The sequence below is a fragment of the Aquarana catesbeiana genome, linkage group LG01, assembly GCF_042186555.1.
Source record: "Aquarana catesbeiana isolate 2022-GZ linkage group LG01, ASM4218655v1, whole genome shotgun sequence".
Classification (NCBI taxonomy): Eukaryota; Metazoa; Chordata; class Amphibia; order Anura; family Ranidae; genus Aquarana; species Aquarana catesbeiana.
The window spans coordinates 491,903,330-492,047,508 of NC_133324.1; the positions used below are offsets into that span (position 1 = coordinate 491,903,330).

The window sequence follows — 144,179 nt, forward strand, 5'->3', positions numbered from 1 at the left end:
CTTGTGGGCAATCTGCTTTTGGTACACCGACGTCAGATTGTACCAGGCAAATTTCCCTGCCCCAGCTGCTGCACCGCCGAAAGAAGTTTGCTCCCAGCCATCCACATGCCCAGCGGTTGAATGCTAGCTTGGCAAAATTGCTAGCACTTCAACTGCTGCCTTTTCAGTTGGTAGACTCTGCCCCCTTCCGTGAGTTTGTGGAATGTGCGGTTCCTCAGTGGCAGGTACCCAAACGCCACTTTTTCTCACGGAAGGCGATTCCGGCTCTCTACCGGCATGTGGAAGGCAATGTCCATGCCTCGCTGGACAGGGCGGTCAGCGGTAAGGTGCATATTACCGCTGACTCATGGTCCAGCAGGCATGGACAGGGACGTTACCTAAGTTTCACGGCGCATTGGGTGACTCTGCTGGCAGCTGGGAAGGATGCAGGACAAGGTGCAGTAGTGTTGGAGGTTGTTCCGCCACCACGCCTCCAAAATGCTGATTGTGACACACCTCTCTCCTCCACCCCCTCCTCTTCTTCTTCCTCTATGGCCTCTTCCTCGGAACCAGCGGTGCTCCGTAGGCGTTCAAGGGGCTACGCAAGTACGCAGGCCAAAAGATGCCATGCGGTGCTTGAGCTGGTGTGCTTGGGGGACAGGAGCCACACTGGGGCAGAGGTTTTGTCAGCTCTGCAGGGGCAGGTTCAGAGGTGGTTGACGCCACGCCAACTTAAGGCAGGAATGGTGGTTTGCGACAATGGCACCAACCTCCTCTCTGCCCTCCGACAGGGACAAATGACCCATGTGCCCTGTTTGGCTCACGTCCTTAACTTGGTGGTGCAGCGGTTCTTGGGCAGGTACCCGGGCTTACAGGATGTCCTGAGGCAGGCCAGGAAAGTCTGTGTGCATTTCCGCCGGTCATATAATGCCAGTGCTCGGCTGACGGACCTCCAAAAGGAGTTTAACCTGCCCAAGAACCGCCTAATCTGTGACATGCCCACCAGGTGGAACTCAACGTTGGCCATGCTGCAGCGGCTGCACACGCAGCAGAGGGCCATCAATGAGTACCTGTGCGACTATGGCACCAGGACAGGGTCAGGGGAGCTTGGTTTTTTTTCCCCACGCCAGTGGGCCATGATCAGGGATGCATGCACTGTCCTGTCACCATTCGAGGAGGCCACGAGGATGGTGAGCAGTGACAGTGCATGCATCAGTGACACTGTCCCCCTTGTCCACCTGTTGGAGCACACGCTGCGTGGAATAATGGACAGGGCACTTGAGGCAGAACAGAGGCAGGAAGAGGAGGACTTCCTTAGCTCTCAAGGCCCCCTTTATCCAGACAGTGTTCCTGCGTGCCCGCCGATCACACAGGAAGAGGACGAGGAGGAAGAGGAGGAGGAGGAAGATTGTGTCAGTATGGAGGTGGAGCCTGGCACTCAGCATCAGCAGCAGTCTTTAAGGGATCAGTCCCAAGAAACACATGGACTTGTACGTGGCTGGGAGGAGGTGGCTGCGGACCATGTCGTTCTTAGTGACCCAGAGGACTCCGGACCGAATGCCTCAGCAAACCTACGCTGCATGGCCTCCCTGATCCTGCAAAGCCTGCGTAAGGATCCTCGTATTCGTGGTATCAAGGAGAAGGACCAATACTGGCTGGCAACCCTCCTTGATCCACGTTACAAGGGTAAGGTTGCGGACCTTATCTTGCCATCGCAGAGGGAGCAGAGGATGAAACATCTTCGGGAGGCCTTGCAGAAAGGTCTGTGCAACGCGTTCCCAGAGACTGGGAGGTTACAAACTCCTGTTTCTGGACAACGTGTTGCTGAGGCTTCGGTCAGTCAAAGAAGGAGCGGTGGAGAAGGTGGCCGTCTGACCGATGCGTTCAGACAATTTTTTGGTCCGCAGCCCCAAGGTATGATCGGTTCCAGCAACCATCGCCAGCGTCTGTTTTATATGGTGCAGGAATACCTAGGGGCAAGATCAGACTTGGACACCTTTCCCACCGAAAATCCTCTGGGTTACTGGGTCTTGAGGATGGATCACTGGCCAGAGCTTGCACAGTATGCAATTGAGCTACTGGCCTGTCCTGCATCCAGCGTTCTTTCGGAACGCACATTCAGTGCTGCTGGAGGCGTGGTAACCGATCACAGGGTGCGTCTGTCCACCGACTCGGTCGATCGGCTGACCTTCATAAAAATGAATGAGTCTTGGATCACCACCAGCTACCAAGCACCTGATGCTGATGTAACCGAATAATTTTTTTTGAAATCTCAGATCCCTTCAAAGACTGCCTATGCTGATGCTGAGTGACTATCCCTGAGTAATTATCCTCTTCCTCCTCAATCATCACGCTGATAGCTTGTAAGAACATTTTTGGTTCTGGGCGCCACCACCAGTGCCTAAGGCCCAATTTTTCAGCCCCTGTTTAACAGGGGCGTGTAATTACAATTTTTGATGTAATACTTTGCAGCAGGGCTCGTTCCTGCATTCCAACTAGAGTGTCTGTGAGGGGTTGCAGTGTTGTGGCACCAGCACCAGTGCCTAAGGCCCAATTTTTCTGCCCCTGTCTAACAGGGGCGTGTAATTACAATTTTTGATGCAATACTTTGCAGCAGGGCTCGTTCCTGCGTTCCAACTAGAGTGTCTGTGAGGGGTTGCAGTGTTGTGGCACCAGCACCAGTGCCTAAGGCCCAATTTTTCTGCCCCTGTCTAACAGGGGCGTGTAATTACAATTTTTGAAGCAATACTTTGCAGCAGGGCTCGTTCCTGCGTTCCAACTAGAGTGTCTGTGAGGGGTTGCAGTGTTGTGGCACCAGCACCAGTGCCTAAGGCCCAATTTTTCTGCCCCTGTCTAACAGGGGCGTGTAATTACAATTTTTGAAGCAATACTTTGCAGCAGGGCTCATTCCTGCGTTCCAACTAGAGTGTCTGTGAGGGGTTGCAGTGTTGTGGCACCAGCACCAGTGCCTAAGGCCTAATTTTTCAGCTCCTGTTCAACAGGGGCATGTAATTACAATTCTTGATCTAATATTTCACAGCAGGGCCCTGTGAGGGCTTACAGTGTTGTGGCCACAGCAATACCTAAGGCCCAAATTTCTGCTGAGTATATAGGGCAGGACCCTACTTTCAAACATCTAACTTACAAATGACTCCTACTTGCAAACGGAAGGAGACAACAGGAAGTGAGATGAAATCTACCCCTAGGAAGGGAAATTCTCTCCTGTAAGAGTTAATATGGGAAAACAATTTCTCCTTTCCACTGATGCTTTCCAATCCTTGTTCCACAAAAAAACCCAAATTTTCAAAAAACATTTTTCATTGGGACAAAAAAGTGAGGTGAAATCTTCTGAAGAGGAGGAAAGACAGCAAAACAAATGTCACAGGGGTGATAACCCTTCCCTATGTTTTCCAAAAAGCTTAGAAAAGATTTTTTGGCTGGAGCTAAACACGTTAAAAATGTTCAAAATTACAAACAGATTCTACTTAACAACAAACCTACAGTCCCTGTCTTGTTTGCACTGCTGTTCAGAGTATATAGGGCCTGGTGGCCCCACACCTTTCCTTATTTTAATTTGGGTGCGGGGTTCCCCTTAATATCCATACAAGACCCAAAGGGCCTGGTAATGGACTGGGGGGTACCCATGCCGTTTGTCTCACTGATTTTCATCCATATTGCCATGACCCGACATGACATTAAACCCGCAAGCAGTTTTAAATGAGATTTTTTCCTTTAAAAATGACATTTGGTGCAGGGACTGTTCTAAACATGGGAAACACGCGTCACTTTACAGGCATACTATAGACACCCCCCAGGTACGATATTTAAAGGAATATTTCACTTTTTTTTTTTACTTTAAGCATCATTAAAATCACTGCTCCCGAAAAAACGGCCGTTTTTAAAAGTTTTTTTTGCATTGATACATGTCCCCTGGGGTAGGACCCGGGTCCCCAAACCCTTTTTAGGACAATACCATGCAAATTAGCCTTTAAAATGAGCACTTTTGATTTCGAACGTTCGAGTCCCATAGACGTCAATGGGGTTCTAACGTTCGTGCGAACTTTCGGTCTGTTCGCGGGTTCTGGTGCGAACCGAACCGGGGGGTGTTCGGCTCATCCCTAATCATAAGCTTATGTAGCACCTCCTAGCATAGCTAGAGTGCTAATGTTAGGATTTTTGTTAGTGTAGGTAAATTTGGTGACAACTCAAAACTTTCTTTCACATCACTCTCAGTGATAATAGTAAACAGGACAAATAGAGAGAGTGAGTCTCCCTAATGCTAGGTTTCACACCTTAGCCCTTTTGCAGCCCACGTTTGCATAAGCACGGCAGCCCATTCAAATGAATGGGCTGCTGTGCCTGCATTTCTGCAAAAAAAATGGTGCATGCACCTTTTCAAAAAAGCGGCTGCAGGGAAATCACATGGTCTTTTTAACCATACAATTTCCCTGTGGTTTCCGCAAACGCGTTGCGGGTTGTGATATGTGGGGGTGTCATTCACAACAAGTATCAGCCCCGCGCGTTTCCTAAGAGCAGCACATTTTCACTGCAAGTGGTTGCGGGTGCGGAAAGTGATTCTTGTACCCACAGCCACTGGCATGGTGTAAACCTAGCACAACAGCAATAAAAGCTTGAAAAAAGCTGCGCAACATGAGAGCACAAAAAGAAAAATGAATATCCACATATATCTAGATCACATGGAGGATATGATTAATCTAGATGGAATATTTGGCACAAATCTATGAGATAACCTTGTGAATTGTGTAGTTGAAACAGATGACACCTCTCTCTCTCTATTAAGATAAGGTGTCATCTGGTTGATGAATACAAAGACCCTGGCAGGGGTATATGTCACAAGTGGATACGATCTCCTTAAAAGAGATCAAAGGAGCTGGTAAGAAGCAGTCATTTCTTCAGGTGGAGGAATCTTTCTATCCTTGGTCACTTCCTCTGTGGTGTTTTTTCGATTGAAGTCACCAATAATCAGCATTCTGAGGATATCATTTATTATTGATAACATTGTTCTTTATGAGGACTCTCTGGCAATCAGAATTGTATACAGGATACTCTTGAAATGTATTGTGCAGCCAGATTTATAACGTATATGTTTCAACTACACAATTCACAAGATTATCTCATAGATTTGTGCCAAATATTCCATCTAGATTAATCATATCCTCCATGTGATCTAGATATATGTGGATATTCATTTTTCTTTTTGTGGTCTCATGTTGCGCAGCTTTTTTCAGTCTTTTCTGTCATTATCGCATTGTGTGTATCTTGTGTTTTAGGCTGCAGCAAGACCTGTTGTGTTAGCTACCATATTTCAGTAGACAGCGCTGTATTTTCACCTTTTACAGCAATAAAAGCCTGACAGGTGTTGTTATCTATCTCCACTCCACTAAAAAAAGTTTTGCCTTTAGTTATACTTAAGAAAAATGCCGAACTCTAGGAAAAATAATGAACAGTATATGGGTTTGTTCACATGTGTGACAGTATTTGCTGCTCCTCTACAAAGTCATTTGAAATTAATCGCTTTTTAGAGGAGTTTGACAGGTGGTGAGGAGGCATTATATTGCCTCTAGAGTTGGGCCAAACACCTCACCGGTTCGGTGTGCGCCAGAACTCTCTAACATCAAAAATTGGTCCTTGAGTGTTAGTTGTGCCCATGAAACCTATACTAAAAAATTTCTTCAATATAAAATCAACACCCACAAAGCTAGGCGGCCTAGACAGTTTTGCAAAGATTCCAAAAACATTTAACCGCTTCCTGACCAGCGCATGCTGACATACGTTGGCAGAATGGCACTGGTGGGCAAAAGGCGTACAGGCCGCGGCTTCCGCGGACCAGAGGTCCGCCGGGTGCCCGCGATCGTGTCACGGAGAGGTAGAACGGGGAGATGCTTTTGTAAACAAGGCATGGCACATGTGTCAATTTTCCCTGTCAAAGGGCAGACAGAAGGTTAGTGCTATTATCGCACACGGCCATTCCTGCCTCAAGCTTCTGTGGCATGAACCACCTCTGGGCCTGTCCCTGCAGAGCTGAAAGAATTTCTGCTCCGGTGACGCTCCTCTCCCCTAGACAGACCAGCTGAAGCACTGTATGGCATCTTTTAGCCTGACTCGTTGAATAGCCCCTTGAACGCTTAGGGGGTACTGGTAGTTCATAGGACAATTCAACAGAGAAGGGCATGGAGGAGGAGGGGGTGGAGCTGACAGATCTCATATCCTCACCAACCCCTGGATGTAGAGGTGGCGGCAAAACAAGCTCCATCACCGAACCCTGTCCTGCATCCTTCCTAGTTGCAAGCAGAGTTACCCAGTGTGCTGTGAACGAAATATATCGTCCCTGACCATGCTTGCTGGACCAGGTGTCAGCAGTAACGTGGACTTTGTGGATGACTGTCTTGTCCAACGATGCCAAAACATTGCCTTCCACATGATGGTACAGAGCTGGAATGGCCTTACGTGCAAAGAAATAGCGACTGGGAACCTGCCATTGTTGCACACCACATTCTGCAAAATCACCAAACAAAAAGGTGGGAGTTGTAAAGCCATCAATTTGGACAAGCTAAAATTTTGACTATTGGCATGTGGGTGGCAGGGAGTGTATATTTTTTTTGATGCAGCAGCTGGGTCAGAGAAATTAGCCTGCTATACTCTACAGCTGGTGGTGTGCTGCTGACAGATATGTTGCAAGGACCTGTGACACCCTTTGCTATACCATCATCCCTGTCAGTGGAGGCTGCTGAGAGGTCATGAGATATAGCGGAGTAGACATAAAAGGTGAGGAGTGAGGAGGAGAAGAATTGTGTCCCTTTTGTGTGGCTTTCAGGTACTCTTTCCAATGGGCTAAGTGGTGGGAGGTTAAATAGCTTTGCAAGCATGTGGTACCCAAATGGCTGGTGTTTTTGCCATGCTTGATCTGCTGCGGCAGAGAATGCAAATTGCAACAGTGTGATCAGCTGCACGTGTGCTAAAAAAGGCCCACACAGCTGAGCTGTGGGTAGTGGGCTGGGAGATAACAGCTCAAAAAATCTGCGGCTGACAATTTAAAAAAAGGGGGGCAAGCATGGGACAAAAAAAACCCCCAAAAAATAAAACTCAGCAACCAAAAAAAAAAAAAAAAAAAAAGGGGGTATACAGCATGCATACAGCACTAAATTGGCCCTCGAATGCACTGTGCAACGGGCAGTGCATTGTAGGGCGCTCGACAGGTGAATAAACCGCTCAACACCCCGCAAATTTGGGTGTTCGCTGAATGGAAGAACAGGCGATTTTCTGCCAGAACATTTACTCGGCTCAAACTGTTCGCCCAACTCTAATCTCATCCTCACTATTTGCTTTAACCCTCAAAGTGCTAACCCAACACACCTCAGCTGCATGCTTTGCATGGATTTGCAGGGCAGTTGCAGCGTGGCCCCAATCATTTGAAAATGTCACATTCAGTGACAGTACCGCTTGCTGAATGTGGCATGCTGTTCATTTTTTTTTTATTCTTTAACTCTTTATTTATAATTAAGAAGTCTTAAATATGTGATTAAAACCCCCTCTAAGAGCACAGAACATCATTAGACTAAACCCCTGTTCTTAACGCATACTTTTAGACAGGTCAGTTCGGTTGGTGGTCGCTGGCTGGTTGGTAAGTTTAAGCTGTTGAAGCTGACAGCCGTGGACGGCGAGGAATAAACTATTTTTTAAATAAAAAATATAATGAAAATGGGAATTCTATCAAAGAATTAATGGGATTTTAGTGGAAGATAATACGTCTATTTCCAGTAGGTATCAAAGATAAGAGTATTTAAAATATTAAATTTTTATTGAGTAATAATAAAAAAGGGGATACACAGAACAAATCAAAATACATATAAATGACCAGTATGACCATCCGATATTGTGTTCAAATTTCATTCATGCCTATTTGCCAACATGTTTCGCAACCGTTTCATTGCTTCATCAGGGCATATGTCGGCATCATTGGTTATTCTGAACTATGTAAATAACATATAAATATGTAATTATATAGTGATCATACATATTCAAATGTGCCAAAGAATAAATGACATTAAGTCAAAGTAATCAATCTAATAGTCTCACCTACTGGTACAAATCTAAAACCAAATAGCACAAGCCACCATTGCCAGATATCGTCCACCGCACCTACTGCCACAGAAAATCCGAGGGTGCCAGATCCCAACCAGATAATGCCAATAGAAGGACTGGACCATGCACTAGCCAGACTGGAATCTAATGTGTAAGGGGTATGATGGAAAGATAGGTAAGCCAATCAGATACCCAGTCCAGATAGATTATATACAATGTCTGCTTAGTATGTTTAATGGGGTAGTTATAGTAGCATATAGTCAATTACACCAAAACAGCGTTAATTAGCAGTTAATACCGCCAAAAAAACTTAGAGGTGAGGGTCTATTTAACTCTATAATTTATGCGTAATTGAGAGTTTCAATCCGACAGGAGGATCTGCGGAGCCCTTATCACTTAGCCCTACAGGTAAACTATTAATTGGAATTTATATTTTAAACTACTTATGGGTATTATAATATATATTTCATTTCTGTTTTCCCTTTTATGTATCCTTGTAAATCATAAAGCTTATTATATTTTGCTATAATTACAAGCAGGGTTAGATTGCATGGCAACCCCTTGCAAGGATATACTAGACCATGGATTGAAACTCTCAATTACGCATAAATTATAGAGTTAAATAGACCCTCACCTCTAAGTTTTTTTGGCGGTATTAACTGCTAATTAACGCTGTTTTGGTGTAATTGACTATATGCTACTATAAATACCCCATTAAACATACTAAGCAGACATTGTATATAATCTATCTGGACTGGGTATCTGATTGGCTTACCTATCTTTCCATCATACCCCTTACACATTAGATTCCAGTCTGGCTAGTGCATGGTCCAGTCCTTCTAATGGCATTATCTGGTTGGGATCTGGCACCCTCGGATTTTCTGTGGCAGTAGGTGCGGTGGACGATATCTGGCAATGGTGGCTTGTGCTATTTGGTTTTAGATTTGTACCAGTAGGTGAGACTATTAGATTGATTACTTTGACTTAATGTCATTTATTCTTTGGCACATTTGAATATGTATGATCACTATATAATTACATATTTATATGTTATTTACATAGTTCAGAATAACCAATGATGCCGACATATGCCCTGATGAAGCAATGAAACGGTTGCGAAACATGTTGGCAAATAGGCATGAATGAAATTTGAACACAATATCGGATGGTCATACTGGTCATTTATATGTATTTTGATTTGTTCTGTGTATCCCCTTTTTTATTATTACTCAATAAAAATTTAATATTTTAAATACTCTTATCTTTGATACCTACTGGAAATAGACGTATTATCTTCCACTAAAATCCCATTAATTCTTTGATAGAATTCCCATTTTCATTATATTTTAAATTTACCCAGGGATTGGGAGATCCGTCTTAGTGCTGGTGTATGTCCATAGCTATTCACCATTTCTTTCTATTTTTTAAATAAATCATTTAGGCTGCCCCTTTCTCCACCACTCCTCCTTCGACAAACAGAAGCCGCAAAAATATCTTTTACATGAGACTGTAACCTTCCAGACTTTGGAAAGGTGTTATATAAACTCATCTTTAAGGTGTCCTCAAGATATTTCATCCTGTGCTCCCTCTGTGAGGGCTGGATTATTGCTGAGACTTTCCCCTTGCAACAGTGGTCAAGGAGGGTTGCCAACCAATAAAGATCCTTCTCCTTGATGCCAAGAATTATCAGGTCCTTTCGCAGGCTTTGAAGAATCAGGGAGCCCAGGCATCGCAAGTTTGCAGAGGCATAAGAAGCAGAGTCCTTGGGGTCACTGAGGATTACACTGCAATCCTCTGGAACTGTCTCCTCCCATCCATGTACTACTACCAAGGTTTCTGGGGACTGAAAATCATCTCTTAACGTTTGAGGTATGTCATCCTCTGCTTCAATGCCTCCAAAACTGCCAGAATCCTCCTCCCTCTCCTCTTGTGTGTTCTGTGGCATCACAAGAGTGGTGTCTGCATAAAGTGGGCCTTGAGGGGAAAGCAGGCCTCCTCTTTCTCCTGCTGCTCTGCCTCAAGTGCCCTGTCCATAATGCCATGCAGAGTATGCTCCAGCGGGAACACAAGAGGGATAGTGTTACTGATGCATGCATTGTAACGGATCACCATCCTTGTCGCTTCCTCAAATGGTGACAGTCATAGGCGTGCGTAGCCTATTGCATTAGGGTGTGCACCCCAAAGCTCAAGCACACATACGTGTATATATATAATATGATACACACACTATATTGTCAAAAGTATTGGGACACCTGCCTTTACACACACATGAACTTTAATGGCATCCCAGTCTTAGTCCGTAGGGTTCAATATTGAGCTGGCTCCGCCCTTTGCAGCTATAACAGCTTCAACTCTTCTAGGAAGGCCGTCCACAAGGTTTAGGAGTGTGTCTATGGGAATGTTTGACCATTCTTCCAGAAGAGCATTTGTGAGGTCAGGCACTGATGTTGGATGAGAAGGCCTGACTCGCAGTCTCCACTTGAATTCATCCCAAAGGTGTTCTATCGGGTTGAGGTCAGGACTCTGTGCAGGCACATCAACTTCCTCCACCCCAAACTCGCTCATCCATGTCTTTATGGATCTTGCTTTGTGCACTGGTCTAAATCATTTGGGGGAGGGGGGATTATAGTGTGGAGGGGAGGGGATTATGGTGTGGGGTTGTTTTTCAGGGGTTGGGCTTGGCCCCTTAGTTTTGGACAATTTCATGCTCCCAACTTTGTGGGAGGAGTTTGGGGATGGCCCCTTCCTGTTCCAACATGACTGCGCACCACTGCACAAAGCAACGTCCATAAAGACATGGACTTAGGAAGGGTGGTGGAAAATTAACTTCAAGTGCAATAATTTACATTATAATAGTAACTAAAACATATAACATTAAGTGTAACAATTTAAAAAACAAAAATTCCAAAGTATAATGGTGTGAACCTCCCAGCTAAAAAGTTGTTGCACTTGAAGTTAATTTGTATTGCAATTATCCATAGAGGGGTTTCCACCATCCCTGCTAAGTTTCTATTATGTCTTGTTTTCAAACTGATGTGTATTATATATAAAGTTGCATATCACAGAGACCAGTATTATGGCAGCACCGATAGGCCACACTGTTGGGCACTGATGGCCACTGATTGGCAGCACTGATGGGCTCTGATTGGCAGCACTGATGGGCACGGATCGGCAGCACTGGGCACAGATTGGCAGCACAGAGTAGCACTGATTGGCAGCACAGAGTGTCACTGATTGCCAGCACAGAGTGGCACTGATTGGCAGCACAGATTGGCAGAACTGATTGTCAGTGTCAGCACAATTTGGCACCGATTGGCAGCACAGAGTGGCACTGATTGGCAGCACAGATTGGCAGAACTGATTGTCAGTGTCAGCACAGATTGGCACCGATTGCCAGCACAGAGTGGCACTGATTGGCAGCACAGATTGGCAGTGATTGTCAGCACAGAGTGGCAGTGATTGTCAGCACAGAGTGGCACTGATTGGCAGCACAGATTGTCAGTGATTGGCAGCACAGAGTGGCAGTGATTGGCAGCACAGATTGGCAGAACTAATTGTACAGAGTGGCACTGATTGGCAGCACAGAGTGGCACTGATTGGGGAGAGGTAGTGAGGCTTGCTAGAGCCCTTGTGTGTGACACTGTCATGTAATGGGAGAAAGACCAGCTGTCACAACACAGCCGCGATGTCGGGGGTGGGCGGGGCCGATGAGCTAACAACCACCAGCCAATGATTGGGCTGCTTAAGAAAGGGGCGGAGCCACATAAAGCAGCCCGCCCAGACCCCTTCCCATTGGCTGGTGTTTGACAGCTCTTCAGCCCGCTCACCCCCGAAATCACAGCTCAGTTTTGACAGATGGACTTTCTCTCTGCAAGCAGTGACATTATCGCACTGTCAGTTCACACACTCAGCGCAGCGGCTCTGGCAAGTTTCACGATCTGCTGCCTGTGCTACCTAGCAGCGCAGGCTACACATTGTTAAATGCAACATTTTGGGGCAGATCTTTGGAGACAGCTTGGAAAGATTAGGGTGTGCCCAGGCACACCCGGCACACCCCGTGGGCACATAAAGCAGCCCGCCCAGACCCCTTCCCATTGGCTGGTGTTTGACAGCTCTTCAGCCCGCTCACCCCCGAAATCACAGCTCAGTTTTGACAGATGGACTTTCTCTCTGCAAGCAGTGACATTATCGCACTGTCAGTTCACACACTCAGCGCAGCGGCTCTGGCAAGTTTCACGATCTGCTGCCTGTGCTACCTAGCAGCGCAGGCTACACATTGTTAAATGCAACATTTTGGGGCAGATCTTTGGAGACAGCTTGGAAAGATTAGGGTGTGCCCAGGCACACCCGGCACACCCCGTGGGCACGCCTATGGTGACAGTAGAGTGCATGCATCCTTTATCAGCAGCCATTGGCATAGGGAAAAAAAGCTGAGGTTTCCCCAAGCCTGTCCTTGTGCCATACTCACATAAGTACTCGTTCATGGCCTTCTGCTGCATGTTCAACTGCTGCAGCATTGCTAAATTTGAGTTCCACCTGGTGGGCATGTCACAAATCAGGTGGTTTACGGGCAGGTGGAATTCCCGCTGAATTTCAGCCAACTAAACACTGTCTGTGTATGACCGCCTGAAATAGCTACAGCCTTTTCTGGCCTACTTTAGAAGATCTTGAAAACCTGGGTACTTGTTTATGAAATGCTACACCACCAAATTGAGAACATGTGCCAGGCATGGCACATGTGTCAATTTTCCCTGTCAAAGGGCAGACAGAAGGTTAGTGCTATTATCGCACACGGCCATTCCTGCCTCAAGCTTCTGTGGCATTAACCACCTCTGGGCCTGTCCCTGCAGAGCTGAAAGAATCTCTGCTCCGGTGAGGCTCCTCCCCCTAGACAGACCAGCTGAAGCACTGTATGGCATCTTTTAGCCTGACTCGTTGAATAGCCCCTTGAACGTTTAGGGGGTACTGGTAATTCATAGGACAATTCAACAGAGAAGGGCATGGAGGAGGAGGAGGAGGAGGGGGTGGAGCTGACAGATCTCACATCCTCACCAACCGCTGGATGTAGATGTGGCGGCAAAACAAGCTCCATCACCGAACCCTGTCCTGCATCCTTCCTAGTTGCAAGCAGAGTTACCCAGTGTGCTGTGAACGAAATATATCGTCCCTGACCATGCTTGATGGACCACGTGTCAGCAGTAACGTGGACTTTGTGGATGACTGCCTTGTCCAACGATGCCAAAACATGATGGTATAGAGCTGGAACGGCCTTACGTGCAAAGAAATAGCGACTGGGAACCTGCCATTGTGGCACACCACATTCTGCAAAATTACCAGACGGAAAGGCAGGAGTTGTAAAACCATCAATTTGGACAAGCTGAAATTTTGACTATGGGCATGTGGGTGGCAGGGAGTGTATATTTTTTTTGATGCAGCAGCTGGGTCAGAGAAATTAGCCTGCTATACTCTACAGCTGGTGGTGTGCTGCTGACAGATGTGTTGCAAGGACCTGTGACACCCTTTGCTATACCATCATCCCTGTCAGTGGAGGCTGCTGAGAGGTCATGAGATATAGCCGGGTAGACATAAAAGGTGAGGAGTGAGGAGGAGAAGAATTGTGTCCCTTTTGTGTGGCTTTCAGGTACTCTTTCCAATGGGCTAAGTGGTGGGAGGTTAAATAGCTTTGCAAGCATGTGGTACCCAAATGGCTGGTGTTTTTGCCATGCTTGATCTGCTTGCGGCAGAGAATGCAAATTGCAACAGTGTGATCAGCTGCACGTGTGCTAAAAAAGGCCCACACAGCTGAGCTGTGGGTAGTGGGCTGGGAGATAACAGCTCAAAAAATCTGCAGCTGAAAATTTAAAAAAAGGGGGGCAAGCATGGGACAAAAAAACCCCAAAAAATAAAACTCAGCAACCAAAAAAAAAAAAAAAAAAAAGGGGGTATACAGCATGCATACAGCACTAAATTGGCCCTCGAATGCACTGTGCAATGGGCAGTGCATTGTAGGGCGCTCGACAGGTGAATAAACCGCTCAACACCCCGCAAATTTGGGTGTTCGCTGAATGGGCTAACAGGCGATTTTCTGCCAGAACATTTACTCGGCTCAAACTGTTCGCCCAACTCTAATCTCATCCTCACTATTTGCTTTAACCCTCAAAGTGCTAACCCAACACACCTCAGCTGCATGCTTTGCATGGATTTGCAGGGCAGTTGCAGCGTGGCCCCAATCATTTGAAAACGTCACATTCAGTGACAGTACCGCTTGCTGAATGTGGCATGCTGTTCATTTTTTTTTTATTCTTTAACTCTTTATTTATAATTAAGAAGTCTTAAATATGTGATTAAAACCCCCTCTAAGAGCACAGAAAATCATCAGACTAAACCCCTGTTCTTAACACATACTTTTAGACAGGTCAATTCGGTTGGTGGTCGCTGGCTGGTTGGTAAGTTTAAGCTTGTATTTGTTTGACCTCATTGACCAGAGTGTTACAGACAGACAAAAAGATAAAGCCCAAAGCAATGACATCACATCAATCAGAATAAGATATACCCAATAAATGCTATCCAAACTTATTAAGGGCTAATGAGTTCAACTATAAAACACATCTAGAGTGTATCTACACAGCATGATCCCCTCTAAAGACCTTGATGATGCATGTAGGAACTATATGATTGCTAGAAGAACAAATGTAAAAAATGAACAAAACAAAACAAACAAAGAAAAAAAGACAGTACAGAGAAAACAAGAGACTAAAAATACATGGGTCAAAACAGGGAGGGAAGAATAAGCTGTTCAATTTTTGCCGTGCATGGGTACATCCCTGAGCAACTGCATTTCTGTGCTTAGGTGGGTGGCCAGGGAGCAGTAAAGCAGTGGCTCAAATGACTGTTTTTACCACTCACACATGCAAAGAGCCCTATATCAGAAGACTGAAAAGACAGAAAAATAAAAATACAGTCTTATGCCACTAGGGGGCAGTGATTATGCATATTTGCCTGTAAAATCCAGTATCTATGGCAACTCCAAACACATAGAATAAACAGAGGAACATCTAAATCTTGTTCAGACACAAATTATAGCAGTGTATAAAAATACTATCATGTTGCTGCAGCTATAATTGGCAGTACTTTCATGTTTATTTCAGGCTATTTTGTTGTAAGAAGAGAAGAGTAATTGAATATTATACAATTAAATCTGAAACATTTGAAATTAATTATAGCTGCTAATTGAATGTTATGAATTATTTGGTACTCAAAAGCACAATTTCAAATCCTGTAAAGAAACGGGTTATTAGAGTATCTGGTTGTGATAACAAATAGCTTTGTGTCTGCGGTTACTGTTACCAGGCAGAAGAAGTATCCATCCACGGTGTATATAGCAAGCTGTGTCTGTGTCAGCACCGACTCGGAAAATGCCTGTTATTTTACCACAGCTATCTGCGTCAATGTTTTCTAGTTATGACCCCAGATATATACCAGGGTAAGTGCTTCTCTACATGTATACAGCGTTTTTATTTCCTTTCTCTTATATATTGAAAAGGGGGTAATTATTGGAACTGCTATTTATTTATTGTTATTATTATTATTATTCGGGATTTATATAGAGCCAACAGTTTGTACAATATGAAAAAATATAGTACAGTTACAATACAGAAGCATTAGGAGGGCCCTGCTCATGGAGCTTACAATGTAAAAAGGAGGGGGGATGGTACAAAAAGTAATAGCTGTGGGAATGAGCTGATGGAGGTGGCCGATGTACAGTTTTTCGGTGGAGGCGGGGTAGGCTTCTCTGAATACACTTATTATAATGGCCCCAAAGTCTTCCCATCACACCCCCCCCATTAGAGTATCCTCACCAGAGTCCCCTATCAGAATCCACCCCATGAGATTCCACCCCATCAGAGCCCCCTATCCAAGCCCCCTATCCAAGCCCCCCATCAGATCCCCCCCCCCCCTATTAGAGTTCCCTCATCAAAGTCTTCCTCATCAGTGTTCCCCTTCATCAGAGTCCCGTCACCAGTGCCCCCTTCATTGATTCCCACTCATCAATGTCCCCCCTCATTAAAGTGCCGTCACCAGTCTCCCCTCATCACAGCCTCCCCCATTCTCTATCAGCGCTCTTCTATCATCTGCCCTTACCAGGCACCAAGAGAATAGTAGCTGGGACTCAGGAGATGGAGCAGCCAGACAGGGTTGCTGTTAAAAAGCATGGGGTCCCATACAGCCTACCTGACAGGGCAAACCCCCCACAAATATCAAAATGATGATGAATGATGAAATCCCTGCTAAATCTAAAAGATAAAAAGGTAATAAATAAAGCTCTCTGTGCAAATGAGGTCTTGGAACTCATTCACATTGGCCATGTGGTCTGTACAATGTAAATCAGTTTTTTTTTTAAATCTGGCTGCAGCTGTGTGCAGGCAGTCCATGTTATGCTATGGGGACATAGCAGCTGTACGAACACAGCCGCAGGTCCTAATTTGATAGGTGTGTGGATGCAAGTGGCCTGAACACAGTGTGCGTTCAGGGCCAAACCACTAAGACCCCTTTCACACTGAGGCAGTTTTAAGGCGTTTTATCGCTAGAAATAGCGCATGTAAAGCGCCTGAAAACTGCCTCCCATTCTCTGCAATGAGTGCTTTCACCTCCTTCTGGGACGTCAGAAAAAGTCCTTCAAGCAGCATCTCTGGGGCAGTTAGCGCTCCCAAAACACCCCTGCCCAGTGCACCGAACCGCCTAAAAAGTGCTTTGGAAGCGCTGCAACACAGGAGTTTTTAACCCCTTCTTAGGGCTTAAAAGTGCCCCACTAGCAGTCAAAAAGTGGTGCAAAAGCATAGCTTAAACAGCGGTAAAGCGCTGCTATAATGAGCGGCGCTTTACCGTTAATGGCCGGCACTTTCAGTGTGAAAGCAGCCTTACATCTTTCAAATCAGGACCTGAGGCTATACTAATACAGCCACTGCATCCTCATAGGGTAATAGACCACCTCAATTGCACAAACACACTGCTCATTCACATTGCGTGAGCCAGAGACCCCATGTGAATGACCCCTTTATTTTTTTTTAATTCTACTTAAGAGCAGATTTAGACATGTATCTAAATCTCCCTTGCCTCTGAAGTCCGCATTTGTATCATGCTCCAGAGGCTACTGACAGGTGGTGAGGAAACTATGTGACACCTCCTCACCTCCTGCTTTAACCCCTTCACGCTGACCATACGCGAATTTGCGGCCCAACTTGACTGGGCTTTTTTCTCTCACCAAGACCCCCAGGCCCCGTTCTAACGATTGAGACCCGGAACGTCCCATTCCGGGTCACCTGATCGCTGCACAAAAGTAATAGCATCTACGAAATAGTGGATAGATTTAGGGACTTTTAATTTTTTTTTATTGTTTTTACTGGTAATGGCGGCGATCTGCGATTTTTAGCGGGACTGCAATACAGTGATGAGGGATAAAAATTGCACTGATTATAAATGACATTGGCAGGGTAGGGGTAAACACTAGCGGCGATCAAAGGGTTAAGTGTATTCCCTCAGTGTGTGTTCTAACTGTGTGGGGGATGGGCTCACTGGGACAACACAGAGATCGCTGTTCCTGATCACTAGGAACAGCTGATCTCAGTGTCTCCTGTCAGAATGGGGATCTGCCTTGTTTACATTAGCAGATCCCCGTTCTGCCTCTCTGTGGAGCGATCGTGGGTCGCCGGCGGATATCAAATCCGCTGGACCCGTGCACGTTCCCCCCGGCGTGCAGCGTGCGTGCACGCACCCACAGTATCTTATGGACGAAGCAACGTACAGGTACGTCATTTCATGCAGCCGGGCCGGAGAGGAGATATCCATTACCATTTACAACCAAATGAAAAAAGCCCAATTCCTGAAAAAAAAACAAGCTATAATCCACCTGGATTCACAAAGTAGTTGTGATGATATATGTGGTTTTACTAACACATGTCAAAGTTGCAAAATTGTACTTAGGCATTTTTGTTTTACCCTTAGAGCTCATTTACACTTGCTTCGGCTTTAACACACATTACCGGCTAATTTACCCTTGCTTCAAAACATGGCTTCTGAAAGGCTTTGTTAAAGCTCTCTGAACACTAGTCAAAGCTCCTGTCATTAAATAAAATGGTTAGCTTACAGTCCTGTTTACACCTTGCTTTTGCTTTGCTTCAGCTTCGCTTCAAAAATTAAACCCCATGTAGCTTTAGTGGTGCTTCAAAGCGTCTTCTAAGCATCCATAGAAGTCTATGGAAAAGCTTGCTTGAAGCCCCACTGAAGCCTCATTGAAGCCCCACAAAGCCCCACCAAAGGCTCATTGAAGCCTGTCAGTTGGAGTGCAGAGTGGCGCTGTCAGTTTCCTACAGTTTAGGTGCAGAGTTTGCAGAAAACTGCAGACATGCTGCATAATTCTGCACAGCTCTGCACCACACATCACACCAGCATTTGGTGGTGTGCTGAAGGGCAGTTGCATTTGTTTATACTGTGTATAGGCTTTAATCCGGAATGAATGGCGATACTCAAAATCATAAGCAAGCCGAAGTCAGGAACAGAACTGGGTCAGGAATTAGCGACAGGTCAGGAGCAAGCCAGGTCAGCAACAAGGGAATCATACAGGATAAACGCAGGGCATAGGAAACAGCTGAAGATCAGTCAGCACAGGGCATGAGCATCCTTTAATCAGCTCAGTACTGAGCACTTTCACCCCCTTCCTTCCTAGACCAATTTTCAGCTTTCAGTACTGTCGCACTTTCAATTTTCTACTTTCTGTTTTAAAAGAAATCCAATAAAATCAAATTTTGTCACACATTTAGGCCAGAATGTATTCTGCTACATGTCTTTGGTAAAAAAAAATCTCTATAAGTGTATGATAATTGGTTTGCGTAAAAGTTATAGAGTCTACAAGCTAGACTACATATCAATGAAAATTGATCAGTCCCGATGCACTGACGGCCTATCTAATTTCTTGAGGCCCTAAAATGTCAGGACAGTACAGATAACCCCCAAATTTGTAAAGATGACAGTCCAAGGTATTTAGTAAGAGGCATAGTGAGTTTTTTGAAGTTACAATTTTTTGCCCACAATAGTTTGGAAAATGAAGAATTTTTTTTATTTTATTTTTTTTTTCCACAAAATTGTCATATTAACAAGTTATTTCTCACACATGGCATAGATAACTTGCAATTACACCCCAGATATATTCTGCTACTATAGTAGTATGGCAATACCACATGTGTGGGACGTTTCCACAGCCTGGCCACATATAGAGGCCCAACATGCTGGGAGCACCGTCATGCGTTCTAGGAGCATAAATTACACATTTAGTTGCCTGACTAATCACATTTTTGAAGGCCTTGGAGCACCAAAACAATGAAATTACCCACAAAATGACCCCATTTTGGAAAGAAAACATGTCAATGTATATTCTATGAGGCATAATGAGTCTCTTGAACATGTCATATTTTTCCACAAGTTTTTGGAAATGTGCAAAGAAAGTGAAAACCTATTTTTTTTACACAAAGATATTTTTAACACATAGCATGTACATAACAAAAATTCCACCCCAAAATACAGTCTGCTACTCCTCCTGAATATGGCGATACCACATGTGTGAGACTTTTACACAGCCTAGCCACATACAGAGGCCCAACATGCAGGGAGCACCGTCAGGCGTTCTAAAGACATAAATTACTCATTTAATTTCCTGAATCCCTATCACATTTTTGAAGGCCCTGGAGCACCAGGACAATGGAATTAGATGTGCACAAATGATCACGGCCAGATGTGCACAGATAATCACAGACAGATGTGTACCAAATGTGTGCAGATGATCACAGACAGATGTGCGCCAGATGATCATGGCCAGATGTGTGTCAGATGATTACAGACAGGTGTGCACAGATGATCATGGACAGATTTGTGCTGGATGTGCGCAGATGATCACGGACAGATGTGAACCAGATGTGCACAGGTGATCACAGATGTGCACAGATGATCAAACAGATGTGCACCAGATGTGCGCAGATGATCACAGACAGATGTGCACCAGATGTGTGCCAGATGATCACAGACAGATGTGCGCCAGATGATCAGACAGATGTTCAGTGGGAAAGATGTTTACTGGGACAGATGTGGGATAGGTGTTTACTGGGACAGATGTGGGACGGTTTACTGTGATAGATGTGGGACAGGTGTTTTCATTGTTTGGGGACACAGTCTGGGGACACTAGCTGGGTGATCAGTGTGTAGAAAGCTATAAAAAACAGCTCATACACACTGATCCCAGCTCGCAGATCCGCTTTCCTTCTCCTCATGGCTCTCTGCTTACATTACATGAAGGCTGTGATTAGACACAGCCATCATGTGGTCAGGAGGTCCAATCAAAGAGCCCTCCTTCTGTGCATGTTGTCTTGTCTCTGGGGGACACAGGCACTGGCACACGGCCACGTGATCCCGCTATTAGGTATACTTATATAACTAAAGACCTAATATTGAAATTTCAAATAACATACCAAGCTAAAACAGACTTTATCAACATAATTTTGTTTTAAATTACTGGTATATTTTCTTAGTTACACAGGTTATACTTCAAAACTGCGAAGTGATAGGGGTAACATATATGGCAATGCAATTCTGCAGTCTCGTGACTATGAACCAGGCCTCCAAAGATCTTCAGAGCTTCCTGTGTCTGCATGGAGAGAAAACTACAGATCATTCTCTGATTTACACCTCGGGGGAGTAATTACTAACATACCAAGAGAAAATGCTGAAAACTGGAATAATAAAAATGGTACAGCTGTATTTAAACTTAAATAATACATTTCCTAATAAATGATCTGATTTTCTTTTACAGTAGACCTACAGATCAATTTAAATGTAAACTGTCCCTTTAAGGCCTCATTCACACGAGGCCGATCCGCTCACCAGAGTTCGCCAGCTCAGCAAGAAATCTCTCCGTTGATCTCCACTGAGCTGGCAGATGACAGGTCCGTCTCTGCTCACGGAGCAGGGAGGGGCCTGTCAGAGCGCCACTGATTCCTATGGAGGGATCGGACGAAAATGGACAGCATGTCCGTTTTTATCAGATCTCATCCGATCTGATCTGCCAGGACGGATGCGAACGTATCGCCATACGTCTGATTTTAGCGGATTGGATCGGATCGGATGTCAGCGGACATGGTCACTGCTGACATCCGTCGCACCATAGACCCGCATGGAGCGTTCCTTCAGGTCCACCTAAAAAAACTGAACGGTCCGTCCATGTGAAAGGGGCCTTATTCTATGAACTTAGAAAGCAGGAACATTTGTTTATTTGTTGATTTTCATGGTAATCTACCCAATAGCATGGTTATGCTGTTATATTTGGGATCCACGTAAATGTGTCTGAAGTCATGGGTGCTTGTATTACTATATGACCCTGCATGCTGTACATTCTGCAGTTTTCATGTAGTCTAGCCTTAGAAAACTTAAAGGAAAGTTAATTTGTTAAAAATGTGTTAATTCAGTAATTAGCGCCCAATCTATGAGCATCAAACTCATTCTGCATTCTTAACAAGTATAAAAAAAGCTTTAAAACAAGCCCTCACTTACCTCTGCAGCTACTTCTATTGTTAATTAATTTGTTTTAAAAAATCTATTTCTCAACAATTACTCTGAAGTAAGGTTTGTTTTAGCAAGTTTCTAATGCCTAGTAAACACAATGAAAAAACTGGATGAAAAATACCGCCTTCAGAGTGATTGTATGATAATCTGATCACAAGTACACAGCTTCCGAGAGCCGATAACAATAGTTCATGTGAAAATATCCAAAGGGACAAACACAAAAAAAAATTTCGGATGATAACAGAATGTACGATTTTCGTATGATCAGTACAGGATTCGTCTGTAAAAAAACCCCAGAAGACCAAGACCACACATGCTCTGAAAGGAAAGAATACATTACAATACAATACAACACATTACACATCACTTCCAAAGTTGTATTCAGTCTTACGAGAATTTTTGTAACTTTAGTAACCTATTGGTTTTCGATATGAGACTGGCATGCAAAAACAAAAACGGGCAAGCGTTCATCCGATATTCTTATTGTGTGTACTAGGCTTAACAGCTTACAAACATTTACTGTTTGTTTATATTGGAGGGCTGCTCTCATAGAAAAAAAACACAGATTTCCGGCGCCACTGTTGTGAAATTTGAAAAAAGACATGCCTCCATAATATCTATTGATACAAAAGTGATTTATGGCTTGTTTTAAAGCAATGGTGCTCAACCTTTTGAAAAGTGAGGGCCACTTAAGCGACGCGGTAACCAGCTGCAAGCCACAATGAGCAGAGCGGGTGGTGACAGCTCCATGTCCACTCTGCATTTGTAGAGCGGACACAGAAACAGCCTGCTCTACTCTTTGGGCCTTCTGATTCGCCCAGATGGAAGGGGACAGATCCCCTTCTGTTTTTTTTGATGGCTCGCAGTGGAGATAGACGGGTATAAAAGTCAGTTTACATCTGCCACTCCACACAGGTGAGGTACCCGATCATACTGATCGCGGGATGCGCTGAGGTTTACCAGCACCGTTTGTGCAGCGCAGTGCACCTGTAGCTTTCCTGCGGGTTAGCTGCACTTTGCCATACCTCTATTATATCCTGCAAGTGTAGTGCACTTTCTGAAAGCGCATCAAAACTCCTGCATTCAAAAAGTACACCAAACTTGCAGGTAATAACAGAAGTCTATGGCTTAGTGCAGGTAATCCGCAGGTGCAGCCCAGTAACCACTGCAGAACAGATCTGCCCATATATACACTTTGATTTTAGCAATAAACTCACCTTTGATAACATTCCATTCATGTATCGCGGGATACTGCTGTCCAAGACGGAGTGCATTTAGTATCACTTCCGCCTGAGACAGGAGCCGGCGCTTTACAGGAAGCATCAGCTTATGCGGCATTGCTCTGCAGCCGCTTGCTTCCTCTACTGCTAGCTCCATTTATGACACTGATGCTCTGGGATGGCCAATCGGCAACCCCCAATCTAGGCTTGCCGACCTGCAATTCCAGAGCAGGAGGTCACGGGCCACAACAGAGGGCTCTGCGGGACACATGTGGCCACCAGTTGGGTACCCCTGTTTTAAAGTATTTTTCACTGTTTGTTCAGTATATGTAAATAGTTGGTGTGCATAGCCTGTACACAGGATCACAGGCTAATTTGCCCATTTAAAGTAGTAACACTGTAAAACTTAAACATTGCATGATTTTTTGGTCTCCAATCTAGGCTATTTCCACCCAGTTAGTGGAAAGTATCATATTATCCGAATGAACCATACTCTTGATGGTGACCCTAAAACTTCATCAGCCATAAATGCAATTGAGGAAATAAAATATGGACTGACCAATCCAGCTAAATCGATGCCTTTGGAAACAAGAAGATGTGCCTCATTACAAAACAGTTTGGAAACTCCAAAACAGGCAGCAAGGTGTATCAAAAGAGCTGGACAGGTCTGTGATCTATTATATTATTTTATGGTATGACTGCAAAAAATTATTTCCTATCAGTGAAAGACAGGTGTTGGCTCTTTTACATTGTAAGGCCTCGTACACATGGTACGAAAATCTGAAGAGAAAAGTCTGAAGACGAGCTGTCTGTGGATTTTCGGATCGTTAGTACGGTGCATTCGACAGATGATTTGACTTTTAATAAAATTTTTGTCTGAACTCAACATCTGATTTTCAGATGATCAGTACAGAAATCCGTCACACAAAAGTCAAAAGTACAAACACGCATGGTCGGAATCAAGAAACGACCAGGAAGAGTTTGTTCTTGTAATCTACCATTCGTAAATTTAGAATTAACGTTCGTGACACGGCAATTGATGAAATGTCAAAATTCTCATCTTCTTTAATGGGATAATAATGAAGCTGCTTTGCATGTAGTTATACCAAACATATTTTTAAAAGGCATTTGTTTTGTACGATCTGAAAATCGCAAATCAACATTCACCAGACTTCTACTAACATAAAATTAGCAGAAGGGGCCCAAAGGGTGGCGCTTGAGAAATGAACTTCCTCTTTATACTTTCATAGCACGTCACTACGACAAAATCCTGCAAAAGCCCGTTTGACAAAAATCTGACGCTCGGTTGTCCTACAATCAAACCGTGTGTACGAGGCTTTAGTTCTAAGTACCAATGTATCTTGCTATAAAATGGTCAAAGTAACAAGTTAAAGGGAAACAATCATAATTAAAATGTAACTCCACTTTTGTTGAGAAAAAAACATTCCCCTCTGGGTGATCTATTTACATTGCAAGAATTATAACAACCTTCATTGCAGATTCCTACCTTTTGTTATTCTGAAGAAATCCCTGTGTGTTTCTCTGTGTCCATGTGGGAAAGTGAATCTAATGGGAGTGGTTTCATAATTATCAATGAGCTGCGCACCTGGCAGGGTACTAATGAGGAAATCTGCAGGGCCTGCATCCCTTTAGACGTGATTTCTTAATGAGAGTATCTCACCAAAAATTACCTTTTTGTTCCAGGGGATGCCAGAAATCTGACTTCTATCTTAGTGTAAACTTCTGGGAAAATTAGTGTTCCAGTCACACAAGCAGGAAATTATGTTTCTAGGGGGCGTACCATACTCATTCTGTTTACAGTACACCTCCATGTAGCCATATTGCATTGCATTTTAAGAAAATTACAGAACTGCAGATTGAAAGGGAAAGGTCATTTTTAATAACATTCAATTACAATATGACTTGTGTTGCAATTATATACGCTATATTTTTTCGTTATTTGCTATTTTTTCCCCCACAAAAGTGGAGTTACCGTTTAAGTTTATTTATGTATCCAAATATTTAGTCTTAAAACCTGTCAGGTTAAATTGCTGTCTGTGTCCCTGTGTGAGAAATCCCCCTCACTTCTTGTCTACTTCTTATGCCGTGTACACACGGGCGGACTTTTCGACGGACTAGGTCCGGCGGACTTTTCGACGGACTTTCCAACGGATTTTACGACGGACTTTCTGAATGAACGAACTTGCCTACACACGATCAACCAAAGTCCGACAGAGTTGTACGTGATGACATACGACCGGACTAAAATAAGGAAGTTCATAGCCAGTAGCCAATAGCTGCCCTAGCATCGGTTTTTGTCTGTCGGACTAGCATACAGACGAGCTGACTTTTCGACCGGACTCGAGTCCGTCAGAAAGATTTGAAACATGTTTTATTTCTAGGTCCGTCGGACTTTGGGGAAAAAAAAGTCCGCTGGAGCCCACACACGGTCGAATTGTCTGACGGAGTCCGGTCCGCCGGACCTAGTCCGTCGAAAAGTCTGCTCGTTTGTACGCGGCATTAGGTGTCATACAGGTAGTGAGAGGGATTCTTCTCAATGGGGACTATAACACAAATTAAACCAAATGTACTAGTAGAATAAGGAATTTCAAAAACCTCTGTCAGGATTTATTTTTGTCTGTGTCCCATAAGGTTTATTTTATGATGTATAAAGGTGCTGGGTGTCAGAGACGTTCTCTCCCAGGTCCATTCAAAAGTAAAAAATTGGAAAAGAAAACTAAGAAAATGTCTTGGCTGGAATTGGGCTTATTTTGAAGCATCACCATAAAGCACCAAAAATTGTTACTAAAATATGAAAATAGCATGGGTTAACCAAGCTTTAAAAAATGTACACCATGCTGATGAGTATGTACATACAGTATATACAATACATATAATGCAGTGTAAGTAACAGCATAAATGACTGTGTCAGTGAGGTAATGCTCTACAACTTGGGGCATGGCTCTATGCCCCTTAAACTTTAAGAACCCTGTCACAGTGTTCCATATTCTTTTTATTGAGCAATCATGATGAGCATTGATGACACTTGCTCTATAGAGCTTTTCCCCATTACTTTCTAATGGGACCAAAACATCACCAAAAAGCATGCAATAAAAAACAGGTGCTGGCATATGGTGCCTTCGAAGTAATTAGGTCAGATATGTTTTTTGTGACATGTCTATCCACACCAAAAGCATGTGGAAATCTGCATGGGACAGTATGAATAAGCCCTTAGAGGTAAAACACAAGGCAACTATTGCTTATATTACAAATCTAAAACACAGGGGGCTTATCGCACTATTAAATTACATGGTTGAAGCTACACAGATTCATTTTTAGGCCCCAGTGAACAACTGAGTATCCAGAACCAGCAGTCCACCTCTAACTATAAAACACCCAAATGCACTTCAAATGCTCTCTGCTGCTGGTTATTAAGGCATTCCTGGTTTATAATCCCTGTTGATCAGCTCTTTGAGAATGTAGTGCAATGTTTTCTGAGCTGGACATTGCTAATTCAAATGGTTGATTGGCTGGTGCTCAGAGCTTGTAGACCTGCACAATCCAGCAGTTGGGGGGATCTGGAGAAGCATAATTTATTTCATGGTGTAATTTATTGACCCATATGAATCCTCACATTTCGGTGTCAGATGCTTCTGGTGGGTTCATGCCACATGACACTGCACAGCTTAAGGACCACTGCCTGTGGTGTGAGAACTGACACTTCCTGTGAAGAAACTACATATCCCCAAATCCTTGGATCTCTCAGCCTAGCACTGGTTCAGTAATTAGATCTGACACAACCACAAACAGGCAGAGCATTCAAAGAGAGATCACAGTGCTGGAAGAAATGTGTTTTCATCACATTAGCACTCCCACATTTGTGATTCACATTTGTGATTCAACACATAGAAAATAGCAAGGCATGGATGGAACGCTGCTTGACCCAGGAATAAGAAGTTGCTTGCTGCTTTAGCTAATATGGACAATTGAGGTGAATGAATACATGGACATAGGGGAGTTGATTAGCCATGACATTACAAGATAAGGCAATAAAAAAAAACACAGGGAATATACAGTAGCTAGCTACACTAATACCTAGTTAAAACAACAAAAACATCTAAAAGTGTAAAATGTCTTCAAAGGATGTACAGTTACTCGTTAGCAAACAGACTAACACCCACATAATGCATTTATTTCTGCCCTGCACAGATAGCAGAGTCTTCAAGTACCCCTACAAACAGAAATGAAAAAAGCAAGACCCACCAAACTGATTTTATAGGAAAAGAACACTCTTCAACCAACCAAAAACAAGGAAAAATTATTTACAGAACTAATAGTGGTCTTCTTCCCAACTACTCTGGATATACTCCTGGTATCGTATTTATATATATCTCTTTGATTCTCATTTTTTTGTATCTCTTTATTTTAAAGTGCTTGGCCGGTGTTTTCCTGAGAAAGTTCCCCTCGGCGGATAAGGACCCCCCTGTACTGCGCAGGCGCAGCGCTTGCGCAGTACGAGCCGGCGGAAATAGCCGAAGCCGAATAGTTGTAAATCAGCTGTACACGGCGCCTGTAAGAGGGCCCCTCGCCACGCTTCGGGCACGGCCTCGCTTCGCTCATCACTTTTTTATTCTACCTCTAGGTCCACTTGGATGGTGGGGCTTGAACCTGGACCCAGGGCGCAGGTTTTCAGCTTCATCTATTTTCGGCGGCTCCTTAGTTTTTCGTACTGCGCAAGCGCTGCGCCTGAGCAGTACAGGGGGTCCTTATCCGCCGGGGGAACTTTCTCGGCAAGACACCGGTCTTCCCCAAAATTGCAGCGGAGACTAAATCACCAGTGCCGACCCCGGACCTCTAGCGGTGGCTCTGACGATACAGCAGCAGCACGGAGGTCTTGTAATGGACCATGCAGGAGACACCCTGCAGTCAGGCCACTCCACACCATCCACTCAGAGCAGCTAAAAATGAAGAGCTATTATATTCAATTGCCATACAGTAAGGGGTGAGCGCTGGGTGAGCGAGTGAAGCTCCGCCCCCTGTCAATAAGTGGTGGCTGCTCTCCTTCTGATGCCCCAGGGCACAACAAACACATGGATGCAGGAGCCTGGTGATCTGAGGTGCTCAGTGAGCTCTGTGCAGTAATCCACTTACTGATAGCGTTTCCATAGAAGTCTCTGTGCAGTCAAACCTCTCTGCTAATGATCTGTAAATACAGATCATTAGCAAAGAGGTTTGACTGTATAGAAATTCCTGTTAAAACCCCATCAGTGAGTGGCAACAGTATCACCCAGCCCCCATCGCTACCAACCACAACAATGCCCCCCCGCGCACGCGGTCCCTGGAAAAATTGGCCGCACGATACCGGTCCCTGGCACTGAAAAGGTTGGGGACCGCTGTTCTAGACTACAAAATCTCCTCTGTCCTCTCTGTTCTGTTCCTTTGCACATGCATGCAGTGATTTCTATTCTAGCAAAACAATGCTGACTCCAAACAGCCTGCCCACACATACTGTTTGTAGAGGAAGGGAGATATAGTTCAGGGGGTATGCCTACATGAATATGAATTAAGCTCCTAGGTACTTCCACTGCAAGAAGTTTACAAACCTAGTGACAAGGGAAGTAATAGATGCTGTTTCTCACTAGAAAAAAAAAACAAGCTTAAAGAAAGAAAATAATCCTGGGACATGTTTTAGAGGTGAAGAGGAAAGTTTGAGGATACATTTGAATACCTTAATTAAAGTGGAGCTCCACCCAAAAGGGGAAGTTTCTCTTGTTCGAGCCCTCCCCCCCTCCACTGCCGCATTTGGCACTTTTTAAGGGGAAGGGGGAGTGGGTACCTGGTTCTGACAGGTACCCACTCCGACTTTTGAGTACGATCACCACGGAGATCTCCGAGGATTTCCTGCTCCTCCTCCTTCCCCCCACTGCCTTATGGAACACACACAGGTCCCAGAAGATGGCAGGACCATTTAGAAAGTGCAGCACAACTCGCACATGTGCAGTAGGAATCCGGCTGTGAAGCCTAAAACACAAAAAAAGAGAGCGCAAAGCCACCCTAGTGAAACGCGGCTTTAATATGGTAAAGTTAAAAACACTACAATGTTCAAACTAACATTGTGTGAAGATAGATACAGCATAAGGATTCCACTGTGGCCGCACTGCTAAAACCACCTCAAGATCCTAGCTGCCCAGATCCTGACAGCACATCCGAGGCTATCCACCACCATGCTCGATGTGCAGATGCTAAAGTGCAAGCGCTCGGTCCAGCCGGCGCAGCTCTCTGAGGCCACACAAACCCACACGAGCAGGATACAGGGGGGGAAGAGAGTGTGGACGTCACACAGTTGCCGTGACAATGCATTTCGGAGGCATGGCTCTGCCACAGTGGAATCCTTATGCTGTATCTATCTTCACACAATGTGACTTTGACCATTGTAGTGTTTTTAACTTTACCATATTAAAGCCGAGTTACACTAAAGCAGCTTTGCACTCTCTTCTTTTGTGTTTTTGTCTAGATGTGTTCCTGCCACCCAGCAGATCCATAGAAAGCAGCAGCACCCTTTGACTTGTCTAATTACCACCAATAGCCAGCTGGAGGGATATACTAAACTGTTGATCAGAGCACCTGCTAGTTTTTTCTTTTGTGTGTATTTTTTGGCTGTGAAGACTGAAGGCTTCACTGCCAGTTTCACTTAGTGATGAGGCTGGCGCCAGCACCTAAAGTCGATTGAGGAATCGGCTTGGGGTGCCGACAACTCTGGCTCCCTGGACGTGTAAGTGTCCATTTATTTAAAGTCAGCAACTACAGTATTTGTAGCTGCAGATTTTTAATTGTATTTTGCACAGACTGGAGCTCCTTTGACTATCCTATGAATGTTCTTATTTTAAAGTGGTTGCAATCCTCAATAATAGAATCTGAACTAAGCACATATATCTGTAATGTTTACTTATCTCTCTCCAAAGCTCTAAGTGCCGATTCTTTCTTGTGCTTCGTTCCTCTGTTATCAGCATGAGTCAGTTCTGAGAAGTTTTCCCGACACATGAGATAAATTAGTGTTGGGAGGGGGGGGAAGCTCAGCGGACAGCTTGTCTATTTACAACACTACTCTGTGGAGGGGTGTGTGTGCCTTTCCTCCAGTCAGCTGTCACACACTGTAAATACAGCCTCTCCACCCCCTCCTCTGTGCTCCTGACAGATGAAGAAAGATTTTAACACTTTTCTGCCCGTTTAAAGGGGTGCACAGAAGAGAATACTGCAGATAAAGCAGTAAAACCTACGTAGGGAGATTTGTTTCATCTCTGTGTATCACCTGCGGCTGTTCACTTCACTGGGTATATGTGAGGGTTTACACCCACTTTAAGCTATGTAGTATTGTATTACTTCTCACTTGTACAGGAAAAGGGCAGATTTCAGCTGTGCTTCTTTTAGGTTGCTATAATGCCAACTTTTTTAAGACTTAAAGTCTTTGTGGTTGCAAAGATAGGTAGAGTTATTGGGATAAATGATATTATACATGCATAGTAGTCGATTTTTTTCTAAGATGACACAGAATCCAACTTTCTCGATATCCTGTAACTTTGCTGCTTTAGCTCTTGGCTTGAAGTGCCTTACTCTAAATCTGTTCTCTGCATTGTAGCTGTATAATACAATGTATCACACACATTAGCTATTAGCTATATCTAATATACTGTATATATATATATATATATATATATATTTTTTTTTTTTTTTTGTTACAACAGGACAAATGTTTCTTATCGGAAACACATGGGGAAGGAGCAGCGTGAATGCCCTAGGAAAGCTACGAGAGCAGAGATTTCAGTGGACATCTCTCTTTTAAAGTTTCCGAAATGGTTTTGTCAAAAAATACTCAGTGTTCTGTATAAAGCCTTCCAGAAATGATTTACTGTTACATCAATGGATTGCTTTTGTTAAGACTTATCATACATTTAAATCATACTTCCATCACCAAGCATTTAAATAAAGAATTGATTGTTTTAAAATTTGTAACAAGCTCTTAAAGCAGTATTATATTATATTTCATTTTACCAATTCTTAGATGTGATAGCTACATTTTTTAGGCATTCTTTCCTTTATTGTCATCTGCTGATCATGCCGGTAAGGCTATTGTTTTTCAACAGAATAAGCTGTCCTGCACATGTAGCAGTTGGAGACAAATCATGGTCTGCTTTTATTTATTTATGTAACACCTTTATCCCAAAAGGGACAAAACTGTTGTGCTGTAACTGCTTAAAAAGTGCTAACTGGAGTTTGGCTTCAATTTGTTAGTGTATCTAAACCTGCTAGTACATCTAACACTCCCCTCCCCCCAGACTGACAATGCAGCTACCACATCTATTGAATGGTGCGCTTTAATACTGCTTCATGAACTGACCCAATGGGGTTAATATAGTAAAAGAAAAGAGACTGTTCACTTACTGTTTACTGAGCTTAGTAAATAAAGTGAAGCTGTGTCCACTTCAATCAATCAATGTGCTGGCAAAAATCCTGTTATATTAATCATACGGTACAGGACACAGGACTGGTATTCTAAGACCCATCCATGGGTTATATGCAGCTACCTTTGGTGATTGTACACTGGCAAAAACCTTGCTAGTGCATAATCAAATCACAGTGCCAACTCTATGAGACTCAAGTTTCTTGCTAGTGTCCTTAGGTAATGGACCAGTTTTTTTCTGGAGAAGTATTTTTTTTTTTAAACATTTCAATTTTTGACATCTATTAAGATCTTACCCCTGTATGCCCTGGGCTATTCTGCAATTTTCAGGTCGGTTATTCTCAGTGTGTACCTTGGGGACTGTACATAGACTCAACTGTGTGTGGGGTCGGGCTCAGTCACTGGATGCTGCATTAGGTGCTCACCTTGGCACAAAGTGCAACATGTGTAGTAAGCCACAGGGTGCAATACAGGTCCAGAACTATGGTCCATTTCTATGGTTCCCAGACCCTGAAGACCCCCTTTCTGGGTATGCCCACAATAATAGGCGAAGCAAGAGCCTATAGTAGGCCAAGCATCATGAGTAAGGTAATACAGGGTTTCCCTGTATGTTAGCTCCGGTTCCTGTCATTTAATATCACAGTTTGCAGTGTGCAGCACACTATGCGGTTTTACAGGCAGAGGATTTGGTAGTTATTTACTTTATCGTAGTTCCCCCTGCAATATTTTTCTTAATGGATGATGGATTTCCTCCCACCTTTTTTGCTAAAAACGTACGCATGTGATAAATCAACGTGAGAGCTGTGCATCAATCTCTAAAGCCAAATTTATCCCCAAAAAATAATTATATGTATTACTTCGTTACACTGAGTAATGAGAAAGTTATTGCTGAATTAACAGGCCCGTAGTGGAAATTGGAAAATCGCTGTGGTCATCAAGGGATATAAGGGTAACAGAGCTACAGTGATGAAAATACGCTGAATAAGTAGTGAATGAACAGAGAGATACTATGCCTGTGTCCCTATATTGTTGTTATTTAGGGACTTGTAGAGTGCAGCCTATCAGGCTGGTAAGGAGTCCTGGACAGCCTGTTGCTCTTGCTAGAGAATTGCCATGCAAATTTGCTACAAATTGGAAAACTGTCAACTGTGCTTCAAGTGATCTGCAAGTGTACAACTTGCCCGTGAAAATGTGCAGCGAGTTAACAGGACTTATCCAGCGTACACACGATCGGAAATTCGGCCAGCAAAAGACCGATGAGAGCTTTTGGTAGGTAAATGCGACCGTGTGTATGCTCCATCGGACTTTCGCTGGCAGGATTCCAGCCAGAAAATGATTGAGAGCATGTTCTCAATTTTTCGGTCGGAAAAAGTTCCGATCAGAAATTCCGATCATCTGTACCAAGTCTGACGCGCAAAATTCCAATGCACGCTCGGAAACAATTCAACGCATGCTCGGAAGCATTGAACTTCATTTTGAACTTCAACTTCATCGTGTTGTACGTCACTGCGTTCTTGACGGTCGAAAGTTAAGCAAACTTTTGTGTGACCGTGTGTATGCAAGCCAAGCTTGAGCGGAATTCCGTCGGAAAAACCATCCAAGATATTTCCAACGGAAATTCCGCTCATGTGTACGCGGCATTACAATTCCACTTCCACAATTTTGTGGCAAGTTATCCTTGCTATCTGGCAATGAATACAAACATTACAATATGATCACAAATGTTTGCGGCATCTGTTGATTGATATCCCCTTTAAATGTACTACTGTAATTCAAGAAAATTTTCCATACTACCATTTACTGTTTAGAGGTTAACAGCATATAGAAATGCATACCATGTGCTTAAGTAAAGTGCAAAGTGCACACCACAGTTATAACAAACAATTCATAATTCATATATGTACAGTGTGAAATAAATCCAGTCCTCCATAAATCAGAAAAATAATGATCAAAATTTCATATTAGGAGCTTATATATAAAGCTGGGTGTTCTCATCCAACTCTTCCACATGCAAAAGAAAAGTGTCCTTGTGCAGATTATTTATGCTTAAAGTGCTTGTGTGTCACCACCGTTTTCCAGAAAGAGAAGAATGGCCCATTACCAGACCCATAGATTCCGCATAAGGCATCATAAGCACATAGAGAAAATCGCAGCTTTAAGAGTGAAGAAAATCCAGATAGCCGCACTCCAATGCAATCACCTTTATTGGTATAAAAGACAGTCCATATAGTACAAGAAGTGTAGGAACAGCTGTAGCTAACGTGTTTCACACCCTCACTGGTGCTTAGTCATAGCTGTCCCTATTGGAGGGCAGAGAGAAGGTTGGTGCCATTGTCGCATACAACCATTCCTGGCTGAAGCTGGCATGGCGTCAACTACCTCTGAGCCTGCTCCTGCAGAGATGACAGAATCTCTGCCCCAGTGTGGCTCCTGTCCCCAAGGCAGACCAACTCAAGCACCGCATGGCATCTTTTAGCCTGACTACTTGCGTAGCCCCTTGAATGCTTACAGAGCACCGCTGGTTCAGAGAACAAATCTGCAGAAGAGGCCATAGAGGAAGAAGAAGAGGAGGGGGTGGAGGAGAGAGCTGTGGCAGAATCACCACTAGCATTTTGGAGGTGTTGTGGCAGAACAAGCTCCAACAATACTGAACCCTGTCCTGCATCCTTCCCAGCTGCCAGCAGAGTTACCCAGTGTGCCGTGAAGGAAAGGTAACATCCCTGCCCATGCCTGCTGGACCATGAGTCAGTGGTAATATGAACCTTACTGCTGACCACCCTATCCAACAAGGCCAAAACATTGCCTTCCACATGCCGCGAGAGAGCCGGAATAGCCTTCCGTGAAAAGAAATGGAGTTTTGAAACCTGCCACTAAGGTACAGCACATTCCACAAATTCACGAAGGGGGGCAGAGTCTACCAGCTGAAAAAGCAGCAGTTGCAGTGCTAGCAATTTGGCCAAGCTAGCATTTAGAGGCTGAGAATGTGGATGGCTGGGACCAAATTTCTTTTTACGGTTCAGCAACTGGGGTAGGGAAATTTGCCTGCTAAAATCAATTGGTGGTGTACTGATAGCAGATTTCCTGCAAGTACTTGGGACACCTATTGCTATACCTTCCTTCCTCTCAGTGCAGGTTTTTGAGAGGACTGGGGGTATAGTAGGGTTGGAGACCCCAGATGAGGAGCAAGGAAAAGTCCGCCTTTTCTTTGATGTGGGTCTTTCAAGTGCTGTTGCCAACGGACTGCATGGCAGATCGTCATATATCTGGTCAAGGATGTGGTGCCCAAGCGGCTGCTGTTCTGGCCACGCTTGATCTGCTTCAGACATAGGTTGCAAACAGTAACGGTGCAATAAGCTGCACACGTGTCGAAAAAGGCCCACACCAAGGAACTTTTAAAAGTCAGCAGGGAGTCAGCAGCGCCCTGCACCTGCGGAGCTCTGCGGTGTGATGCAATAGGGTGGCTGCCCTTAAGCTGCCCCCTGGAGGACATCCTGTCTTGTTGGAGTTGTGCCTCCTCCCCCTCCTCCTCTCAGGCACTCAACTTGGCAGTATGCTGCAACTGGGGGAACATGACTGCCAGTTTCTTGTCCTTCTGTAGCACCCCCTCTCTCTAGACGTTATTCCCTTCCTCAACCTGGGAACCAACATCAGAGCATTCAAATCGCTGCGTATCCTCCAGCAGCATAACTTATGTTTGACCCGAACATCGAGCTCATCCCTACTCAAGCTATGGCCAGAGTCTTGTAAAGTGCTAGAATTATAGTTTCATCTCTTGAGTAAATACCCTTTTTATTGTATGCCAATATTCTGCTAGTTTTGCTTGCTACAGCTTGGCATCACTTGGCATTGCTGAGCCTGTGATCTACTAGGACCCCCAGATCTTTTTACATCATGGAATCCCCAAATAGTTCTCCTTGTGTTCATATTTTTGGCCCCCAAGTGCATTACTTTACATTTTTCAGCATTAAACCTCATTTGCCATGTAGTGAGGTCCTCTTGTATGGTATCTATATCCTGCTGTGAAGTTATTGCCCTGCTTAGCTTTGTACCATCAGTAAACACTGAGACTGAGCTATTTATACCAACCTTTATATAATTTATGAATAAATTGAACAGAATTGGTCCCAGGGCAGAGGGAGGGAACTGCTGCCTCTCCTCTATTCTGGCTGCCATGCAGCCTCAGGTGGTCAACCTGAGGGCCGGAAATGCAGAAGCTGCAACCCAGATGTCCTGTATAGCTAACTAAAAGGGAGACGCATCTACAAGGAACTGTTCCTGGTTCCTTGTCAGTGGATGGGTGTCAGCTAAAGGGGATACTGCTGAGTGTCCTGAAGAAAAGTGGTGCATTGAGTCTGCAGCCAGAGCAAGCAAAAGAATTATCCTCCCACACAGCTATAGTATGGTCCAGCAGTGAATCTGCTATCTGACTCAATTTAAGGGGGTCAAGTGAGAGTTGTCCTCGTTTGTGCATAGTTCAAGTTGGAGTATCCCACTAATCCCTTCTGCTATCCTATCCAAGTTCTACCAATAAATACCAAAAGAACCAAATACCATAGACTGATCATTAGATAATGAGCGGAAGAGTATGCGGGTGATAGTGTGAAAATACCCAAGTGTCTGGCTGCAGGATAATCAGAGGGAAGCCCAGGGAAGACTATACTCAGCTATCCCTATGGGGGCAGTGCTACATAAGTCTGCTTTAATTCAACTCAGAGGTGTAAATTAACATTCAGGGCCCTGATGCAAGAAATCATAAAGGACCCTCCTGACCCCCAGCCTCGACCTCCCCACAGTGGCGGAATGCCAGGGTCTGGTCACGAGTGCGACCTTTGAGACCCTGGTAGTTCTGCCACTGGTGTCTATTTTTTTATTTTTGTTATTTTATTTTTTGGGGTTTTATTTATTTATTTTTACAATTGTATTTTTGTTTTCTTATCTTTTTTTTTTTTTTACAATTTTTTAGGAGCCCCATTGGGGGCTTTGGTGAGATATCAGGGTCTAAACAGACCTGTGATGTTTCACCTTTGAGACAGAGAAAGGAGATTAAGGACACAGCCCTCAATCTTCTCTGCAGCCTCAGCTGTACAGAATGAATGGACCGGAATAGCTCTGTACAGAGCTTCCCGTTCATTCACAAACTAAAGCATGTCTCAGTTACGAATGAACAGAGTCGGTGATCGGTACGGATCACTGACTCTATTCATCAAGACAAGGGAAGGGATTGGTAAATTACACACTTACCCCTTCCCCGCTCTCTATCCTGGCTTGGGGGGGGGGGGGGGTTAGAGTACACAGGAGCTCTGGGCAGCAGGAGGGGAATTGGAGGGGGCAGCAGGGTGGCATGTAGAGGAACCGATCCCCTCCATTTCTCTCCTGCAGACGCTGAAAGTGTAAAATAGAGGGGATCGGTTCCTCGATATGCCGCCTTTCCTACCCAGTTGTACCGGGGCTGCACAAACCCCCTTGAGCATTGGGCCAGGTTGCAATTGCAAACCCTGCAACCCCTATACGTACACCCCTGTTTCAACCTACTTTACCAGACCAAGCTGTGCAAAGTAGCAATTAGAGGGTTGAGACAAACCATTTAACACTGACATTACATACAATGGACAGCTTTTATTCATTTATGCAAAATATTTATCTCAAAAGGTAAAAACTGTTTATCGTAACTGCTTATAAAATGTTATCTAGAGTTCAGCTTCAATTTGTAAGTTGAATCCAACTAATTCTGCTAGTCTAATGCCCTGTACACACGGTCGGATTTTCTTACGGAAAATGTGTGATAGGACCTTGTTGTCCGAAATTCCGACTGTGTGTAGGCTCCATCACACATTTTCCATCTGAATTTCCGACACACAAAGTTTGAGAGCTTGCTATAAAATTTTCCGACAACAAAATCCGTTGTCGGAAATTCTGATCGTGTGTACACAAATCCGACGCACAAAGTGCCACGCATGCTCAGAATAAATTAAGAGACGAAAGCTATTGGCTACTGCCCTGTTTATAGTCCCGACGTACGTGTTTTACGCCACCGCGTTTAGAACGATCGGATTTTCTGACAACTTTGTGTGACCGTGTGTATGCAAGACCAGTTTGAGCCAACATCCGTTGGAAAAAATCCATGGATTTTGTTGTCGGAATGTCCGATCAATGTGCGACCGTGTGTACAAGGCATTACACTACCCGCTTCTCAGACTGACAATGTTGCTGTCCAAAGGTGTCTGCTTTACTACTTCATCCTGAATGCATACAACCTAAGAAAGGAAAGATGTTACTGGCAGGATCACCAGGTGAAATAAAGAAAAAAGGCTAAAAAGGAAAACAAATGTACCCACCGCATCTAAGGATTGGTAAGCTGCAATATATTACATTTTTGTTTTTGAGTTAAATGCTTCTTTAATAGTAAATAAAATTTTTTAAAAAATAGCAGAAAAATAATAAAGTTAATTGTGACTGATTAGATACCAAAGATTGTATAGGAAATATGGACTCTCTATGCCCAATAGGACATTACACAAAAAGTTTTGTTAAAAAAAAAAAAACATACATTATTTTTATTACAAAAGGACATATTAAATAAATCATACAAATAACAATCAAACAATTCATAAAATCATTAATAATGCTCCCAAGATTAGCTACAACATGCTTTCCACGCTGCACAATCATAGTATATGCATTACATGCTTGAGACAGCTTTCACAATCACAGCACAGGGGGATATACTGTACGTGTAGCCAGACTTCTCTACATGTTTCGGTGCTGTATGCTGCTTCTTCAGGAGCCACAGGAGCAAAACAACAGACAAATACAAAAAACTTCATAGAAAAACACTAGCTGACATTTCAAAAAAAGCAACTGTGCAAAAATATGTCCAGGACCCACATTGGGACCCCTGAGACTTACCCAAGGGTGAGGGGAGCCCAACCAGCCAGGCACACAGACCAAAGGGGACCCAAGCCTACCTTGGGCTGATATGGAAGCAGTAATGGCCCGAGAATGATAACAAATAGTGTCTGCATAGTAACACAGAAATAGACCAATTCTAATGCTCTAATTTTAGTAGAGGTCCACATACAACCTCTGGCAACACCTAATAGAACAAAAAGAAACAGAAGATTGTATGTGGATGCACTGCCACTGGCTTTGGACCGAAAGCACTTTCTGCTTGACTAGTGCTGAAAAATGCAGACTGCTTTTCTCTTTTCCTTTTGACACCATTTAGCCGGTGTTCTAATTGTATCCCTGCATTGTCACTCCGTAACATAGACATCTGTTGGATATTATAACACACTATGTAAGCATAATTCACCAGGAAAGCTCCCCCAAGAAATACCATGCAACCATCATTTAAATGCATGAATGTAGACAAGAAGTGGCTGTGAGTGATCAGTAGCATTGAAATGCAACAAAAGATAACAAAATAATGGATAAAAATTACTTTACTTTGAAAAAACTGTTAGCACTTTAGCAAATTAACCACTTCCCGACCGCCTCACGCAGATATACTGCGGCAGAAGGGCACGTACAGGCAGATTAACGTACCTGTACGTTGCCCTTTAAGAGGCGGCTTGCGGGCACGCGCCCGCCGGGAGCTCCGTGAGAATGAGGACTCATTGGCCGCGGGGATACCCGCGATCGTTTCACGGAGAGAAAGAACGGGGAAATGCTAATGTAAACAAGCATTTCCCCGTTCTGCCTAATGACAGGACACTGATCACCGCTCCCTGTAATCGGGAGCGGTGATCAGTGTCGTGTCACATACAGCCCCCCCCCCCCACAGTTAGAATCACTCCCTAGGACACACTTAACCCCTACAGCGCCACCTAGTGGTTAACCCCTTCACTGCCAGTCATATTTACACAGTAATCAGTAGATTTTTAATTGCACTGATCGCTGTATAAATGTGAATGGTCTCAAAATAGCGCCAAAAGTGTCCGACCTGTCCGCCATAATGTCGCAGTCACGATAAAAATCGCTGATCGCTGCCATTACTAGTAAAAAAAAAAAATTATTAATAAAAATGCCATAAAACTATCCCCTATTTTGTAGAAGCTATAACTTTTGCGCAAACCAATCAATAAACGCTTATTGTGATTTTTTTTACCAAAAATATGTAGAAGAATACGTATCGGCCTAAACTGAGGAAAAAAAATTGGTTTTTTATATATTTTTTGGGGATATTTATTATAGCAAAAAGTAAAAAATATAGCTTTTTTTTCAAAATCGTCGCTCTTTTTTTGTTTATAGCGCAAAAAATAAAAAACGCAGAGGTGATCAAATACCACCAAAAGAAAACTATTTGTGGGAAAAAAAGGATGTCAATTTTGTTTGGGAGCCACGTCGCACGGCCCCGCAATTCTCAGTTAAAGCGACGCAGTGTCGAATCGCAAACAATGCTCTGGTCTTTGGCCAGCCAAATGGTCCAGAGCTTAATTGGTTAAAAGTAATTAGGGTTTTTTTTACTTTAACGTAAAATTCAAAACACTAACAATAACATACAAAGCCATTACAACTCTGCCCTGAGCTACACCACCAATCTTGTCTCCAAATATCACCCAAACTTTCCTCTCTGCTCCTCCCAAGACCTCCTGCTCTCTATCTCCCTTGTCTCCTCCTCCCATGCTTTTCTCCAGGACTTCTCCAGAGCCTCTCCTATTCTCTGGAACTCGCTACCCCAATCTGTCCGGTTATCTTCTACTCTGTTCACTTTTAGGTGATCCCTGAAAACTCATCTCTTCAGAGAGGCCTATCCTGCCCTCAGCTAATAACCGAATCTTCAACTTCCCTCATCAGTTTATAACTCACAGTTACTACCTTTTGTTTTACCAGCATCTCCCTATTAGATTGTAAGTTCACAGGAGCAGTGCCCTCCTAACCCTCTTGTATTGAATTGTATTGTTACTGTATTGTCTCCCTTTATATTGTAAAGCGCTGTGCAAACTGTTGGCGCTATATAAATCCTGTATTATAATAATAATAATAATAATAATAAAGTTGTCCCTACACATATTATAAGATGAAACAATCAGTGCCACAAGTAAAAAACATTGTGATGTTTAAATAAGATAACCTAATAATAAACGTGCACAGCTGCTAAACATTCCAAGTGGTACACCACACTAATTTCAAAATGGACAGTAAATAAATAAATGTAGCGCTATGTGTAAAATTATAAATATAAAGTGCAAATCTGTAAAATAAATAAATCCTACATATAAATGAATAGTCCATAAAATGAAAAAATGAAGAAATAAAACATGAAAAACTCTTCTTGTGATCAGTGTATCCACACAATTCCACCACAGTGATTGTTCGTCCTCAAAAGGAGTGCACACCACCACCAGCAAAAATGCGCGCTCACCTCCCAGATGAGTCAAAACTCATATGCGGATCTCCCCACAAGCTCTTTGCTCTCACTTCCTCTTCCCAATCAATGGTGGGTAATCCAGATGGCTCTTTTCTTAATGGTAACTCAGCTCATTAATATCCAAAGAAGCGGATCATCTCCCAGCTTGGCTCAAGATTCCATGAGTTCAGGACATATTAAAAATATTAAGTATAGAGACCATAGTGTTCTCCGTATACAAATGTATTCAAAGCCCCCAAACAGACACGTTGCACTTACAAGATAAAAACTTTTAAAATCACATAAAAACCTCCAGAGTAGCACCTCCGTGTCCACATACACAGTGCCTGGCTGAACGTGACTATCAGCTCCTCCCTTCTTCTACTCTGGAGGTTTTTATGTGATTTTAAAAGGATTTTAAAAAGAGTTTTTCACGTTTTATTTCTTAATTTTTTCATTTTATGGACTATTCATTTATATGTAGGATTTATTTATTTTACAGATTTGCACTTTATATTTATAATTTTACACATAGCGCTACATTTATTTATTTACTGTCCATACACATAGCATTATTTTATTTTCAAAAACAACTTAATGGAAACAAAGTAAGCTGTTGGTGGCAAGTTACCCTCCCTCAGTGAATGAAAGTGGCTGTCACTGCCTATAAATCGCCGTGTGTGCAATAGCCAGCATTTTGAGTTTATTGAGCATTTTTACAGAAATGTCTATAGGCTAAAGTGCACTGACGTATGCTTACATTCTCTTACATTGTGTATGGTCTGTGAGAGTACAGCATTGAAAACTGTCAAATAATGTCCAACTGAGGTATTTTCAAAAATTACTAAGAGCATATTAAATCTATGGGTACTGTTAAGGCTGAACTTCAGGCAGATAAAAATACAAAAATTAGCACAGCTCTGTAATCATTAATACATCATTAAATGTGCTGCTTCTCCTTTCACTGTCCAGTCACAGACAGGAGCAGATTCAGGGAGACCAGTCTCAGAGGAAGTGGTTTAAATGATGCTGAAACAAAGCACTGTGAAAGGAAATCTATGAGAAAATCTACGAACTGAAGTTAATATTGAGCAAAAGCTAGTTTTATTTTATCTTTTAATTGGTCATTTATTTTTATTGTGTTATTTTTTGCTGCCATTCCATTTTATTCTTAGCGTACACATTGTGCTAGATTTTGCAATAACACAGCAGTCTGAAAATATGAATACAATCAGAAATGTTTTTTTTAAACACAAAATGGCATTATTATCAACAGAAGATGGTCAATTGTTCATGAATACAGATCTCATTCATTTCAGTGGGTCATTATTCTATCCCTGGAAGGAGGGGAATCCACATTGTCCCCATAGATGGGGTGCATGTTTGGAAAAAACTGTGAGGAGCCATAGTAAGGAGAAGGAAGAACAACCTCCTCTGGGTGGAAATAAGCCGCGGTCTGTAGAGTGAAACAAAATAGTTGTGTTAGTAGAACTATAATGATTAACATTCTGTCTTTGTCATAGAACTCTTTGAGTTCAAACAAAGGCAGTGAAAAATAAGCAGGAAAGGGGACACGAGTATTATAGTTTAACTACATGCAGTCATGTTGGAAGGCATTGGACAAAAATCGGTAAACAGTATAACATGCATCATGATATTTTAAAATAAGTTCATCAATGGAAAATCATGTTGAAATGTCAACATCATTATTGTAAATATTGTAAACTGATTATTGTTTTAACATCCAAATCTCTCATGCAAGTTTTCCTTCCCACTTTACTAACAACTGTAACAGCTACGTTGTTATACAGTTTTAGGCCAAGCAAATAATTAAACTCTGTTGAATTTTCCATCTGTTCCTTTTGAAAGTCAGTTGTAGGGTGCATCTATAACTCCTTTCTAATGGGAAAACAGAACCTTCAGCATTAGTTTTTTCAGAGAGTTATAAAAGAAGGGTGGGTGGGTCAGGCTGTAAAGTTTCAGATCTCCTGTTGGTATGCAGTACCGCAAACCTGATACTACTGCTCAGAACACTCAATGGACAGAGCTTGTTAGCTGTGCCAAAATCCTGCTGTCGCTGTACAGAGCCAAGACCCACTGTCTGGAATATTTTGTTATGAACCATTGACAATTAAAGCTGGATTCCAGGCGACCAACTAAATACACAGTGGGAATTTACATCTATAAACTGTTCTATGAAAATTGCAATTTTGTACAATTACTTTTTTATTTGTACGCTTCTGACAGACAGCAAAGGATGACAACATATTCCCTGTTACAGTTTAAAAATACATGTAGCACACACCCCTGACAGGGTTGGCTGTTTGGTCCCAGGTTCCATTCCCTGATAGGGACATGGCAGCCAGGCACAGAGCATTTTCAAAGTCACTCAGATCAAAGATCAGGCAGTGAATGTCTTTTTGCAGTTTATTTCCTAAAGAAATAGAATAGGATGAGGGTGAACCTTGGGATACTCCAAAGAACTTCCAACAAATGTAATGGAGGACTCTAACTTTGATCTGCTCCTTCAGGGTAAGAACCACCCTCTTGAATGTAAAGGGTAATTAGATTTCAAACAGGGATTTCTCAACAGTAGTATAGTCCTAGATGTACTGTAGTAAGCTCACCTAAATAGTGCACAGAAAAGTCTCTATAATTCACATGGCCGGTACTCACTGTGCCCTGTGTACTGTAATGTCATCTGCAGTACCATTCAGCTTCTGTACTTGTTGCCTGTGACCTGGATCCTCAGTAGAGATTTTTGCATGCTTTCAGAATGCTAGACCTGAGGTCCCCGAGCCCTAGCAGGAGCTGGGACCCTGAAAAGAATTCTTTAGTGTTGCAGGTAGTCTCCCAGGGATGCCTCAGCCCTTAGGCTGGGTCTTACTCCCCCAGGAACAAGAGGAAGCTGTTCTAGGCTCCAGCCAATTTATACCCCTCTCAGCCCTCTGCTGATCAGTCACTCTCCTGAACAGGGATTGGCTGAAGAGGCATGAATATGTAGGCCAGGGTCAAACTCTCTGCCCACTATATCCCAGAGTTCAGTGGGATGCAGGGGAAAGTAGATGAGCCTGCACCAGCAGAACCTAGGATAGACACTAACAAAAGATTACACGAAAGGCCAAAAACGAAGTACACCTAACACTAGTAGCCTACTGTGGGGTGCTACATACAGTATTGTCACTTTCTAGCCCTTAGACTGATGGTAGGGCAATGAAGAAGAAGCAGTATACTGATAAGTCATGAGCTGGGCTTAGCCTGCGCCGGTGGTGGCCGCTCTATTAGGGACGCAGGGGTGCCACCCCCCTAATCCATGCGCTCAGCCCCTCTTCTACATGCCAGACGCATGGATTTCAATTTTTTTTTTAAAGCACATGATTAGAGCCTGGGGCTCTAATTGGCTTCAAAAAAGCTTCAAAAAAGGGTGCTCTGCGCTCCGAGCCCACCCACTTGCTAATGTCTTCCTGCTTCTCCTCCCGCTCAATCAGGTAGTCTTAGGACTCCCTGCCAATCGGGTCACAGGACTCACTTCCTGTTCGATCGGAAGGAGAAGCAACGCCTGTTCAGCCAGGAGCCTGGAGCGAGGAGCAGCCTCCTAAAGTAAAGCCGGACTGATCGCTACCTTCCCGTCCGTCGCCCGCACATGTGTGTGGGGGTGGTGTTTGTGCAAGTGAGGGGGCAGGTTTGTTTGCCTACCCCCCAAAATATTGAGCACCATCCGCCACTGGCCTGCACCCTCCTCCTGTCAGTGCATTTCATCTCAAAACATGTGCATGCAGCAGAGCCTGCACACCAGCATTAAATGGTCTCTATTTATTATTATTCAAGCTTATGAATTAGAAAAAATCCCCCAGCCCTTGTCCTTAGCCTACTCAATACACTAACGTGTGTAGCCTTCCCCCTTCTAGGTCTTAATTTAGTTCCTTTCGTGGCTGGAACCTCCCATGCTGTCTACAGCACAGACAGTAAAAATCTAAGGCCAATCTGCTTGTGCCGCTGCACTAACATCCCATAGGTTTAAATGTAAGATAGCTCTAGCAGTATGGGCATGGCCTGTTCAGGTCTATGGACATTAGCACACAAGTGCGGGCAGCCTAGCACTAAATTATTTGACAGAATGGGAGAATGCAGCTGTCAGAGTAAAGACTTGCAGGTAAGGGGGGGGGGGGGATTGTTGTCACAGTTTAGGGTTGAGGGGGATTGAAAGGGGTTCTGAGGAGATTTTCTCAATTCATGAACTTGTCCTTTAATGAAAAAGCATTGTCTAGCACATGGATTGTGGTGAACAGTACTTTTACAACTGAAATTGACTTCCACTGAACAGATACCATCACGGCAACAAACTTCATACTGTGACATCAAGGCACTACCAGATAATTATTTTTTACATAAAGAAGCCATATTATCAGGCAAGATGTTCTCTAGCAAAGCAAGGGACTGGTTACTTTAGGGCTACAAGTACCCTTCTGTTCTTAGTTGAACTCCTGGAAGTTGCTGGTATGTAGCCTCGAAACCGTAGTGCTGAATAAAAAAGCTCTTGTAAGTGCTCTGCACGAGTAGTGTTTTTTATTTCACATAATTTGGATAATAGTAAATTATCTCAATTATTTCATCACAGATATATTTCACATTTACTGCACATTTGTGTTAATTAAAAGACAGAAAAGCTATGATGGTTTGTGGGACTTACCATTGGAGGGTACTTATAGAATACTGAGTTGTTGATGTCAATGGGGTAGGTGCTCTGTATGTCTGCGTCCTTTGCATTAACAAGGCGAAAATACAACTCTGCATTTTCCAGCTAAAAAAGTAGATTTATATTTGCTATAATATATTGTAACAAAGTGCAAAAATACAGTAAGTTGGAGTTAGTGTATCTATTCTATGCCAGCATAAAAAAAAAGATTCAGTTGGCTTATCTGAACAAAGGATTAAATGCGTTACCTGAGGCACCCCATTCAAAGCTCCGGAAGTGAGCGATGGTTTCACAGGAAGTGTACGAATTGGAACTTTCCATTGCCCACTGATAACTCTGTTCTGAAAGTCAAAAATGTCCACTTTTACCCACCCCCGAGGTATTAGACGACTGACTTCTTGTCCATAAGGGTCATAACCACCTGATGCCTGTAGTTCAATTATTAGAGAAATATTCGGAGAAGGACGTACCCTGATGGAAAAGGAAACAAGTTGAAATGCATAAATATTGATATTCCATTCACTGCTCGTTTCACATTATGTTTTAAATTCTCAGTAGTAGGAAGAGTTGTGTTTTTTTATACGGCACTTACTTTTGTCGTGGAAGGGTCTATATCACGAGTCCAAACTTTCTACACAAAGGGCCAGTTTACTGTCCTTGAGACTTTAGGGGGCCAGACTGTGGTCAGTGGGAGTAGAAAAGGTCCCAAGGTCAGTGGGGGAAAAAAATGCTCCATCGTTTGTTTTAGTGGGAGCAATTGTGCCCCATCATTGGTGTCAGTGGGCCCCATCTTTGGTACCATTGGGAGAAATTGTGCCTCTTTACTGGTGTCAGTGGGGGAAATTATGCCCCACTGTTGGCATCAGTGGAGGAAATAGTCCCCCGAGGGCCAGATAAAAGCAAGCAAAGGGCCTAATCTGGCTCCCAGGCCACAGTTTGGAGACCAATGGTCTATATGGTTTATAAACATAAAAACACATAAAAATGACTCATACAAAACTGAAACTGCACCTAACCAGTTCTACTTCCTTTCCATTTTTTGGTTGCACATCTGGCTATTATTCATCACAATCTGTACTCTTGTATTTTGGTCAATGGCGTTTTGTTTTAAAGGCTTTAAAGTTTATAAACTGATATATGGAAATTGCTATGCCCTGTACACACGATAGGATTTTCTAAAGGAAAATGTGTGATAGGACCTTGTTGTCAGAAATTCCGACCGTGTGTAGGCTCCATCACACAGTTTCCATAGGAATTTCCGACACACAAAGTTTGAGAGCTTGCTATAAAATTTTCCGACAACAAAATCTGTTGTCGGAAATTCCGATCGTGTGTACGCAAATCTGACGCACAAAGTGCCACGCATGCTCAGAATAAATTAAGAGACGGAAGCTATTGGTTACTGCCCCGTTTATAGTCCCGACGTACGTGTTTTACGTCACCGCGTTCAGAACGATCGGATTTTCCGACAACTTTGTGTGACTGTGTGTATGCAAGACAAGTTTGAGCCAACATCCGTCGGAAAAAATCCATGGATTTTGTTGTCGGAATGTCCGATCAATGTCCGACTGTGTGTACAGGGCATTACTTTTATTTGTAGAAAAAAAAACATATTTTACAATATAGGAAGTTTTCATGCTTTAGTATGTGCAAGGAATATTTGACCATCTAATAATAAGAGATCCCAGCACTATCTCCATACTTGTCGACTGCACCTGCAGACAGAGGATCTAGAGCAGGGATATGCAATTAGTGGACCTCCAGCTGTTGCAAAACTACAAGTCCCATCATGCCTCTGCCTCTGGGTGTCATGCTTGTGGCTGTCAGAGTCTTGCTATGCCTCATGGGACTTGTAATTCTGCAACAGATGGAGGTCCGCTAATTGCATATCCCTGATCTAGAGGGAACCATCTATCCTTAAGGCCCTATGCACACTGGGCATTTAGGCCCAGTGAATGAGATTCCAGTGTGCACCTGGAAGGTACAGGCACACCGTCCATCCCTGCTGGAGACTGACAGCTGCTGCTGCTGTGTATCGAGTGATACTTACATTTAGTGCAGATTGCGTTTTGGCATTTGTTCATGGGTGCATACTGCGCTAAATGTAAGTACTGCTTGTACCTTCCACCCCGATCTAAATGCCAGAGCCTCATGCACCGAGGCTAAATGCCCAGTGTGCATGGGTCCAAAACAGAAGGGGAGAGCAAACCTCTCTGAGTCATTCCTAAAATACCAGTCATATACTTGCCACCCACTAGCTTAAAAAGAAAAAAGTATACACAATAATTCATATTTAGCAGACTAAAAAGTATAAGGAAAATTTTAGGGTTGTCCTGATACCACTTTTTTAAGACAGAGTACAAGTACTGATACTTTTTTTGAAGTACTCACCGATACCAATTACCGTTACTTTTTTTAATGTCATGTGAAAGTGGCACTAATATGCAGCACTGATAGGTGGCACTGATGAGGCTTGGACTGTGTCAGTAGTTATTTATTTTTTATTCTTTTACAATTTTATTTTTTACAATCAATTTTTTTATTATTTTTTACAATATATATATATATATATATATATATATATATATATATATATATATACACACAGTGGGGACGGAAAGTATTCAGACCCCCCTAAATTTTTCACTCTTTGTTATATTGCAGCCATTTGCTAAAATCATTTAAGTTCATTTTTTTCCTCATTAAAGTACATACAACACCCCATATTGACAGAAAAACACAGAATTGTTGAAATTTTTGCAGATTTATTAAAAAAGAAAAACTGAAATATCACATGATCCTAAGTATTCAGACCCTTTGCTGTGACACTCATATATTTAACTCAGGTGCTGTCCATTTCTTCTGATCATCCTTGAGATGGTTCTACACCTTCATTTGAGTCCAGCTGTGTTTGAATATACTGATTGGACTTGATTAGGAAAGCCACACACCTGTCTATATAAGACCTTACAGCTCACAGTGCATATCAGAACAAATGAGAATCATGAGGTCAAAGGAACTGCCTGAAGACCTCAGAGACAGAATTGTGGCAAGGCACAGATCTGGCCAAGGTTACAAAAAAATTTCTGCTGCACTTAAGGTTCCTAAGAGCACAGTGGCCTCCATAATCCTTAAATGGAAGACGTTTGGGACGACCAGAACCCTTCCTAGAGCTGGCCGTCCGACCAAACTGAGCTATCGGGGGAGAAGAGCCTTTTTGAGAGAGGTAAAGAAGAACCCAAAGATCACTGTGGCTGAGCTCCAGAGATGCAGTCGGGAGATGGGAGAAAGTTGTAGCGAGTCAACCATCACTGCAGCCCTCTACCAGTTGGGGCTTTATGGCAGAGTGACCCGACAGAAGCCTCTCCTCAGTGCAAGACACATGAAAGCCCGCATGGAGTTTGCTAAAAAACACCTGAAGGACTCCAAGATGGTGAGAAATAAGATTCTCTGGTCTGATGAGACCAAGATAGAACTTTTTGGTCTTAATTCTAAGTGGTATGTGTGGAGAAAACCAGGCACTGCTCATCACCTGTCCAATACAGTCCCAACAGTGAAGCATGGTGGTGGCAGCATCATGCTGTGGGGGTGTTTTTCAGCTGCAGGGACAGGACGACTCGTTGCAATCGAGGGAAAAGATGAATGAGGCCAAGTACAGGCATATCCTGGACGAAAACCTTCTCCAGAGTGCTCAGGACCTCAGACTGGGCCGAAGGTTTACCTTCCAACAAGACAATGACCCTAAGCACACAGCTAAAATAACGAAGGAGTGGCTTCACAACAACTCCGTGACTGTTCTTGAATGGCCCAGCCAGAGCCCCTGACTTAAACCCAATTGAGCATCTCTGGAGAGACCTAAAAATGGCTGTCCACCAACGTTTAACATCCAACCTGACAGAACTGGAGAGGATCTGCAAGGAGGAATGGCAGAGGTCCCCAAATCCAGGTGTGAAAAACTTGTTGCATCTTTCCCAAAAAGACTCATGGCTGTATTAGATCAAAAGGGTGCTTCTACTAAATACTGAGCAAAGGGTCTGAATACTTAGGACCATGTGATATTTCAGTTTTTCTTTTTAATAAATCTGCAAAAATGTCAACAATTCTGTGTTTTTCTGTCAATATGGGGTGCTGTGTGTACATTAATGAGGAAAAAAATGAACTTAAATGATTTTAGCAAATGGCTGCAATATAACAAAGAGTGAAAAATTTAAGGGGGTCTGAATACTTTCCGTCCCCACTGTATATATATATATATATATATATATATATATATATATATATATATATTTATTAACTGCTTTCTTTTTATGGATTCCCCAGTCCCTTTCTCAGCAGCCTCAGCTGCACTGAAGATGAATGGACAGGATACAGCGGCTCCTCTCCATTCATAAACTGAAGCATCGTAAATACAGATTACAATACTCAGTTATGAATGGACAGAGTCAGTGATCAGACAGATTTACCAGCCCCTTCCACCGCTCTCCATCCTGGAAGATCTGGGAAGGGGGAACCGGAGGAGCACACAAAGACGGAATGGAATAGGATGGGGGGGGACCAGAGGAGCACATAGTGGGGGAGCAGGGGAGGATGGGGGGGGACCAGAGGAGCACAGAGGAGCACAGAGGAGGACACAGAAGGCATCTGGGGGAGGATACGGGGGACAATCAGGAATGATCGGTGCCGCGGCGGGGGGAGTTATAATCACCGATCTTACTGTGTGGCTTTCAATAAATCAGCTAGTATCGGTACAACCCTAGAATTTTTTTTTAAAGTCTGAACATAAGACCTAAAGAAAATATATGGAAATCACTTTTTGTTCTCAATAACAGTAGGAATTAGAAATTTACCTGCACAGCCTACTTTGGTATATAAGGCTTTATATCTACACGTTGCAGTGATTTGAAGCAAAACGCACATTTTACAGCATGTTACTGCAACCCACAATAACACATACACTCAATGCAATGCCATTCATTTACTATGGCACATGCACAAGTACAGTATGTGCTAACAGATCTTTGCTGCAACGCACCTAAAACATATGCTACCCAATGTGTCCCTCTGCATTTAAGAAAAAGGGCACAGCTTTTTAGTCCATTGCCATGTTTCAAAAGCCAATTCTAAATGAGTGGGCTGCCCTAATGCAAAAAATATTAACGCATAATATACCACATTTTAACTTATGTTCTGTAATACACAGTAAAGGACCAATCAGGTGTGAAAGCGTCCTAAGGCAAGCTCAGGTTTCCTTGACTATTGAAATGTGCAAATCACTTATAAAGTGTGTTATCTAGGTATTATAATAGAAAGTGCAACTGATTATTATCAGCAGCTCACAAATTTCTATGATCTAATTACTTTCAGTAGCTGAACTATATGTAAAAATCCATGTTATCACACAACTTTTACCCAAATTTTACTAATTTTCTCTATAAGATTATATTAGAAAAAGGACAAATCTTGGGTGAAAACATTGATAAACAGACTCTATAATAGGTTAAAAAATTAGGACTGCAAAAATATTTTTGAGTGTACTATGAAGCTTTTAAAAAAAAAATAATGGAAATACAAAATCTTTAAAGCCATCTGAAGTAACATAATTTACATTTGAAAAGGTACCTGGGAACAGCCTGCTTTGTAGCCAAAATAGCGATATTCTGCCTCTTGTTGTCATGGAACTTGGATAAAGCAGCCTCACAATAAATAGGAGGGAGGGCTGAAGGATTTCCCATCTCCTGCCCTCCACTGCAGAGACTAACTACCGCTCTGCATACTCGATAAGATGGATCAAGGCCAACGAGATAGTCGTAAAATACCACAAAACCAGCGCTGTAGCAAGAGGAATAGATAAAACTGTTAAGACGCAATATGTTCTCCATGCTGTTTTATGTTCTCCACACTTATTCTTTATGCTATGTTGTATTTGTTATCTTTGCTGAACTTGCACATTTTACTTTGGAGCAACAGAGTTTTTAACCTTGATAATACAAGCACTGCGCACTGGAAGACGCTTACACTTTTTTTTGTAACCATTTTTTAGAAATTTCCTATACACATATTTTAATATGTTGCTTTTTTATCTTTACTTTATTGTAATTTACTTTAATCTTTATTGTATCTGATATGCTTTCTGAATCATTCCTTTTAGTCAGTTAAAAGTATTTATAATAAGCAAAATCTTTAAGACTATATCATATTACTTTTTATATGTACCACAAGTATACCATATACTGACTAATGCACAATTCTTTTGAATGTTTTATATAATATTTTTAGCCCTGATGAAAAGGGATCAGTTAAGCTCCTGAATTGCATTGATTACCATTCTTACATTCATAATACAAAAATGAACTATGGTGTAGGTCTGCCAGTCTGCAGAGTTCCAGCCTGTATAAAAAAAAATTAAAAGTCAGCAGCTACAAATACTGTAACTGCCAACTTTTAATATAAGGACACTTACCTGTCCAGGGCTCCTGCGTGTTGGCATCCCAAGCCGATTTGTTCATCCGCTTCGGGTGCAGGAGTCGGTATTGCAACTAAGGGAAACCGGCAGTGAAGCCTTCAGGCTTCACAGCCAGTTTCCTACTGTGCATGTGCGAGTGTGCTGCGCTTGCTAAATGGTCCGTCATCTTCTGGGACACATACAGGTCCCAGAAGGCGACAGGGGGAAGGAGGAGGGCCCAAAGCAATCGGGAAAATGACCAACCTCGCTGCGGCGGGGTACATAGGAAGTGAACAGAATAACAATGCAAAAGAAGGTAAAATGAACACAGAAAAAAAAAGTTAGCCAATACGCTTTTGAGATGCATGGGTGAACTAGATGGCGCAAAGTCTTATATGTGGGTGGAACTCTGCTTTAACTGAAGAAATACTCTGGGATTTTTCACAGCCTCAGGAAGACTGTATTAAGCTAGGATGTAGAAGCTCTGAGGGCAAACAAAGAGAATCTGTGATTAGAATGATCCTCATGTTTTTTCTTGTGCGAGTGATGTCAGCTCATATAGACTTCGGTCTTCACAGGGGTCAGGGACAACAGCAACCTTTCTAACCCTTAATAGTATAGTACTGGGTCAGTGTTATACTCGCATAGGGGGAGATTTACTAAAACTGGTGCACTCAGAATCTGGTGTAGCTGTGCATGCTAACCAATTAGCTTCTAACTTCAGCTTGTTCAATTAAAAGGGTAATTTCACACTGGGGCGGTGCCAGCATTAGTGATAAAGCGCCGCTAGTTTTAGCGCCACTTTACCGCTGTTATAGTGGTGCTTTTAACCCCGCTAGCAGCCGAAGAAAGGGTTAAAAGTGCTGTGTTGTGGCGATGCTGAAGCGCTTTGGCAGCGCTGCCCATTCATTTCAATGGGCAGGGCGTTTTGGGAGCCGTGTATACACCGCTCCCACACCGCCCCAAAGATGCTGCTTGCAGGACATTTTTTCCTGTCCCGCAAGCGCACCACCCCAGTGTGAAAGCACTCAAGCTTTCACACTGGGGAGGCATGAGAGGCGCTTTTCAGGCACTTTTCAGGCGCTTTACAGGTGCTATTTTTAGCGCTAAAGCACCCCAGTGTGAAAGGGGTCTAAAACTTGCAAGCTGGTTTCTACGCAGAGCGTTAACAGATTTGGCACTCTCCAATTTTGGTGAATAACCCCCATAGTATTGAAGGATACTCAGTAGGGTTACAGTTTTGTGATATTAATCATCCATAGCCATTTTTTGTTACATAAAAACAAGATGTGATTCCAGCAAACATGAAAATATGGTACTTACATTGGGTCATATGGTGCTGGCTCCAGGCTATGACTGAAGTTGAAATACTGTTTAGCAAGATCGGGGGAGTTGGGTTTGTTCAATTCCTGTAACATTATTCAGTTATGTAGTTTTTTTTTGTATACAGTATGTTTACACAGCTATTGTCACAAAAATGATCAATATAAAAACATTTGTTACCAGTGGAATGCCTGTATTCATCTGAGGTTTGGCTCTGTGAGCAGAGGTTTTCAGACGACGTTTTATTTTCTGAATTTCCAGTTCCTGCTTCAAGACTTCCAGTTCTGCATTTAAGGTCTTTATATTTTGGGTAGTAGGCTCTTTCATGAATCTGGGGAACTTCAGACCCTTCTCGAAATTGGATGCAAAATCTAATGTAAATAAACAGAAATAAACTGATATATTTCAAATAATAATATACAATGCAATGCTTGTAAGCAATAATTAGGGAAATGTATATATAAATGTATATCTAAAGCCATTTTTTTTACTTTTACTAGGCCATCAATGGAAAATATCTCCTCTATTTCTGTTGTGGAAACAATTGTAAAATATGGAATTTTCTAAGTGACAGTGGTCATGGGACACATGGTTAAAGTTAAAGTGAAGGTTAGAAATGAAAAAAAAAAAAACAAAAACAAAAAAAAACAAAAGTTCTTTTTACCTGCTCTGTGCAATGGTTTTGCACAGAGCAGCCCTGGTCCTTTTCTCGTTTTGGGTGCCCCACTGGAGGTCCTGGCTCCTACTCTCTGCTGAGTGCCCCCAACAGCAAGCTTCTTGCTATGGGGGCACTCGAGTGGGCTTGCTGCCAAGCCAGGCTCCTGTAAATGGACATTGTCCATTCACACACGGAACATGGTTTGGCCCTGCCCCCTGCTCTCTCCTGATTGGCTCACTGGCTGTGATTGGCAACAGCAGAAACCAATGGCTCCCACTGCTGTGTGAGCCAATGAGGAGAGAAAGACCTGGGTGAGCCACTGCTCTCATGCACATCGTAGGATCAAGATTTGGCTGGGGGGGGTGGCTGCACCCAGAAGGTGCCAGCAATGGAGCCTAAAGGTGGTGGAAAAATGACTGTCCCACTTCAGTGAAGGCTGTGGACAGAGGGGGCTACAGACCAAAACTGGGAAGGCTGAAATCATGTTCCAACAGATGGGAGCGGTGACCATAACCAAAGCCGGGCTACATCAGGGAGGGGAAAGGCTGGGTCCAGATCCAGGAAGCACGATCACTGTATGACCAGAGTGGAAAATGGCACAGCCACTGCAGCGGCAGGTGAGACCAGAGATGGATGGTGGAGGGGCAGCGGGTATGAGGCTGAGCTGCAAGGTGTCCGGACACCACAGGACTCCTCCCCGGCCATGTCACACGCTCCGACTGCAGGCAGACAAAATTTTGCACTTTAGTTCTACTTTAAATGTATGCAAATTTTGCAAGGTGCATTTAAGCATTGTTTTCTGTATACATCTCATTATCAGTTGTAACTACGGGAATGCCTCACCTATGTTTGTATACACTATACCAAGTATTACTCTTATTGTGACACTTTTTTTTTTAAACATTAACAATACCATGTATTAATCTGCAGTAGTCAGTAAGCATAAATAAACAATTTGACCTTTTGATAATTTCTTTATCAAGATATTGCAAATACATGCTGGCCAACAGCCAACAAAGTGCTCCAAGGGAAACCTCAAGGCATCTAAAGAGAATCTGTTACTAAGTAAAATGTACGTTATCATTCTGCACCACCTGGGCTTCATATCGGTGTGAGTATATTATGTGATAATAGTTTGCAGAAGAGTGTCAGAAAATGGTGACTTCCATCATAGGGATATTTCGTAAAGTGACCGCTTCATTTAAAAGGGAATTTATAGGAAGGCCGGCCATAGACAGGGTCTGTGTTGATACCATAATATCAAAATAATAAACAGTAGGCACATATACCGTGCCTTGCAAAAGTATTCACCCCCCCCCTTTGGAATTTTTCGTGTTTTGTTGCCTCACAACCTGGAATTAACATGGATTGTTTGAGGATTTACATCATTTAATTTACAGAACATGCCCACAATTTTGAAGATGTTTTTTTTTTTTTTATTGTGAAGCAAACGACAAATAGGTTAGGGCGGATGCTTTAAAGATGTTGGTTCTTCCAACTATAATATATTATTTCAGGACCCTACACATTTGCATTCCCGATACTTTCTACCAGTCCCTGCAGACAAAGATTTCGAAATTAATTTGGCAAAATAAGAGAGCTAGATGTCCCCTTTGCATTTTAGCAAAGCACAGAAAGGTAGGAGGCATGGAGATTCCTATTCTTCTTCATATGGCCACTATCCTAGACCAACTGAAATCTTGGATACTCCCTACTAATTCTAATCTGTTGAGTCAGCTGAAACCGGTTTCTGTCCCCTTGGGTAGTTTGCATTCACTATTGTTCATCATCCAGCTCTGCCGTATTACCTTGGCGCACACACATCCCCTTACTGCCTTGGCGCTAAGAGCATGGGAGAACTGCCTTTAAAACGATCCATACCAATTCAAAATCTACTACCATACCTATCCCATTGAAAGCCCTCCATTTCTTCCTGCAATGAGGCATTGTAAAGTTAAGAGGATTAAACTATATCTGACCTTATGGATGGTGGTAAGCTAGCTACATTCAGTGATCTAATTTTGAGATTCTCTATTTCACAGAATGATTTCTTACTTTATGCTAGAGTGGTTGCATGCCCTAACAAATATTCCATTTCTGACTTGGTTCCCTCAGACTTAGCCTGGTCCTTCTGGAATGCCAGTCTGCTAGCAACAAAGGAATTTCCCTTTTTTATAACCTTTTACAATCGAAATAAACATTTACCAAAACCTCTCCTATGTTTAAGTGGGAAAAGGATCTAAATATTTCTCTTTAGATGAACAATGGCGGAAAGCCATTGCATTTAACCTTTCTTTCTCAAAAAATCCATCTTCGATGGTACCTGACTCCGTACTCAATTGCTACATTTTGTAAAACAGGCAATCACTTGTGCTGGAGGGGCTGTGGGCAGGTAGGGGCACGAGAACATATGCTTTGGTATTGTTTGACTATTAGAAGCTATTGAAATGCCATTTTAAAAATGATATCAAGAGTGACAGGTGTACTTGAGACGGAGACACAGACACAAGCTAACATGCAGGAAGGAGGGGGTGAGGGGGAAGAGAGGAGAGCAGAGGGGACAGCAGCGTATGACAGGGGCCTGCAATTAAACCACGGTGATCAGGGCGGAGCTGCCCTGATTTTAGTGGTCTAATTAGAGGGGATACAGACAGTGACAGATTTGGGGGGGGGGGGGGGGTTATAGTTTAGAGGGGGGCAGATCACACAGCACAATCTGCCTTAAGGTACCAGAAAATCTATATTTTTGGGGGGGTTAACAAACACTTTAATACACACTATGGGGTCTATTTATAAAACAATTGTTGGATGAATGTCACAAACATTTGTGTGGATTGCACACATTTTACCTGTATTTTCTGGAATAAAATAAGTACTATGATTGTCAGTTCCATCTTGTCGGCTATAACGTGGTATAGTTTTCTGAGATACCTCAGTAAGAAAATATACTTAAATTTTGGCCATTTAATTTTTGATTTAATCTATTACTGAAAATAAGGGGGGAAATTTGTGCAACCTGCATGGATGCTTGTGACATTCAACCAATAAATATTTTACAAAAAAAACCCTATGTTAGACCACAGTTTCAGAGAGAGAAACCAGGCATGTTTTTTATCAGGAAATCCAAATGACAGTGCATTATTTAACAAAAAAAAAAAAAAATAGACTCTATGCACACTATGCAGTTTTAGTACTCCGAAGTTTCAGAGAAAGAGACCAAGCAGGTTTTAATAAAAAAATAAAAAATTTAAGGGGATCTTCAACTCTCTGTTTCCCCTCAAGTGTTTTGATGGACAACTGTATTTTACTAGGGTCACATTAATGCTGTTTCTTTAAATGATCAGGGACACTGTGATCACTCTTGTTTTTCTAAATATTATGGATATGCTCTTCCACTAACTTTGCTAAGGTTGGTAATGAAACGCTCAGAAAAACTGAAGTTTTATAGTGTCTTCAAAGTGTGGAGGACGAGCTCTTAGAGAGATTACAGAGATCAGTAACCAACTGAAGGAGAGGTACAGTGTTCTTGTAACAGTACAACAGAGCATTTCAGAAATGTTTGTAGTGCTCGGCTATTTAAATCTAATTTGTAAAAAAAAAAAAAAAAAAACACAAAGACATTTTTTCTCTTCTCCCTGCTTAAATAGCAGGGTGGAAGAGGCTGGACTAAGCTGTGATTGGCTACTAATGCAGTCAATGGGAAGGACCCCCCTAGCAACCAGCCAGGAGGATTGTGATTGGCTGGATGGCCATGAGATAAACCCCACCGAGCAGGGGGATGGATTCAGAGTTCTTTGGGTTCCACGTTCATTTTTTATCCAAAATAAAAGTTTTCCTTTAGTCCTACTTTAATTATGGCCACTGTATGTAAGCTTGTGATGAAGCCAGACCAGGACTATACTTCTACTGATCTAAGTGTTGGGTGCCAAAATGCAGAGCACCCAGTACCCCACTGTCACCTTTCAATGTGGCCTAAAACACTGTCATTTCACACAAAAAAGGCAATGAGCTGGCCACAAGCGATGTATAGTGTTCTGCAACTAAAAAGTCTTAATAATTTTGTCTGTATGTGTTTACGATTTTAACTGACATTTTGGTACGTTCTGATGTGAATCAAACAGTGAAGTACCGGGGTCTAATTGTAAAAGAGGTGAGAGTTTCCTCTTGAGATTGCAACACCTGTGAGCATTGAGGGTTAACTGGGATTTGGCACACAATTACATGGCAGTTGGAGATTTGGAGTCTAGTTACTGCACATGATTACCATATATATCGGCATATAACATGCATAGGCATATAACACGCACATTCGTTTTAAGAGGTAAGTTTCAGGAACAAAAACTTACATTTTAAATAAGAAACTTTGAAGAAAAATAAGGGGCAGTGCCCATTTGCAGACTCATCAGTCCACATCAATGCAGCCTCACAAGTGCCATCAATGCAGCAGCCTCACCATTGCCTTCAATGCAGCAGACTCACCATTGCCATCAGTGCAGTCTGATCGATGCCCATCTGCAGCCTAGAGGGGGCAGAGAGGGGGGCGGGACAAGCGCCGACAGATTCAATACAGTGAGAATCTCCTATGATAGACAGAACACTGATCCAATGGCTTCCTAGGAGACGGGACTTCCTATTACAGAGGCTACCAAGTAAACAGGAGATTCTCACTGCATGTAATCTGACGGCGCTCGCCCCGCCCCCCACCGAGGTAGCTAAAATTGAAGTATTGGCGTATAACAGCAACACGCTATTTGCACCCGATTTTCAGGGTAAAAAAGTGCATGTTATACGCCAATAAATACAGTAATCAAAGTAGGTGTTTATGGGGGCATGTCCAAGATGGCCACCAGAGCAGACGTGCCTTAGGAGAGCTCTGAGACCTGGCTGCCTATTATCCGCTCTCCCTGCAGACTAACACCTGGAACCGGACCCAAAAGGTACAGGATCCTCTCTGGAACGGCATGCCCAGAGGGAAATACGCTCCACTGTCTCGTAAGCCCCGCAATACTTCTAAAACTCCATCTTCCACTGCACAGCCGTCTCCCGCCAAAGCAGCCAGCATGGCATCTCAGACGGAGGACACTGATCCTGGCCTGAGGGAGCAGACCAACTTTGAGGCCCTCATGCAGGCTATTACCACCTGCCAAACTACACTGACAGGGAAAATTGAATCCATGCAGCTTGATATTAGCTTGATCCGCAGGGATATGGACTCTTTTCGCTCCAGATTGTCTGAAGCTGAAAGGAGAGTGGGGGAAGCGGAGGACACGCTGCAAGCACATAGAGTCTCACTCCGCACGCTGCAGACCAAAATGAAGACCCTGGAAACACGTGCAGAAGATGCCGAAAACAGGAACCGAAGGAACAACCTCCGGATAGTGGGATTGCCTGAGGGAGTAGAAGGTAAAGACCCCACAACGTTTACTGAACAACTGCTGCCGGTCCTCCCTAATGCCCGGTTTTCGGATTTCTTTGTAGTGGAGAGGGCACACAGAATGCCTGCTACCCGGGGGCCCCCGGGAACTCCTCCACGTACTTTTATCCTAAAACTCCTGAATTTCAGAGATCGTGATCTGGTCCCGAGGGAAGCGAGACAGATTGAGGTACTCCGCCATGAGGGAGCGAAGATTATGATCTTCCCTGACTATTCAGTTGATACACAAAAGATGCGAAGATCCTTTGATCAAATTAAGTTGGACCTACGTAATCGCAAGATTAAATACAGCATGCTGTTCCCAGCCCGATTGAGAGTCCAAGATGGGGAATCTGTGCGGTTTTTTACTTCTCCTGAAGAGGCATCCAGATAGCTGGAAACACCACCAAGAGGATGAACCTGCTGATAATGTGATTACTCTTTTCAAGTCACCTGGATCTTATGCTCAGCATAGGCCTCTTTCTACTGCTGACCTTCTGGCTTATATGTCTTTTTTGAGTTTTCTTGTTTTCCATCAGCTCACCCATCCACCTGAGACTGACTTACCGATGTCTCCTCACAAGAATAAGTGCGGTGAGTGTATACTGTGATTGCTCAGGGATTATATGATAACTGTCATGGAATGAGCCCTCTGACCCTGTCAATACTCTTGACAGAGGTGCTTGAAGTTTCAGGTTTGCAACAAGTTCAGATCTGCAGGGATCGTTTATCCTGATTCTTGTCTCATTGACTAGACTCTTTGAGCACAGACTTTTGTCGCTCTGGTGCTCCACTGTTCGCATGCCCCGTGGGCAGTTGCCACAATTGGTTATGGGGATCAGGCACCCCATAGTTTGGGCGGTGGTGCGGGGTGGGGGGGAGGTTTAGGAGTGACTGGTTCTACTCCAAGTTCTATTTTTATTGTTTTTTTTTTGTTTCTTTTCTTATTTTTTAGATCTTTATGATGATTTGCTAGCTAAATGTAAGACATGTAATGTTTCTTTCTTGCCACTAGAGGGAGAAGTCTCTCCAACAAAAGGTACATGGATGGTTACAGCCCATTTTAGAAATGCTGCTATACTGTGCAAACTTTTTACAACTTTAAGGCTGTTCCAATCCTGTCAGATATTCCCCATGATGCCCAAATGACCCCACTTAAAGTCTTGTCCTGGAATGTGTGAGGTCTCAATTCCAAAATAAAACGTTCCTTGGTATTCAATTACATTAAAAAGTACAACCCCCACATCTGCATATTGCAGGAGACACATTTAACTGGGAGCAGGACGCTGTCTCTAAAGAAGCCCTGGGTGGGATCCTATTACCACTCTACCTATTCCACCTACTCCAGGGGAGTTAGCGTCCTGGTCCACAAATCTTTACCCTTCACCCTACTAGATCTCCATTTGGATCCTGAGGGGAAGTATGTTGCTATTCATGCGATGTGTGACAGGATGGAACTAGTTGTAGTTGGACTTTATAACCCACCTCCGGCCTCCCTGGCTGTCCTCCATAAGCTGACTATACCGGAACAGTACCCTACTGCAGCTGTGTTATTGGCTGGTGATTTTAATATACCCCCTAATCCCAGTATGGATAAACTTGGCACTGATGTAACCCCTGATTCCCCGCTGTTAAGATGGGCGGATGAACATGGCCTCAGTGATGTGTGGAGGCGATATCCCAAAAATAGACAATATACTTGTCACTCGACCACTTACGCCTCCTTCTCTAGAATAGACCTGTTCTATATTAGCGGCTCCTTACTCTCAAGCACCCAGGAGGTTGAAATCCTTCCACGTGGTATCTCTGATCACGCTCCCCTTTTCCTACAACTTAATACAGACTCGCCGGTGGGCAGTAGCCTTTGGCGACTCTCGGGTTTCTGGATAACTGTTGAGCGTGTAGCCCCTGAGGTTGCGGGAGAAGTGGACTCTTACTGGATACAGAATAGGGGAACCCCTGCTTTAATGATTTAGGATGCCTATAAGGCATATACACGGGACAATACTCTACAATAATTAGCAAGGTCAGAAAAAGCAATAGGCTCGCCATGGAGGAGGCAGAGGGTAGAGCCCGGAGTTTGGAGTCTAGCTATGTAGTTACCAGAGATGCGGGGACATACGCTGCACTCCAAACGCTTCACCGTGAAATTTTGGTGATGAGACTGCAACTCAGAAACTTCTGCTATCGCAGTCGCAGAGGATATTCGAACAGGGGGGGAGATCGGGCATGCTGCTGGCGTGGCTGGCCAGGGAGCGTTCCACTGTGGCACACATTGCAAATATTAAAGATGACCAGGGACACATACAGTCAGACCCTGTCCAGATAAATGCTAGATTTGCACAATACTATGAAAGTTTATACACATTTAGGGTAAACTACACACTGGACTCGCTACGGGACTTCTTAGCTCAAATAGATTTCCCTACCTTATCAGAGGCTAACAATGCCAAACTAGATGCACCAATCACCCTTAAGGAAGTGCAACTGGCGATTTCATCGCTCCAGCCTGCCAAAACCCCGGGCCCAGATGGTCTACCGGCCGAATTTTATAAAACTAACAGTGAAGCCCTAGCCCCACAGTTCCATGAGCTTTTGCTGACTATGCTGGAGAATCAATCTCTTCCCCCATCTATGTCAGAGGCTGTGATCGTGGTGATCCCTAAGCCACGAAAGGACCCTGAGCTCTGTGAGTCATACAGACCTATCTCACTCCTTAATGTTGATGCTAAAATAATTACGGTCATGGAGACCAAACGGGCTTCATGCCAGGGAAAGGCACTGACATAAACCTGTGTCAGTTGTATACAAATATATCACATGCGGTGGCCACGGACTCCCCTGGGGTGGTGGCCTCCCTAGATGCCGAGAAGGCTTTAGACTCGGTCAAATGGGAATTCCTCTGGTGAGTTTTGGAGAAGTTTAATATCGGGCCCAAATTTATCTCATGGATAAAGCTAATGTATGCCAATCACACTGCGAGAGTCAGAACCAATGGCACACTCTCGCCCCCCTTTAGTTTGTACAGGGGAACCAGACAAGGTTGTCCACTGTCTCCAGGATTATTTGCCCTGGCTGTCGAAACCCTGGCCATCCTCATCAGGTCATCTGGGGCCACAAGGGGGATGGAGTTGGGCCCTCTGAGGGAACAGATCTCACTCTATGCAGATGATGCCCTCCTCTATATCCCTGATGCTTCGAATTCCCTGGAGGAGGCCCTGCGGGTTATTGACCTGTTTGGGTCCTTCTCCGGGATACGTATTAATTGGACCAAATCCATACTCTTCCCATTGTCCCGGCCGCCCCTCCTCCCTGCTCCCCATATACCACTACAGTTGGTCTTTAAATTCAGATATTTGGGCATTGAAATACAGAAGGAGCCTTCCTGTTACCTAGCGGATAATGTTTACCCTATTCTACACAAACTCACACGCAGATGCCTGACCTGGAAGTCCCTCCCATTAACACCGGTAGGGAGGATTAACCTTCTCAAAATGACATTTCTCCCCAAGTTCCTCTATGTCTTTAGAAATACTCCAGTTCCCATCCCTACCTCCTTTTTCCAAAAACTAGACCAGGTGATCAACTCCTTTATTTGGGCAGGGCTGACCCCTAGGGTGGCTAAAACGGTGTTACAGCTTCCCCTAGGGGTCAGCCCTGCCCAAATAAAGGAGTTGATCACCTGGTCTAGTTTTTGGAAAAAGGAGGTAGGGATGGGAACTGGAGTATTTCTAAAGACATAGAGGAACTTGGGGAGAAGTACTGCCGTACTTTAAACAGTATTACTGGGCAGCAGTGCTGGTAACAGTATGCTGGTGGTCCACCCAGTCACAAAATAATCCGGCAGTTAACCTGGAGGCAGCCATCCTGGGGTCGTACTCGGCACTGAGTAACCTAGTGTTCAGGGGCCCAAGAGCACAGGCTGCAATGACAGTCTCCATGCGCACAACGGTCAAGGTTTGGGAACAACTGCCTGCTAAACTCAACCCACCTAACACATTCTCCCCCTATACGCCACTGTGGGGCAACCCTAGGTTACCACATCTATTATCTATCCCGGACCCAGCTATCTGGGCTAGATATGATATTAAAATTTTACAACATATCATGCCAACAGGCACGCTCTTCTCATATGATGAACTAAAACACACTTTCCAACTTCCAGCAAAGATGTTTTTTCGCTATCTACAACTGCGTCATGCCGTACAAGCCCAATTTCCCACTGACATTCATTTGGAATCACATATGGTGGAGCGCTTTCTTATTTCAGCCAATGTGGACCGTATCCTCTCCGCCCTGTACCTTCGGGTATACTGTGGGTCTGATGACCAAGGGACTGGGCTCTTTAATAAATGGAAGGTGGATGTGCCCTCCCTGACGGATGATGATTGGGAAGAGGGTATCCAACAGTATATACCTTTAATGATATCCGCCAGGGATAGGTACATTCAGCTGAAATTCCTCCACAGGGCAAATTACACACCCCAGAGGCTTGCTAGGATATACCCAACCCAATCTGACAAATGTCCAAAATGCAATACCGAAGTGGGAACATGTGGTGTGGTCTTGTCCTCTTATCCAACAATTCTGGAGGGAAGTGGTGCAATCTATCAACTCGATTGGGAATTTGACCATAGGACTTGACCCCGTGTCCTCTTACTCGGTGTCTGTGACAATATCACCACAAACACTTACAAAAGGTTACTGATTTTCTATGCCTCGTTCTATGTCAGGAAGGCCATCCTAACTAAATGGAAGCAGCCGGAGCCCCCTCGACGGTTGGGCAGTGGAAAAAGCTTATTGACTCTACCCTACCGCTTTATAAACTTACGTATATGAGTCGTAAATGCCCTAAAACGTTTGAGAAGATCTGGGGTGTCTGGGCTGACAACTAAAATCCTGATTATACTGAGAAAGGACCCCAGTCTGTCCCAGTCTTTACAGCCTCGTCGGATCAGGTTCGGGACCCTCGTTGCCCCCCCCCCCCACTCCTCTCACCCCCCAAAGAAACCCCTCACAATTCCATTATTGCTACATATGGTTGTTATAGGATAGGACTATTCATACCTATGACATCTTATCCTTTGAATTAAAGATAACCCTACCCCCATTTTTACACAAGAAAGCAATACTGAGGCTATGTACTGAGAAATACATGTAAATAACATGCTGGCTACTATGTCTTACACTTTGTTATGATATCCGCTGTTTTGTCATCTGTTTGATTTTATTTTCCTCTTTTTTTATGTTTATTAATTGTATAATGTACTGAAAACTTTCTCCGATGGAGATTAATAAAAACTTTTCTGTTAAAAAAAAAAAAGTAGGTGTTTATGAACTGAAAATGTTCATTGGCTGAGCACAGACTTTGTTTTTCGGAGTTAAGAATTGTAAGGTGTCCTCAGGAGTCTTTTTGTATTGTATTTCCAAAATATAAATGTACCTCCATTTGTTGTCTTGGGAATCCTGTTATTCTTCTGTCGTTGAAGTTGAAGTTTGAAAAGTTCATCTTCTAATTGCTGATTTTCAATTTCAAGTGTAATTAATTTTTCATTCAAATGCCATTTCATAGTATGATGTCCCTCTAAAAACAGAAAAAATATTAGTAAATAAACACAGCAAAAAAATATATGTGATTGGACCAAAATTCGAATCAAGAAGCAAACTGAAAGTGGCAATTAACATGTAGATTTTAATATTTCTATAATGACAGCATTGATAACTGTCAAATGAATTCTGCAAGGCAAATATTGTTCTCATACTATAGAGTGGTTGATTATCAAACCATAAATAGTCTATCTTCTATATTCTGCAAATGACTAATACAAAAGAGGTGTCACAAAAAAAAAGAATCAGCTGTATATTATATACACATTTATTGAATAAAAACATATGCACTATAAAACAGATGGGGCCCCCACATTCTCTTGTAAACACATGTAAGCAACTGAACAACTGTCATAGACATCAAATAACACAGCTGTGTTCCAGTAACCCAATATCCTGGATATAATGATACCTAATAATGAATTCTAATGCATCCACAGTCCTATTCCACAAAGTAGTGGAGTTCATAGTTGTCCATCTACAAATGATGAATGAACAAATATATTCTATTAACATCAATAAATATATTATATTATGCAAGTCGGCACAGTACTGGTAGGTGGAGCAAGTTTGCAAATCTTAGAAAACTAACATGCAACATTAAACAAAAAAGTGTATGATTAGTTAAATGAATTCAACCCATTGCATGCCAATACGTGTGCATAAAACATTGCACGTGAGTTATTACGATAAAATAAGAATATTCACAGGATGCTCTACAAACTGTTCCTCCTGTAAAGGGCAAGTGTGAGATAAATAATTCATAGATGTTCAGTGTAAGCCATCTGAATCTGTAAAGTATGCAACTGTCCGTCCAACTTGCTACTAGACAGTTCAATAGACCTATGTCTTAATTTTGTATGATAGTCCAGCCAACTCATTTATTACCAAAGGTAAATAGAAATATCCGCCGCCATGAATTGGAACTGGTATAGAAAACAAAATGTAGAATCATGTGGGTGGGGGAGAGTGGGTGTGTGAGAATCACAATAAATGGATGAATACAAACAATCCAAATCATTTTGGACTCTTGCGTAGTAGCATAGTGTCACAGGAAGTTGCATCCAGCTCACGTAATATTCATCAAAACTTTAATGTCCATAAGGTGTATAATGGAGTATGTACACTTTGGGGGAGATTTATTAAAACTGGTGCACACAAAATTAATTGCAGCCGTGCATAGTAACCAATCAGCTTCTAGGTTTTATTGGCAAAGCATAACTGAACAACCTGTAGTTAGAAGTGGATTGTTTACTATACACAGCTACACCAGATTCAGTGTGCATCAGTTTTAGTAAATCTCCCCCCTGTGAGTCCATCTAGCAACACCTGAGATGTGTGAATGCTAGAATAAAATAATAAAATCTCACCCAGTTCATGGAATTCTCAACCCCCTAGTCTGGTGGTGTCAAAGGGCATGGCTCATGCAAAGATCCCAAATCCAAGAGTGGGTACAAGAGTCATGTGTTAGGGGCTCTTATGTGTTTTGCCAGAGCTTCCTCATTAGATTTCATTGTCAGATCCATTTTATTCAGGATATTGTGTAACTGGGGCACAGCTATGTTATTTGATGTATATGGCAATTGTTTAACTACAATTTACAACCGTCAGACTGTCCGTGAAGAGGTTATGTTGCACCCATTGTCATGGTTTGTGGACATGTACAGTAGGTAAGGGACAACAACATTTTTAAGATGAGCAAAAGAAATTCCACATACTGCGATGTAAAATAATATTCTTACTTTATTAAAATAACCAACAGGAATAAATACTATTCTATTTGAGCCCTAACTGAGAGGAAGTGCAAAGCCTGTAGTGTCTATTACAGCTTTGTCAGCAGGTGTGTTCGGAAGTCACCAAATTATCAAAAGAGGGCATTGAATAAACTGTTGCAGTACAGAAATGTCTGGATGATGATTAACACCTTTCATATACCTACTGTTCAGTTAGCATATTATTTCTTATGATTAACTAAACTAAAGGCATGAATAAATAACTGTCAAATTATTGTTAATCCATTGTGTAAGTCTTATATTCATATAAAGTGCATTGTGCAAAAGATAATGTAAATTTTTTTACTATGTACTTTTTGTTTTTACTTTTTGTAATAGAAAAGGAATGTAACCTACGTTTATTTTTCTTCCGCATTGATTGGGCATGTTTTTCTTTTTGTTCTATGAGCTGTGCTTCCGTCAAAAGGTCTTGTAAATGCGCCAAGATCATCTGATCATTTCCTCCATTTTGAAGATAAGTCATGCGCAATGCACTGTGTTTGTGGGAACAAGTGATCATGACATAAGGGTTAAGGCAAATAAAAAAAAATATATTAAAATATTTTAAGCATTACAAGCCAAAGTCTGAAAAGTGCCTACATAGGATTTAGTACGCAAAAACTGAGGGGATGAAAAAAAGCTGTTAAAAAAAAAAAATTAAGTGAACCCTGAACCAAAGTTTTTTTTGCATTTTGGATAGGGGGGTAAAGTTTAAAGCTTAAGTTAACCCACCGATTTAACAGTTCAAAAAATAGTTACATTCTATCACATTAGTTGTGCTCTCAACCAAACTGTCAAACCATCCAATGGTTGGTGAAGAAATAAACAAAGGACAAGATGACAGCTTCCTTGGCTGAAAATGATTGGAGGGTTTACCTCCAGGTTAAGTCTGTAAGATTTTCTTTGCTGACTGAAATCCATTGGACGCCCACTGAAAGTTTGTTTATGCATCTTGATTCAGCTGTGCTTGAGACAGATTACCTTGTATCATTAAAGTGAAAGTGTACTGATTTCAGGCAGGATCAAAAAGTATTTCTACACTTAGGCCTCATGTACACTGCAGCTGGTAAACAGACATTTAGGAGCAATTGGGCATTTTTTCCAGCAGCCCCTGAACTCTCCTCAATGTTATCTTTTGGTACATGGACACTCCGGCGTTTATAGTAGTTTAGAAGCAGTTTAGGTTAGAAGCATTTTCGTGAAAGCAGAAAATCGCGCTCAGATCAGTAGTTTAGTGGCATTTGAAATGCCAAATGCTTGTAACAGCAGAGAGAGAGATCCTGCATTTTGGAAGGTCTACTGAGGTTATCTGTAAAAAATGCAAACGCTCATAAACGCTGCTAAATGAGCAGTTCCAGCGTTCAGAAGAGGTTTTCAAATGTCCTGTGTACTTGAAGACTTATTGAACAGATAACAATACAATTTCCACTGTATCATTTACAGGCCAAAAGGGAGCAAATAAATAAAGTTTGCTGCACTGCTTCTGAGTACCACAAACAAAAAAGCCATTTAATTTTTAATATTCAAAGCAAAACTCATCCATCTATCCATATCATGCTTTAGTTTGTCGAGAGACCACTTTCAAAAACACCCCCTAGCATTTCTTGGCTGTGGCCATTTTATGTAAGGGTAAAGATTCATGTAGCATTTACTCCCTGGAATCTATCTGCCCCTAGCTCAGGCATGCAGGCAGGAAGGTGTGCTTAGCTGAGAAACTGCTACTCCCCTCCTCCTCTCCTGAAGACTCATGGGATGTATGACATAAATTGCTTAGGCCTGGAAACTAGGCTTGCCACCTTTTCTTCAAGCCGAACCCGAACACTTTTGCAGCACAGGGCATTTTTTTCTTTTTTCTTTTGCAGTAAACACTATAGGATTATAAAAGACCTGAGACACATTTGGGTGCCCCAAGGAGAGTAGTAATGTAGCGCACAGAGCGTGCCTTGGCAAACAGTGGGTGTGGCCAAATTGCTCTTGCTGACATTACCCAAACCTGCCCCCAAACAGCTGCCCGCAGCTCCCGGGCGGCAACAGATGTGTATGACTATCTCAGTTACTTGGGGAGCCACAGCCTGGTCTGAATAATGTGTCCGGGTTCCAGGTGGAATGAAACCCGGACACATGATTCAAAACCTGAACTGTCCGGGTGAATCCTGGACAGGTGGCAACCCTACTGGAAACAAGGAAGTGATTGAAAAAATGTTAAAAAAAAGTTTAAAACAAGTAAATGAGATATACTTTCTTATCTATTTACTAATGCTAGCCGCATAAGAATTAAAAACAATGACTACTGATTGAGTTATGCTTTAAAGTTACTATAAACGATCACCTTATAAACAACAGTTTAGAATAGAAATGAAATGCAGAACATTTCAGTTTATATATATAAGAGAGGTGTATAAAAGGCCTACAATACACCTACTCAGCGCCAGATCAATCCCACAGATCTATGAGCAGCAATACCACTGGAATAAATACATATGATCCTTAAAAATATAATTGTCACAATATTTAAAAGGTACTAAGCAGCTGTTAAAAAAACGAAGAAAATATAAACAGTAGTATAAAAATAAACCGTCAGAACTCCGTATCATTAAAATACTAAAACAGCGCTGTAATAAAACATGATAAAATTATCACAACATGTGGTCATCACCACAGTAGAACGTTTCTATGCAGTAGATCAGGGATCCCCAACCCCCGGGCCGCGGCCTGAAGCCGGTCCGTGATCTGTTGAGGGCCGGGCCGTGGGCGGGAGAGTGGCAAGACACACTGCAGATCAAAAACGTTCTAGTTTCTTCCTCTCCACGAGAGCCGGTCTTCCCCAAAATGGCGGCGGAGACCAAATCATCAGTGCTGACCTCTAGCGGCGGCTCTGACGATACAGCAGCAGCACGGAGGTCTAGTAATGGACCATGCAGGAGACACCCTGCAGTCAGGCCACTCCACACCATCCACTCAGAGTGGCTAAAAATGAAGAGCTATTATATTCAATTGCCATACAGTAAGGGGAGAGCGTTGGGTGAGCGAGTGAAGCTCCGCCCCCTGTCAATAAGTGGTGGTTGCTCTCCTTCTGATGCCCCAGGGCACAACAAACACATGGATGCAGGAGCCTGGTGATCTGAGGTGCTTAGTGAGCTCTGTGCAGTAATCCACTAACTGATAGCGTTTCCATAGAAGTCTCTGTGCAGTCAAACCTCTCTGCTAACGATCTGTAAATACAGATCATTAGCAAAGAGGTTTGACTGTATAGAAATTCCTGTTAAAACCCCATCAGTGAGTGGCAACAGTATCATCCAGCCCCCATCGCTACCAACCACAACAATGCCCCCCCCCCCGCGGTCCCTGGGAAAACTTGGCCGCACGATACCAGTCCCTGGCACCGAAAAGGTTGGGGACCGCTGCAGTAAGTGGTAGTAAAGACAGTTCCAGGGGGCGTGGAAGTCCGTAATGATGAAACTGGTCAGGGCGTGACCAGCACGACATCCCGGAAGTGACGCTTGTGCTCCACCATCCATCACTGTCTACTCGGAAGTGATTGCGGTATCTGCAAGGAGACGCTCGCTCCATCCTGGATGGCTGAATATGGTGATAGCGCCCTCTGCGTCACATACTTTGTATGCTTGCTGTTTTTATCTTCATGCACGCAGTTATTATTAAGGGGTCCTTTGTTGTATGGGGGTATTGTCTATAAATAAACAGGATTACGCCATGTACTGTTATTCTTGTGTTTTATGACATATAGTTGGAGCCCCTATACCAGTGGATCTTAAGAGGTCTCTGGTGAGTTTGACCCCCTGGGGGAGTGTGCTTCACAAGGTGGAATACTTTTACTGTCTCTGGTGAAAGGTGCACGCTAGGACCACTGTGATTTAACACCTAAAACTCTTTGAACTGTCTTTACTACCATCTACTGCATAGAGACTTTCTACTGTGGTGATGACCACATGTTGTGATAATTTTATCATATTTTATTATAGCGCTGTTTTAGTATTTTAATGATCCAGAGTTCTGATGGTTTATTTTTATACTACTGTTTATATTTTAGTATACATGTATAAAAAAAATATACATACCCTTTTCCCCCTTTTATTATAAGTGTCAGGACAAGTCTGATCATTGGAGGAGAGTAGGCTGAGTTCCCATCACAGCTAGAGAACTGACCACGGTGTATTACCTTGCTTATTGTGGTCAGTTATTAATAGGATCTTGCGTGCCTCTAGCGCCCATCCTCAGCCCCTTCTCCGTGCCATCCCCTACAGCCAATATCTGAGGTTAAGGCAGAATTGCTCCGATCAGGAATCATACCTACGTGAGGCTTCCGCACTGAGAGACAGACTTCTTCGTAGAGGTTACTCTCTTTCCACTCTGAAAAAGGCATTCAAGCGAGCCAATGGACATACCAGACGCGAGCTACTGTTTAGCCATCGACGGAAGTCCGATGACTACCCTACAGTCAGGCTCATTATGAGGTTTAGCAATCAACACAAATCCATAAAATGAATTCTTAACAAGTTTTGGCATACCTTATATGATGACCCCATGCTACGCCCACATTTAACTGTACGACCGGCCATTACATATCGACGCACCAGCTCACTAAGAGACCAATTGGTCTAGAGTGAATTTGTAGGCAACTTCCGAAACGATCCATGTAAAAGGTTTGGGACCTTCACCTGCGGTGGTTGCTCTATATGCAGATACATGAACACCAGTAAAAATATAATTCTCCCCAATGGCCGACCAGACCAACCCCATCACTTTTTCAACTGCAAGACCGAGGGGGTGATATACCTTCTTACCTGTCAGTGCCAACGCTTCTACGTTGGGAAGACCAAACTGAAGTTCTCCCTGCGAGCCTCCAGGCACATCACTTCCATGAAAAAGGCAAACCCAGATCTCCCTCTGGGAAGGCACGTAATTCATGAACATCATGGGATCTTTCCAGGAATTAAATTTTTGATCCTGGATAGAATCCATCCCAACCCCAGGGGTGGGGACTGGAACAAGGTCCTCTTACAACGGGAAGTCCGTTGGATTGTTGACCTTGCTGCCACCTCGCCCCCGGGCTTAAATGAACAGCTTAGTTATAGGCCATTTTTAGAGGGGTTTACATCAGGAGAATGTGAGAAAGATCTATAGTTTCCTATATCGTGGTTCCCCCCCCCCCCCCCTCCTTTGATCTAACATACAGTCCGATCGTCCAATCTAGGTTGGTCACCTGTGCATGTTATGTTTAAATCATCTACTTAGATTTGTCTACCCCTGACCTGCTCATCATGTTTTAGTTCCTTGATGATATACATTTGACCTGTTTTCATGCCCTGCAGTTGTTGGATTTCTCATTGCCATGTCCGGTTATGGCGCACTATATGTTCGGGTACATCTGTTGGCCCCTCTTTGCCCCGCCCGGCACAGGGGGGCCTCCCAGGGACTCTATGTCCCTCTTGGGGGGCCTGTTTCATGTGGCGTCCTTGCGGGCATCTAGATGCCTGGCTCGGCCGCCCTCTCTGCGTCGGTTGTTCGCCGCTGCATGACCCACCTCTCAGGCCTACGCCTGTGGGGTGCGCCGTGCAGTGATGGCTCGGAGTCCCCCCTGTCCTGTTTGACACCTTTTACACATTGCCCCCTACTTCCAAAAGCTCTGAATATACAGTAGGTCCCCTTTTTTGTTTAATATGTTCACATAATAAACATGGAGAACCATGGATGCATCTGTGCTTGACATGATCCTCCTATCCTGTGGTCTTACTATGTAGCCGCATATTATATTGTTACGACGCTCCTGGCTGCTAAGATACAGTTGGCTGCGCTCTGTCTCCTCTCACAGAAGAGTGGGAGGAGTTCTGGGCTAATCCTGACTGGAGTGAGAATGTGGGGATGCCGCAGAGAGTGCGGTGTCGCTGCAAAATCACTCTCACCTGGAAGTTCCTTTTTCTTTGCCCTCTTCCATGCTAATTGACGTGATCCATGCTAATTGACAGATCAGTATCACGCCCGACCCCTCCCCTCTCAGTCTTTTAAATGCTGCAGTGATCAGTGTCAGTCTGTCATTGCCCTGAATGGAGGCGACCTGTTTGGACACAGATGCTGCAAGATCTGACGCTCACTAACTAAAGAGCCTTATACCGGTATGTAAGCTTTTGCCTTGTCTCTTTATATAAGTCCAGGTACTTTACTTACTTTACATTGATTTACCTTCTCTCACACAGCACTCTCTCTGTTTGTTTGCAGACTCTGCTGGTGTGAAGATCAATATGTTCATGCGAGCTAATCAATGACCATTCAATTGGTACCCCGCACTCCCTTCATATAGCCCTTTTTTCTACTCGCCCTAGATTCACCACTGTATATCCTCTAGCACTCAGGTACGATACTATTTACTGAGCCGACTATGACCCTTGGACTGACATTTTTGACTTAGATAATCTTTAATTGAATACCATATTTTTTATTATCCTTTTCAGACATCCACTTGGGTCTGTGCCTTCCTGACACAGTACCCTCTTGGACGGCTCCATGATTCGGTGTCTCTTTTTTGGGGGTGGATCAGTGTGGGCAGAGTGGGGCCAGCCACACACACCCAGGCTCCAGTTTTTGGATCCGTGGGTGGTTTTGACATATCCGCCACCGTGATTTGGGCAATGGGTGCTCCAACACTGTCATGTTTGGGTAGGCTGTTTCTCTTGTTTTGGTTTCATAGACTTCATGTTCTCTATGCAATGCTATGACAATATTATGCGGTAGAAAATGTTGTATTTATTTATATTTTTTCTAATCTTGTATTTCACCATACAGTAAGAGCTTGTCCCACGAGTCGCCCTTGACGAAGGGACAGTCAGTTGCAGTCCCGAAACGCGTAGGCCTTCGTGGAAGACATTACAAGCATCTTTATCCAATGCACATCAGTACAGCTGTGTTTCAGTTTTTTATTGTGTTCACTGTGTTATGTTTATTAACTATGCTAATGTTTTGTATACATATATACATTTTTCTATGGAATAAAATTGTTTTTACATTACGCTGTTGCCGTTAAAGTCCCACAACCTTATTTGGGGGTATTTTTTTCGGCAGGAACACCAGGGATTTCACACAAAGGAAGCAACGCAAAGAGAACAGGATACTTTCTCATACAAGTACATGGTACAGCAGGCACATATCAGGAATATGAAGTGTTGGGGTAACAAACACTTTAAGCTTTCTTGTTTTTCTTCTTACTTCACGTACCTTCAATTCTATCTTTCCCTCTCATGGTCCCTTTTTAACTTTTTTCCTTACCTCCCTTTTCACAAGTCATGCATATTTACAATCTCTATTGTTAATATTTCTAATTTTTTTCTATTCATTTGTTCTCTTTGACTCTGTTAACTGAAAAGAGTCCCTGATTGCATTTCACCCCCTGCATTGGTTGATCTTATACTGTATTATTTTTTCCCTACCTTTAAAAATCAATAATAAAAATGTAAACTGAGAAAGATAACAAACCCAGGCAGATTCCCTTTCATGGGGTGCAAAGGACGTTTTATAACTATTTTTTTAAACTTTGAATAGCTTTGATCTAAAAAGAAATAATGGTAAAAAGAAGATACACAAATATGCAAATAATGCCTGTTGATAGTGCTGCAAATTCAAGTATGCCTGAAGTCTACAAACTGTATCAAATAATCAATGATCTATATAATAAATTACAAAAACAGTACCAAGACATTTGAAAATGAACTACAAGGAAAAAAATTAACTGAATGTTAAATAATGAGACTGAATTATCTTTAGAAATGAGTTGACCAGAAAATACCAACTAATTTAATCTCTATAAATAACTTTTTAGTAAATGAAAAAGTCTGCAAAAATGTTTTTTGCTATATTTGGAGCTCTATGTGCAAGAATCTCAATTTTTGTGTTTATTGAGATCTTTATTTTGTTTAGTGGATACAGATTGAAGATTGACCACTTCTTTATTACATCTCAAGGTAAAAGGACATAAAATCCTTTTAACTTCCTCATTCTACAGAATGCGTTCTGATTTTTTGTATGCATCCATCAATAAACAGAATAGTAAGATATATTGTATCACTAAATTACTGTAAACTGTCCCACAATAGAAGCATCAAGTAATAGTTGAACTGATGTACTCAATATCATGGGAAGGGGCGGATATCTGGGGGTACCTTTATTATAACCAGGCTTCCAGATTCCTAAACCATCCCCCCCCCCACAAACCTTTCCATAGTTTTTTGGGAGATGTAGGGAAGAGGCTCATGTCCCTCAAAGCTGGGACAAGGTGCCTTGCAAAAAGGGGAAAGTTTGGCTGCTTATGAATAAGAGTTACACCCCTCCCCCCAGTTTGGAAAGGCAAATGGCCTAGTCTTGTACAGAAAGTTGTGTGTGTGTGTGTGTGTGGGGGGGGGGGGGGGTGCATGCTTGCTCTCTTTTGTGGTCATGAATAAGGGTCTGGTTGGGAAATTAGGGGAACTCTAAGCTTTTTATAAAAAAAGGAAAAAGTGCAGAGTCTAAATCTAAACTCAAGAACTAAAATGTAATATATTGCAGCTTTTTCCCCTTTATATGATCCTGCCACTAACACATTTCCTATCCTAGGGTCACAAAGCTCACTCACTGTACTGTATATATGGAGAAGTGTTGTCACCTTAGGATAGAACTTCAGAACACCCCCTTCCTCTTCCTTCTCCTCATCCTCTAGCAGTGTTTCGTAGTCCACAGAAATAGTTGGAAACAATGTAACTGATAAATGTTCAGCACAGGCAGTAACGTATCAAGACACATGATTTCTGGCAGGATTAACAGGTATTTTTTGCATTTATCGAACACATATAACAAATACCTTTCAATGATATACTGTATTTAACAGACCAAAGGGGATTAAGTACGAAATGTCCATTGTTAGGGTGATAAGTATTTTGGTTCATGGAGCCATTCACTCTGAGGGAGTTTATGACTCTGGATCCATTAAAATAGCCCCAGACCATCATGCTTCCTCTTCCATATTTGAAAATTGGTCAACCACAGCAGAGCCAAAGAGAAACCTAAAAAAATCCTTTTGCCTACTTGACGGTATACAAAATCCCTGCTTGATAAACTGGAGATTCCAAAATGATTAATTGGTTCATATGACCTTCTTCTTGTCTTCAGTATTCTACCACAGTAGATTCCTATTATTCTTATTTTTAAGTATTACCAATGACTTTGTAGCAACCATTCAACATATTAACCATGTAGTTTAAATTCTTGTCTTCACAGCTGAAAGACAGACTTGCTTACTTCAAACACTGTTAAAGTGACACTAAACTTTGGTTAAAAAAAAAAAATTATATTTAAAGGGTAAGTTCACCTTTACAGAAAAAATCTGTAAGGTGACCTTACACAGGTCCCCCTCCTCATCCCCCCCCCAGTTCCGCTGACCTGGAGCCCGGCGATCACCCGCTAGAAGACATCGTATAGCTGCCTCACCGGTCTGAGGCTTAGAAATCCCCTCAGTTTAATCTTCTAAACGTACCTCGTCAGGAGGTACGTTTAGGAGCATTCTAATTGGTCCGAGCCATCACATGGGAGGCGCTGACTAATCAGAACCCATGTAGCCAATTCTGTCACCGCGGGCAAAGAGAAGAGGAAGCTGCAGGGATTTCAAATCCCCTGACTGGTAAAGTGGCTAGGCGATGTGTCATATTTTGAAAGCATAATTTTCTTGGAAGCTTATCACACCTTTATACCACGTCAGATTATTCAATGGATTGGAACTGCTTAAATTTCAATAAAAGCTAGAAAAACTGTGGTTTTTCTAAAATTTTTACTAATGTGTATCTTTAAACATGTATTCATTTGTCTACAACCTTTACTAGTGTAATGTGGCAGTATTGTATATTATTAAAAAAGGAAAGGAGACATATACATCAAGATACAGTTTTGTTTTTTTTTACTTACCTAATTTCAGAAGATAAAGTTCCTCGTCCATAAAATGGAACAAAATGCTGCTGAAAGGAAGGTGGGCCTTTTTCTGCTTTTCGAGAGCCTGGGGATTGGCTGTGTCTTCTTATAATTCCTCTTTTCCTGTAACATTAGCAAAACCATATGTTGTCTGGGGCATGCCATCAATGGTAGCTCATAAGTAGTCACAAAAATGTTCTATTAAAAGTTGGATACAAACCTTTCCTTGCTTTTGCATCAATTTGGGAAAGGCACTGGACAGGCTTCTGTGACACAACACTCACAGCACCCTGTTTCCGTAAAATGGTACCTTTTTTGATGGTATATAATTAAAGTTCTGTAAGTGTTTTTTAACAGAGTACAGGTTACTCCCAGATGCTATAGCTGCTAGAAAGTAACATTTGCATTTCTTCATTCTTGAAGAAAATTGTAGCTTGCTGCAGACTGAAATTGAAAAATAAATTGTAGTAACAATACATTTCAACATGGCTAATATAGCAGTTGTATATGTAATATTTTTAACAAAGTGTATTTCTTTGTGGATATTGCTGCAACCAACCATCAAAAAAGGTACCATTATTTAGAGTCAGGGTGCTGTGAGTCTTGTGCGACAGAAGCCAGCACAATCCAAAAAAATAAATGAAAATAAGCAAAGTGCATCCGAAAAAAACTCAATTAGTGCACATCCAATATTTTATCTTTGCACTTGCATTAAACAGTGCTCCCCTTATACAGTTTTAGTACTGGCCAGGTGTGCTTTAATGGCCCATTCACAACATGTGCTGCATTGACACACATACATTATGGCATTCCATTAATTTCTATTTGGGTTGACAGCACACCCTAATGTACAAAAAGTGCTACACAATGCTTGTGTGTTGTGGTGTGTGCATAGCCCACTTCTGTAGTAGTGCACTAAGGTGCTTCTCAAATTAAATCACTGCTGTAGTAATGTGTGGTGAAATTGCCCAATACAATAGCGAATCAGTGTCATTGGGCCTGAAAGAGAAATGGGAGATAATCTTTTCAAATAAAATTTGAAGGCTTGGATCAATACTTTTGGGATTTAGTAAAGACATGCAAAAAAATACATATTTTTTTAATTTCGCAGGACGCCAGGCCCTTTTTTTTAATTAGATGTAAACATGCACCTAGACAAAAAAAATAATCGTGTATCCTCAAGAAAAAAAAAACACAAGATATACCTAGTTAATAAAAACAAAATCTCACAGTGTTAAAAAATAAGCATAGGCACATTAGTAAAAAATATTTAAAAAATGCTTTCCATTTATCTATGTTTATGTATAAATGTACATACAATATATTATGAACCATGGCAGTAAAATAGGCAAAGTGGGTTTCCAGAGCCCAATCAAAGACAGCTGAATAGTAATCAATTACCTACTAAAGTACCTCTCATTTTCTTTCAGAGAAAAGAGACAGCTTCATTACAGCAAGATAATTGCAGTGACTCATAATGCAAAACAAAAAAAAAATTATGAAGTAACTGAAATATGTTACTGTAAATGAATGCATGCAAGCAGTATGAAATTCACCTAAATGTTGTGTAGCGCTGGTAGATTTGCGATCTACCATCTGATAGGAAAATTTAGTATATTGTTCGTTAGGGGAAGTTAGATTTGCCTCTGTTCCAGCTTGGCTGACGTTGCATGTGTATCCATACTGGGTCGGTGGGTGTCGTTGTTACTATCGGCTAGTGTTGGAAAGGCAACATGTCAAAGCGTATGGATGTTCTTCTGTCCCGGAGACAACTCAGTGGAGGTGGTCCTCCGAGTGGGATTCTGGGAGAGGGTATTTATGGGACAGACGCCATGTTTTAGAGTCGTTTTTTACAGCCACCTGCTGGCCCTCCTGGCCGACAGGTATGCGTTAGAGTGCTACCTCGTGGTCCTCCGTTCCGGAGGCCCGCGCCGCTGCGGCGCATGGGTGGGTCCAGAAGTCTGGGGCCTTCCACAGCAGCCGAGGAATGGTCCTGAGCTGTCTATCCAGAGTGAAGAAGCTGGACAACCGAGGAGATCCCAGGGGAGGACCCGTCATGGAAGGATCATGCAGAGTGCTGGTCTGGAGAGGGGCCTGGTGACTCGGTTGGAGGACATATCCTAAAGTAACTTTACAGCATAGTGTTGCCGGGTTTGGCTTACAGGTTCAAGCACTGTGACTGACATTCACAACAAAACCAATACATCCTGTGGCAGAGGATCGTACGGGTTTCCTCTTTCCTGCTACTTCCTTTGTTAATGGTTCAATAAAGCATTGAAAACGTACTCAAGTGTTGGTGCTTGTATCGTCCGGAGGTAAACTCAACGGAACCCTAGACCCAGTGCCGGTGAAACAGAGGGAAGGAGAGTGAAGGTAACAAGCCCGCTTAAACCAGCAGCTCCACCGAAAGTTATTGCTACAGTTGTAATTGTGCATGGTGTCATATCCACATATCTACAAAAATTATCAAAAGAAAGTGGTCCAAAATCAGAGTTCATATTCTACCCTGCAACAGGTATCATATGACTAGCGTTATCCTTTGGTTCACACACTTGGGCAAACACAGACAAATATTTTTTTACAAGAAACAGATTTCCCATCCTTCAAATTAAGACCTGATTTACTACCTGTTTCTCTAAGGCAGTCATTCTCAATCAGGGTTCTGTGGAACCTTGGGGTTCTTCAAGAAGTTGCTTAGGGTTCCTTGAGCCGTGAATGATTGACCTCCCATCTGATGGTGCCTGTGTAATTCTTGGGCCAGTGTCACTTGGCAGAGCCAGTTGCTGGACACCAATGATCTTTTTAGTTGTCTGTAAGGGGGGGTATTCATCCTACTGGCCACCAATGTAAGGGGCATTATTCTCACTGACCCCGGAAGAACTGGTTTTGGTAGGGGTTTCCCGAGACCTAAACATAATTTTAGGGTTTTCTCTGGGGTAGAAAGGTTGAGAAAGGCCACTATCATACCAAAGACAGCCATACCTCACTAATGTTTAACCCCATGTAAAATATATTTGTAAAAAAAATTTTTATACTTGTGTTGGTACTGTATGTCTAGAAAGGTAGATCATGATCATGTAACAAAATGTTATTAGCTTGTTTGAAATAAAAAACTTAATATCCTTACATTGATTCAACTTGCAGGAGGTCTATTTGTTGTTTCATGGTACTTAGGAGTTGTTCATTCTTTTGTTCTTGAGCATTCAAATGTCTTATCATCTTTTCAAGATAACCTGTATTCCGGCTCTGAGCAGATATTTCATTCAACCTCTGCACTATATCTGAAATTAATCAGGTTACATTCATTATTCAGCACCAGCATAACAGTAATATACATGTGTGTAATTTATCCGGTTGTTTTATTTTAAGTAAAGTCACTGAGACAAAATTTGTCTGTGAATGATATATATTAGAATGTATTACATGGCCCATGCTTGGTGTGTGTGCATAAAAATGCATACATTCCAGGGCAAGGCTGGGTATATTACTCATAAGCAATGTGAAAAAGGTATTTTATATCCACAATTGTCAATAAAAAGTAGAAACAATGTTCATAGTTTTGAAGTGAAGAATGAAATTAAATGAAAAGGGCAAAATTGGAAAGGAGTGAGAACTAGGAGTGACCGCTAGCCTTGACACCTTGCAAAGGCCAGAGAAAGCAAAGCAGAAGAACCGGCTGTGAAAAATTACATTTTCCACAATACTTACAAATGCAGAAGGTTTGTTTTAAATTGGTTTTACTACTTGTTCAGAATATGTGAATACGTGCTGACCATCTAATACCTTCCAATAAATTTATATTCACAAACCTAAACCATGTGATTAGTCATGCAATCTAACATGAAATTAAACTACAGTATTGTTGTTATCATCTCTATGCATACCATACCAACTGCAATTCTATGTAAGTGACATTTTACAGCTTGAAGCCTACCGGCTGTGTAATCATATACAGAGCACATCACTACTGAGATCTACACTACTTTGAAAGACGTCTTCGGCAGGTGTGAAAAAAATGCTGTAAATTAACAATGTTTTCAGGAATAGAAGTGTTATTTTTTTTTTTTTTTATCAATTAATAAAATGGAAAGTAAATGAACAGAAGAGAAATCCAACTCAAATCAGTATTTGCAACCAACCTCTGCCTTCAAAACAGCATCAATTCTTCTAGGTATACTTGCACACAGTTTTTAAAGGATCTCGACAGGTAGTTTGTTCCAAACATCTTGGAGAACTAATCACTGATCTTCTGTGAAAATTTGCTGCCTCAGAAACTTCTGTCTTTTCATGTAATCCCAGACTCGATGATGTTGAGATCAGGGTCCTGTGGGGGCCAAACCATCACTTCCAGGACGCCTTGTTCTTTGTGCTGAAGATAGTTCTTAATGACTTTATGTGTATGTTTGGGTCATTTTCCTCCTGCAGGGGCCAATCACATGCCTTCCTGATGGTATGACATGATGGATAAGTATCTGCCTTTTTTTCTCAGCATTAAGGAAACCAATGATCCTGACCAAATCTCCAACTCCATTTGCAGAAATGCAGCCCTAAACTTGCTAGAAACCTCCACCATGCTTCACTGTTGCCTGCAGAAACTCAATATTGTACATTTCTTGGTGCTTCTTCAAAAGAGCTTGAACAACACATCTTGAAACCTCAGTCTGCTTTGAAATTTTTGCCTGGGAGAGACCTTGCTAATGCAGTATAACTACCTTGTATCTTGTTGCTGTGCTCAGTCTTGCCATGGTGTATGACCTGTGACATGAAATTGTCTTCCACAACCTCACCTTAGTACCAGAATTTGGCTGTTCCTCACCCAGTTTTAAGACTCCTACACAGCTGTTTCTGTTTCAGGTAATGACTGCGTTTCACCTTATATATGAAATTGATGATCATTAGCACCTGTTTGGTATAATTGGTTCATCATACACCTGACGCTAAAGCTTAGTACACATGAGTGTAGGGTGGCATTGGCCAGTTCAATAGAAAATGGATGACATTCAGCTCGTATGTACTGCAGCCGGTCTGACAGAATCTGTCGAAGGGGCATGACCGAAATAGGTCTGCCGACTGGCTGCCTTTCACTGTTCTCATCCAGTGTCTCAGAGCTCTGACCGGGGTGTTCCGGGGGGCGTCCCCTATCAGAACGCAAAAGAACAGTGGGGGAGATCGCTGTACTATCATTGCGTAATTAGTACAGCGGCTCCTACCTGAGCTGTCAGGTTTTTTTTTCGTTCAGCCTGCTGGGTTGAAACGGAAAGAAAAAAACTAGTAGTGTGTACTAGGCTTAATTCTACAAAATCCCTGACTTTGTGCAAGTGTAGTCACACCAAAAACTGATTTGATTTAGATTTTTCTTCTGTTTGCTCACTTTAATTTTGTAAATTGATAAAAATAAAGAATTCAAATATATATTCTTACTACACAGCATTTCTTCACACATGCCTAAAAATTTTACACGGTACTGTACATTAGATTAACAAGATGTGAGCCCTTTAAAATCCCCTCTTAGATGACCACAATGCATTTCTAATGCACTAGTCACTAGCTGATGACATGAAACACTGTTTCTTTTTTAGATGCTTGTTAATATTCTTGAAATATTATTAATAATGTTTTTCTTACCATTTAGTTACTGACTAGTATCTATGATACATAATGCTATCATGAGATGCTTGCACAAAAGCACCCACAACACAGATTAATACCATGGTAACTCTTATCTACTCAAGGGTTATTAATATTGAGAAACACTGCAGAGGTTTGGTAAGACAATAGTAAGCTTTAATCTACATGTTCAAATATACTAAAATATACTGATTATCTGAGTAAAACCAGGACAAAGTGAGGAAAACAATAGTAATGGCGACAATAGTTCCAGCTTATAGGGAACCTGTGCTTTCTCATGCACAGGTTCTCTTAACTGCTGAAGCAACATTCCTCCCAGAGTTGAATAAACTTACCTTGCTTTTGCCCCCCTTTCACTTTGCTTCAGCCACTAGGGGTGAAAAGAAATTCCCAGTACTTCAGGGTATGGCAAGCATGTGACTCCCCTTCCTCAAACAATGCAATGCTACGTGTCTGATTGACCAGTTAGGAGGCACATGCACTATCACATGGGGATGAAGAGAGAGTCGTTGCCTAATTGGAAACTCAAAGTAATAGTTCCTTTTATCCTGCAGGTGAGCAGAGTTAAAGAAAAGTGTAGGGGGAGGTATCTGTTTCAAAAGTTTCAAAAAAAACAAAGAGATCATATAATGGAGCAGCGAACAATCCTCCTCTGCTCCAAGCATGAAACGAGGAAACATACCAATACAAGGCCAAAGTAGAAACTGATGAGGACCACAGCACCTTGATAAGAACTGCAGTGGGGACCTCTATCATGGGTAAACTGGAGTTTAAGGAAGACATCAACTTTTTATTTAATACTACTAGAGCGTTCTAGTAATATAAACGCAGCAGGTACACCATCCGGTTAACCCCTTGATGAAGCAGATACATACTAAAGATTATGGAATTGGGAGCCTAGCTATATCGAGCATATAACCAACCTACAAGCACAGATAGCCAATGACTAATATCATGTTGATAATTCTTATTCACATAAGAATAAAAAGATGAATATGTGTTAATAACCAATCTCAGGACTTCTTCATACACATACTGTGTACAGTGTATAAAATTAACAAAAGTAAAAAAAATAAAAAAAGATAAAAATAACAAAACATACCATCTCTTTGTTTCTCCAAAAGTTTATTTTGTGATAAAATATCATTGATTTGCTTGCTATGAGCATCGGCAAGATAACGTAGATGGGTTTCATTGTCAGGTGCAGGTTCTAGTCTGGCATTTCCATTTATCTGTAGACAAGTTTTTTTAACAAAAAAGACACGTTGTAAAGCTCAAACACAGCACAAGCCCATGTCAGTAAATATTATACCCACTGAACTTACTTTTTCAAACTCCGTTTTCTCACTTGAATCCAAAAATCTGTGCTCTACGAGAGGCCTTTTAAAATGATTTGTCTCCTTAATATGTTCATCCTTGCTTTGTCTTGATTTTTTGATTCTGTTAAGCTGAGATAGATATATAGATCATTAATTATGATTAATTTGTGTTTGAAAAATCCATATATAATTATGCTATCCATTATTCTCAATTTGAATTCTAATTTGTAACACTGTTAATTTACTGTATACTTTCCTAGATACAGTGAGGGGAATTTACTTAAACTGTAGCAGACAGAATCTGGAGCAGCTGTGCATGGCAACCAATCCGCTTCTAGTGCAACTAAAGGCTGCGGTACCTAAAGTGATTGTAAAAGAAAAATAACAAACGTGTTATACTTACCTGCTCTATACAGTAGTTTTGCACAGAGCAGCCCCGCCGGCGCTCTGGGCCCCTCCTCTTTGCCATGTGCCCCCCCATAGCAAGCCACTTGCTGTGGGGGCACTCGTGCGTGTTCGCTCCCGAGCCTGCTCTCTATGAACATAAGACTCTGAGAGTGCGGCTCTGCCCCTGCTCTTGCTCCACTGGCTGATTGCCAGCAGCGGGAGCCAATGGCTCCTGCTGCTGCATCTCAGGCAATCAGGAGGGAGAGACTTGGGAGAGCCTCGGGTCTCGTGCACATCACTGGATCAGGATCGGGCTCGGGTAAGTATTAAGGGGGGCGCTGCACACTGAAGGTTTTTACCTTCATGCATACAATGCATGATGGTAAAAGGAAAACCTTCAGCCCTTACAATCACATTGAGTGGTTATAAAGTCATAATTTACCTGTATCCCCAGGGGCGTACCTAGACCATTTGGCACCCAGGGCGGATCCTATATCCAGCACCCCCCCACGTTAAAATGTAAAAACACCCCACCGTGCCCCCTGCATACCTCTGCATCCTTCAATATCTCTTTCTCACTACTGTGTACCCCTGTTCCACAACTGCACCTCTGGACCCCTTTACATTACACAGCCCCCTGCACCTCTGGACCCCTTAACATTACACAGCACCCTGCACCTCTGGACCCCTTTACATTACACAGCACCCTGCACATCTGGACCCCTTTACATTACACAGCACCCTGCATCTCTGGACCCCTTTACATTACACAGCCCCCTGCACCCCTTTACATTACACAGCACCCTGCACCTCTAGACTCCCTTACATTACACAGCACGCTGCACCTCTGGACCCCTTTAAATTACACAGCACCCTGCACCTCTGGACCCCTTTACATTACACAGCCCCCTGCACCTCTGCACCCCTTTACATTACACAGCACCCTGCACCTCTGGACCCCTTTACATTACACAGCACCCTGCACCTCTGAACCCCTTTACTTTACACAGCCCCCCGCACCTCTGCACCCCTTTACATTACACAGCCCCTGCACATCTGGACCCCTTTACATTATACAGCCCCCCACAGCTCTGGACCCCCTGAATGTTACACAGGCCCCCCCATTCAGTTCCGACCCCCTCCCTTCAGTGCAGACCTCCTTCAGTGCAGACCCCCCATTCAGTACAGATCCCCTCATTCAGTGCAGACCCACCCATTCAGTGCAGACCCCCTACCTTCAGTGCAGACCCCCTACCTTCAGTGCAGACCCCCTACCTTCAGTACAGACCCCCCCTTCAGTGCAGATCACCCCATTCAGTGCAGAACACCCCATTCAGTACAGACCCCTTCCCCTTTAATGCAGACCCCTCCTACAGTACAGTACAGACCCATAATGTACCTGAGATCAGCACGGCACATGCACAGCAGGTCCCCTCCCCCTGTGCACACATAAACAGAGAGGAGGGGGAGGTGGCTTCACTCTGCTCTGCTGTGTGAAACATCTAGGACCGCTCAGACAGCCCACGGCCCCGAGAGAAGGGGACCCTTGGTGCAGTGGTGTGGCCCTGGGCCCTGCCGATGGGTGTCACCCTGCAACCCCCGCCCCCCTTGCAACGCCACTGCAGCTTAGAGCGTCCCTGCTCTAACCTGCCCTGTCACCGTGCCACTGCCTAAACCAGCCCCCCTGTCACTGTTTCAGTTGCGGATGGGGGACGCCAGCCTGACACCCCCCCCCAGTGTGTGGCACCCAAGGCATACTCGCCCCCCCCGCCCCCCACTTGCACGCCACTGTGTATTCCCTCTGTTTTAGAAAGCTATAAAGTACAGTGTGCCAGTTTAAAAAAAAATATATAATTCTAAATACCTTATTGAACTGCTGCTGTGCGGTCACGTGTCCTCCCTCCGCTCTCCTTCCCTATCTAAGGGAGTACAGTGGGAGGGCCTGAGATTCCCCTCTGACATATGCAAGCTAGCAGAGGGGGAACACTTGACCACACGCAAGAAGGTATTTAGCATTATAAAAAAAAAAAAAACTGACACACTGAACTTGATATCCTCCTAAACACACACAAAAAAACACAAACACAAACACACACAAAAAAACCAAAGTCAGCGCTGACCCTACAACCAACTCTCAAATGTTCACAGTATATATAGAAAAAGTTCTCTTGCTCTAGGTGCTGTAGCTTTCTCAAAGATCCACTGGGTGGCGGACTTAATCTGAAATATACAAGGAAAAGAGAGCGCACGACTGCCCTAGTGTAATTCCATTTTAATGACACAAATGCAAAATCAAATAATAGAGGATTGCACTCACAAACATAGAACTTAGATCGCATGTACAGCAGGATGTATGTCTCCCTTCCTGGCCTGTATAACTGGGTTGGCTCCCAAGAACGAGTGGTGATGGTATGAGAAATCACTGCGGACTCTGTTTCCTCGTCTCATCAGGCTGTGTCTGCTGTAAGGCACGCGCACGGTCCAGCCGGCGCTGCGCGACATCACTCACAGCCAGAGAGGAAGGGCAAGGTGAGTGAGATGTCTCCTCTTTAGCTAACAAAAAACGGTTTCCAAGACTACATGATTCGGAGGCGTGGCCTTCTTCTTCAGGTCACGCCCTTACCACCTCTAGCCTGTCTTTATATGAACCCTCCAGCCCCTCCCCCGGACAACCAATACCGTTCGACAGACCAGGAGTGCGGAGTTCACAACAGGAAACACATTCAAAGAGGAGAGGGCCTGATATTTAGCAATAACATCCTAAGAAAAGTTTTGAATAGGTGTATATGCATTAATTATGTTTGTTTTAAAAAAATTTAATCAAAAATAGAAATAGTGTTTACCTATACAATTTAAAATATAAAATGTGATATATTAAAATTATATATATATATATATATATATATATATATATATATTATAAATATTATATATTAAAATTAAGGTCAGATTCTCATTATTATCATTAATAGAAAACATGATTTAAGAACATTAACATTTGTTGTATTTTTAATGAAATTCATTGTTTAATCTATTAAAATCATCATTCTAATCTAAAGTAGTTAGTCGCCTTCAATAGTTCACAAAAAGGCAAAAAAAAAAAAAAAAAAAAGGCAAAAAAAAACCAAAATCCCCCCCAAAAAAAGAAAAGTAATTCCTCTCCAGGGCAAATCGAGTACATCGACATGCCCGCAGTTGAATACTTTCTATCAGAATCAGAACATATTAATCCCATCCAATTCAAGTTCATTTGTCAATGTACTCAATTTGCTCTGGAGAGGAATTATTTTTCTTTCCAGGGACAGTTCTATAGACAGATATCTGGCACTGCTATGGGTGCACATTTTGTACCCTGCTATGCCAACTTGTTTATGGGGTAATGGGAGAAATTCCATATTTGGTCCCAGGATCACTTCGCCAAACATCTGGTATACTATGAGAGGTATACTATTGAAGGCGACTAACTACTTTAGGTTAGAATGATGATTTTATTAGATTAAGGATGAATTTCAGTAAAAATATGACAAATGTTAAAGTGGTGTTCCGGCCAAAATTATACTTTGTAAATAAAAATATCCCTATAATACACAAGTTTAATGTATTCTAGTAAAGTTATTCTGTAAACTAAGGTCTGTTTTGTTAGTTTATAGCAGTAGTTTGTTATTTTATAAACTTACAGCAGGCCGTGGCCATCTTAAGTCTGGGCATCTGAAACCAGACTGTATTTCTTCCTGGATCTCATCCTTGCAGATCTCGCACATGCTCAGTGCAGCACAAGCAGTGTAATAGGTTTCAGGTCAGGTTTCCATAGCAACGGCGGTGTCAGAGGAAGTTGCCGCCCCTTCCCAGAAGGCATTGCAAACAGGAAATGATGCGATGGGCAGCGGCCAGGGAGGAGGAAGTGAAAAATGAATACAGCAGATATACAGTAAGTGCTGAGAAAAAAAATATCCAATTCGTTTATAGTGCACAGTTTAGTGAGGGATGCTGAAGAGTTGTAAAAGTGGGTGGAACTCCACTTTAATGTTCTCAAAGCATGTTTTCTATTAATGATAATAATGAGAATCTGACTATATATATATATATATATATATATATATATATATATATATATATAAAATTATTTTGATATATCACATTTTATATTTTAAATAGTACAGTATTGGTAAACTCTATTTCTATTTTTTATTAAATGTTATTAAAGTAAACATAATTAATGCAAATACACCTATTCAAAACTTTTCTTAGGACGTTGTTGATAAATATCAGGCCCTGATATATGCGATCCGGCACTGCGGGTGGAGCGGAGGGATGAAGATTTGTAAGGTAAACAGCCGCTTTCAAATTTAGACTTTAGTTCCTCTTCAAGCTTTGAAAAAGAACATGAAACTTATTGATTTGCTTGCACCACTGTTCTAGATTCTGAGTACTCCGGTCTTAATTAATTCCTATCATTATGACTAACTCTTGCGTGTACTGTGTTTTCATCACAAAGAGAAATTTTTGGAGCTTTATGTTAAATCATAAAAGACCATAGTAATCAATCAGTATATTTGACAATTAAAGAAAAATCTTAACTTCCTATTTTCATCCTTAAGTTTTCCAAATATGTACATGTAAATGAGTAGATTTTCAGATTCCTAGTTAGCACTGAATTCTTGCTGCAAGAATAAGGCCTCCATCAAATGGGTGATTACCTGCAAACATTGAGTTCTTGTGGCTGGAATGACAGGTGTGTGCAAATAGTGGTAACCACTCAACCCACACAAAATAATGAAAGGCTGACAGCAGCCATCATTGTTCGCATGTAGCTGCACACCAGGTGGTTACCTATGGTTAACGATTGATGTTTGAGCCTAGATGCAGTCAGATGCAAGATCCCAGCTATGATCCAGTATCAACCAGCAAGTAAACATTTAATGCATAACAATGGATTCTCAGAGCACTTTACTGTAGCTAGTGAGAGAAGGAACACCCGAAAATCTCTGCTTAAGGGCTTGATTGGCTTGAGTCCAAAAAAGAATGAGTCCCCTCATCAACTTGAACTATTGAGCTCTGTAAACAAAATACTTTTTACAACAAAGAAGCACAGAATACATAGGGAAGCATCTAAAAAGGAGCCTAAAGCTCCACCTGCTAACTGGATTGAAGTTTACATGATATCTTTATTAATGCATTATTACATTTTTTTATTAAATTTTTTTTATGTTGCGATCATAATAAACAATCACAAAACCGCTATATATTTCAAAACTCACTATGTATTCCAAACTAACTTTGGAAGCCAGTTTTCTATCCATTTATCGATTAACATTGTCCCCCTATATGAGGGGTCTTCAAAAAATTTCCTCACTGTGATATTTTAGTTGGAAACGGTGAGGGTGGGAGGAGTAAAATAATCGTGTCTGAAAATATCATGTGACTAGTCTGTCTGGCAAGCCGGCTGACCTTGCAGTTTAGTAAGAGTGATGTAATTGGTTTTTGAAATTATAATTATAATCTTAATAACAAGAGTTAAAAAAAAGCGTGGAAACTTTTTGAAGAACCCTTATAGATTGATAATTTGTAAGTATAGGTCAATATATAGGTTTAGAAAAATTCCAGCAACCGCTCTTACCTCCTTATAAATAGAATAGCTTCTGTTTTTCATCAATACTGGCTACAGGTTATTATGTTATTGTAAATATAGTATATATTATAATTATTATATTAGATGATTGCAAATACTCTTGAATTTGCTTCACTAAACATTCCTTAAATATCTATAAAGTTAAATTGACAGGTCTATAGATACTGGCAAAGACTTTAATCAAGTTTAAAATGTAGGTACCACATTTGCTTTCTGCCAATTCATTAGTGCCAAGATGTCTTTATAGCTCCACTCCAGATGGATTTAGAAAACATGAATATTTGAAATATACTGATAATGAGAAGAATGGGTGACCAAAACAATAAACGCTAACAAAAACAATATAAAAAAGGTTTGCCTTTACACCAATCGAGTGTCCTGAATAGGGATGGGTGAATGGTTCGGCCTGAGCATAAGATCGGGCAGAACTTTCGTGGTTCGGTGAACAGACCACAATGCATTGCAGCGCTGAACAGTGCATTGCAAGCCCTGATTGGCTGAAGCAGTTAAAGCTTCAGCTAATCAGGGCACAGCGCACTGTCAGAGTCATGATTGGACACTGTCATCATGACTTTATCCAATCATGGCTCGTTCCCGCCCCACAGTATAAAAGTATTCTTTCAATGGCAGCCATTTTCAGTGTGATTTCGGCATGGAGAGAGATAGAACAGGGCTCTGTTCAGTGTTATTAGTTAGTTAGTTAGTGTGCTATACTGTGCTATTTTGCTTCAATTGTCAGTGTAGAATATTAGTTTAGTCTCAGTCTAGGGATAGTGTGAGTGTAGGAGGAGGAGGACCATCATTCAGCTTTGCATAATGTGCAGCTAGAGTAGGGTCAGCTCAGATAGTTTCACTGTAGATTAGTGAGACCGTGTCAGTAATCTTTACATAAGTGTATAGCTAGAGTGGGGACAGTTCAGATAGCGTCAGTGTAGTGATGGTTGAACACTGTCTATTTGATTGCGTTACTGCCATTTACTTCTGTGTGCGTTACTGCCAGTTTAACACAATATAGTTTTGTGCGTTACTGCCAGTTTAACGCCATTTACTTCTGTGTGCATTACTGCTAGTTTAACACCATATCGTTTTGTGTGCGTTACTGCCAGTTTAACACCATATAGTTTTGCGTGCGTTACTGCCAGTTTAACGCCATATAGTTCTGTGCATCACTGTATGTTTGGCGTATTATATTGCAGTATATTATAGTGTATCCGTGGAGTGTGTCTGTGTAGTGTGAGTACTCAAGTTACAGTGCACCAAACACCTCTTTACATTGATTAAAGTGCATCTACGTACAGATTTCAACTTCTTCTTTACATTTGCTTATTAGCACTGCCCCTTCCCTCCCAATATTGTCTGGGAGGACAACAAGGAGAGGTAGAAGTTTCCTTGGCACTGTAAGGGAGCCAGCAACAAATGTGTCCACAGGCAAAGGTGGACGTGGTGGTCAGTCCTCAGGCAGGGGCATCAGGCAGTGGTCAGTCCTCAGGCAGGGGCATCATTTCCTCTGTTTAGTGAGTTTGCCTGTGCTATCCAGCCACAGCATGCAGTGGAGGTGGTGGACTGGCTTACTAAACCTTCCTCACCCTCCTCATCCTCTGTCATGCAAGCAGAGACAAGTGTGCAGTCCCCTGCAGTTGCCAGAGTGGATAAACCTGCCTCCTTGTCCACATCTATTCCTGCCATAGCCCCAACATCAGCCATTGAGGAATCAGCTGAGTTATTTGACCACAGCATCAGCCACTTGCTCCCTGATGATGCCCAGCCATTACTGGATTCAGATGTTATTTCTGAGGTTGAGGATGACAGGAACATGAGCCTAGAGAGAGGGAGGAACACTGGTAGACAAATTGGCATTCATGTTCCACAAGCTGCAGCATATTGGCAAGTTGTCTCCAGTGGTAATGATGAAGATGGAGGAGATGGAGATGATGATGATGATGAAGATGAGGTCACTGATGCGACTTGGGTTCCAGATTGAGCAGAGGAGGAAACTGAAGGTGAGGCGTCACAACCCCAAGGAGGCCGACATCAAGAAAGAGTAGAGAGCAACCACCCTATTCCATCACATTCTGCAGCTATTATCTCTTGGCCCACTCTCCAAAGCTCAGCTGTCTGGGCCTTTTTCAGCACATCTGCAGCAGATAACACTGTTGCTATCTGCAAACTGTGTCTCAAGCACATCAAATGTGGCAAAAACACCAACCATTTGGGTATCACATGCTTAACAAGGCATTTAACGTCCAACCACTCAGCCCATTGGCAAGACAAAAGGCATTCAAAAGGAGCACAAATCTGTCCCTCCATCTCCCTCTCTTCCTTGCACATTTCAGTCTGCCCCTGCGATACCGAGTCATTACCTCTCAGCAGCCTCCACCCACATGCTCAGTGTCTGAATGCAAGCTTGTCAAAGCTGTTGGCTATCCAACTTCTGCCTTTCTGCATCCTTCCGTGAATTTGCACAATGTGCTGTACCACAATGGCAGGTTCCCAGTCGCTACTACTTTTCACGTAAGGCCGTTCCATCTCTCTACCATCACGTGGAAGAGAATGTTCTGGCATCGTTGGGCAAGGCAGTCAGCTGTAAAATCCACCTTACTGCTGACATGTGGTCCAGCAAGCATGGGCAGGGACGATATATTTTGTTCTCAGCACACTGGGTAACGTTGCTTGCAACTCGAAAGGATGCAGGACAGGGCTTAGTGCTGCAGCTTGTTGTGCCCCCACATCTCTATACAGCTGGTGGTGATGATGCCAGACCTGTGAGCTCTACCCCCTCCTCCTCTGCCACCTCCATGCCTCCTCTGCAAAATTGTCCTATGAACATCAGGTACCCCCTAAGCGTTCAAAGGGCTATTGCTAGAGTCAGGCTAAAAGGTGCCATGCAGTGCTTCAGCTGGTGTGTTTAGGGGACAGGAACCACACCAGAGCAGAGATTCTCGCAGCTCTGCAGAGACAGGCCCAGAGTTGGTTCACAGCATGCCAGCTGGAGCCAGGAATGGTGGTGTCCGATAATGGCTCAAGCCTCCAGTCCGCCCTTAGACAGGGAAAGTTGACACATGTGCCATGCCTGGCACATGTCCTCAATTTGGTGGTGCAGCGTTTCCTAAGTACATACCCAGGGTTGCAAGATATACTAAAGCAGGCCAGAAGAGTTTGTAACCATTTCAGGCGGTCATACACAGCCAGTGCTCCATTTGCTGAAATTCAGCGGGAATTCCCCTGCCTGTAAACCGCCTGATTTGTGACATGCCCACTAGGTGGAACTCAACTTTGGGAATGCTGCAGCGGCTATACATGCAACAGTGGGCCGTCAAGGAGTACCTGTGCCAGTATGGCATGATGACAGGCTCAGGCCGCCTCGGCTTTTTTTCCCCATGCCAATGGCTGTTTATTAAGGATGCATGTACTGTATTGTCACCATTTGTGGAGGCCACAAGGATAGTGAGCAGTGACAGTGCATGCATCAGTGACACAATCCCTGTTGCGCTCCTGCTGGAGCAGACTCTGCATGGCATGGACAGTGCACTGGAGGCAGAGAAGCAGGAGGAAGAGGAGGACTTCCTTTCCTCTCAAGGCCCACTTTATCCAGACACCATCATTCCTATGTCACAGAACACACAGGAGGAGAGAGGGGAGAAGGATGAGCAGGAGGATTCTGGCACATCATAGGCTTCGAAGAAGAGGAAGACATGCGTCAATCTGTAAGCAATGGTTTCCAATCCCAGGACCCTTGGGAGAAGTACGTGGCTGGGAGGAGGAAGTTCCAGATGCTGTCACCCTGAGTAACCCCGAAGAGTCTGCTTCTCAAGCCTCGAAAAATTTGAGGCGCATGGGCAACCTCATGCTTCAAAGCCTGCAAAAGGACCCAAGAATACGTGGCAATAAGGAGAAGGATGATTACTGCTTGGCAACCCTCCTTGACCACCGTTATAAGGGGAAGGTCTCAGAACTCATCCCGTTCCCACAGAGAGTGCAGAAGATAAAATCTCGAGGACACGTTTTTCCTGACTCCAGTAGGTTACAATCTTGTGGAAAACATAGTTTTGAGTCTTCTGATGGTCAAGAGAGGAGCGTTGGAGAAGGCGTCCGCCTAAGGCATTTCGGAATTATTTTAGTCCTCGCCACCCAGGGCTGTCCACTTCCACATCCCATTGGCAGCGTTTGCATCACATGGTGGACGATTACCTTGGGGCCAAAATAGAGATGGAGAGCTTTCCAGCTGGAGATCCACTGACTTACTGGGTCATGAGAATAGACCACTGGCCAGAACTTGCCCAGTATGCTACTGAGTTGTTGGGCTGCCCTGCTTTCAGCGCGCTTTCAGAACGGGCATTCTGTGCTGCAGGAGGTTTCATTACTGATCATAGAATGCGTCTGTCCACAGACTCCATGGACCGTTTGACTTTTATAAAAATGAATCAGTCCTGGATTACCAGCTATGAAGCCCCTGATGCCGATGTCACTGATTAAGTCTTTTTGGGATATGGAATCTCTGCAGAACTTCGAGGCTGCCTAGCTTTGAGAGTGTTCAGTCATTCAATCATTTTACCATTGTTTTTGGTATAGGTTTCATGGGCACAATTAACACTCAAAGACCAATTTTTCGGCACCTGTTTGACAGGTGCATATCATTGCAATTTTTTACAGCAAGGCCAATTCTTGCTTTCATCAAAAGTGCCTCTATAGCAGGGGTCTCAAACTGGCGGCCCTCCAGCTGTTGCAAAACTACAAGTCCCATGAGGCATTGCAAGGCTGACAGTTACAAGCATGACTCCCACAGGCAGAGGCGTGATGGGACTTGTAGTTTCGCAACAGCTGGAGGGCCGCCAGTTTGAGACCCCTGCTCTATAAGGTTACGGTGGGAAGGTGCCACTGACACCCAAAGACCAATTTTTCAGCACCTGTTTGACAGGTGCATATCACTGCAATTTTTACAGCAAAGCCAATTCTTGCTTTCATCAAGAGTTCCTCCATAGGGTTACGGTGGGGAGGCACCCCCGAAACACAAAGAGTAATTTTTCTGCACTTGTTTGACAGGTGCATATCATTGCCATTTTTTAAAGCAAGGCCAATTCTTGCTTTCATCAAGAATACTTCTATAGGGTTACGGTGGGAAGGCGCCACCAACACCCAAAGACCAATTTTTACGCACTTGTTACTTCTATCCAAAGTCAAAGTGACGCCAGAATGTATCCAAAAAATCTCAAATCTTGTTCCCAGTGCACTACATTGTGGCCTCATCATATACACTGGCCCCCCAGCTGTTGCTGAACAAAATAAAGGCAGCTTGCAGGGAAAATGTCATTTTTTGGCTTTATAAACGCAATTATTGCTGCAGCAGATGGTACAGATCTGACACTTTACAGGTAGACTAAGGGGACCCCCCAGGCATTATATTGGAAGGAATTTTTCATTTTTATGCTTTCACTTTAAAAATCAAAAAATCACTGCTCATTTAAAAATGAAATTTTTCACAAACTATTTTTTATTGATACATGTCCCCCAGGGCAGGACCCGGACCCCTATAACCATTGTATTCCCAATTAATTGCATATAAGCCTTCAAAATGGACACTTTTGATTTTTGACGTTTGGGTCCCATTGACTTTAATGGGGTTCGTTATTCGGGTCCGAACTTTTGCGGTGTTCAAAAGTTCTGGTGCGAACCGAACAGGGGTCCGTTCAGCCCATCCCTAGTACTGAATACATATGTGCAGACAAGGAACATGCTTACAAGGTGGAGAGATTACCTTCTTTGTGTGTTGATGTTCCCTCAATGTCCAGTCACAGGAACACAGGTGACCTAGCTGTGTTACTCAACAGCATTTTCAAAAAGACATTTCACCAACCTGGTTGTGCTGTCTGGCATGGCATTGTAAGTCTCAGGTCTGGCTGGACAAAAATAAGAATCTGAAATCCTTTGACAGGTACAACAACTACATACAGTTGTGTGAAAAAGTATTTGCCCCTTCCTGATTTTACATTTTTTTTGCATATTTCCCACACTTAAATGATTCAGATCATCAAACAAATTTTAATATTACACAAAGATAACCCAAGTAAATCCAAGATGCAGTTTTTAAATTATTATTTTCATTTATTAAGGAAAAAAAGCTGTTAAAACCTGCCTGGCCCTATGTGAAAAAGTATTTGCACCCTCCCATGCTGAATCGTGAATGAACTGTGATTAACCACAATTTTTTGGAAAGCTGAGTTAAATTTCACTTGCCACACCCAGGCCTGATTACTGCGAGACTTGTTAAAAACAAGAAATCACATAAATAGAACTGTCTGACAAAGTGAAGCACACTAACAGATCACACAAAGACACAAATCATGCCACAATCTAAAAAAACTCAAGAACAGATTAGAAACAAAGTAATGTACATGTATCAGTCTAGGAAGGGTTTCAAAGCCATTTCTAAGGCTTTGGAACTCCAGTGAACCACGGAGAGGGCCATTATCCACAATCTGAGATAACTTGGAACAGTGGTGAACCTTCCCAGAAGTGGCTGGCCTACAAAATTACCCCAAGAGCATGACGATGACTCATCCAGGAGGTCATAAAAGAACCCAGAACAACATCTAAAGAACTGCAGGCCTCACTTGCTTCAGGTAAGATCAGTGTTCATGATTCAACAATAAGAAAGAGACTGGGCAAAAATGGCATTCATAGGAGAGTTCCAAGGCCAAAGCCACTGCTGACCAAAAAGATCACAAAAGCTCATCCCGCATTTACCAAAAAAAAATCTTGATTATCCCCAAGACTTTTAGGCAAATATTCTGTGGACTGATGAGACAAAAATTTAACTTTTTGGAAGGTGTGCGTCCCGTTACATCTGGCATAAAACTAATACAGCATTTCATAACAAGAACATCATACCAACAATCAGACATGGTGGTGGTAGCGTGATGGTCTAGGGCTGCTTTGCAGCTTCAGGACCTGGACGACTTACCATAATTGATGGAACCATGAATTCTGAGCTCTACCAGAAAATCCTAAAGGAGAATGTCAAGCCATCAGTTAGTGACCTCAAGCTCAAGTGCACTTGGGTTATGCAGCAGGACAATAATCTGAAACACAACAGCAAGTCCACCTCTAAATGGTTCAAACAAAGCAAAATTTAGGTTTTTGAGTGGCCTAGTCAAAGCCTGGACTAAAATCCAATTGAGATACTGTATCATGACCTTGCACAGGCCGTTCATGCTGGACAACCCTCCAATGTGGCTGAATTAAAACAATTCTGCAAAGAAGAGTGGGACAAAATTGTTCTACAGCAATGTGAAAGACTCATTGCCAGTTATCGCAAAGGCTTGATTGCAGTTGTTGCCGCCAAGGATGGCACAACTAGTTATTAGGTTTAGGGGGCAATTACTTTTTCACATAAAGCCAGACAGGTTTGGACAGCTTTTTTGCCTTAACAAATGAAACCATCATTTAAAAACTGCATTTTGCATTTACGTGGGTTATCTTTGTGTAATGATAAAATTAGTGTGATGATCAGAGTCATTTAAGTGTGACAAATATGCAAAAAAAAATCAGAAAGGGGGCAAATACTTTTTCACACAACTGTATATTTTTGTAGCTGTGTACTAAGGTTAACTGGAGTTCAGCTTCAAAAAGTCTGTAAAAATTAAAAACAATTGCTAGGATATACTGAGCTTATTTCTGTAAGCACTCATGGCACTAAGCCATTTTAAACCAATATAAGCCCGCAGTCCAGGTGCTTTATTCACGTGTACTTTGTGTACTAGTTTCTGCACCACAAAAGCACAGTTTTTTTCCTTTGTATATAGCCAAAGAAGATATTTAATAGGTTTGCTAACTTGTGGTTAGTCTAGTATGTGGTGCTATTATAAGGTATCTTGTGTAAACATTTCTTACATAAAAATATGTATTTGTTTATATTTAGCAGGTACATTTTACATTCTCACAAGAACCAATAAAACCCAAACTTACAGTCTTTAAATTTAGTTCCAAGCATACCAAGCAATACATTTTCTTACCAGTCTGTATATACCCCTATGCTATCAAGCCATTTTTCATTTCCATTGCTGTGATAGTTTGGCTGACATTACTCGGACATCCGAAACTGTACCAAAATAATTTTTTTTCATTTTTTTGAGACAAATAGAGTTTTGTTTTGGTGGTATTTGATAACCAATGTTTGTTTTTTTTTACTTATAGTAAAGAATAAAAAAAAAAACATTTTGAAAAAATAGGATTTTTGGCTTACCTGTAAAATCCTTTTCTTGAAATACAGTACAGGACACAGGATCTTTAGTCTTAACCAGGGGTCAACAAGCTTTATAAACAAAGGGCCAGCTTACTGTCCTTCAAACTTTAGGGGGGCCGGACTGTGGCCAGTGGGAGAAGAAAATGTCCCGATGACAGTGGGAGTAAGCAATGCCCCATCACTGGTATTGAGGGGAGTAATAGTGCCCCAACATTGGTATAAATAGAAGGAATAGTGCCCCATCATTGGTGTAAGTGGAAATAATAGTGCCCCATTGTTGGTGTCACTGGGAGGAACAGTGTCCCATCATCGGTGTCACTGGGAGGAATAGTGCCCCGTCATCGGTATTAGTGGGAGGAATAGTGCCCCATCATTGGTTTTAGTGGGAGGAATAGTGTCCCATCATTAGTATTAGTGGAAGGACTAGTGCCCCATCATTGTTGTCAGTAGGAGGAATAGTGCCACATTGTCAGTGTCGGGAACTATGTCCGACTGTTGCTGATGGTGGGGGAAATAGTACCCAGAGAGCTGGATAAAAGCAAGGAAAGGGCCGTATTCGGGCCCCTGAGCCATGTTTTGGAGACCACTGGTTTTAACCATGGGTTGAATGCAGCTGCCGGGACATTCTCTATGTAACCCATCCCACTCCCAGCAAGTCTCAGTTTAGTAGCAAGCAATAGGAAGATTATACAGGACAGAGCGGAGGGACCTGTGTCTTGTACTGTACTCAAAGAAAAGTATTTTACAGGTAAGTCAAAAAAATCCATTTTCTTAACCCAATTGCTAAAAAGAGGCTATAGCATAGGGATACATTCTCACAGCACGTGCCATGTCAAGACAGCAGAGGAATATTTCCTTGGAATGTTTCAGGACCGGGCATAAAAAGGGAAGAAAAATATCCTGGTTTAGGTGGAAGGAGTAAAACCCCTAAGTGATAAAGGAGACCTTAGGCCTTAGAACAATGTTATCCTTGGGTAACATTAGGAAAGGCTCCAACTCAGAGAAAAAAAAACCTTGTGAGTGGGGATCAGGCAAGGGATTATCCAAAATAAGTTATAAAGAAATGCCTTTTCTAAAGGGGCCAAAAGAACCAGGTTAAGATCCCATGGTAATACAAAGGAAAGTCCATTGTGTGTGGCACCCTACACAAAACCCTTAACTAGGGAATACAAAGCTAACAGCATCTGAAAGAGAGCGGCCAGGGACCAGATTTGATGCTATTCAATTTCATATGTTGGTTCAGATTGGAGAAAAGACAGGATGCATCTCGCGGTACTATCTAGGATAGAATTTGCCCTGACATACTGGATATTATTGAGAAGTTGAGATTCCTCTGACAACCAGTCCCGCTGTATTGAGATGGCATCCGCATGCCCAGTAAGGAGAATGAGGCGGTGCAGGTGCAATGGTGGGCCCATGCAACAGAAGGATGCTGACTTGGGTGACCAATTTACAGCTAGGGCACTCCCACCTAATGGCTATGACACTTCATTTATAAGACACCATGGGATCAGAGTACCAGCACCCTAGGGACCAAGAAAGGGGACTAAACCCAAAACCTACCATGTCAGATGCCTTCATCAACCCAGGCAGGATGTTAGGGACAAGCCCCGTCCTGGTTTTACCCCTCATGGGTAAGGGCTTTACTGCTGTTGGACCATGGTCTTAGACTTGTATAGCATCCTCTAGACATTTAAGGAAGGGGTTAGACAGCCAGTGAGTTTTATCTTAAAGCTGAACTCTTACCAGCTGTAAAAAGATCCAATAAAGGTGCACCCCCCCCCCCCCCTACTTGTGATTTAGTGCTTGTCTAGTCTAGAGGGGTGTAATGTAGAGAATTACTTACCTCACCATGGATTATGGACAGATCCTGAACCTCATCACATACACTGCAGAACCACTGGCAGCCACTGATCCAGTACTGCTGGTTAGTAGCACTCTACATATCACCGGCCAGTACAGGACCAGTGCTGAGAGGTGCCAGTAGTCAGTAAGAAAAGGTCTGGGCATACAGCAGTATTTTTCATTCATTCCAGCACTTGGCACAGCCTGCTCTTGAATGTTTTAGCTAAGTTATGACACCAATGTTGGCCTTCCATTTCTCCGAACATCCAACCATTCCTAAAGACACTCCAAATTAATCAAAAATGGGAAATAAATAGATCAGAAAAAGAGAAATAAACCATAAATTAACTTTCTCCAAAGATGGAGGGATATATTACTTTGTGAGGTCCTACTGCAATTCCCCAAAGTCTGCATGTATCATCTTATCAGATGAACATGGGCTATTGCTCAGAGTCGTACAGAAATAGAAGTGCATGAATACTATATATACTGTATGTTCCTTCATCCAATATGCACAGCTGGCCCTTTCAGGAAATATATGTATGTTGTGTTGGGAAAGACTTTTGCATGTGCCATTACTATTCAGCAAAACATTTTATAGCAAATAATTTAACAAGTTTCATGAAATGTCATTGAACATTTTACATACTGAGATGCGTGACATATTTCTTTTACCTTGAGTGAAATTTTTGTTCAAATTCAGAATCTCTCCTTTCATCACCTTTGTTTTCCACTATAAGACTGCTTTCCTCTTTTTGAAGCAATTTTCCTCATTGAAAAATAACTCAAATATTCAAAAACTGAAGTTCTCTGAAGTTCCAGTTTTTGTTCCAATTATAGTAAACATATTCAGGACAGACGCAAAAGCATATACTCTGGCCATATGTGGAATTATCTGTACAGTTGGAACCAAGCATTAAACTCTCCTTACCCAATATATACATTGATGATGCAATGATCTTTCCTATGATACAGGGGGTTATTTATGAAAGGCAAATCCACTTTTCACTGAAAGTACACTTGGAAGTACAGTCGCTCTAAATCTAAGGGGTAGATCTGTTCCCAGTCAGACTGTCAGACTGTCTCCAAATTTATCCACTTTTAGGCGATCCCTGAAGACTTTCCTCTTCAGAGAAGCCTATCCTGCCTCCATCTAACAACTGCATTATTTTCTCCATTAGCTCATCCCCCACAGCTATTACCCTTTTGTATAACTTGACCCTCCCTCCTAGATTGTAAGCTCTAACGAGCAGGGCCCTCTGATTCCTCCTGTATTGAATTGTATTGTACTTGTACTGTCTGCCCTAATGTTGTTGTAAAGCGCTGCGTAAACTGTCGGCGCTATATAAATCCTGTATAATAATAAATAATAATAATAATAGATCTGAAATGAGTGGAAGCTCTGCTGATTTTATCATCCAATCATGTGCAAGCTAAAATGCTGTTTTTTATTTTCCTTGCATGTCCTCCTCAGATTTACATCGACTGCACTTCCAAGTGCACTTGCAGTGCAAAGTGGATTTGCGTTTCATAAATAACCCCCACAGTGTCGGGCAGCACTGTATCTTGAACCATTTCTGGTTCAAAAGAAGTGATAAATGGAAAAATAGAACAAAAATTTCCAACCATCCTAATGCCCTGTACACACGACCGGTTTTCCCGTCGGCATAAACTCTGAAGGTTTTTCCGCCGGAGTTCCGACAGAATTCTGCTGAAACTGTCTTGTGTACACACGATCACACCAAAGGCCGACCGTCCAGAACGCGGTGACGTACAACGTGTACGACAGGACTAGAAAAAGGAAGTTCAATAGCCAGTAGCCAATAGCTTCCGTCTCATACTTGCTTCAGAGCATGCGTCGTTTTTGGTCCTTCAGAACAGTATACAGACCAGCGGTTTTCTCGATAGGAATTGGTTCCGTCGGAAATATTTAGAACATGTTCTCTTTCTAGGTCCGTCAGAATTTTCGACATAAAAAGTCCGATGAGGCATACACACGATCGGAATATACGATGAAAAGCTCCTGTCTGACTTTTTCTGTCGGACATTCCGCTCGTGTGTACGGGGCATCGGGTCTTAAGATCCTAAAACTATTCTCCAATGTTTACTTGTGGTCTATACAAGCAGAGATTGATGAATGATTGGACCAGAAACTTTCCATGCAACAGCCTAATGTTGTGTATTTGGCTTCAAGGATGCTAAAGGAGCTTAATCTGTGTAGCCTGATGAGCAGTATGATGTAGACCAGCAACTTATTTGACCAGTGAGCAAACAACATGGCTGTTTTGTAGTGTGTACTCTCCTTGGTAATTAATCTCCATTTGTAGACTGAACATAGCACTACGTTGATTCCTACTAAGTGCTGTTTTGATTCAATGTGATTTAGCAACATAGTCAGTTATATATGCAGCTATATATGCAGCTGTCAATCTGTTTAATACAGCTAAAAAAACATTTTGTTCCTCTTTAATGTGCAAATGAACACTTTAAGATGCACATTAAAGAAGAACTGCAGTCTGCTCACATAATTTGTAATAAAAACATCTTTGTCTTTCTGAAGCTACCCTCCAACCACTTTGCATATTATTTTATATATACTGTGATTCTGTACTTGCCAGATATGCTGACAGAAATCTCCCTCCATTAAGTATGGCTGCATCCATTTTAACTGTGGGCAGCTGAAGCTGCTGCCTGTTCACTTGATGTTCACTAGATTTACACAGACACACAGAGGCACACCTCCAGCCCTGCAGCTCTCATTGGCCCTCTTATGACTCATCCCTCCTCCCTTCCTAGCAAACTCTCACGCGAGTGAGAAAGAGAGCTGTGCATGATGTCATAAGCCTAGGCTTTTTACCAGCCAAGAAACAGGAAGTGGGCTGTATAAGGTATTTACTGGCAGAAAAAAATATTTTACTATTCAAAGGTAAAACAACAAGGGCAGAAGATTTAATAGATGGAAAGTTGATAAAATTACTGAAGGTCCGCTTTAAGCTAACTGTTTAAACCCTCACTTTCAAGAGAAGAAACAAAATGAACGAGGAATTGTTTATATAGCAGTATTCAATAAAATATGTATCCAGGTTTTCAGTATAGCACTGCAATAGTGAGCAACACAATAGTGATATCACCCAATCCATACTTCCCAACTTTCTGAAATGGCAAAGAGCAACCTTTACCACAAAGTATATAGGCAAGGGACACACCCCCTGCTATGCCCCTAGAGACACAGAGCATTAAGAATTCATTCAAAAAAAACAAATGGTTATACCCACATATAATTACCAATAATAATTACCAATAATGACAATATCCATTCATTTAGGGGCCGTATAAGAGGTTTAGGCTAGTTTAATACTTTTGATAGTTACATTAGAGCATTTTTATGAAACAATTGTTGATTGCCTTACAAAACTGAATGTACATTCGTTCTGTGCGGCTGAGGCTAAAACTGAATTTTATTTTACCATTTTCTCCCCAGGTTAAGTATTATTCATTCATAAAGAGTACAGTGAATGATGCAAATACCACACTATGGTATACAACTAGATAGAGTTGACAAGCATAGCAAATAAAGACTTATTTACTATGATCGTCAGCTCCATCTACTGGCCATAATGCAGTATTTTCCTGATTCAATCTATTCTTTGTGAACAAATAACATTTGACCTGGAGAGAAAACAGTTTAGTAACATTCAATCTTGTCACCATTTGCACATAATGAATGTACATGCAGTTTCGGAGGATGAATTTTTAAATACAACCCATAGGGTTTTTTTTTTTCTAAAGGAAAATCCACTTTGTACTGCAAGTGCACTGAAAGTCACTGTAGATCCGAAGGGGACATGCAAGGAAAATAAAAAACAGCATTTTAGCTTCCACGTGATTGGATGATAAAATTAGCAGAGCTTCCCCTCATTTCAGATCTACCCATTAGATTTGAAGTGCACTTGCAGTGCAAAGTGGATTTCCCTTTCGTAAATAACCCCCATTGTGTATATTTATTTGTAGAAGTTGCCATTTGAAATGCCTTTAGTTTTTGGCCATATCTGTGATCTGCTTTTTTTCTACAACAATAAACAACTGAAGGAACATCTTCAGGGACTGGTGATTCCATCATTTTTGCCAGGGGTTGTACTACACATAAAAATGCATTGCAACACACTGAAAATGCATCTTTAGTATTTTTAGTCAAGTTACATTTATATGCATTGTCAGGCATTTTAATGTTCCATTGTTGAAGAGCATTTTGCAGTCCTATTTCCTGTTACATTCCTGTTGTAGGTTGTGAGAGGAAAGATTACAAAAAAAACTTTTTTCCCTCATTTCAGTTTGTGCTGCTTTTACATGCATTAATTTACCCTGTGTTGTGTTAAATTGCATACATGTTGCATTTTAATGCAACACACTGCACGACACATGTACATGAAATTGTGGTGTGACCGAGGCACATAGAATATTATTGTTTAGTATGTGCCCTTGCAGTGACCTGTAATAATCCTGTACAGAAAAAAGTCATTGGACATGGTTGGGGTAACTACTTGTTCTAGTCTGGCTAAATTCAGCTTTTGGCTCTGCTGTACTCCGTGGAGCAGAAATTTATTTTCTACGTCTGCCTAAGTTTCCCTAGGCTTGGTGGTTGATGTCTGTCCTCTGGAAGAAGTATCCAGAAATTGAGTAGGAGAGTGAGCCGCTGAGTTATAAATATTTATCTAACCTCAGCCAATCCCTGGGAGGGGGCACCCAGAAGGTAACTGGGGAAAGGATAAATGTTCAGTTTGTTTAGAGTTTGTTCTGAGTGCTATTTTTCTGGGGTTGCTGCCCCTGAAAGGCAGCCTGTGTACTGGAGATCTGTTGTTTGGCCTCAGCGTGTGCTTGGCTGAGGACTTGAAAGAACTAGGACTGAAAGATATTTGCTGGAGGGCAGAACCTGTGGAAGCTGGGCTGAAGAAGGACCTCTGAAGAGTGACACATGGAAGCTAAGTGGATGACAGTGAGTAGGACCTTGGCTTAAAGCAGAACTATACACACCTTCTATCCAGTGCCGCTGTGTCCTGGATCTCCCCGCTGGCTGCTGTCATCTTCAGCCAGGTCAGCTTCCAGGTACCTATCCTCTGCCATTTTCATTAGCCTGGTTAAGATGACGTCACTCCCACACATGTGTAGGAGTTCATTTATCTCGGCATTGCCAAAATTTGTACACTAAGCTGCTCGTACATGCGCATACACTTTAAGACCTCAGGTGTGCATGTTCTTTTGGGAGTTAAAGTGGAGTTCCACCCACTTTTACAACTCTTCAGCATCCCTCACTAAACTGTGCACTGTAAGCGAATTGGATATTTTTAAATTTTTTTTCTCAGCACCTACTGTATATCTGCTGTATTCATTTTTCACTTCCTCCTCCCTAGCCGTGGCTCATCGCATCATTTCCTGTTTGCAATGCCTTCTGGGAAGGGGCGGCAACTTCCTCTGACACTGCGGTTGCTATGGAAACCCTGACCTGAAACCTATTACACTGCTTGTGCTGCACTGAGCATGTGCGAGATCTGCAAGGATGAGATCCAGGAAGAAATACAGTCTGGCTTCAGATGCCCACACTTAAGATGGCCACAGCCTGCTGTAAGTTTATAAAATAACAAACTACTGCTATAAACGAACAAAACAGACCTTAGTTTACAGACTAACTTTACTAGAATACATTAAGCTTGTATATTATATGGGTATTTTTATTTAAAAAGTATAATTTTGGCCCGAACACCACTTTAATGCCAGGGGTTGCTGTAAGGAATGGGTCTGCTTATACAGAGTCTCAGATTAACTGGTATCCCCTTTACTTCCAGCAAAATTCAAAGGCTGCTGCTAAAGGATTTTTGCTAAAGAATTTTTCCTCCTGTATCTGTTTTGCATTTTGGAGTATCCTGCACCCTGATCCCTCTCTGCTGTTTGAAGCACTGTAATAAATCTACAAAAAAACATTCCCTAGACTGAGCCTGTTCTTGTTAGTGTGCTTGGAAGCTGGAACTGGTGTCTGGGCCTGGCAGCCTCTGAACAGGTAAGGGAAACCTGGGTCATTCTCATATGCCCCTTTGGGAGTGAGTGCTACTTCTGAGTTAGCCCTTAATTACTATAGGTTAAAAGAAGAGCATAGTAAGCAAAGAGAGTATAGTGAAATTACTGAGCAGTAGATGGAGTATACAGATCGGAGCTCTGAAGTAGACTCCGAAGGAAATGAAGACCATAATATATATATATATATATATATATATATATATATATATATATAGAGCACATTTAGGGGAAGGGGTGTCATTTTGGAATAAACACATTATTTTGGCTCTTTTGTGCTGGATTTGATAAAATTAAAGTGGAAGTCCAGGCCAGCTCTAACTAAACTTAAAACGGCCCCCACCCCTCTTATAAATCCTGTTCTAAGTACACTGTAGATGCTTATACTTACCAAGTTTCAGGGCACTGAGTCACATGATCAGCTCCCAGTGACCAGCATCAGGGGGGAGGAGGAACAACTGACAACGAATGCCCCATAGTAATCCTATGGGTGACATCACAGCCCAGGCATTCCATCTCCTGTTGGTGCTCTGTTCTCTCCCCTGAAGCCGGCAACTCGGGAGGTCATGTGTCAGAGTGCTCTGAGAATAGGTAAGTATAAGCATCTTCCTCTTACAGGGTAATTAGAATAATGCCACGTACACACGATCGGACTTTCTGCCATCAAAACTGTGGATTTTTGTTTGAAGGTTGTTGGCTCAAACTTGTCTTGCATACACACGGTCACACAAATGTTGGCCAACAATTACGAACGTGGGAATGCGGTGACGTACAAGACGTACAACGAGCCGAGATTGATTCAGAGCATGCGTGAACTTTTGTGCAACGGACTTGTGTACACACGATTGGACTTTCCGACAACAAGTTTTGTTGGTGGAAAATTAGAGAACCTATTAGCAAACATTTGTTGGCAGAAATGGTCGATGGAGCATACACAGGATCGGACTTTCTGCCAACAAGCTCAAATCCAACATTTCCTGTCGGAAAATACGACCGTGTGTACGCGGCATTAGAGTTATGCCCCATACACACGGTCGGATTTTCCAACGGAAAATGTTCGATGGGAGGTTGTTGTCGGAAATTCCGACCGTGTGTAGGCTCCATCGGACATTTTCCATCAGAATTTCCGTCACACAAGATTTGAGATTTGGATCCCAAATTTCCTGACAACAAAATCCATTGTTTTAAATTCCGATCGTGTGTACACAATTCCGACGCACAAAGTTCTACGCATGCTCGGAATCAAGCAGAAGAGCCGAACTGGCTATTTAACTTAATTTTTCTCGGCTCGTTGTACGTGTTGTACCTCACTGCGTTCTTGACGTTCCGAATTTCCGACAAGATTTGTGTGAACGTGTGTATGCAAGACAAGTTTGAGACAACATCTGTCGGAAAAAATCCATGGATTTTGTTGATGGAATGTCCAATCCTGTGTGCAGGGCATTAGAAGGTTGATGGGAGCAATTTAAGCTTAATTAGAGCTAGCCTGGAATTCTACTTTAGGTTTTACACTGAGATTTTCCACAAGATGTTCTGATAATCTTATTAGTAGAAAACGGTTTCTCTTCCTCCATGTAAAAGGCAAAAAATGAAATCTGATAAAGCTAAAATTTTCCAGCAGATTTTCCAACAAGCTGAAAGATCTCTGTGTGGAAAAGAAGGGATTTGTCCCACTCATACAGTATATTTTGCTGCCACTTTTTCTTTGTAGCACATTTATTTACAATTTTCTCTGTTATTTTTTTATGCAATTTTAAACCAAGAATTTATATACATTTTAATGTAATAGTTACAAAGAAAGAAAAGGGCATAACGGAGGAATGCTCTTTATTGTTCAACTGTTGGGTAATCTGAAAGAGAATGGGAGCCTTCTAGAGTACCCATTCATGGTCTAATCTTTTTTAAGCATGGTTGAAATAGTACTTGTAGAGATCTGGTATGGATGGGGGCCAAGTAGAGGATATTGTGGCATGGGAGGGGCAGTAAACTTGTCTTCCAACAGTCAAAAAAAAAATCAGCTTTTTTTTTTCGTGTTATCATGCTCAAACAAATGTCCTGCATTGTAATGGCACAAACTGACTTGAACTCTCCAATTCAAGTCAGTCAAGATCCTTCATAGAGCATGTACAAGTTTCTGGCTATATAAAGGCATGTGCCACGCTGACAGTAAAGCTGCTCAGGGACTGGCTAAATTTTGATCCATCTATGGCTGTTTCGGCCTGACAGAACTTCTCTTGAACAGGACTGTGAGAAAATATTTGTCACGCAGCGGCTTGCAGCCAACTGGCTGTAGTCACTGATCAGTATATTCTGTCATTGGAGAAGTCTAGTTGTCAGAATACAATATGAGACGGAGAGGAGGACTACTCCTTCCACCTAGCATGTTTTTTTTTAGCGTTATGAGCGTTCTTTACTGCTAAGAGAACAGACTTTTTTTAAGTCCATTGTGCAAGGAGCCTTATAGATGTGAGCCATTAACAGATCCTTGAACTTGCTGAGCTGAGACCTGCTACAAGGCGTTTCTGAGGCTGGTTCACACCATCGCTGCATGCGGCTCCCAGTAGGGGTCCGGTGCATTCTGGTTCATCGTTTAAGCCCCGATTTCAGCCTCAATTTTTGGCTGAATTCAGACCTGAAATGGACCAAAAGACGCACAGGTTTCCTGTGCAAACTCGCACCAGAGCCACAACGGAGATATGTGAACCGGCTCCCCCGCATCCAATTCGCAATAGTGTGAACCCAGCCTGAGACATAGTCAGTGGGAATATGCATATGCAGTAAGGGTCTGCCTTCCCTTTTCTATGAGAAAAAAAAGAAACTGTTGTGTCGACTTACTAAAACTGGAGATTTGCGAAATCTGGTGCAGCTTTGCTTTGCATAGAAACCAACCAGCTTCCAGGTTTTATTGCCAAGCTTAATTGAACAAACTGAAGTTAGAAGCTGATTGGCTATCATGACCACAGCTGCACCACATTTTGCGCTTTCCAGTTTTAGTAAATCAACCCCAGTGTGATGACAAAGGCTTCTGATTGTCTACCCTGCTGCAGCACAAAGAAGCTTAAGAAGCCTGACTGTTCCATTAGACCAGGGGTCTCCAAACTTTCTAAACAAAGGGACAGTTTACTGTCTTTCAACTTTAGGGGGGGCAGAATGTGGCCACTGAGAGTAGAAAAGGTGGCAATGTAAGTGGGAAAAAATGCCCCATCTTCAGTGTCAATGGAAGGAATAGTTCCCCATCATTTGTGTCATTGAGAGGAGTTGTGCCCCTTCACTGGTGTCATTTGGCCCTATTGTTGGTGTCATTGATAGATTGTGCTCCTTCATTAGTGTCAGTGGGGGGAATAATAGCCCATTGTTGGTATCATTGATTGAAATAGTGCCCCAGGGGCCAGATAAAAGAAAGCAAAGAGCTGCGGTTTGGAGACCACTGCATTAGACCATCGAATTGGGCTATGTATAGCCACCCAATAAAAGCCAGCAATGAGACAATTTTAGTAGTCCTTGTGAGAATTGGTCTTTGCAGGATGCAGTGATGAACACCTATTGATGCAAGTGATTGTTTTCACAAAACAATCTTTGTGAAGAGAACCCATAGGAAAGGAAATCTCAGCAGAATCTGGCAGTGCAAGACTCATTGAGCACACGTTTACATTGGGCCGATTTGGCACGCGATTTGACATGCTGGCAATAGCACGGTCCAAATCGGTGCGGCACCGCACCGATTCCCAAAAGTAGTTTCTGTTGGTCAAAGCAGATGCAATGCATGTACAAGGCAAAAAGCATTTTTTTCTGTTATGCCAGTTCACAATAAAAATAAGATGGGTAGCATTTTAACACACTGAAGCGAATAGGTAAAGCAAAAAGCACAGTGCCCTCAAAAATGCATTTCAACACACATCATCAACCCATATCCACTATGGTGTGAATGGGCCCTTATAGAAGGGGAATGTTTCTTTACCTGTCACTGCCTTAAGCGGGCCTTCACTTAAAACTGAAGGTACTACTCATCTTCCGCATGTTCGCCTGGTAATGGTTAACATTGTTTGGGTTTGGTAGTAAAAGTTTACATGTATTTAAACCCAAAGAGTCTGCAGCCTAAAGTTTTCCCCCAGCAATATCATGTGTTAATATAGTGTACAACCCAATGTTTTTTAAAATTTTTTATAGTAGTGTAGGGGAGGACTAAAACCTCTCCCCACAATTTTCTTGTACAACTCTCCTTTAGATTTACCAAAACCATATAACACTTTCAATTTGTATGCAATCAGGCTGGCCCTGGCACTACATAGTATGTAAATCTAAAGAAAATTGAACAAAAATTGCATGATGTGTATCCAGCTTTAGGTTGGATTCACATATATGCGAATTGGATGTGGATTTTACCGCACCCAATTCGCATGACAGGAGAGTGTGACTGGCTCTCAATGGAGCAGGTCCACACAGCTCCAGGGTGGCTGTGGTCTGCATTAATGTGCGTCTTTGATTCCATTTCAGGTGTGAATTCAGGCAAAAATTCGGCCCAGATTCGCACCTGAATCGGTGAACAGGGACGAATAGGACCCCCTGCTGTGATCCATGGCCGCACATATGTGAACAGAGCCTCAAGCTCCATTTTTTCCTCCAAAAACAGCATCCGTTCTTTTTCTGCCCTGATTCAGCAGGCAATCTGTTCAATCCCCTTCTGATTGGAGCAGACGCTGCCCATGTGAAAGGAGCCTATGAAGAAAACTCTATAAGGTCTTGTTTACATTGACCTTGTCCTCTGAAGAGCAATCTGCAGTGGATCATATTGCAGAAGATGCTTTACAGGCATTGGAGAGGTGTTATGTTGCCTGCGCACTGACTGTTTTAACTCCTAAAACTTCACATCACCATGCCTAAACTGTATGCATTGCACCCAGGTATGGAACATGTACCGCACAGCCCCATTCAGTTGAATGGTTTACATTGGGCAGCCAGTACTGAACAAGACAGCAGGGATATTTTTTGCCATGTGTACAACACCATCCACTGCAGCTTAAGGGAGAGCAGTTTGGGGTGGGGGGGTTGAATGCCCCTTAATCAAAGTGTAAAAGATGCTTTATGCCCCTTTCACATGGGGTGGACTCCACTGAGATCAACAGGGGATCTGTCCACTGATCCCCTGCTGATCAGTGCAGAGCAGGTGGGTGACACATCCATGTCCACTCATTTTTCTGCAGAGTGAACATGGACAGAGCCCTCTGTGCTCTATGGGTGGCTGGGAGTAAATGGACGCCAACTGCCCTCTTATCTGCCTAGATGGAGGAGGACAGATCCCCTTTTGTTTTTATTTTAGTGGACCGGATCAGACCAGAAGTAGGTGGTAAACCCGCTGGTCCATATGGGTGAATGGACGGTCTGACTAGGTCCACCGGAAAAATTGACAGACAAACCTGTTCAGACCGCTGTGTGAAAGAGGCCTAAAGCCCCGTACAGACGGGCAGAATGTTGGGAGACATTTGCTGGTTCAAAAAAAAATGGCTGACATTGTGCCTGTGTGTATGTCTGTCTGTCTGACAGAAGACGGCCATTTGGAAAACCAGCAGCCGACCGACTCCCAATCAGCGCCCTCTCAGCCAATGGCAGAGAGCACTAGGGTTGCCGCCTCATCCCTTTAAACACGAACACATATGAATTACACAGATTCTGAGGCTAATTTAATGCAGATAAGGCACCAAGTGAGTTTAATTACCACCTTAACCACTGGGCCATAGCCGAATGACGGCTACAGTGCGGCTCGATAACTCTGGGAGGGCGTACATTGATGTCCTCCCAGAATCGCGCACACGGGAGTATCCGTGACCGCATCACGGATCACAGTAAATGGCCGCTGACAGTGGCCGTTTACCACGTGATCGCTCCATCAAATGACGGAACGATCACTTGTAAACAAACCGGCGTCATGTCCGGTTCTTCTCTTCCCTCTCTGCCTCTTACTAAATACCTTGGAATGTCTACTTTCCAAAAAGGGGTCATTTGGGGGGTATTTGTACTTTCCTGGCTTGTTAGGCGCTTCAGACATGAGATAGGCTGTCAGTACTTCAGGTGTGATCAATTTTCAGATATTGGCACCATAGCTTGTGGACTCTATAACTTTCACACAGACCAAATAATATCCACCGATTTGGGTTATTTTTACCAAAGATATGTAGCAGTATACATTTTGGCCAAAATTTATGAAGAAAAATTACTAATTTGCAAAGTTTTGTAACAGAAACGGAGAAAAATGCATTTTTTTAAAGAATTTTCAGTCTTTTTTCTTTTAAGGCACAAAAAATAAAAAACCCAGCGGTGATTAAATACCACCAAAAGAAAGCTCTATTTGTGTGAATAAAAGGACAAAAATTTAATATGGGTACAGTGTTGCATGACTGAATAATTGTGATTCAAATTGTGAGAGCGCTGAAAGCTGAAAATTGGTCTGGTTAGGAAGGGGGTTTAAGTGCCAGTGGGTAAGTGGTTAATCATCCACAGAACCTGTGTAATTCATATGTGTTCGGGTTTAAAGGGATGAGGTGGCAACCCTAGAGATCGGTGGTCGGAGAGTTCGGGCGGGGAGCCCACCCCCCTGTCAGAACACAACAGCTCAGCGGGGGAGATCACTGGACTAACCTTGCATGGTTAGTACAGTGTCTCTGACCAGAGCTGACACAAAAAAAACTGTCAGGGTGTGTACCCAGCTTAAAGCTTAGTGTACAAGTGCAGTTGGGAAGGCTCATAAAAACATGCAACTGAGCAGTGTTTTCACTGCCCCCAACCACTCCCTCCCGCCCGCCAGGAAGCCGACACTGCACACCGCTAATCACAGGCAGTGAGACATTTCCCGGTCCGCAGCTGCACATATCGGGAAATGTCTCACTGCCTATGATTAGCGCTGTGTAGTGTCAGCTTCATGGCAGGATCGGGCAGGTAGGGTCCCGTACACGCCCAAGCCCGTCTCTACCCCTAAGCTGCAAAGGTAGCTGTATGGGGCTATACTCATGCTGGGGTTATGATGCTTTGCATCGTGGTTCAACAAAAATTATCCATGACGCCACATGCAGGTGATTAAGGCCATGCCACTTTTGCGGCATGATGATGTGGGCTTTTCGGGGGTTAAAACAGGCAGTGAGGAGGCAACATATTGCCACCTCATCGCCTATCAAACACTTCTGAAAAGCAATCAGTCTTCAGAGGGCCAGCACTTGTGTAAATGGGCCCTAACAGAGCCCCATATGACAGTAAGAGCCCTTTCACACTGAGGCGGTTTTCATGGGTTTTAGTGCTAGAAATAGCCTCTAAATAACGCCTGAAAATCAACTCCCATTCATCTCGGTGTGACTTTTCACACTGGGGCGGTGCGCTTGCGGGACATTAGGAAAAGCATGCAAGCAGCATCTTTGGGGTGGTTTGGGAGCACTGTATACAGCGCTCCCACAATGCCCTGCCCATTGAAATGAATAGGCAGTGCTTCATAAGCGCCGAAACACGGGCGCTTTTAACCTCTTCTTTGGGGTTAAAAGAGCCCCGCTAGTGGCCGAAAAGCGCCGTTTAAACAGCACTAAAGCACCACTAAAATGAGCGGCGCTTTAGCGATAACGTGGCTGTGGCTCAGTGTGAAAAGGATCTAAGCCCTCGTTCGCACTGATTGAACACGGCTTTGAAATTGTGCAACTTCATCTGAAATCATATGTTTTCTAAGCTCCGACTTCGGATGTGACTTGAAAGACATCTGTACGGCTTCATGCACAGAGTTCTATTGAAGTCGCAGCCGAAATCGGAGAAAGTAGTGCAGGAACTACTTTTGCAAAACGGTGCAGTGCCGCAAAGCCGCGCCTTGTCATGCAATTTGACAGCTCAGGACAAATTGCTTCAATGTGAACGAGGGCTGAAGCATAAAAGCGGTTCTATTTTTTTCCCACTCTATCCAAAACAAAATAAAAAGAAATGTTTGGCTGGATATACACTTTACATATATATATAGAAAGAGATGACTAAACCTTTCAATTGGTGCACAATGAGCATATGTGTACATTTAAACAAATCAGAACAGTAGTACTAAACAAGCCATCACGTCAAGGTTATAATGGTAGTTACCATGTCCTGGGGTGTCTGTGTTTCTCTTACTCTTCCAGTGTATGCACCAATACAGAATTTCTCTCTGTGTTTTTCAAGTAATAGCGAAGATTTGAAAGTCATATTGCAACTCGGGCAACGCAACAGGTCCGTCATTTTGGAAATTCCGTTGGCCTTTCAAAGTCGAGTTTTTCTTTTTTTTAAAAAGTCAGAGATTTCATCCTCCTCCTTCCTTTCTTGCACCTTCCAGCAGTAAACTCACATGTTTTGGGTTTCCAAAATAAAAAAAATCTGATATGATGTTTCTGCCACACAATAGTTATTTCAGGCCCCCAGTTACTTTACACTGATTGTTGGTTAAAATGTCCCAGCTTCTGATTGTAGTCTTGCCCCTCCCCAGGTTCTAACAATGACAAGCGGTTGGCAACCTGTGTTTGTGTATAACTATCCTGAACCCACAGCAAAGCTACAGCTACTGATTAGAAAGGCTTGGGAGTGACATCTACAGTTAAACCTATGCATTGCAAATCATTCAACTCCATGGCTGTGTTTGCATATTTTCTCTGGATACATTTTTGATGATGACTTGCTCCGCTATGCAGTTAGTGGAACAAATGACAGGATTATTAAGCATTAAGCCCAAGATCACACTGATGCAGGTTTGAAATTGTGTGAGTTCAGATGAACTTGCACGATTTCAATCCAACATTTCATGTCAGTCCGACTTCGGGAGCGATTTCAGAGACATCTGTGCGGGTTCCTGCACAGATCTCTTTTGAAATCGCCCCCCCCCCCCGAAGTCGCCAAAAGTAGTACAAGAACTACTTTTGGGAATCGGTGCGGCACCGCACCGATTCGGACGGTGCCATTGCCGCCAATAGCTGCCGATTTGGCATGTGATTTAACATGTCAAATCGCATGCCAAATCGGATCAATGTGAACATGGGCTTAATGTTTTGAATCCCAAAGAAGGAGGAGCCACGTCCTGACGTCACCGCTGCACGTTCAGTCCCGGAAGCTACAGGCTGTTTGGAAGCCGGCCGGCTTATTCATATTGTGTTTTACCCATACATTTTCGCCGATCTGTAAGTGTCCATTTGTCTTGTATTTATTCCATTAAATGTTAAAGGATTTACGCTATGTGGAGAACTTTGTGTTTTTTTTGGTGATCACATTGCCCTGCTGAGATTTGTGCTGACGATCCCCACTGACGCTGCGGTATCCAGTGCCTGCCTGTGAGATCCCGGGCTGGGGTTACAGCCATCTGCTTAGCGTGGTCCCCTGTAATAAGGGACCATCGCTTTCCGGTAAGCGGCAGTATTTTTTCCGTGGTGGAGGTTTCATCTTTGCACTTGTCACTACAGTATGGAATGTCACTACGCATCACCTTGGGATTTTTTTTTTTTTTGCAGTATGGACTTTTTTTTCATCTTTTTAATATTTATTACTTATGCAAATCATATTTTTACTGCACTCAGTTTATGGACATTCTTAATTGAACTTCCTTTACATTTGCATGTTTTTATGATTGCATTTGTTTTTTGTATATTTATAGCACTTCAATTTGCACTTTATATATTTTCACTTATTATGTAGTATTACCACTGTGATTAGTGGTACCTAGCACTGGGAGCCCAATACCACTTTTTTCTACTAGCGTGACTTTTTTGTTTTGTAATGGGGTAGCTTGCAATGTAAAGGAGGGGGGACTGCTATGTAAAGGGGGGCTGTGATGTAAGAAGGTACGCTATGATGTAAATGGAAAGACTTTAATGCTAAGGGGGGCTGTGATGTAAATGGGGGGCTGTTATGTACAGGGGATGCTCTAATCTGAAGATGTGATATAACTGGGGTTGCAATTTAAAGGGTGATGAGAATAGTGGGTGCTGTAATCTAGGGGGGCTATGATGTAAAGAAGGGTGCTGTAATGTAAAGGGGGACTGCAAAGTAAAGGGGGGCTTGTGTGTGTGTGGGGGGGCAGTATTGTATAGGAGGGATTGTGATGTAAATGGGTGACTTTGACGTAAAGAGGGACACTATTATGTAAGGGGGGGTTTGCTGTGATCTAAAGGAGCTGACTGTGCTGTATCTCTGATGCAAAGGGGGGGGGGGAGTGGTGTGAAGGTGGGCTGTGATGTAAAGGGGGACTGTAATGTAAAATCAGCTGCTGTAAAGTAAAGGGGGTGTGATGTAAAGAGGGGGCACTGTGATGTGAAGGGAGGAACAAGGACAGCGGGGCCGTGATGTGTAGGATCTGTATCATAGCTCTAACATGAGATTCTGATCTCTGCTGGAAAATGTTTTTACTGACCGTAATATAAATATATATATATATATATATATATATATATATATATATATATATATATATATATATATGTAGCGGGCACCTACTTTCATGTAGGTGACCTTTTCTGTGTTTAAATTTCAAAGTACAGTTTCAGGTAAAATTTAGGCAGGCTTGTACTATTATAACAGGCCTGGTTGTTTATTTTGGGAACTGGGAGTGTCAGTGTAGTGCAGGGTGTGGCCACCTGTGCTTGGACCCAGAGATGCCTCCTCTTGCTTTCAGTGACATGGTTCTGGAAGAGAGGTTGGACTTGGGATCTGAGTGACAGGCAGCTTGTGTGTGAGTTCTGCCCAATCATTAATTTGTTTGGCAGGAGACGGGACTATCGTAAAAGCTGGGATCACATAGTCGGAGTTCGTAGTCCAGTCTGGTGCCCAGAGAGGGGAGAGGTTCCCCTGCGGGGAGCCAAATGGAGTCCCCCCCCCTCCCCAGGGAGGACCGGGACCCGCAGAAAAGCTAATGACACCAGACAGCATGTAGTCGCTGGTGTTGCTGGATGCCCCTGCGGGGAAGGGAGCGTGCCAGATCGGAGAGAAGGGATAGAGAAGCCATTTCAGAAGAAGTAGTAACTAAGCGGAAGACAACTGGGCGATCGATCGTGTATGAGTGGCACATGGACTGTTGATCAAGTGAGTGAAAGCCCAAGGGAAGGGTACTACAAGAGGCTGAGGGATGTTGGTACGCAAGTCAGTGAGACAGGTGGTGTTAGCCTGTGACTTTGGGTTCAACAATACCCCGGGATTCCAATTAGTCAGGCGGGAGGAATTATTCAGACTAATCTCTTCCTTAGCTGAACGTGGAAGTACCATACAGATGGGAAGTAGTGGTAAAAAGGCAGCAGTAAAGCTCCCAGCACAAGTAGAGATACAGACTGTTCTTAAAAAGTTCTGCAGGTGAAGAAGTTATTCAGAGTTACTCTTTACCATATATTCTCTAGTAAATCTACTTCCATCTTCCCCACTGAAGAAATCATTCAAAGTGATTTTTTATAGTCCACATTGTTCTAAGTCTTTACATAAGAAGGCAAAGAAAAGATTATGAAGCAACAAAAGAGCATCTCAGAAAACCCTTCTCCTATCCCAGCTTGTGTTGTATTAATAAAGCAAGAGAAAAAGTACAAAATGGACTGTTTCTATTTCTATGGGCTGCGATGGGCTAGGTGGAAAACATGATTTATGGATATAATATATAATCAGCAGCTCCTGCAGGGGTTAGTGCTACATACATATATATATATATATATATATATATATATATATATATATATATATATATATATATTTCAATACCCCTGTCATTTACTTACTTGGAAGTTCTGTTTAGATATACCTGAAAAACAGACAGATGAATCTGAAGTGAATGGCCTTGTAAAGGAACCCAAATTATATTTGCAAAATGCAGGCAATATAAGTACCTAAATTTGACCTAATAACCTCTTACAGTCCCTGTACAACAGGGCTGGAGTGTGACAAGAAGAAACAGTGCAATGAGCCAATCAGTTCATGGTTCATGTGCTGACATGAAGAGAAAACAGAGTGACAGAAACATGGTCACTGTGCTGTCTCTCCTTTCATTGTCCAAACACTGTCTGGGGTGTGTCCAGGATGACTTGGGCTCAGGTAAAGTGGGTTGAATGGTGCAGGCCATCAGACTGAGGATACCTAGTGACAGAATAAAAGTACTGCTGAGGAAATTTCTGGATTAAAGTGAATGTTGCAGCAAAATCTGGTTTTGTTACTTTATTTGAATGGGGTATTCATTAGGTTCATGTTGTTTTTGGCTGAGATTCTGCTTTGAAGTGGAACTTTAGGCAAAATAAAAAATAATATGATGTAGTGTGTAACTAATATTAACAGCATAGTTTTATTACCTGTTGATCCATTCCTGAGAATATATCTGTTATTTTGCAAATTCCTTTAATCCATTAAACTGTCAAAATGGCAGTTAGAGGGTTGAAACAAAGCAATTTAACACTGACAGACGTGCTTAAAATGATCGTTTACGTAAAAACCTTTATCCTAAAAGAAAAAAAAATTGCTTTAGTTGATTAGAAATTGTCAACTTGAGTTCTGCTTTCATTTGTTATTCACTTATGCAAAGCCTATTTAAATATACTAGTACACCCTCTCCACAGGTTGCTGCTGTCCAAGTGTAGCTACATTGATCCTCCGCAGATACAGTGTAGAAGTGATTGTACAGAAAGACTAAGACAGAAAGTGTGTTATTTTCCAGAACGCCAGCTGAAAATTAAAAAAAAGCCTAGAAAAGAAAATGATTGCAGGCACCATATCTAAGGATTGGTAAGTTGCATCCCAGCATCCGGTAAGAAGGGGGAAGTATAAGAAAACTTTTTTCATTTTTGATAAAGTAAGGGAGGGTTATAACCTTGTCCATTTTTTTTCCATCTGTGTCCTATTGGGCAGATTTCCGTTTACTTCCTGTCCCATAGCCAAAACAGGATGTGAGAAGAAATCCCTGCAAAATAAAGGGAAAGCCTTGGGGCCCCTATTGGAAGATTTAGCTTTTATTACTTTTCTGGGGATAACACAAAATTTGGGATTTTCTTTCACTTTCAATAACGGTAAACAGGACAAGCAGAGAGGGTGAATCTCCCTAAGGCTCCTTTCACACTGGTACGACATGACAGTCATACGACTGTGGTTCCGACTGTGCCCTGCGACTTGAAGTCCAACATGCGTCCGACTTCAATGAACGGAGATCCGACTTTGATCCCCGACAATGCAGGCACGTTGTGTCTGGTATGAATCTTTAGGGGGAGCTCCATGCCAAATTTGAAAAAAAACCAGCATGGGTTCCCCCTCCAAGAGCATACCAGGCTCTTCAGTTTAGTATGGATTTTAAGGGGAACCCCCCATGCCGAAAAACTGTGTGGGGTCCCCCCCAAAATCCATACCAGACCCTTATCCGAGCACATAGCCCAGCAGGTCAGGAAAGGGGGTAGGGATGAGCGAGCAAGGTGGGGCCCCCCTGCCCCAAAGCACCCACCCCCCCCCATGTTGAGGGCATATGGCCTGGTACAGTTCAGGAGCGGGGTGCTCCCTCATCCCCACCCCCTTTCCTGACCTGCTGGGCTGTGTGCTCAGGTAAGGGTCTGGTATAGATTTTTGGGGGACCCCCACGCAGTTTTTCGGCGTAGGGGTCACCCTTAAAATCCATACCAGGCCGAAGGACCTGGTATGCTCTTGGAGGGGGAACCCATGCCGTTTTTTTTTTTTCAAATTTGGTGTGGAGTTCCCCCTAAAGATTCATACCAGACACAAAGTGACTGCATTGTCGGGGATCAAAGTTGGATCCCCATTCATTGAAACGGGACGCATGTCGGACTTCAAGTTGCAGGGCAAAGTCGGATCCACAGTCGTACGACTGTTGTGTCGTACCAGTGTGAAAGGGGCCTTAGTTATACTTTCAGTGAATCTTAAATGAATATGGAATTATAATATTTTGCTGTTTAGATATTGCTTTATGGTTTTCTCTAACTTTCTTCTTTCTGTCTTAAAGTTAAAGCTGACCTCACATGCTAATGAGGGACATACTGTAGTTAGTTTTGGCCAGCTTGACCCAAACGAACTTTGTAAAGTATCAAAATCTGGAGTTCAGCTTTATTACCGATTATTGAAAATGGTAAGTTAGGACTGGTTTGAAGGTTTTATTGTTTCCTGTGCTCCTCTTTCAGGATCCTCAAAGCAGATGAGTACTGTTGAATGGAGACTTGTTACTTGTATTGATTGGAGGCCATTTATATAAAAAGATGTACATCTTGCTGGCATTCCTAATTCCTTCTGACCTCTTGATACAGATGCTAACACACTTGGATGTCCTCGTATTTGCCATGACTCATCTTTTGCAGTGCCACTAGACTGCTCTCTGAGCTCAGTTCATTTAAATGAGAATAGCTATTTGCGTCACTAGCTACTTTTGCTTTCTGGCAATGATTACACATAAAGTAGCTGACGTACTATATAGATGAAGTTGGAATTTAGTTTGGTGTCTTTGATGCTATTTAAGAGCCCTGAATTTTGGCTGAGCCAAATGTTTTCCTTTAACCAATTCCCAACCTGTGTACGTATATACTTTCTGGTATCAATTTTTATAGCTGAAGATTGCCCTTCAGGTAAAGGCGATCCGAACGGCTTCACAGCCACCTGATCACTCTTATAGGGCTCGGACTCCCATTCTCTGGACTGCAAGCAGTCAGGTCCGCTACCCACAGACAAATGACATTTGTGACAAATGAAGCCGAAAGCAACAAGGATTTTGTCACTTCTGTTTTCGGTGCTGGGAAGCATCTGATCAAACTGATCTGTGTTTGATCAGATGCTTTGTAAGGCAGAGAAGGGATCAGGAGTCTAATAGACCCCAGATCTCTCTATAAAGGGCACCTGTCACTGCCAAAGCTATCACAAGGGATGTTGTTCATCCCTTGTGATAGCAATAAAGTTAAGTGAAAAAAAAAGTGTTAAATAAATTTACATAAAATTAATAATAAAAAAGATTTTAAAGCACCTCTGTCTCCCCGTGTTTATGTGGAAATGCAAATGAGCAAGTAAGTCTGGCACGCATATGTAAACCGTGTTTTCAACACACGTGAGATATCACTGTGAGCATCAGAATGAGAACAATAATTCTGGTGCCAGAGCGCCATTTCACTCTAAACCGTAAAGGCTTCTAAAGCATACTTTATGGATAATTTTAGGTAATATAGTTTGTCACCATTTCACAGGCGTGTGCAAATTTTAAATCTTGACATGTTTGGTATGTTTGGTTACTTGCAGCAACATCTTCTTTCATATTTTACCAAGAAATAGGGTATTATGTTGTGTTTGTGTGCACTAAAATTCATTGAAGTGTATTTTTTTCCTAAAAATTTGTGTTCGATAAATGGCTACACAAATATTGTGTGACATAAAAAATTTGCAACAACCACCATTTTATTTTCCACAGCCCCCTGCGTTCTGAATGTTTGAGGGTTCTAAGTAATTTCCTAGCAACAAAAATGCTGATTTTAACATGTATGTGGAAAATGTCAAAATTGCCCCGGACAGCAGTGTGTGTATAGCTACTTTTTAGGTCTGGACAAGGTAGGAAATTGTTAAAATTCCTGTCTTTTTTTTGCTATATGTATCCTTTGCTATATTCATTTTTGCTATATGCATCAACAGACCAGACATTGACCTGTCATCTGCCTGCTCAGCGGAGAGAATCCCCGCTGAGCAGACGGATGCGCTGGCGGAGTCAGCCAGTGTGAAAGTGCCCAGAGATTAGAGCAAGTGGAATTATCTGATCACTAAGCCCGGGTTCACACCACAACGGGCTGCGGATCGCACAGGAGCGCTGTGCGTCCCTGTTCACCGTTTCAGGGATGAATCAGGGCCGATTCTATGCCTGAATTCGGCCCTGAAACGCAGCCAAAGACGCACAGCGTTTTTGTGCAGTGCGCACCGCAGCCGCCCCGGAGATATGTGAATTGGCTCCATAGGGAGCCAGTCACATTCTCCTGCTATGCGAATTAGAGGTGCGGAAACGCACCTCTAATTCGCATAGGTGTGAACCCGGGCTAAAGAAAGTAGGATGCCTAAACCCCAATACACACTATCAGATTTTCTACTGATTTTTTCCTTCAGATCTACCAAAACCATATAATATGAGGTCAAACCTTAGGAGTTTCAATTTGTAAGCAATCAGGCAGGCCCTTGCACTATATGGTTTTGGTAAATTTGAAGACAAAAATCAGCAGAAAATCTGATAGTGTGTATGGGGCTTTAGAGCAGCAGTCTCCAAACTGCAGCCTTTGCTTGCCTTTATCCAGCCCTTGGGGAACTGTTTTTCTCACCGAAACAAAGCACTATTCCTCACACTGAGAATATGGGGCACTCTTCCTCCTACTGACACCAATGATGGGGCACTATTCCACCCACTGGCCACATATTTAACAATGGGGCACTTCCTGGCCACAGTCTGGCCTGGCTAAGGTCTGAAGGACAATGAACTGGCCCTTTGTTTAGACAGATTGCTGTATTACAGCAATGTTAGGATTTACAGTGCCTTGAAAAAGTATTCATACCCCTTGAAATTTTCCACATTTTGTCATGTTACCACCAAAAATGAAAATGTATTTTATTGGGATTTTATGTGATAGACCAACACAAAGTGGCACATAATTGTGAAGTGGAAGGAAAATGATAAATGGTTTTCAAATTTTTTTACAAATAAATATTTGAAAGGTGTGGCGTGCATTTGTTTTCAGCCCACCCGAGTCAATACTTTGTAGTACCACCTTTCACTGCAATTACAGCTGCAAGTCTTTTTGGGGATGTCTCTACCAGCTTTGCACATCTAGAGAGTGACATTTTTTCCCATGCTTCTTTGCAAAATAGCTCAAGCTCTGTCAGATTGGATGGAGAGCGTCTGTAAACAGCAATTTTCAACACTTGCCACAGATTCTCAATCGGATTTAGGTTTGGATTATGACTGGGCCATGCTAACACATGAATATGCTCGGTCCGTCGGACCAGTCCGGTCGAAAAGTCCGCTCTTGTGTACGCTGCATAACAGGTTTTCTTCCAAGATTGCCATGTATTTGGCTCCATCCATCTTCGGATCAACTCTGACCAGCTTCCCTGTCCCTACTGAAGAAAAGCATCCCCACAGCATCATCCTGCCACCACCATGTTTCATGGTGGGGATGGTGTGTTCAGGGTGATGTGCAGTGATAGTTTTCAGCCACACATAGCGTATTGCTTTTAGGTCAAAAAGTTCAATTTTAGTCTCATCTGACCAGAGCACCTTCTTCCACATGTTTGCTGTGTCCCCCACATGGCTTCTTGCAAACGGCCCTTCTTATGGCTTTCTTTCAACAATGGCTTTCTTCTTTCCACTCTTTCTAAAAGGCCAGATTTGTGGAGTGCACGACTAATAGTTGTCCTGTGGACAGGTTCTTCCACCTGAGCTGTGGATCTCTGCAGCTCCTCCAGAGTTACCATGGGCCTCTTGGCTGCTTCTTTGATTAATGCTCTCCTTGCCCGGCCTGTCAGTTTAGGTGGACTGCCATGTCTTGGTAGGTTTGCAGTTGTGCCATACCCTTTCCATTTTCGGATGATGGATTGAACAGTGCTCTGTGAGATGTTCAAAGCTTGGGATATTTTTTTTTACCTAAGTTTAGGTTAGAGGTTTACAGTACCTCACAAAAGTGAGTACACCCCTCACATTTTTGTAAATATTTTATTCTATCTTTTCATGTGCCAACACTGAAGAAATGACACTTTGCTACAATGTAAAGTAGTGAGTGTACAGCTTGTATAACAGTGTAAATTTGCTGTCCCCTCAAAATAACTCAACACACAGCCATTAATGTCTAAACCGCTGGCAACACATGTGAGAACAGCCCTAAGTGTAAATGTCCAAATTGGGCCTAAAGTGTCGATATTTTGTGTGGCCACCATTATTTTCCAGCACTGCTTTAACCCTTTTGGGCATGGAGTTCCCCAGAGCTTCACAGGTTGCCACTGGAGTCCTCTTCCACTCCTCCATGATGACATTACGGAGCTGGTGGATGTTAGAGACCTTGCGCTCCTCCACCTTCCATTTGAGGATGTCCCACAGATGCTCTGCTTCAGTATGTCACAGTACATGTTGGTATTCATGGTTCCCTCAATGAACTGTAGCTCCCTAGTGCCGGCAGCACTCATGCAGCCCCAGACCATGACACTCCCACCACCATGCTTGACTGTAGGCAAGACACACTTGTCTTTGTACTTTTCACCTGGTTGCCACCACACACACTTGACATCATCTGAACCAAATAAGTTTATCTTGGTCTCATCAGATCACAGGACATGGTTCCAGTAATTCATGTCCTTAGTCTGCTTGTCTTCAGTAAACTGTTTTCGAGGTTTCTTGTGCATCATCTTTAGAAGAGGCTTCCTTCTGGGGCGACAGCCATACAGACCAATTTGATGCAATGTGTGGCGTATGGTCTGAGCACTGACAGGCTGACCCCCCACCCCTTCAATCTCTGCAGCAATGCTGGCAGCACTCATACATCTATTTCCCAAAATCAACCTCTGGATATGACGCTGATTACTTGCACTCAACTTCTTTGGTCGAACATGGCGAGGCCTGTTCTGAGTGGAACCTGTCCTGTTAAACCGCTGTATGGTTTTGGCCACCATGCTGCAGCTCAGTTTCAGGGTCTTGGCAATCTTCTTATAGCCTAGGCCATCTTTATGTAGAGCAACAATTCTTTTTTTCAGATCCTCAGAGAGTTCTTTGCCATGAGGTGCCATATTGAACTTCCAGTGACCAGTATGAGAGAGTGAGAGCAATAACACCAAATTTAACACACCTGAGACCTTGTAACACTAATGAGTCACATGACACCGGGGAGGGAAAATGGCTAATTGGGCCAAAATTGGACATTTTCACTTAGGGGTGTACTCACTTTTGTTGCCAGCGGTTTAGACATTAATGGCTGTGTGTTGAGTTATTTTGAGGCAACAGTAAATTTACATTGTTATACAAGCTGTACATTCACTACTTTACATTGTAGCAAAGTGTCATTTCTTCAGTGTTGTCACGTGAAAAGATATAATAAAATATTTACAAAAATGTGAGGGGTGTACTTAATTTTGTGAGATACTGTACCTAATCCTGCTTTAAACTTCTCCACAACTTGACCTTGACCTGTCTGGTGTGTTCCTTGGCCTTCGTGATGCTGTTTGTTTACTAAGATTCTCTAACAAACCTCTAAGGGCTTCACAGAACAGCTGTATTTATACCGAGATTAAATTATACACAGATGGACTCTATTTACTAATTAGGTGACTTCTGAAGGAAATTGGTTCCACAAGATTTAAGTTAGGGGTAAAGGGGGATGAATAAAAATGCACGCCACACTTTTCAGATATTCATTTGTAAAAAATGTGGAAAACTTTTTATCATTTTCCTTCCCTTCACAATTATGTGCCACTTTGGTCTTCCACATAAAATCACAATACAATACATTTACGCTTTTGGTTGTAACATGACAAAATGTGGAAAATTTCTAGGGGTATGAATACTTTTTTAAGGCGCTGTAGTTTTGTTTTTTGTTGATTTTTTTTTTCCCTTCTGTATTCACCTGGTGATCTGGCCAGTAACACACCTCTGGTATTGGGTTGACCCCACTCTCGATGAAGGAGAACAGGGTGTCGACGGCAGTGTTGGCAGTCTGGGGGGAGGGGAGTGTTAGATGTACTCACAGATTTAAATGAACTAACAAATTGAAGCCAAACTCCAGCTCACACTGCCGTTACAACAGTTTGGGATAAAGATTTTATATAAATAAATAAAAGCTAATCATTGTAGTCCCCCCTGCCATTGTTAATTAGTTTGTCTCATCCCTGCTACTGATACATTTGCTGGAGAGTTTGTTCTTTTGAAAAACAACAGACTTACTGGTCGGATCGCCAGATGAAAATAGAAGAAAGAAAGGCTAAAAAAAGAGAACTAATGCAGGCATTGCCATCATTGCGAAATTGCAATACAATAAATGTTTGCTTCTGGATTTAATGCAACATCTGCACCTCACAGTGGGGTGTCATTTAGTGCTTTCCTCACTGGACACAAGCCGAAGCATCTGTATCCTGAATTTCAGATATGGATTTTATTGCATAGTTACATGTGGCATGGGCACCATTCATAGAACTTGCATTTTATTTCAATGAATGCAAAGACTTCTTTAATTGGATGAGGTATTAGATCAGGATGTTGCTGTCCACCTTTGTCCAATTGGAAAAGATTTTGCATTCGGCCTTCTGTGAATGGTGCCTGTGCCGAGCAAACAACCCTTGCGATTAAGGGATGGCACGGTACCCTAAAGACCATGGCGATCACTGCAGTAGCGGTGACTACTACAATGACTCTCTGCTTCTGCAACAGTCCCATGCGTATAGAATATGCATATTTACATTGGTTGAAGATGGACCAATGTACTGTAGCTATGCAATATAATTCGCATTTAAAAGCTGTATCTGTGACATACAATGGCCGTTTACCTCCTGCCACATTCATCCTACTTTACGAACAGTGAATGTGGCAGGCCACGCTGTCAAATATACCAAGAGTGTATATCACTAAAGAATCGACTGGGCAAATTTCTCAGTCAATCCTTTATAAACATGCTCTGTATTCTTCTTTGTCCTGATTGCAGGAATACCAAATATCTGTATATTTTCCACATTTAGGGTGTATCTCCTCTCTCAAAATAACTCCATAACTACCCTATAGGACACCTCTCCCATAAATCTTTGCTCAGGGCTACCAGCCGTGGTCCGTAACAAACCTACTCCAGGCATTGGGAGGGGACTCCTGCTACCATGGAGTCAGGAAAGGAAAATTATGGTAAGTATTTGATAGGAAATTTTCAGTTTCCCTGACAGACTCCATGGCAGCATACATGTGGGAACTAACTCGCCGTACACACCCGGGTGGGAAAATGCTGAGCAAAGAAAGTTTATTTAACACTGTCAACCGAGAGTACTTGCAAACCAAAATTGACAGACGATAGGGCGGCTGGTTCAATACAGTAATCAGACAGGAACGTATTGATAGAAGACCAGAAAGCTACCCTGCAGATTACTTCGGGAGCGACATGGCGCGCAGCTGTCCAGGATGTTGAAATGCTCTGAGATGAATGTGCCGTCACTGTCTCTGGAGGAGTTAGGCCCTTCTCTTTATAAGCCCATTGGATAGCCTGGACGATCCATGCAGCAATGTATCTAACCGGAGCCCACATTCCATGTTTTTTACATGGAGGAGGATGAAAAGAAAAACAGATTGACAAAAGGGAGCCGTGGCTTCTAGATATTGTTTCAGAGTGTGCCCAATATCAAGAGAATGGATATCTAGGTTATCTGTTGACCTAAAGGTGGGGGGCACAATTTACTGATTTTCATGGAAAATTGAGGTCACTTAAGGGTTCAACCCCAGCAGGGGGATTAGCACTACTCTGTCTGGAAAGAACGTTAGAAAGGGCTCTTTTGAACCCAAGTTTCTCATTTCGGACACTCTCTTAGCTGAAGTAATGGCTACCAGGAGGATGGTTTTGAGAGTAAGTTCTTTAATTGAGAGTGGCTTGCCAGAATCTGATCTGAGCTGGAAAAGGAAATCAAGAACAAGAGGGAGGTCCCACTTGGGGAACTTTGGCTTCTTCTGGGGCCTGAGTCTGATGGCTCCCTTGAAGAATTGACAAACAAAGGAATGTTTGGCCCATGATACTCCTGTGAATGCAGAGATAGCCGATATTTGAACCCGAAGAGAACTGACCGATAGGGATAGGTCTAGACCTGATTGCAGGAAGCTTACAATGTCGTGGTCTGCCGGGGCACTACACGAGTTGGATCTAGAAGACATGTGATCCGTGAATCTGGCCCATTTTCACTTGTAGACCCTGTTGGTGCTCTTACTTCTAGCGCTCAGGAGGGTAGGGATGACCTCCGCAGGGCAGCCTAGAGTTTTGAGCCTTCCCTCTCAAGAACCAAGACCTGAGGTGCAGGTGAGAAGGACAGGGGTGCAGGGTTGTGACCTGAGACAGTAGGTCCGGCCTGAGTGGCAGGGGAACTGGGTCCCGATAACTGAGGAGTGTCATGAGAGGAAACCATGGCCTGTTGGGCCAAAAGGGGATTATTGCTATCACGTCCACCTTCTCTGTTCTGAGTCTCTGAAGGAACTGGAGTATCATAGGTACCAGAGGAAAGGCATAAGCCTTGTGGAATCTCCACTGGTCCATGAGGGCATCTATCCCATATGCCTGAGGATCTTGGAACCTCGAGTAATATTTGGGCAACTTGTTGCATGGGGAGGTGAAAAAGGTCGACTTCTGGTGAAACTCCTAGGGTCAGGAGCCAATCGAACACCTCTTTGTGGAGAGCCCAGTCGTTGTTGTTTATAAAAAAATGAGAAAGGAAATCCGCCTGTACATTCTGAGTCTCGGGTATTTAGACCACTGAAATGTTGGACAGGTTCTTCTGAGCCCAGATCATAATTGGCTCGACCTCTCGTAGCAGGGACTCACTGCGGGTTCCACCCTGCTTCCCTATTATGAGGGAACAGGCCATGGAAGTTCTGGCAATCTTGCCAGTAGAAGAAATGGGCACCATAGGCACATCATGTGACAGATGGTTCCCTCTGCTGGCCTATATAAGGCTGCCTCTGTCTGACCCAAGTTGCTGGATTGTCTTCAGCTCTCCCTGCGTTCCTGAACCTGCACCTGTTTCCTGTTGTCTCGCTGTGACCCGGATTGTTCCTTGGCTTACCCTGATCTTCTGCTGGCTCTGACCCGGCTTACCCTAAGGACTACTCTTCTGCCTAATCAGTCTGTTTGCCCGTGTATGACCCCGACTTATCCTAAGGACTACTCTTCTGCCTAACCTGTCTGCTTGCCTGTGTATGACCTTGGCCTGTTTAAAGGACTTGTTTCTATCTGAATACCTCTGCTACTTGCATGTGACCCCGGTCTGCCTTAGAGACTTTGCTATTTCTTACACCAGTCTACCTACCCGTGTATGATCACCGGTGTTGGATCCTCAGCCAGGCCTTTGCTGACTTCCCTGGATACCCTACGCCCTGTATCCTGTCCACACTCCTTAAGGACTGCTTTCAGCACCACCTTAAGTTGCCTGAAAGTGGTCATCTGCTCAAGTCCTGCACATCCTGCTGGCAACCCGTGCTTCTTTGAGCATTATACCCTCTGTGCCAACTTCAGGGGTATACTGCGCTCAGCCGCAAGGGGAGCCGCTCTCAGCATCTAGGACTCGGAAAGGTAACCTGACACTTATGTAGGCCACCACGGTTGTATTGTCCAACCTGAGCATGACTGAGGGATTCACAGTTAGATGACGGAACGCTAGTAGCGCCTGAAAAGCGGCCCGAAGTTCCAGAATGTTGGACTCTATCCCAAGAGGTGTTGCACCTGCCCTGCGCTACATCTGTCAGGCGGTGAGCGCCCCAGCCCTTGTTGCTGGCATCTGATGTTATTGTGACCCATGTGATGGGAATGATCGAGTGCCAATTACAAAGGTTCTCCCACTGTAAGCAAAGGAGAAACACCCTCATAGCCGCAGTAAGGTAGATGCGCTGGTTCTGGACCTCCATTGATGTAGAAACCCCTTCTGGAAAGGTCATGTCCACCACTGTGCCCACTTCACCATGGGAATTGTGGATGCCATGGTGCCAATCCCCTGCAGACACTGGAGCACAGAGAGATGGGATGAAGCGAGAGCTGAGCAACTCTGTCTCGGACCACAGCAACTTTCTCTTCGGGCAGAGAGACGGTGCCCCTTTCCGTGTTGAAGTGGGCTCCGAGAATCACTAGAGACTGTGAGGGTTCCAGGAGACTTTTCTCAATATTCAGGAGCCACCCGAATTCTTGAAAGGAGGAGATAACCAGGCCTCTGTGTATTAGAAGTTGACTTTTGTCTTGCTCCAAAAGAAGGAGGTCGTCTAAGTAATGATGGAGCCGAACCCCTTTGACTCGGAGCAGAGCTACTACCGCCAACAAGACTTTAGAGAAGACACAAGGTGACGTTGTTAGCCCGAAAGGGAGACAAGTGAATTGTAAGTGCAGCAGGCTTATGGTAAACCGGACATATTGCTGGAAATCCGCTGCCACCGGGACGTGGAAGTAAGCCTCTTTTAGATCGATCAACACTAACCAGTCTCCTGGTTGGACCGACTGCTGGATCGCATATAGAGGCTCCATTTTGAATTTTTCCTTTCTGTTAAAGCGGTTGAGATGGGTCAAATCTATGACCAGTCTCCATGCCTTGCTCTAACAAAGAGTTCACGTAGGCTAGTAGAATCTGCCTTTTTTCTCCTGCGGGTGGAAGGGACGAATCTGAGCCTGGGAGTGCTGCTGAAGAACCAGGCATGACCTGAGGAGACCGTTCTGATGGTCCAGAAGTCCTGGATTGAGGCCACCCAGACATGCTGAACGTAGAGCAGACGAGCCCCCACCTGGCATGCCTGAGTGGGCCCAATCTCAAAAAGACTTTGCAGATTCCAAGTTGCTGGTAGAACTACCCTTAGAGGGTCTCTTGAATGTTGACTGAATAATAAAAAATTTTAAACTCAAGCTGAATGGTGAAAAAACAGTGAAAAAGAAAACTAAAGCAGCTGCCACACACAAAGTGCTACTCACTAGAAATGGAAAATTATGAAAATGTGGCGCTCACAAATGTTACTAAACATGTGTAACCAAGCGTAGATAAGTGCAGATGTGAATATACAAAGCAAAAAACATATAAATAAAGTCCAAATAAATGTGCTGAATGTTCTGATCCGCAATGGGAAAACATTTTTTGAAGTGCAATGGACCACAGACGCTCCAGGACTTTTCAGGTGCAGAAACGCCACCCCCACGTGTCCCCACTCACCAAATGGCGATGACCCCCAGCTTTGCAGTCTGGGGGTCACTTCTGAGCTTCTCTGGATACCATCGCATAAGCCTGGAGTGATGTTGTGCACATCAGATCAAAGGATTTCTTGTTGGAATTTCTCAGCAGAGTCACCAGGCACCAAACAAGGATAAAAAAAATGGAACTAATAGTGAAAAGTACCATTTGAAAAGGGATTTATTCCATATACAAATGGGTACTTACAAAATAGTTGATAAAAACAGGCATGTAAAGGGATTAGAGATGGATCCGTACGCTGCTCACGGCGTGCGTTCCAGAAACCATGAAGTGCGTTCCAAGGAGCAGGGAATGACGTCAGTGTCAACTATTAGTTCCATTTTTTTTTATCCTTGTTTGGTGCCTGGTGACTCTGCTGAGAAATTCCAACAAGAAATCCTTTGATCTGATGTGCACAACACCACTCCTGAGCTTCTCTGGATACCATCGCATAAGCCTGAAGTGATCCCTAGACTGCAAAGCTGGGGGTCATTGCCATTTGGTGAGTGGGGACACATGTGGGGGTGGCGTTTCTGCACCTGAAAAGCCCTGGAGCGTCTGTGGTCCATTGCACTTCAAAAGTTTTTTCCCATTGCGGATCAGAACATTCAGCACATTTATTTGGACTCTTGAATGTTGACTGTCTAGCTTTCCAGAATCTTGCAAATTCCGAATAGGCTTGTAACTGTGTGCCTCTCTGGTCCGATCGTTATTCCATTTTCTCAGAAAGGCCCGTCTCTGACTCTGCGAGCGCCGATCCTGAGGGAGGAACCCCGACTTGCCACCCGTAGCTCGGGTTATGGCACTATCTAGTTTGTTGCCAAAGAGGGAAGTACCCTCGAAGGGAATTCGGTACTAAACCTGTTTGGAGGCTGGATCAGCCAACCATGGTTGCAGCATAAGGAACGACGGGCGGTGACCGCCGACAGCATAATCCAAGCCACCAGGCAGATGACAACAATGGAAGCTCCCCTCAAAAAGGCGGAAACCAGTCTGAGCTCCTAGATAGGTGAACTTCTGGCCACCTCAGTGGAGATGCCTCAGAGTCTCGTTGACGCTGTCCGACCAAGTTTCCATGGCTTTGGATACTGCAGCTAGGGCTAGGGTCGGCTTGCAGGTCATGCTGGCTGTTAGGTAGATCCGCTTCAGATCAGAATCAATCTGTCTTTCCAAGGGATCTTTGAAGGAGACCGTGTCTTCCTGAGGAAGGGTTACATACTGTATCTGACCAGCCTCATCAGCTCTGCGTCCACCAAGGGAGCTGACTCCAAATGCTTGACTTCTTCCTTCTTGAAGGGATAGTGCATTAGTATTATCGGTTGCATGGAGCTTTTTTTCTCTACTTTGCTCCACTCGTCCAAGATGCTATCACCCAATTCAGAGAGAAAATATTGACGCTCCTTACTGAGCTGCTTAAAAAATGTCCTCTGTTTTGAAGGGGAAGTTACTGGATCCTCCCAATTCAATGCTTCTCTTACTGCTTTCCCCAGAGAAGGAACCAGGGCGTACTTACTTCCAACTTGCTGTCAGAAAGGGCAGCCGATGGGCGGCTTGGCTGGGAAGATTCCCATGTATCGTGGATTTGTCCCTCCCCCGTTGAAGAGCATAGTGGCTCCGGCAGGGGGGTCACGAGGCCGACGAGCTTATCTGTCCTTCAGAAATTCTCTCACAACCCGCTTTACCAAGGATTCTAGGTGCTGGTCTGCACCCTCTCTCTCATCTGCTGCTCTGGAGAAACAATGATCACAGAGGGATGTGCCAGCAGGGACCAGGGCCCTACACCCCAACAGGATTTCCCTGTGCCCTTGCTGGGACAAGATGAGGGGGATTGGGGTGGATCTTTGCTGGTGTCTGGCCCTGGAGGAGGAGTTCCGGCGATGTGATTTTGAAGAGCCGCTCCTTTTGCGGGAACTGTGCTGCAGATCAGACCTAGAAGGGCTGCGGAAGAGAGAAGGAAGACGAAAAAAGCAAGGAAACTTCAGACTGGTGACTCCATACCCCACTCTCAGCAGGCAAAACACAGGGAAAGCCCCCAATGACTACCTGCTGTGAGAAGGCTGGCCACTACGAGGCAGTAAAGGATCCATGATCTTTGCCGAGCAGGTCACTGTGGGGAGGACAATAGGTCAGCTGCCAGGCAGGGCCCATCCATTTCCCCCAAAAAAATGCCACTTACCTGGGGAAGACACTCCAGAAGCCTGGGGAAGATGTCGCACATGACTGCAATCATTTCCAAGGCTTTGCAGCCTTCCCCAGAATTTAAAAGCGGTGCCGCGTGACGTCACCGCTAGCGCCAGTCTCGGGCGTTCGCGAACCAGGCCTCGTTTTTGTGTCTGCGATTGCCCACCTCAGGCGCCGAGAGAGAGAGACAGCTGGAACGCAGGACGAACCAGCCTCCATGCCCACAGGGGAATCACACAAACAGGGAGAAAAAAAACAGGAACAGAGCCCAAACCTATAAGCATTACAAACACTGCTGCCACGGATATAAATGCATTTATCTCACCACTCCACCCACGATCGTCACAGGCCAAAAAACAGACACACACACACACACACCAGTCTTATGGCAGATAAGGGCCGCCTGCTAACAGCTAGTGCCATGCGTTTGCAAATGCGTGCGGACTGAACCCGTTTTTAACGCATACTGTTAGACAGATTAATTGGTTGTCTGCGAGCTGGTGGTAAGTAGGCTTGGAGTTTTTTCCTGGGCATTCCCCAGGTTTGTTGATACCAGTGCGCTTGCCTGCCTATCAAAAAAACAAAGAAAAAGGCAATTCATCAAGGAGGAACAGGCAGTATAGCAAAAATATAAATTTATTGAATAATTTACTTTAACACCAATCAAAGAATGGTTAAAAAAACAAATACCATCACCAATAATAAAATAGACAACGTTGTCTGAAGACAAAGTGCAGATGGCCACCACAAGCATACAACACTGACATTCCTCTCAACTCACACAACAAATAATATTCCTGGATTTAGATATACAAGTGGATTGCTGGTAAGGAGGGAATAATAGGTTGGGCATCCATGGGAAGTTCACATCCACCATATAATGAACAGCGCAGGATGAGGAAACATTTGCTGATGTATAGGTCATTCGGGGCTACGATTATGAGGTGAAGCAGTTCACGTACAGTAAGATAATATCTTTCTCCCCCTAACACTGATGTTGTGACCGATCTGACCCTCTTATACTTCCATCTCTATATATCTCCAGTAAATATCTTCCATCCTTATGGCTACCAATGATATTATCTTACTGTACGTGAACTGCTTCACCTCATAATCGTAGCCCCGAATGACCTATACATCAGCAAATGTTTCCTCATCCTGCGCTGTTCATTATATGGTGGATGTGAACTTCCCATGGGTGCCCCAACATTGTCTATTTTATTATTGGTGATGGTATTTGGTTTTTTAACCATTCTTTGATTGGTGTTAAAGTGAATTATTCAATAAATTTATATTTTTGCTATACTGCCTGTTCCTCCTTGATGAATTGCCTTTTTCTTTATTTTTTTGATATGCGTTGTTAATTCAGAGGAACGCACCCACCGCCACGGCTAAGTGCCCTGGGTGTTAGTAATAGGCCTAACCACAACGGGTGAAACTAATATCTAAATTTCATCCGCCATTAATTGCATCAAATTAGCAAAGCTATCTAGTTCATTTTTACCTTTTTTTGTTGTTTTCGCTTGCCTGCCTATGGCCAGACCTCCAGCTCTTCAGCGCTTCTCTGCTTATACACTCCATACCCCGTTAACAGCAAAGGCTTATCAGAGGGATGCGACTCCTCGGCCAATCCTGATCGCAGGGGAGATGTCTTCAGGTAGGAGAACCATCGACTTGGTCCTACGGAGGACGTCAAAAAAGGAACACGGCTGGTAGCCTGGAGCAAAGATTTATGGGAGAGGTGTCCTTATAGGGTAGTTAACCCACACGTATTCTGCTATTGAATCTGTCTAGGACAAAGTGAGCATGCATTTTAAATTAGCAAAGTATATTTACATTTTCAGAAGAGAATACATGGAAACGATTTACATTGCAAAATCCCCATAAATTCCACTATATATCATATATTCCATCTACAATGGTATATGGCAAAATACATGAATTATTTACATTTCTATACAAGCTATATATTTTTTTTTTATTGAGTGCCATTGTATGTGTCTGTATAATAAAAGCAAATCCCCACAACTGCTGTGTATAGTATCGGTCTTTGAAGTTAACTGCACAAAATTCTCCACAAGATGTAATAAAATACTTATGATGCAGTCCCAATTTTACAGAAGTATTGTGTTTTTTTTTCTTTTTTTTTTTTTTATAATAGCAGGAAAAGAGACAGGCACTACTACGGGAAGTGGAATAAAGAAAGATACAGACAAAATATGTATTTTTACATTGCTAGATTTATTGTCTGAATACCTGAAAAACATTAGCTACTATTTGTCCAACGAAAAAAAGGGGAAAAAAGTTAACCAAGTTCAATCCACATAACTGAAAAGGCTTTTAGAAATATGCTGGAGAGCCACTATACAATTCACTTTTATCCCATAAACAAATTACATTTTAATGTTGAACTTACAAAAACAGAACATGTCCAATTTCATTCCTATGAGAAAGCAAGGATTCATTTTTACGCTCGATATGGGAATTTGCACCTATACCAACTTTAGAAAATAGAGATCACATGAAACAATATATACATACATTTTGGACTTTAGAACTAGACAACAGTTGTGAAACATTACATGCACAACTTCCAAGTGGAACCTTTTGTTTTGGTAAAAATATTGCATTCGTTTTGGGTACATCCTTGTGAGTTTATTGGCCATAATAATTAGAAATGTGATGCCACAGTTGTTACTCAGTTATTGAACCCTTATCATACAGTTTTCTTTTGATTTAAAAGGACATTTGAAAAGAGAAGTAAAAGCTGGCCATAGACAAGACGAAAATCGAATGTTCTGTTGATCAAACAAACAAAACAAAAAGAGGCATATACAATTATGCCATCATTTGTTTTGCTTTTCTAAAAAAAAAAAAAAAAAAAAAAAAAAAAAACCCACCATGTTGGATCAGGCACTTTCGATTGTGGTGTGAAATTTGTGTGCCACAGCTGACACACTAATAATGCAAAAAAGGAACAACCTATCAATCGACACAAAATTTAATTCAGTTTTCGACCTATATGACCGGCTAAAGAGTATCAAAGCATCCACTTATGACCCAGCCTTCATGTTCCAAATGAAGGCATAGAAAAAAAAGCTAAAATCCCATCTCTGGCAAATAATTTTAAAAACTCTACAAGTAGTTAGAGAAGGGGTGGGGGTAAAGGATGGTGGGACATGGGACTTTTGCATTATGGTTTCCAGTTCTTATATACTGTATGTTAACCCCAATGTAAATTAGGGTATAAATTAAGCTAGGTAATCGTGCTTTGTTAAAAGAGCAGATCTAAGTTTTCTCTGAGATTTGCTTCATATATGACTGCTGGTAAACAGAAGCATGCTGGCTAACTACTTACTACCTAACCTTGGAAGCATACTCAATAATGAACATTTTGAGTACATTTAAATTACTTAACAACTGATAAGGAAAATAACAGTTTTATAGAATAGGCTTAAAGTGTACAAGAGTGAGGAACATAAACACCTATTATGTCATATTATGTTTATTAAGTTCAAAAAGAAAGAAAAAAAAAATTGTTTGCCATGTATCAATGAACGAACAAATGTTGACATACCATTAAGCATTTCTTACAAAACTGGAGTTGATGTAAGCCTGCTTACTAAAACATATCAGAACCTCTAAGAAGCAAAAGATGAGCTACATTTTTTGGATTTGCATGTCATGTATCTAATATTACGATCAAACAAACAAGTTAAAGAATCAGATGATAATTGTTTGGGCTTCAGTTGTTTCAGTTTCACTTTCATTATAAAGTTCAAAATAATTGCTGGGGAGAAGCACAATGCCAGCTCCATTTCTGTAATCAGTAACTTCTTTTTCAAGTTTTTCCAGGCTGCGTTCTTGTCTTCTGCACCTCTGATTTGCAATTCTGAGCTTTTTCCTGAGTTTGTCAACTTGCTCTTCCAACTGCTGTATCCTCCTTCTCTGATGAACTGTATCTTCCACTGTGTAATTGTGGTCACAAATCACTGCTATATGACTTGGTGTGTATGGAGGAGGTAGCAATAATCCAATGGCAGGGTCCATCTCAGGAACAGAAGGAGGTGGAGGTGTACTTCGCTCCTCCTTTTTCACAGAGTTCCCACTCTACAATAAAAAAAAAAAAAAAATTTTCCCAAATCATACAATGATTACTAAATTTCCAAGCATTAAACACAATAAAAAAAAAAGAAAAAAAAAAAAAAAAGAGTCTAGGATCAGAGAAAATTTTAAAGAGCCACAATGGGAAATAAAGTTGGCATTCACAATAGGGGCACCAATGTATTGTTATTTGCAGCCAAAGAGCCATCCCTGGACTAATATCAGAGAATCTGTCTCACAGTAAACATGCCTGCCATTTTCTCCTTTCAACATGTTCACTGTTGACACATGTGCACTGCAAAGCCTGACTAGCTTACAGTGCCAACTCTACCAGTCCCACTTCTATTGGAATTACAAGAAGTTGCTATCAAGGCAAATTCAGGAACTTCCAAGAGTTGCTTTCAAAAATACTATTTTAGGACTTTTAGTCCTTATCTGTGGTGAGCCCTGATGAGACAGCGTAGTTTTAGCATAGTGACAACTCAGCACCTTCTAATTTTGCATAACTGCATTTACATTTGAAGTGTAAACGTGGGCAAAAAAAAAAAAAAGACATACTGTACACGATACAGTCTGTTAGCATTAACGCAGCAATCTGATACCTGATAAATGTGCCACTAGATTAATGTTTTTTCCACTTCATGTAATAGGATGACAATACTGTTCATTCTGCAGTGAAAAATCACACAGTAGTGTTGTCACCCTGTGGACAGGGTAGTCGTAGGAGTCTTTTTTTTTTTTTAAACAAGTGGGTTAAATGAAGGAAAATTACTCGATTCACCCACCCACACACTCAACATGGAAGGGGAAATCCCTCTTAAGTTATTAAGACTTCCCCGCCGTCAAAATACACTGTGCCGATCCCTGCTGTACCAGACAAATTTTGATCCATGTATGGCTGGCTTTAGCCCGACTTGAAATTTTAGATGGATTTTAAATAAGTGACAAACTAATTAAAGCCTAACTCTAGCGAACACTTTTTAACCCCTTCATGCCGACGTAACACAAATATGCGGCCCCACTAGACTAGGCTTTTTTCACGTGGGGCCACATATTTGCGTATCTCCCTTTGTGCTGGGAGTGTGCAGCACGTCAGGACTCAAGTTTCCAGGTCACCTGATCACTGTGATATCACTGTGATAGCTAATCAGGGGCTTAGTCACTGTAAAGCCCCCCTTGTGTTTTCTCTTTCTTTTTGAATGGAGGAGAGAGATGCATCGTATCTCTCCCTCTCCTTGCAGGAAAAAAAAAAAAGAAATATTATTATTATTATTATTATTATTATTATTATTATTAACCACCACCAAGCTACTCTTTCACTCCCTTGCCTTGACTATTGCAACTCCCTTCTCATAGTCCTACCTCTCCATAGGCTATCCCCTCTTCAGTCTATCATGAATGCTGCTGCCTGTCAGGGCTGGACTCAGCCCTCCCTCCTCAGTGCTCAGCGCTTAGTGCCAGCACTCATTTCTCAGTGCCTCATCTGGTGATCATTTCCATTCTGGCTATTTATACTGCCTGGTTCATATCTCCCATGCCTTCGCCTTGGTCAACATATCTGAAGACTCTCTGCTGTGTTCCTGTTAAAGACTTGCCTAGCTGACATCCCTTCTGGTTCCTGATCCTGTTCGCTGTCTTTAACTATGCCAATCTCTGGCTTCCTCTGACAACCCACTTTGATTACCGAACCCTGGCTGTTTTGACTACGTTTACTATTTGCACCATTTTTACCACTATATCAAAAGGTGTGATTTTTTCTGCACTTTGTCTCAGTCTGATTCATGGTTCCCGACACTGCCAAACTCATCTACCTTATCAGCCGCTCAGTGTCTGCCACCCCTCTCCGTCAATCCCTACACTGACTTCAGATCACCCTGCAAATTAAATTAAAAGTACTAACCACAACATACAAAGCCATTCATAACTCTGACCGGAGCTACATCACCAATCTCGCCTTCAAATTTCACCCAAACCATCCTCTCTGCTCCTCTCAAGACCTCCTACTCTCAAGCTCTCGTCTCCTCCTTCTCATACTCGTCTCCAGGACTTCTCCAGAGCCTCTCCCATCCTTTAGAACCCTCTACCTCAATCTGTCCAGCCATCTCCTACTCTGGTTGCCTTCAGGTGATCCCTAAAAACTCATCTCTTAAGCGAAGCCCATCACATCTCCAACAAATCTTTTATCACTTCCATCATCTAATTCCCCACAGTTACAACCTTTTGTACTTCTTGTCCCAGCCTATTAGATTGTAAGCTCTTTTGAGCAGGGCCCTCTTAACTCCCTAGTATTTTATTGTATTGTAACTGTATTGTCTACCTTTTAGGCATCATTCTCACGAGGCAGATCCGCTGCCTCGGAGTCTGCCAGCTCAGCGGGAGATCTCTCCGTTGATCTCCGCTGAGCCGGCGGATGACAGGTCCCTCTCTGCTCACTGAGCAGGGAGGGGCTTGTCGAGCGCGGCTAGTTACTATGGAGAGATCGGACGAAAACGAACAGCATGTCCGATCCGCCAGGGACGGATGCGAACGTAGGGGCATCCACCTGATTTTAGCGGATCGGATGTCAGTGGACATCCGTTGCTCCATAGCCTAGCATGGATCGTCCGTTCAGGTCCGCCGACAAAACTGACAGGCGGACCTGAACGGTCCGACAGTGTGAAAGGTGCCTTATACTGTAAAGCGCTGCGTAAACTGTCTGCGCTATAGAAATCCTGCATAATGAAAAAAAAAAAATAAAAAAAAAAAACCTAGATCAAGGTTTCAGGGGGAATGACGTCACGTGGCTCCGGCCAGTCACAGAGTAGGAGTCCAGAGCCCCCAGAAGGAAGAGGGGTGAAGATAGATGCGGCCTGCAGTGGGGACGGCGCAGGCTTCATTTGCAGGTAAGTGTCACATCATGATGTGCTAGTATGCAATGCATACTAGCACTTTATGCTTTTACTTTGCAGGGTAAAAAAGAAAGAAAGTAAAATCCATCAGGGTTTACTTCCTCTTTAATTTGGCACAGAATAACATTCACAGAACTACATCTCTCTCAGGAAAGTAAAGTAAAGGAAAGTAAAGACCTCCTTTTAGCTTTTTTTTTTTTTTTTTTTTTTTAAAGCTTTTTTTTTTCACGAGGAACACTTCCTCCAAGTTCTGATTGAGGGCACAAAAATGTCACTAACAGTCAAGCTGACCACACTCATTCAGACTTAATGCTCCATCAGTCACTGCACCAGCACTCATGCTCCTGCATTACCTATCAGCCAGAGAGGAAAACACACTTGGGAGCCACGATCAATAACTCCCTGGAGGAGCAGCAGAGGAGTCTGTGCTGTGTGTTTAATTCTGAGGCTGTCCATATGCCTGCACACATCAAAATAGGAGCGTTTGAGACTTTGTAGGAGCACACAGATAGGTGGCTCCATAGGAGCATCCTGAACGCAGGAAAGAGGGGACAGGGACACTAGAATCTGTCAAAAGAGGCAAACAGAGCAAGTGAAGCCAGGGCAAAATGCAAGTGTGGACCTCTGCTGCTGAAATGTGTAAAAAAATATAGTTAGAACATCACTTTCAACCAAATGAATAGAAGGTGAGCACTGTAAGCACCCCTGGCAGTGTTAAATGCTTTGCCTCAACCCCTCTCCTTGACACTTTTGCTGGACAGGAGTGAGTTTTACACCGCTCATAAATATGCTAGCTTCAGGTAAAATGAATCCACTGTCCCAACTGGTAGTCAGAATTCTTTTAGTGAACCTTCCAATATTTAATTTTTTTTGGGACAAGAAAAAAAACATCCATCTTCGGTCAGATCACAGCTCTAACTGCCCAGCACCCAGTAAATTAGGTTAAAACATATACACATTTCAACAGTTTGCTAAGCTGAATAATTAGACATGCTTCTTAAAAGCGCAACTCCTTTTTCTTCCTGTACCAACCAGGAAATGATGGATCTGAAACAAGAAGTGACAAAATCATCATTGCTTCCTGGTTTCTTTGTTTACATGTGAGACTGACGCATGGATATGCCTCGCTCTCACACCATTCCCATACTGTGTTGTGGTGCATTAATGAACGCACACTAACGTGTTAAAACCCAACTCTTGGCTAATTTTTTTTTTTTTTTTTTTTAATGTCCCCCAGGCAGTCTATGTCTGTTCACTATAAGATGTCCTCAAGCTTCTGGGTTGATGACTCAAAGCATCACTCAGCCCAGTAGATGAGAGAAAGACTGAATGCAGTGTGTCGATGGCCCTCTCTTCTGAGCAAGGTGCCTTAAACTTACAGTGTTTTGATACAGAGTGCAGCTAATGTCATCACATTAGCCCTGCTCTCTACATCACAGACCAACCACTCCTGGGAGAAGACCGAGGAAGAAAAAATACCAAGCAGGTCACATAACCAGGCAAAATATATCTGAAAAAGTCAAACACACTGACATTGGGGCTGCACTGTAGTAACGTGTTGGGGTGTTTTTAAAAATGCATGGCACTGCAACTTACCACTGTATGTGCACAGAAGTAACAAGCATTTTACGCCACATTACCACAACGCATAGATCTGATTGAGTCCTCAAACTCTCTAATAATATTCTCTCTAATAACCAACTGAGACAAATACGACAAAATCAGTTATGTGCAAAAATGTAACTTACTGTTGGCTTCTCTGTGTAAGAGAACACAGTTGGAACGGCGTTGTCCTTTAGAAGTTTATTATTACAGGCTCTTTTAAAGCAGTCTGGCGTAAAGTGGTCAGAGCAGATACTACTATATTTAGTAGGCTTAAAGTCTGCCCTCCTAACTGCAGCTTCCCATTTCTTACACAGGAGAGGTCTTGTTAGTGGAAACCTGTGGGAGGAGGTAGAGAATAAATCCACTATAAATAAAAATTCTAACACAGCAAAAATTCAATATGATTTAATAAGTTACAGCGTGCAGCATAAAACACGAAGCATCTGTTTTCCCTGGATGAATGTTTATAGATCTGCTCTCTTTTTGTATGAAATACATTCTAAACCTTGGTGTATGATGAAGACGATACCGATTTTTAAGATGAAATACCCAGAAACTTTGGTTATGGGGTGGGCATAAGACCTCCTCCCATGATGAAGTTCTCATATCTGGTAGCCAATCAATCAACGGGCCCAAATACTGTCACTTGTCATTAACCCTGTGTAAGCTCTGTGCTGGGACTAGGACAGAAAAGTAAAGTAACATTGGGGGAGCATAGGAAATTCAGTCACTGAATAGTCTTTAACCACTTGGCCTCTGGATGATCTACACCCCCCATGACCAGGCCATTTTTTTGCGATAACACGGCACTAAGTTACTTTAACTGACAAGCGCTGCAAAGAAGCTGCTTGCAGGACTTTTTTTGACGTCCTGCCAGCGCAGCGCCTCAGTGTGAAAGCACTCAGGCTTTATGGGATTGCAGATGAGGCTTCTTTCAGTCACTTTTTTTAACGCTAAAACGCCCCAGTGTGAAAGGGGTCTCAGTGTGAAAGCACTCGGGCTTTTTACATTGGGATTGTAGATGAGGCTTCTTTCAGGCGCTTTTTTTTTTAACGCTAAAGCGCCTAAAAAACGCCCCAGTGTGAAAGGGGTCTAAGGGCGGCTCATACACATGGGCTTATCGGGGTATATAACATAATAATAAATATGGCTGCATTCTGGCAGTCGGGAGACACAGGTATTGATTACAGCCACCTATACAGATGAATTACAGGATGCGATTGAATGCAGGTACATGCCTTGTATACCCCTGGAGGCATGCTATCTGCATTCAGGGGTGTACACTCATAGCTATGTATACCCGCATACAGCCATATACTGGAATTCATTTGTACAGGCAGCTGTAGGCAACACTTGTGGTTCCTGGACGCCAAAATCCAGCCGTATTTTATGTTATATTCACCAAGACACCCATGTGCACGAGCCCCGTAGCTGATTCTTGGGAGATTTGGGATACTTTGTGTTCCCAGGATGTTACTAGAAGGATCATGAAGTCACCATTTGCAGGATGGAAGCAGAGTACAAGATAAGTATATATTTTATTTTTTTTTTTCAGTCATGCCGAGTCTTTACATAGGCCCTAATGTAATAAGCGCTCCTTGCATTCTACCTCATGGTCCGCTTTAACAGCAAAACATATGCCTTACTTTTTATTAACCGCTTGCCGACCGCCGCACGAACATTTACATCGGCAGAATAACACAGACAGGCAAATGGGCGTACAGGTACGTCCCTTTACATTTGCCGCCTGCGGCATGTGCAACACTGCCGTGACCATGGGTCCCGCGGACCTCGATACCCGCGATCTTCTCACGGAGAGTAAGAATGGGGAAATGCTGATGTAAACAAGCATCTCGCCGTTCTGCCTAGTGACAGGACACTGATCCCAGCTCCCTGTAATCGGGAGCGGTGATCAGTGTCGTGTCACACGTAGCCCATCCCCCCCAGTTAGAATCACTCCCTAGGACACACTTAACCCCTGCAGTGCCCCCTCCTGGTTAACCCCTCATTGCCAGTCACATTTACACAGTAATCAATGCATTTTTAATCGCACTGATCGCTGTATAAATGTGAATGGTCCCAAAATAGCGCCAAATGTGTCCGATCTGTCCACCATAATGTCGCAGTCATGATAAAAAAAAAAAAAAAAAAAAAAAAAATCACTGATCATCACCATTACTAGTAAAAAAAAAAAAAAAAAAATTATCAATAAAAATGCCATAAACTATCCCCTATTTTGTAGATGCTATAACTTTTGCGCAAACCAATCAATAAACGCTTATTGTGATTTTTTTTTTTTTTTTACCAAAAGTATGTAGAAGAATACGTATTGGCCTAAGCTGAGGAATTTTTTTTTATATATTTTTGGGGGATATTTATTATAGCAAAAAGTAAAAAAAAAAAAAATTGCGTTTTTTTTCAAAATTGCCACTCTTTTTTTGTTTATAGCGCAAAAAATAAAAACCGCAGAGGTGATCAAATACCACCAAAAGAAAGCTCTATTTGTTGGAAAAAAAAGGGACATCAATTTTGTTTGGGCGCAGCACGGCACGACCGCGCAATTGTCCGTTAAAGTGACACAGTGCTGAATCGCAAAAAGTGCTCTAGTCTTTGGCCAGCCAAATGGTCTGAGGCTGAAGTGGCTAATAACATGCATGTTTTTTGTTATTCTGTATTCCTACAATAGAAAGCAGTCCATGTGAAATGTCCATTGCTCTCATAGCAGTGCCAAGTTAATCAGACAGGCCTAGAGATAACAGAGTTAGGGGTGGGAGGTGGGACAGTCACAAATATTAGAATAAGCGGGAGCGCGCATTTCTCCTCGTCACCAGCTCACGCGCACTCCTCG

At 42.8% G+C, this 144,179-nt stretch overlaps 3 protein-coding genes across 3 annotated transcripts in view; 1 reads left to right on the forward strand and 2 right to left on the reverse strand.

Annotated features, from left to right (window-relative positions):
• Positions 1–15,368: 15,368 nt before the first annotated feature.
• On the forward strand, positions 15,369–30,932 carry CIMIP2B (ciliary microtubule inner protein 2B). The gene is made up of 5 exons (XM_073591926.1): positions 15,369–15,565; positions 20,658–20,875; positions 23,349–23,572; positions 27,117–27,279; positions 30,650–30,932. The coding sequence occupies exons 1-5, from the start codon at positions 15,498–15,500 to the stop codon at positions 30,745–30,747; spliced, it is 771 nt and encodes a 256-aa protein (XP_073448027.1). The 5' UTR covers positions 15,369–15,497; the 3' UTR covers positions 30,748–30,932.
• A 10,880-nt stretch (positions 30,933–41,812) lies between these two features.
• LOC141102894 (coiled-coil domain-containing protein 17-like) lies at positions 41,813–114,202 on the reverse strand. Its single transcript, XM_073591932.1, has 13 exons — positions 113,778–114,202; positions 83,521–83,643; positions 83,298–83,427; positions 79,695–79,848; positions 76,565–76,690; positions 66,983–67,119; positions 64,690–64,830; positions 53,356–53,546; positions 53,176–53,261; positions 51,030–51,239; positions 45,659–45,881; positions 45,405–45,515; positions 41,813–42,170 (listed from the first exon to the last, which is right to left on the reverse strand). The coding sequence occupies exons 1-13, from the start codon at positions 113,910–113,912 to the stop codon at positions 42,030–42,032; spliced, it is 1,908 nt and encodes a 635-aa protein (XP_073448033.1). The 5' UTR covers positions 113,913–114,202; the 3' UTR covers positions 41,813–42,029.
• Positions 114,203–135,611: 21,409 nt separating this feature from the next.
• The window catches only part of THAP1 (THAP domain containing 1), a 9,016-nt gene continuing 448 nt past the window's right edge, over positions 135,612–144,179 (reverse strand). Inside the window, exons 2-3 of the mRNA XM_073591943.1 lie at positions 141,475–141,667; positions 135,612–136,844 (exon numbers count right to left, since the gene is read on the reverse strand). Of these exons, the coding sequence (XP_073448044.1) occupies positions 136,458–136,844; positions 141,475–141,667 (580 nt within the window). The 3' untranslated portion in view covers positions 135,612–136,457. The remainder of the gene's footprint in view (positions 136,845–141,474; positions 141,668–144,179) is intronic.

Bases quoted from the DNA above. Each gene is read 5' to 3' on its own strand.
- CIMIP2B (XM_073591926.1), top strand. From the start codon at position 15,498: ATGCCTGTTATTTTACCACAGCTATCTGCGTCAATGTTTTCTAGTTAT. The intron at 20,876-23,348 runs GTACAGCTGTAT...TCTCCAATCTAG, and splicing joins AAACTGGAATAATAAAAATG to GCTATTTCCACCCAGTTAGT. The intron at 27,280-30,649 runs GTATCGTATTTA...TTGTTACAACAG, and splicing joins CTACTCTGGATATACTCCTG to GACAAATGTTTCTTATCGGA.
- LOC141102894 (XM_073591932.1), bottom strand. From the start codon at position 113,912: ATGACGGACCTGTTGCGTTGCCCGAGTTGCAATATGACTTTCAAATCT. The intron at 83,644-113,777 runs GTAACTACCATT...TATCTATCTCAG, and splicing joins CACAGACACCCCAGGACATG to CTTAACAGAATCAAAAAATC. The intron at 79,849-83,297 runs GTATGTTTTGTT...GATTAATTTCAG, and splicing joins TTTGGAGAAACAAAGAGATG to ATATAGTGCAGAGGTTGAAT.